Genomic DNA, 144,179 nt, shown 5'->3' on the forward strand with positions numbered 1-144,179 from the left:
ACACACACTAAAATCCGAAATAAATTATTGCTCTGTTTTGTTGTTTGGTCTAAAAAAAAATATTGGAGCAATGGCTACATTTTAAATGTATGAAAAGCAAAGCACAGCTACAGCTCTGTATTGTCAAACAAAGGCGGAACAAGTGCACTGTCTTTCAACGTGACAAGCGCAATAAAGAACGTCCAAATCCGATGTCATCACATACCTTCTTCACAAAGAGGTCTTCCAATCCAAGTAGCTAACTCCAGACCGGTTTAGCATGTTCGTTTATGTAGCCGATTTTACAGAAACCGAAAGATTATGTTATTCCGAAGACTGTGCAAATCAAATAAATAGCCACTGTAGAAGAGCTGTCATATTAGTCCCAAAAAAGTACATTTAACCTAACCGACATGTGAAAATCAACCGTCTAAATTTCTCAGCACAGTATATCCCGCTATTCTTGAGCCCACGTTTCACCCCTGAACGGGTTTAATTCCCACCATATGCACATGATCTCAAACCCTCATTTAAATGTTTTAATTGCCTCGCCCACGGTGCCATTTCTAGTATTGAGAGAGGGACAAGAGATGTACGTCAGATTATTCATAATTCACAATGCTTAATTAATGTAGAATTCATATTATAGCCCCCTGCTCAATCTCTGTCATGATACATTTTAAAGTCATAACACTGACGAACATACATAATTATGTGAACCCTGCATGGTTCAAACACACCGAGTGACACGTCAATGCAAAAGCTTTGTGCAGATAGTTTATGCAAGGCATTTCTTTGGTATATGATGTTATTAACCTTTTCCCAGATTTTGGCAAATGTTGATATCTTAGAAAACCCTTGCATTATTGATGTATATAAACTGTTTATGTTAGATGTCCTCTAATATATTGTAAAAACAAATACATAATATGAAAAATGTGGCACTATGTAGGCCTATAATAAAGTATAAACTACACCCACGAACATTAAATCTACCCCAAGCATACCCCAATGTTTGCATATTTTGCATTACTCATCTCATGTGTATATACTGTATTCTATCCTATTCGATTGTATCTTAGTATGTGCCTCTCTGACATTGCTCATCCAAATACTCATATATTCTTAATTCCATTCCTTTTCTTTAGATTGTGTGTATATTGTTAGATATTACTTGTTAGATATTACTGCACTGTTGGAGCTAGAAACACACGCATTTCGTGCAATAACATCTGCTAAACACGTGTATGTGACAAATACAATTTGATTTGATTTGAAAAATATGATGGTAGAAATTCATAATTAAATGTTATGCTCTGTTGATGTTTTTCTTGTAGAGGCTACATGTTCATCTTGCAGTTACATGTTTGGCTCCCTAATCCGAATGCCAGAACTGAAGTCCCTTCTGGGAGAGAAAAAAAAGTTGTTCTATTATTATCTATATGCATTTACTGAGTTGGGAAAAGCGTATTTCTTAAATCTAATGTCTTTTACCCAGATCAGTTGTTTTTTCGAAAGGTGCACGTTTGCGTAGTGCCGCTAGATGACAGCAGATGTCTGCAAAATAATAAGGTTAGGCGGGACAGTTCATTTTGGCTTTGTTTCTGCGACGCTGGGATATTCATATAACATAACATGAATGGAATAGAAATAGACATAAATTCTACATTTCACTGGTATTCGTAAAACATGTGTTTATGTGAGTTTTTTTTAATGTTTCGTGTGCCTATTGATAGGTTGTGTAAACGGTTGTTACTTAATTAATAATTCGATGTAGGCTACCTGTATCAATAGTCATATAGAATCAAATAAAATTAATTGTAAAACAAGAATAATTTATTTTATTATTATTTTTATTTTTTTCACCTTTATATAACCAGGTAGGCTAGTTGAGAACAAGTTCTCATTTGCAACTGTGACCTGGCCAAGATAAAGCATAGCAATTCAACACATACAAAAACACAGAGTTACACATCGAGTAAAACAAACATACAATCAATAATACAGTAGAACAAAAGAAAGCAAAAAGTCTATGAGTGTTGTGAGTGCAAATGAGGTGAGATAAGGCAATAAATAGGCCATGGTGGCGAGGGTAATTACAATATAGCAATTAAACACTGGAATAGTAGATGTGCAGAAGATGACTGTGCAAATAGAGATACTGGGGTGCAAATTAGCAAAATAAATACATACATACTGTATGGGGATGAGGTAGGTAGATTGATGGGCTGTTTACAGATGGGCTATGTACAGGTCCAGTGATCTGTGAGCTGCTCTGACAGCTGGTGCTTAGAGTTAGTGAGGGAGATATGAGTCTCCAGCTTCAGAGAATTTTGCAGTTCCTTCCAGTCATTGGCAGCAGAGAACTGGAAGGAAAGACCACCAAAGGAGGAATTGGCTTTGGGGGTAACCAGTGAGATAGTGAGATATACCTGCTGGAGCGCGTGCTATGAGTAGGTGCTGCTATGGTGACCAGTGAGCTGAGATAAGGCGGTGTTTTATCTAGCATATAAGTATGCATAATGTAATACAATAATAGAAACCCATATTTTTGATATATAAATGTATTTATTTGTCTTTAATAAACAATTACAATAGATTTACAGTGCACCGTGGGAAACGTAGTTCTTATGGCCACATTCCCGAATGAATTAAACGCATACTGAACTTGCTTTGGCCCCTTGGAGATTCCCTTCCTGGGGGTGTTTGATGTAACGTAGGCTACATGGTGACTGTATTCAGCACCTAACCTAACTCAATGAATGATAAATGAGAGCTAGTAAAACAAATAGCTCAAGGATGCACTGGAGTGAGAAGGTAATATTGAACAGTGTACTGTCTTCGGCAGCTGACGCTCGTCAAAGTGCCATTTCTGAGATAACTTCTCATTTGGCGCATACAGAAAAGTAAACACGTTCGAAAATCAAGAAAGGACCAGCTTGTCGTCAACCTCACATCACCAGCTACGTGTCTTGAGGTAAGAATCCTTTCGACGTAGAATCAGAAACAGAAAGCCTGTGACAATATCGATTATGTCCATATATATTCGCGGTATACGGTTGTCTTTGTTTACAATTGTCCCCCGGCTTCCTTGTCTCCCGCTGTCTCTCCCTCGTCATCCCAGTATGGGATTTCTTGCTGCTACATTGTAGGGAAACTGACAAACTCGTGCTGCTTTCTTGTGGAACTTTGTTGCGAGTTGTTTTATTTGGCCGCGGTAGGAACATGATGACAGGTCAACTAGCCATTGCTCTCTAGCTAACCCCTCATGGCTGTGAGCAACATAGGATATGGTTCGACTGTCTGTCTGCCTGCCCTGTATGGCTAGTCAAGCATGCCATAGAGAGGAGTAGAGTAGACTAGCCTGTACTTCATTCCTAAACGCTAAATGGAAATAAAATGTGACATGACCTATGGAAGAAACGTTGTCAAATAAATGACTGTAATGCTTTCCCAATATGTACGCGTCTTGCACTTTAAAACTTCTGTTTAAAGACTGCACTGTCGTAGCCATAATACGTTGTCTACTGAATGCAGCTTTCTGGTTGTGTGCTTGGGAGATGAGTATTAAAACCACTCTTATGTCAAAGCTTGTGTTATACTTCACAGTCAGGACAACTTTCCATGCTGGCAACCTAAATGTAAATCATATTTATGCCATTTGCCTCACTGGGTGGAGACAGATTGTGCTTTCGTTTGTGACTACTGAATGAACTAAATCTCTTGCTGGCACTGACTCTCTCAAATGCACACTCCCTCTGTCACTCTCTCTCTGTCTGTCTCTTGCTCTGTCTCTGTCTGAGACCCAGCTGGTCTGCCTCACAGACAGGTGTCTACAGGAACAGGTGCATTGTAACAAAGGGTTACAGTATTGTGTGTGTGTGTGTGGGGGGATGGGGAAAGATCATGCTGGGTGAGGTGGGGGGGGGTGGAGAAAGATCATGTTGGGTGCGGTGGGGGGTGGAGAAAGATCATGTTGGGTGCGGTGGGTGGGGGGGTGGAGAAGGATCATGCTGGGTGCGGTGGGGGGAGATGGAGAAAGATCATGCTGGGTGCGGTGGGGGGGGGTGGAGGGGAGATGCATGATCTTTCTCCACCCCCCCACCGCACCCAGCATGATCTTTCTCCAGTCAGGAAAACTTTCCATGCTGGCAACCTAATTGTAAATCATATTTATGCCATTTGCCTCACTGGGTGGAGACAGATTGTGCTTTCGTTTGTGACTACTGAATGAACTAAATCTCTTGCTGGCACTGTCTCAAATGCACACTCCCTCTGTCACTCTCTCTCTGTCTGTCTCTTGCTCTGTCTCTGTCTGAGACCCAGCTGGTCTGCCTCACAGACAGGTGTCTACAGGAACAGGTGCATTGTAACAAAGGGTTACAGTAGACATCCCAGTCACGGACCTTGCTCCCAGGCAGACTAAATAACTTTTTTGCCCGCTTTGAGGACAATACAGTGCCACTGACACGGCCTGCAACGGAAACATGCGGTCTCTCCTTCACTGCAGCCGAGGTGAGTAAGACATTTAAACGTGTTAACCCTCGCAAGGCTGCAGGCCCAGACGGCATCCCCAGCCGCGCCCTCAGAGCATGCGCAGACCAGCTGGCCGGTGTGTTTACGGACATATTCAATCAATCCCTATACCAGTCTGCTGTTCCCACATGCTTCAAGAGGGCCACCATTGTTCCTGTTCCCAAGAAAGCTAAGGTAACTGAGCTAAACGACTACCGCCCCGTAGCACTCACTTCCGTCATCATGAAGTGCTTTGAGAGACTAGTCAAGGACCATATCACCTCCACCCTACCTGACACCCTAGACCCACTCCAATTTGCTTACCGCCCAAATAGGTCCACAGACGATGCAATCTCAACCACACTGCACACTGCCCTAACCCACCTGGACAAGAGGAATACCTATGTGAGAATGCTGTTCATCGACTACAGCTCGGCATTCAACACCATAGTACCCTCCAAGCTCGTCATCAAGCTCGAGACCCTGGGTCTCGACCCCGCCCTGTGCAACTGGGTACTGGACTTCCTGACGGGCCGCCCCCAGGTGGTGAGGGTAGGCAACAACATCTCCTCCCCGCTGATCCTCAACACGGGGCCCCACAAGGGTGCGTTCTGAGCCCTCTCCTGTACTCCCTGTTCACCCACGACTGCGTGGCCACGCACGCCTCCAACTCAATCATCAAGTTTGCGGACGACACAACAGTGGTAGGCTTGATTACCAACAACGACGAGACGGCCTACAGGGAGGAGGTGAGGGCCCTCGGAGTGTGGTGTCAGGAAAATAACCTCACACTCAACGTCAACAAAACTAAGGAGATGATTGTGGACTTCAGGAAACAGCAGAGGGAACACCCCCTATCCACATCGATGGAACAGTAGTGGAGAGGGTAGCTAGTTTTAAGTTCCTCGGCATACACATCACAGACAAACTGAATTGGTCCACTCACACTGACAGCGTCGTGAAGAAGGCGCAGCAGCGCCTATTCAACCTCAGGAGGCTGAAGAAATTCGGCTTGTCACCAAAAGCACTCACAAACTTCTACAGATGCACAATCGAGAGCATCCTGGCGGGCTGTATCACCGCCTGGTACGGCAACTGCTCCGCCCTCAACCGTAAGGCTCTTCAGAGGGTAGTGAGGACTGCACAACGCATCACCGGGGGCAAACTACCTGCCCTCCAGGACACCTACACCACCCGTTGTTACAGGAAGGCCATAAAGATCATCAAGGACATCAACCACCCGAACCACTGCCTGTTCACCCCGCTATCATCCAGAAGGCGAGGTCAGTACAGGTGCATCAAAGCTGGGACCGAGAGACTGAAAAACAGCTTCTATCTCAAGGCCATCAGACTGTTAAACAGCCACCACTAACACTGAGTGGCTGCTGCCAACACACTGTCATTGACACTGACCCAACTCCAGCCATTTTAATAATGGGAATTGATGGGAAATGATGTAAATATATCACTAGCCACTTTAAACAATGCTACCTTATATAATGTTACTTACCCTACATTATTCATCTCATATGCATATGTATATACTGTACTCTACATCATCGACTGCATCCTTATGTAACACATGTATCACTAGCCACTTTAACTATGCCACTTTGTTTACTTTGTCTACACACTCATCTCATATGTATATACTGTACTCGATACCATCTACTGTATGCTGCTCTGTACCATCACTCATTCATATATCCTTATGTACATGTTCCTTATCCCCTTACACTGTGTATAAGACAGTAGTTTTGGAATTGTTAGTTAGATTACTTGTTGGTTATCACTGCATTGTCGGAACTAGAAGCACAAGCATTTCGCTACACTCGCATTAACATCTGCTAACCATGTGTATGTGACAAATAAAAATTTGATTTGATGATTTGATTGATTTGAAAGATCATGCTGGGTGCGGTGGGGGGGTGGAGAAAGATCATGCTGGGTGCGGTGGGGGTGAAGAAAGATCATGCTGGGTGCGGTGGGGGGGTGGAGAAAGATCATGCTGGGTGCGGTGGGGGGAGGGGGTGGAGAACGATCATGCTGGGTGCGGTGGGGGGAGGGGGTGGAGAAAGATCATGTTGGGTGCGGTGGGGGAGATGGAGAAAGATCATGCTGGGTGCGGTGGGGGGGGATGGAGAAAGATCATGCTGGGTGCGGTGGGGGGGTGGAGAAAGATCATGCTGGGTGCGGTGGGGGGAGATGGAGAAAGATCATGCTGGGTGCGGTGGGGGAGATGGAGAAAGATCATGCTGGGTGCGGTGGGGGGATTTTTTATTTTTTCTAATCAGTATGCCTGCTCAGCTATGCTGTAGATAAACCGAAGGGTATTCGATTGTTGGCTACATGTCATCTGTTAAGTGTCCAAATGTAATGTTGCAACAGACTTGTAGGCTTACTAATACCAATGCGATGTGTTCTCGGAGTTTATCTTTCTGCCATTGGGGAAGTGTGTTGTGTAAGCTATAGCTTTTGATCGACACAAATGTCAGTATCATGTTTTACATTTTCATACAGTAGGGCTTTTTATTTCACAAGTCGGACCAGTTTGGGTTCTTCTTTCAATACGTGGCAACAGGAAGAGGTCTTCCACAGAGGCCCACACAGACAGAGAGAGATAATTACTGTAAGCATCAGACAATTATGGGCAAGCCGAGTCATCACTCCCTGTTCTATTAAACCAAAAATATAATATTAGGATGAGCAATGTCGGAGTCCAGAGTGTGTATATATATATATATATGTATATATAATATATTTATTTACTTATTTATACCCCAGACTCCAACATTGCTCGTCCAAATATTATATATTGCTTAATTCCATTATTTTACTTTTAGATTACTGAGTATTGCTGTGAATTGATAGATATTGATAGATAAGCATTTCACTACACCCGCAATAACATCTGCTAAATATGTGTATGCGACGAATAAGATTTGATTTGAAACTATGAAGAAGAAAATTATATGTATATATACAATACCAGTCAAAAGTTTGGACACACCTACTCGTTCAAGGGTTTTTATTTATTTTTACTATTTTCTACATTGTAGAATAATAGTGAAGACATCAACACAAATTAAATAACACATATGGAATCATGTAGTAGCCAACAAAAAGTGTTGAACAAATCAAAATATTTTAGATTCTTCAAAGTAGCCACCCTTTGCCTTGACAGCTTTGCACACTCTTTGCATTCTCCCAACCAGCTTCATGAGGTAGTCACCTGGAATGCATTTAAATTAACAGGTGTGCCTTGTTAAAAGTTCATTAGTGGAATTTCTTTCCTTCTTAATGCGTTTGAGCCAATAAGTTGTTTTATTCTTATACACGATTCCATATGTGTTAATACATAGTTTGTCTTCACTATTATTGTACAATGTAGAAAATAGTCTAAATGTAGCAAAACCCTTGAATGAGTAGGTGTGTCCAATCTTTGGACTGGTATGTGATGCATAGACTTTATGGAAAGTATGTGGATCTAATATTTAGTATATCTGTAGAATACATAGAATATACAGCAATATTTGAATAACACATAGTATATACATATGACATGAGTAAAACTGTGTGTAAACATTATTAAAGTGACCAGTGATTCCATGTACATAGGGCGGCAGCCTCTTAAGTTGCAGGGTTGAGTAACCGGGTGGAAGCCGGCTAGTGACAGTGACTAAGTTTAGGGCAGAAGCCAGTTAGTGATGCCTATTTAACAGTCTGACGGCCTTGTGATAGAAGCTGTTTTTCAGTCTTCCTGTCCCAGCTTTGATGCACCTGTACTGACCTCGTCTTCTGGATGATAGCGGAGTGAACATGCCATGGCGGTTGATGTCCTTGATGATCATTTGGCCCTCCTGTGACATCAGGTGCTTTATTTTTTTATTTTTCCTTTATTTAACTAGGCCAGTCAGTTATGAACAAATAATTATTTACAATGACAGCCTATGAACAGTGGGTGAACTGCCTTGTTCAGGGGCAGAACTACAGATTTTCACCTTTTCAGCTCGGGATTCGATGTCCTTCAGGGCAGGCAGTGTGCCTGCGGTGATGCGTTGGGCAGACTGCCAGTCAAGAGTAGCCTAGCCTACTGCAATTTATTTAGAACAATACAAATAGGCTACAGTATTTGTATAGTTTTTATCCGTTTTGATCTCTTGAATGCAGCCCTTCGCGTTCTCTGCCCAACATGCCAATGCGCATGCGCGCTGCTGACTCGCTGTAATCCTCCTTTAGGCAGAGATTGCATCTGCCTCCACTGCATTTATCAGAGAGGGAGAATTAAACCCCATGGGGAAAATATATGCATATAATGTAAAACAGCCCCCGGTGCAAAGACATACTGTGGGCCCAGGATAGAGCATTGCAGTATGGGTAGTCATTTATTTCTGAAGCGACAACGGGGCCGAAGCGAGGATGTCTCATAGAAGTCAACGAGGATCAGCGTCATAAAACACCGGAATTATGAGATGAGCTCACGAGAATGGACCGGGAGGAAGAGAGTGGAATTGGCGTTTAATATCCATTCTGGATGAGACTGTTTAGTTCAAATTTCACGTTTTTAATAGCTTGTTATTTCGGCTCAGTCCCTTCCATCAATACCATTTAGTCAGCTCCTGAGTTAGTCACTGGAAACTGGCAGATTTCTACAGTTGTAGCCTACATGGTTTACTCTGAACTCGCCCGTTTTGCAGCTCTGGCACCGACGGTAATTCGATACATTGTTAAATGTTTCTGCACGCATTTGTAGGCAAAGCTTTTCCACATTGTAGTTCGCGACATTTTAATGAGCAAGAGGCTGTATTGGCATAAACAAAATGTGTCATTATCAATATTGGCGCGGCTCGTCTGATAGTTAGAGGCTACCCGTCCCTATGAGCTATTGTAGAGACTTTAGCTTGAAATAATATAAGTAGTAATCATTTCGCGTGTTGTTGTATTCTTTGGAATAAAACATGCATGTGTATATAATTAGACTTCACGCCTCCGTTGGACTCCTCACCCGGAATGCACCATCGTAGTTCCAACCTGGCATACCGACTCGCTATGACAGGTTGGCACACGTACAGCCCACTGTACCCAGAGATGAACCACCAGACCGGCCGTATCATCAACGGGATCATCAGACTGAAGTGAAGCTCCGAATAGGCTACCCGACATCTCCCGTGTTGTAACAGGGCCGAACCGGCAAAGGACTGCATACCATTAGGGGAAAGTCTGCTAAGAAGGTTGCACTTGTCGAATATGTATTCGAACTTCTCTGTCCGTTGGGATTGGGAGCCGTAGCCTATTCCAATTTCCATTGTGGCCCGTTCGTGTTCTACACTGCGCTCTATGCGCACACACGTTGTCTTTGGGTTGTGTTCAATTTCGAAGTTCATGTTTGTTTTAATGTTCAAGTAGCTTGCTATTCGGGACATTGCCTCAATCAGAGTTGTCAGTTGTGAATAGTGCGACTTTTCAGCCACAAAGAAATGGTGGTTCGAGTGTTCCGCTGTAGCAGCTGTAGGCAAGTGTCAACATTTGAAGGATGAGCCTTGGATATTCATTCAGAGCTTCAGTCAGTGTGGAAGCAGTGCGTGCACACAGAATCACTCACATTCTGAGACTGCTTCTCAGATAAACATTACAGTAAAAAACTACACAAAACGAAATTCGTTTTTTACTTTATTGTATTCAGATATGTGTTGAGTTAAACGCTTATTTAAAGCCATATTAAAAGTAGGAAAGTATTTGAAAATAGCAACAAAAAAATGTAGGTTGTTATCCATGTCATGGTTTGGTTTGAGTTTGACAAACTCATTCTGGCTCAAGTGCTAAGAAAGAAATGCCCCAGACATCACTTCTCAGTTCCTATTCGGTTATGTTTTTTTATTCCTGTTTTGTCAACCACAACAAAAAACAGTCGAGTGCCTGAACTGTGCCATATTATCTCAGAGATGTTGATTGACGGAGGACTACGTCATCTCTGTGTGTGCCTCTTCCACTGCCTGTGTCCATGCGTGACACAGGGTTCAAGCATGCTGGACCAGGTATGAGACTGCACATGCCACGAAGGAACACTGCAGACAACATGGCCCACGTAGTTAGTTAAGAAGGCTACGACAGAGAAAATTAGTACCCACTTCAGAGAAGAGAGGAGTATGTGAGTTATTTTCCCGCAGACTCAGTGCCACATTGGAATCAGTGCTCGGGGCAACCAATTACAGCTTTGATTGAACACTATCCACCTCGATCTGGACTTTGAGACTTTGTCGTTTTCCACTTGTTTTTTTTTTATTACTCCTGATATCCTCGTTATTGCCTTTTCCATTCAATATTCTTGGATATTGCCATCTTCAAGCACATTTGGAGTCACTTAACAGGATGAAATCTGTCCCTTTTTTTAAAAAATAAGGGTTGTTTCAAATCGTGCCAGTTGGAGGTTTGGCAGGACTAAGAACACATGAGCAGGGTTTTCATCGGGCCTAGACCACCTTTTTCTCCTATCCCCACCCTTAAACTGTAATCCTGAGACTGAGACATAAGGCACTGTTACTTCTCTACTCCCTGTCCCACACACTTTGTGGGTTCAAAGGGCGAGAACCCCAGTAGACTGAAAAAGTTGTGTTGCTGTGGTGATGGGGAGTTCTGCCTCCTCTCTCACCGCAGAGACCGAGTCGGACCACGGGTTCCGGAGCACCCCGTACCCGTCGTCGCCTCCTATGGGCTGGCTTAGGAACAGCCACAGTAGCCCGGTGTGGGGCACCACCTTCATTACGCGCCAGCAGCAGCCACCACCACACCCATACAGAGAGCGCAGGTAAGAGCCAACTCTTCAGTCCACTGCACCAGACTGGTCAGGCCTGTTGATGGCCAGCAAGCAGAGAAATGGGCCATGCTCTGCAACACTAGGGGTTGTATTACACAGGGATGGATGCCACTGGGGGCAGTTAGAGCGAGCATAAAGGACAGATGGCTTTGTTGTGCAGATCGCAATATTGTGATGTGTGTTTTATTTGAGTCATATCCTAAGGGTGTTTTGACATTTTTAGTGTGGCAATTCTCAGAGCTCTCAGATCCACTTTAAATCGGACACCTGCCTGCCGCTGCCTTAGACAAGATTTATTGTGGAATATTATTTCATGTTCAAGCCTTTTCAATGAAATCGCTTTATATGCACTGACAATGTTATAGTATCATTAAATCTTACACAATATTATTACATCAAAAGTATCGTTCCAAATTTGATCTTAACATAGTTCCACTTTGATATTTTGATATCCAATATCATATCCAAAATCCATTTGTGCTGGATTTGTCATCTGACAATCCCACCTCTTAGTACCACCTACAGCTCCTATGCGCCGGATTGGATTGGTGTACCAAGTTGATTGCACCCATGGCATGACCTAAGCACGAGCGACCCAGGTACAAACTCTCTCGCTGGGTGGATTGGGGAGCTTGTATCATGGCAAATCCTTTGGAGGGCGACCAGACCAGAAGACTTTTGATTAAATGACATCGTCTTCGCTTGAGAACACGCGATACACTGGGCTCTGTTGTTTGATGTCCGTCAATGTGCTGTCCGCTAACAGAAGGCCGAGTCTAGGTGTGAAATGGGTTCGTATGTCAGTTCTCCGGGAAGGAGAACAGTGGAGCTGCTATCGGCTTCCTCCTCCGGTGTATTGAGGTTATTGCTGAGTCACTACAGGCATCAAGTCCAGTTGTTAGGTATTGAGTTTCAGAAAGTCTATCAAATATCCTTACAATGGATGCCATTGTTTATTCAGCGTGGGCCCCCTCGATCTCTCATCTCTTGCTACTATTGTCTGTGCTTGTCAATACTTTGCAATTGCCCTTCAGTTAATTAACAGTCAAACTTTATAATCCCTTGGAGAGGCCTTGTAGGGTTCCGATTGAACTGTGCATAAGGTAGTTTGTGCCTGCTTGGGCTGAAGGAAGTGCCTGTCTTTATTATTAGTAGGCCTATTTTATACGAGTAATGATAGAAAGTGCTGTCAGTATCGGTTTGCATCTTCATACACTGAACTCCTTTATTGTTTTTGGGAGACCCTCTTCTGCTGTGTTCATGTGCATCCCCATAGCAACAAGCCTCTGTCTCCATCACCAATCAGACTCCAGCCTCAGTCAGCTGAGCTCATAATACACAAATGCATGAATGCACATCTCACCACAAGTACAACCACTGCTTTTGGTAGCGGCGAGGGTCTGCTTACACACACACACACACACACACACACACACACACACACACACACACACACACAACGCACTCACACACAGATCCTCAAATGACACGTCTTTTAGGAGTGATGTGCAATGATGCTTTGAGTGTACTCTCACACACTCTCACCCCACACACATACACACTTCTGCATGAGTCTAACGAGGTTAGGCAAGCCTAGCTGAGCTGTGACAGAGCATGAAATATAGAAACAACAGACTGCTGTGAGCTCAGCTTACGTTTGGTGATTCATGGTGAGGGTTTACTCCCTTAATATAGCCCTAGTGTCTTGTTGCACCACACGGAACTCTTTCTCCGGCTGTTTATCCCAGCCCCTGAAAACTGGCAATATGTCTTGTCCTTGTGTATTTTTTTTTTTTAATTCAGCTTCTTCCAGCAGTGACTCATTGGTCTTGGGAAGGGTCTGTGTAGTGAATCAGTATTTCTTCACATCACAGTTTTAGGCTTGCTCAAGAAAGCAACCAAACATGTAAACTAGCTAGGCCTGTCCTTCATGTCTTAAAGTAATGATGGACTGTTGTTACTCTTAGCCTTATTTGGTATAAATAAGCAATCTTCTGTATACCACCCCTACCTTGTCACAGCACAACTGATTGTCTCAAACACATTAAGAAGGAAATATATTCCACTAATAAACTTTGAACAAGGCACACCTGGTAATTGAAATGCATTCTAGGTGACTATCTCATGAAGCTGTTTCAGAGAATGCTAAGAGTGTGCTAAGCTGTCATCAAAGCAAAAGATGGCTATTTTGAAGAATCTCAAATATATAAAATATATTTTAATTTGTTTAACACTTTTTTGGTTACTACATGATTCCATATGTGTTATTCCATAGTTGTGATGTCTTCACTATTATTCTACATTGCAGAACATAATACAAATAAAGAAAAACCCTTGAATAAGTAGGTGTGTCCAAACCTTTGACTGGTACTGTACATCCCGTAGATATTCCTGTTTGTATCTCTAACACATACAGGTGAGTGTTTTTTTGAAACCAGTCTCTAACAAAACGTAAACATTTACCATTGCCTGTAGCCTATATCAGGTGTGAAGAATGTTTTCCCTCTTTTTGTGATGGTTCCAGGAAATGCTACAGTGTGTTATCTAGGAATAAAGCCTGATGCCAAGCTGATCTTTCAAGGTAGTTTCACATAATCTCAGGGCTAGCCTTTTTTCCCATTATTTTCCCATAAATTCAACTAGGTGGTTATATGCTGTACTGACTTTCTGGCCAATTCCCCCGGCCCCCCCTGAAGTTCCTGTCTGCTGGTCCGTGGTTGTTTCCTATTGCAGGCGTCTGTGTTTGTCCAAGCATGATGGATGTGAGTGTTTACCATGGCTCCCTTCCATTGGCTGTTCTCCCTCTAATTGGATTAAAACTGATCCACATGGATTTGGCTAACATGCGTTGTCTGTGTTTGTGTCTTGACTTATTTCAGTGTATCTTCCCAATTAGGTCTATTGCCTGTGTGATGGGCAGGCCAAATCGGGACACTGGTCTTGAAGTGATCACAATGGATTCAGCACACACGCACAGTTTTGTGATGCATTGTTGTAAGTGGATTGACACACCTGAAGTGTTGGTATGTTTTCATTAACGCCATCTGTATTATGATTTTGGAGTTTCCTCCCTCTTTCCATGGAGATCATAACACACAGTACCAGTCAAAAGTTTGGACACACCTACTCATTCAAGGGTTTTTCTTTATTTTTTAAACTATTTTCTACATTGTAGAATAATAGTGAAGAGATCAAAACTATGAAATAACACATATGGAATCATGTAGTAACCAAAAAAAAGTGTTAAACAATTCAAAATGTATTTTTTTATTTTAGATTCTTCAAAGTAGCCACCCTTGCCTTGATAACATCTTTGCACACTCTTGGCATTGTCTTATCCAGCTTTACCTTGAATGCTTTTCCAACAGTCTTGAAGGAGTTCCCACATGCTGAGCACTTATTAGCTGCTTTTCCTTCACTCTGCGCTCCAACTCATCCCAAACCATCTCAATTGGGTTGAGGTCGGGTGATTTGTGGAGGACAGGTCATCTGATGCAGCTCAATCACTTTCCTTTTTGGTCAAATAGCCCTTACACAGCCTGGAGGTGTGTTGGGTCATTGTCCTGTTAAAAAAACAAATGATAGTCCCACTAAGTGTGCCTTGAATTCTAAATAAATCATATACCGTGTCACCAGCGAAGCGCCACACAGCCTCCACATGCAGAGATCATCCATTCACCTACTCTGCGTCTCACAAAGACACGGCAGTTGGAACAAAAATGTCAAATTTGGACTCCAGACCACGGGACAGATTTCCACAGGTCTAATTTCCGTTGCTCGTGTTTCTTGGCCCAAGCAAGTCTTTTTCTTATTGGTGTCCTTTTAGTAGTGTTTTTTTTGCAGCAATTCAACCATGAAGGCCTGATTCACACAGTCTCCTCTGAACAGTTGATGTTAAGATGTGTCTGCATTTATTTGGGCTGCATTGTCTGCGGCTGCTATCTCCAATGAACTTGTTCTCTGCAGCAGAGGTAACTCTGGGTCTTCCTTTCCTGTGGCGGTCCTCATGAGAGCCAGTTTCATCATAGTGCTTGGATTTTACGTCTGCACTTTAAGAAACTTTCAAAGTTCTTGAAATGTTAAGTATTGACTGACCTAAATGTCTTAAAGTAATGATGGACTGTTGTTTCTCTTTGCTTATTTGACCTAAAAAGATTTGGCATGGGTCTTCAGATCCTCAAAAGGTTCTACAGCTGCAACATCGAGAGCCCTGGTTGCATCACTGCCTGGTACAGCAACTGCTCAGCCTCCGACCGCAAGGCACTACAGAGGGTAGTGTGTACGGCCCAATAATTCAATGGGGCTAAGCTGCCTGCAATCCAGGACCTCTATACTAGGCGGTGTCAGAGGAAGGCCCTAAAAATGGTCAAATACCCCAGCCACCCAAGTCATAGACTGTTCTCTCTGCTAACGCATGGCAAGTGGGACCGGAGTGCAAAGTTTTGGACAAAAAGGCTTCTCAACAGTTTTTACCCCCAAGTCATGACTCCTGACCGGTAATTCAATTTATGCTACTGCTAGTCTCTGTTTATCATATATGCATAGTCACTTTAACCATATCTACATGTACATCATGTAGATATGGTTAAATTACCTCAATCAATCAGCCCGACTAACCGGTGCCTGTATATAGCCTCACTACTGTTATAGCCTTGCTACTGTATATAGCCTCTACTATATATACACTCTCTACTGTATGTAACATCTCTACTATATATACCCTCTCTACTGTATGTAGCCTCTCTACTGTATGTAGCCTCACTACTGTTATTTTTCACTCTCTTTTTAATGTTGTTTTTATTTCTTTACTCACCTATTGTTCACCTAATACCTTTTTTTAACTTAGAAATTACACTGTTGGTTAGAGCCTGTAAGTAAGCATTTCACTGTCAGGTCTACACCTTTTTGTATTCGGCGCACGTGACAAATAAACTTTGATTCGATCTGTTCTTGCCATAATATGGACGTTTACTGTATGTCCCGTAGATAAATGACTGTTTGCTTATCCCTGTTTGTGTTAGAGATACAAACTGCCACCACTCTCAGAATATCCTTCTCCAACTACTCAATTCAACTCAGTCTCCGGTAATGCTAGATAGAAGGTAATGCAGAGTGGAAACTTTTTATGGGGAAATTATTCTAACGGATCATTTCGATAATTGTTTTAATTCAGGCGGGTAATAACTGTGAATAAATCTCTATTTTGCTACTCCCCATTCTGAAGCACCTTCCTGGTTGAAGGACATGCTGTGTCAGCCCTGCCACTGCCTGTGAGGGACGAGTACCCGTCAGATTAGCAGCGCAGCATCACGCGATGCCTGCGCCTCTGCCACCTCTTCTTTCTCCCGAAAGCCAGGGCTTATTGCCACATCCGTCCCTGCATGGCTCTCTGTCTCTGCAACACTTTATCTGCTGAAACCCAGTCGGACAGTTTCCTCTGTTTAAAGATTCAAACGTCTGCAGCTGTCTTCCCCACTGACAGATTCACCCATCAAATATGAGCGCCGGTCATGAAATATTCAGAGGCTACAGCCAGAGGTCAGGCGCTTTTTTTTTTCACACACAATGTTGTGTTTCGAAAAGTCACAGATTCCCGTCCAGCTCGTAAAGCTAGACTCTCATCCGGCAAGAAGCTCAGGCCTTGCTACTCTGCAAGTTGCTGTTCTATCTAGTGTTTGCACTATACCAAGTACCCTAGTTTTAGACTCCTAATTATCCTTGCACCTCTGAAGACCAGCCAGTCAGAAGAACCTAGGTGTTTTATCTCTGAACACTCGAGAGTTGGTTTCTACACCGACTGTTGGATAAGGGGAACCATGGGGTGTTAACAACACTCGTGGAGACTAGAGGTCCGGGCTGCCGATGTGTCCAGCCTGAGACGTGCCATGTACAGTGTACTGTATGTGAAGCCTTTGGAATTACCTGGATTTCTGCATAAATTGGTCATACAATTTGATCTGATTTTCATCTAGGTCACGACAATAGACAAACACAGTCTGTTTAAACTAATAACACACAAACAATTATGTTTTCATGTCTTTGTTGAACACTCCGTGTAAACATTCACAGTGTAGGGTGGAAAAAGTTTGTGAACCCTTTGATTTAATAACAGGTTGACCCTCCTTTGGCAGCAATAAACTCAACCAAACGTTTTCTGTAGTTGCAGATCAGACCTGCACAATGGTCAGGAGGAATTTTGGACAATTCCTCTTTACAAAACTGTTTCAGTTCCACAATATTCTAGGATGTCTGGTGTGACCCGCTCTCGAGGTCATGCCACATCATCTCAAACCGGGTTGAGGTCAGAACTGACTGGTTCACTCCAGAAGGCGTATTTTCTTCTGTTCAAGCCATTCTGTTGTTGATTTACTTCTGTTTTGGGTCGTTTGCAACCCTTTCCAGCTTTATGCAAGTCAACCATTCTTAATCTTAGGTCTTCTGAGATCTCTTTTGTTCGAGGCATGGTTCACATCAGGCAATGCTTCTTGTGAAAAGCAAACTCACATTTTGTGAGTGTTTTTTTTTATGGGGCAGGGCAGCTCTAACCAACATCTCCAATCTCGTCTCATTGATTGGACTCCAGGTTAGCTGACTCCTGACTCGAATGAGCTTTTGGAGAAGTCATTAGCCTAGGGGTTCACATACGTTTTCCAACCTACACTGTGAATGTTTAAAATACATATTCAATACAGACAAATCCAATAACTTGTGTTATTAGTATAATCAGACTGTTTGTCTATTGTTGTGACCGATGTAGATCAGATCAAATGACTAACTTATGCAGAAATCAGGTAAGTCCAAAGGGTTCACATACTTTCTTGCCACTGTAACAATAAAGAGGCTAAATGCAGAGGGTACCGCTACCAAGTCAATGTGCGGGGGGGGGGTACAGGTTGTCGAGGTAATTTGTAAAGTGACTGTGCATAGATACTAAACAGCAAGTAGCAGCAGTGTAAAAAGGGGATGGCATCTATGTAAATAGACCAGGTGGCCATTTGAATAATTGTTCTGCAGTCTTATGGCTTGGGGGTAGAAGCTGTTAAGGAGCCTTTTGGGCCTAGACTTGGTGCTCCAGTATCGCTTGTCGTGCGGTAACAGTCCTCCTTACTCATACAACTAAAGTCCATGTACCATGATCATGTTCACTACAATGTTTGTGTTAAATTCACTCATCAATGGACAGTTGAACAGCAAGACACAGCCAGGTTTCCAGAGGAATTGCCATTGCAACAAGAGCAGACTCAGGCAGGAGATATTTTGGCAGGATGAACATTGTACTTGTGGGTTTATTATTACAGAGTTGTTTGTGTCTCCTCTGTATTACGCCGATAATATATCTTAACAATTTATTAAGTCGGCTACTTTTATTTTTGTTCTATAATTATTATTGTTTCTTACATTTTTTTTCTGAGCTATTTGAAGAGCCATACATGTTCTTTACGTTGGATAAAAGCAGACACAAAGAGCTACAAAGTTGTGTATTATACTTTGCAGTTGAGAAACAACGGGAAAGTCATTCTGCCTTAAAAGTTGATAATAAACTTGTAACCTCACTTTTGAGAAAATGGGCTTTGAACGTGTTGGTACCTACTGGAGAGCTGTTCTTTGTCTACAGCCATTCAGCATTGTTCACGCTCTCTTAAGCCAGCCCCGCCCATCTCTTTAAGGATTCACATGTGAGTCTATGTGCTATCCAGTGAGTAGTGTAGTAAAGATTAAGACTAAAAGTGGTAGCCTACAATAAGGAACAATTCCAGGTAAACAAAGTGTCCAGATATACAGTGGGGCAAAAAATTATTTAGTCAGCCACCAATTGTGCAAGATCTCCCACTTAAAAAGATAAGACGCCTGTAATTTTCATCATCGGTACACTTCAACTATGACAGACAAAATAAAGAAGGGAAAAAATCCAGAAAATCACATTGTAGGATTTTTTAATGAATTTATTTGCAAATTATGGTGGAAAATACGTATTTGGTCACCTACAAACAAGCAAGATTTCTGTCTCTCACTTCTTCTTTAAGAGGCTCCTCTGTCCTCCACTCGTTACCTGTATTAATGGCACCTGTTTGAATTTGTTATCAGTATAAAAGACGACTGTCCATAACATCAAACAGTCACACTCCAAACTTCACTATGGTCAAGACCAAAGAGCTGTCAAAGGACACCAGAAACAATATTGTAGACCTGCACCAGGCTGGGAAGACTGAATATGCAATAGGTAAGCAGCTTGGTTTGAAGAAATCAACTGTGGAAGCAATTATTAGGAAATGGAAGACATACAAGACCACTGATAATCTCCCTCGATCTGGGGCTCCACGCAAGATCTCACCCCGTGGGGTCAAAATGATCACATGAACGGTGAGCAAAAATCCCAGAACCACACGGGGGGACCTAGTGAATGACCTGCAGAGAGCTGGGACCAAAGTAACAAAGCCTACCATCAGTAACACATTACGCCGCCGGGGACTCAAATCCTGCAGTGCCAGGCTTGTCCCCCTGCTTAACCCAGTACATGTCCAGACCCGTCTGAAGTTTGCTAGAGAGCATTTGGATGATCCAGAAGAAGATTGGGAGAATGGCATATGGTCAGATGACACCAAAATATAACTTGTTGGTAAAAACTCAACTCGTCGTGTTTGGAGGACAAAGAATGCTGAGTTGCATCCAAAGAACACCATACCTACTGTGATGCATGGGAGTGGAAACATCATGCTTTGCGGCTGTTTTTCTGCAAAGGGACCAGGACGACTGATCTGTGTAAAGGATGAATGGGGCCATGTATCGTAAGATTTTGAGTGAAAACCTCCTTCCATCAGCAAGGGCATTGAAGATGAAACGTGGCTGGGTCTTTCAGCATGACAATGATCCCAAACACACCACCCGGGCAATGAAGGAGTGGCTTCGTAAGAAGCATTTCAAGGTCCTGGAGTGGCCTAGCCAGTCTCCAGATCTCAACCCCGTAGAAAATCTTTGGAGGGAGTTGAAAGTCTGTGTTGCCCAGCAACAGCCCCAAAACATCACTGCTCTCGAGGAGATCTGCATGGAGGAATGGGCCAAAATACCAGCAACAGTGTGTGAAAACCTTGTGAAGACTTACAGAAAACGTTTGACCTCTGTCATTGCCAACAAAGGGTATATAACAAAGTATCGAGATAAACTTTTGTTATTGACCACATACTTGCAAATTAATTAATTAAAAATCCTACAATGTGATTTTCATTTTGTCTGTCATAGTTGAAGTGTACCTATGCTGAAAATTACAGGCCTCATCTTTTTAAGTGGGAGAACTTGCACAATTGGTGGCTGACTAAATACTTTTTTTCCCCCACTGTAAATATGTTATAAATATTAGATGACACTTACCCAGACTCCCTTGTATAAATTGATGGGTAATGTGAAAGAAACGCTATAACCCCCAGCCACTTCTTGCCAAGTGGATGTGTCTCTACAGAAGGTGCTATAACCCCCAGCCACATCTTGCTAAGTGGATGTGTCTCTACAGAAGGTGTAAATGGTACAGCCAAATGGTTACTTGCATATCAGAAATATTAGAAATAGATACTGTATATTATTTTCTTTATATTGACACTATGTACAATAACAATATCAATAAAGATGTCAGTGATAGATGAGGTTGTTGTGCATACAATCAGGGGTAAAGTGGCTGAGTAGCAGGATAAAATATATATATATATATATATAATATAAAGTAGTAGCAGCAACGTATGGTGTGTGTTAGACCCATTCACCAACAATGATGAGACAGCCTACCGGGAGGAGGTGAGGGAGTCAGGAAAATAACCTCTCACTCAATGTCCGCAAAACAAAAGAGATGATCGTGGAGAAGGTGGAAAGTTTTAAGCTCCTTGATGTGCACATCACTGACAAACTGAAATGGTCCACGACACAGACAGTGTGGTGAAGAAGCCGCAACAGCGCCTCTTCAACCTCAGGAGGCTGAAAAAAATGTGGCTTGTCACCGAAAACACTTTTACAGGTGCACAATCGAGAGCATCCTGATGGGCTGTATCACCACCTGGTACGGCAACTGCACCGCCCACAACTGCAGGTCTCTCCAGAGGGTAGTGAGGTCTGCACAACGCATCACCGGTGGCAAACTACCTGCCCTCCAGGACACCTACAGCACCCGATGTCACAGGAAGGCAAAAAAGATAAGCAAGGACAACAACCACCTGAGCCACTGCCTGTTAATCCCGCTTCCACCCAGAAGGCAAGGTCAGTACAGGTGCATCAAAGCTGGGACAGAGAGATTGAAAAACAGCTTCTATCTCAAGTCCATCAGATTGTTAAACAGCCACCACTAGCACAGAGAGACGGCTGCCTACCTACAGACTTGATATCATTGGCTACTTTAATAAATGGAACACTAGTCACATTAATAATGCTACTTTAAGAATGTTTTACATATCTCGCATTACTCATCTCATATGTATATACTGTATTTTATATTATCTATTGCATCTTGCCTATGTCGCTCTGTCACTGCTCATCCATATATTTTATACTTATACATTCTCATCCCATTCCTTTACTAGATTGTGTGTATCAGGTAGTAGTTGTGGAATTGTCAGATATTGCCTGTTAGATACTGCTGCACTGTTGGATCTAGAAGCAAAGCATTTATGTACACTAGCAATAACATCTGCTAACCATGTGTATGACCAATAAATTGTGATTTGATTTGTTAGGGGAGAGACATTTGAATCAAAGCACTGCAGATAGTGCTGACGACTGGGAACTCTTCCCCCAGTGATGAACTGGTCCGTCCGAACCACGCATGAACAAGATAATCTATATTTGGAGAGCCTGTTTCTGTCCTGCCCTTGACTTTGGTGCAGGGCATGTGATTTCCATAACCTCTTCGTTGCAAAATTCCCTGATCTTCTCAAAAAGATAAGTTTGTCTAGCTCAAATCAAATTTATTTATATAGCCCTTCGTACATCAGCTGATATGTCAAAGTGCTGTCTGTACAGAAACCCAGCCTAAAACCCCAAACAGCAAGCAATGCAGGTGTAGAAGCACGGTGGCTAGGAAAAACTCCCTAGAAAGGCCAAAACCTAGGAAGAAACCTAGAGAGGAACCAGGCTATGTGGGGTGGCCAGTCCTCTTCTGGCTGTGCCGGGTGGACATTTATAACAGAACATGGCCAAAATGTTCAAATGTTCATAAATGACCAGCATGGTCCAATAATAATAAGCCAAAACAGTTGAAACTGGAGCAGCAGCATGGCCAGGTGGACTGGGGACAGCAAGGAGTCATCATGTCAGGTAGTCCTGAGGCATGGTCCTAGGGCTCAGGTCCTCCGATAGAGAGAAAGAAAGAGAGAATTAGAGAGAGCACACTTAAATTCACACAGGACACCGAATAGGACAGGAGAAGTACTCCAGATATAACAAACTGACCCTAGCCCCCCGACACAAACTACTGCAGCATAAATACTGGAGGCTGAGACAGGAGGGGTCAGGAGACACTGTGGCCCCATCCGAGGACACCCCCGGACAGTGCCAAACAGGAAGGATATAACCCCACCCACTTTGCCAAAGCACAGCCCCACACCACTAGAGGGATATCTTCAACCACCAACTTACCATCCTGAGACAAGGCTGAGTATACCCCACAAAGATCTCCGCCATGGCACAACCCAAGGGGGGGGGGGTGTGCCAACCCAGACAGGATGATCACATCAGTGATTCAACCCACTCAGGTGACGCACCCCTCCCAGGGACGGTATGAGCTGTCCAGTCCAGGTGGTGTTTGTCCAGGCAGACCATCTATGGGAGGAAGGATGTCAGCGTTGCGCAGCAGCTGAAACCTGGTCCGGACTGAGTCCCAACGCTCCTTAGCGACAACAACACCAGGCTCCAGAGCATCGAAGCTGTAAAACAGGAAATCATATATTTTTTTTAATTTGAGATCAATAAAATGAAGTGCCAATAATGTTGGAGTTAAATTAAATAATCAAAATGTGTTTGTGTTAGGCACATGAAAGTTCACATGTTTGAGAAGGCATTTCTGCCAAAAAAAACACATTTTGATTTTTTTTTTAAAAGTTTGTTGAAACGGCTCTCCTCTGAAGTAGTGACCCGGGACATATGCCTAATTTCCTGAGACGTGTCCCGTATTTCAGCCACAGACATGGCTGACAGCAAAACACACCTTCTGGAAGAATATTAGTGTGCTGGATGAATACTGGAACACTAAGAAATATTAAGCTTAGCATGCATACCTCACCGGTCAAATTTGTCAACGAGTCTTTTTAGCTTGTTCTTTAACCGGTTAAGACTCTAGGGGCAGTATTTCATTTTTGGATAAAAAGACGTGCCCGTTTTTAGCGCAATATTTTGTCACGAAAAGATGCTCGACTATGCTTGGAATTGATAGTTTTGGAAAGAAGACACTCTGACGTTTCCAGAACTGCAAAGATTTTTACTGTGAGTGCCTTAGAACAAAACCTACAGGCAAAACCAAGATGTTTGAGCGACCAGGAAATCAACAGGATTTCTGATGGCACGTTTTCCATGATCGCCTTATATGGCTGTGAATGCGACAGGAATGAACGGACACTTCCTATCGTTTCCCCAAGGTGTCTGCAGCATTGTGACGTATTTGTAGGCATATCATTGGAAGATTGACCATAAGAGACTACATTTACCAGGGCTCCCGCACGGTGTCTGTGTGGAAATTGGTGCGCAAAAGTCACCTACCAGTATTTTTCCATCCGAATCTGAGAACAATGCAGGCTTCCAGGAATGGCATTTCAATGAAGAGATCTATGACAAAACACCTTGAGGATGGATTCAAACAACGTTTTCCATGTTTCAGTCGATATTATGGAGTTAATTCGGAAAAAAGTTTGACGTGTAGGTGACTGAATTTTCGGTTAGTTTCGGTAGCCAAATGCATAGTAACAAAACGGAACGTTGTGTCCTACACAAGCATCTTTCAGGAAAAACTGGACATCTGCTATGTAACTGAGAGTCTCCTCATTGAAACATCTGAAGTTCTTCAAAGGTAAATTATTTTATTTGATCCCTTTGCTGGTTTTTGTGAATATGTTGCGTGCTAAATGCTAACGCTAAATGCTAAGCTAGCTATCACCACTCTTACACAAATTATTGATTTTCTCTTGTTCTAAAGCATACTTTGAAAATCTGAGACGACAGGATTGTTAAGAAAAGGATAAGCTTGAGGATAGGCATATTTATTTCATTTCATTTGCGATTTTTAGAAATCGCTAACGTTGCGTTATGGTAATGATTGAGGCTATGATTACGCTACCGAATACGGTGTGGGTAGGACTAACAGGTTAATCAATGACACCTTTTTGTGTTTAATGTTCTTTGATAACATTTGATCTATTTTATTGCCGTGCTTGTTTTTTCCTTTTATTGTTTTAAGTGTTTTGCTATTTTAAATGCACTTCAAACAAATTTTGAATTGAGGTTTGATTTGATATTGGATCTTTAAATGATGATTGAATGAATATAGACTCCATTAACTTTGTAGTTTATCATTCTTATTAAAACTTCTTAGGGATCAAATCCCGTTAACGGGATCGATTTGACAACATCCGGTGAAATGGCAGAGCGCCAAATTCAAAATCAATTATTACAAATATTTAACTTTCATACATTCACAAGAGCAATACACCAAATTAAAGCTGAACTTCTTGTTAATCTAGCCACCGTGTCAGATTTCAAAAAGGCTTTACGGCGAAAGCAAACCATGCTATTATCTGAGGATAGCACCCCATCAAACAACCACATACAATCATATTTCATCCTGCCAGGCGCGACACAAAAGTCAGAAATAACGATTTAATTCATGCCTTACCTTTGAAGAACTTGTTCTGTTGGCACTCCAATATGGCCCATAAACATCGCAAATGGTCCTTTTGTTCGATTAATTCCGTCGTTATATCTCCAAAATGTCCACTTATTTGGCTCGTTTGATTAAAGAAAACACCGGTTCCAACTCGCGCAACATGACAACAAAATATCTTATAAATTACCTGTAATCTTGATCCAAATATTTCTAACAACTTTCTTAATACAAATGTAGGTATTTTTACGTAAATAATCAATCAAATTTATGACTGGATAAACTGTGTTCAATACCGGAGGAAAACAAAGAATCAAAACATTAGAGAGCCCTAGGCTGGACCCTCATTCTGGACAGCCGTACTTCTTCATTTCTCTAAAGAAAAACATCAACCAATTTCTAAAGACTGTTGACATCTAGTGGAAGCTATAGGAACTGCAAGCATATTTCTATTAAAACGGCCTTACCATAACAGATTGACCTAAAAAAAAAGGAATCCCTGGATGGAATGTGCTTGGGGTTTCGCCTGCCAAATCAGTTCTGTTATACTCCGACATTATTCAAACAGTTTTAGAAACTTTAGAGTTTTTTCTATTCAAATCTACCATCCGGACGTGAAAATAGCACCCCCAAGCCTAGAGAAGCTTTAAGACATTTTTTGAATGTATGAACTAGATTATAGGCCTACTAAATAGATGTTTGGAGTAGGTTGCCTGCTGAGCCGAACTGAGTGTGATATGGGGATAATAGACACGGTCTTAGGGGCTATTATTATGTGTAAAGATTCATGGCCTTCCAGAGCTGACTGGTCAAGCTGTTTTTATTCAGACTTCTCAATAGTAAGCTTCTACTTCTTGTCATTAAAGATATTCTGATTTACAAGTACAGGCGCGGAAACAGGCCATTTTACGAAGGTGCTGGATTATTTATTCATCTGCATATGGGGCAAAAGCTGATCAGTTTTGCCTGTTTAATATCACCAGAGGTCATGGGTTACGTTCCACTGAAATAAATCCAGCTGTGTGCTCCTAGACAAAGAAAACAAACAGATCTAGGCCTTGATATGCTATTCATTCTCTCATATGACCTGGTGTTCACACACAGCCCTATTTGTTTTGACACTTACCACATTGCCCTCTTTAGAAGAAATGACATTATTATGAAGTGCAGGATACTTCTGTCTTCAGTTACCACACAGTCAGTCTTGTGGTTTTGAGTGTTTTCACGTCTAATGTAGAAAAAAAACTCTGTTGTGAATGTCTTTACTTCTTTTACTCTTAATTAAAGCTTTAGTCTTTATCACTTAGTCAAATTGTCACAAAATCTTAGGTGTCTTATCCCAAAAACTGTGGTTCTTTTCATTCCTCAAACATATCACCAAAGTGTCTCTTACTACTGACCAACGTCTCAATGTCACCAAGCCCTCTGTTATCATGTAACCAATGTTCAGTGTGCCACACCTGAGGTTGTCTACTATCACTGAAGTACTCATTGTCTGAAGCTTCATTCCTCTGATCATACTGTAGTAGAGCGATGTCTGCCATCACTGGTGTTGGCTGTAGAATCAGATGAGTAAAGTAGAGTAAATGTACTTTTATGTCCCCATCTTTCTTTTACTATGCTCTTAGTCACATTGCCTCACTCATCATCTCTTCTCTGATAGACAGGGAGTGGAAGGGAGGGAATGAGGAACGCTGTAAAAAAAAAAGTACAAATGTATACAGTACCAGTTTGGACACACCTACTTGGCATTCTCTCAACCAGCTTCATGAGGAATTAGTCTTGAAAGAGTTCCCACATACAGTGGGGAGAACAAGTATTTGATACACTGCCTATTTTGCAGGTTTTCCTACTTACAAAGCATGTAGAGGTCTGCAATTTTTATCACAGGTACACTTCAACTGTGAGAGACTGAATCTAAAACAAAAATCCAGAAAATCACATTGTATGATTTTTAAGTAATGAATTTGAATTGTATTGCATGACATAAGTATTTGATACATCAGAAAAGCAGAATTTTTATATTTGGTACAGAAACCTTTGTTTGCAATTACAGAGATCATACGTTTCCTGTAGTTCTTGACCAGGTTTGCACACACTGCAGCAGAGATTTTGGCCCACTCCTCCATACAGACCTTCTCCAGATCCTTCAGGTTTAGGGGCTGTCGCTGGGCAATACGGACTTTCAGCTCCCTCCAAAGATGTTCTATTGAGTTCAGGTCTGGAGACTGGCTAGGCCACTCCAGGACCTTGAGATGCTTCTTACGGAACCACTCCTTAGTTGCCCTGGCTGTGTGTTTTTGGGTCATTGTCATGCTGGAAGACCCAGCCACGACCCATCTTCAATGCTCTTACTGAGGGAAGGAGGTTGTTGGCCAAGATCTTGCGATACATGGCCTCATCTGTCCTCCCTCAATAAGGTGCAGTCCTTCTGTCCCCTTTGCAGAAAAGCATCCCCAAAGAATGATGTTTCCACCTCCATGCTTCAAGGTTGGGATGGTGTTCTTGTGGTTGTACTCATCCTCCTTCTTCGTCCAAACACGGCGAGTGGAGTTTAGACCAGAAAGCTCTATTTTTGTTTCATCAGACCACCTTCTCCCATTCCTCCTCTGGATCATCCAGATGATCATTGGCAAACTTCAGACGGGCCTGGACATGCGCTGGCTTGAGCAGGGGGACCTTGCGTGAGCTGCAGGATTTTAATCCATGACGGCGTAGTGTGTTACTAATGGTTTTCTTTGAGACCTGAAGAGAGTCCCAGCTCTCTTCAGGTCATTAACCAGGTCCTAACGTGTAGTTCTGGGTTGATCTCTCACCTTCCTCATGATCATTGATGCCCCACGAGGTGAGATATTGCATGGAGCCCCAGACAGAGGGTGATTGACCCTTCATCTTGAACTTCTTCCATTTTCTAATAATTGCGCCAACAGTTGTTGCCTTCTCACCAAGCTGCTTGCCTATTGTCCTGTAGCCCATCGGCAGTGTATCAAATACTTGTTCTCCCCACTGTATGCTGAGCAATTGTTGGCTGCTTTTTCTTCATTCTGCCGTCCAACTCATCCCAAACCATCTCAATTGGGTTGAGGTCAGGTGATTGTGGAGAACAGGTCATCTGATGCAACACCACAACCTCAAACAGTCACATTCCAAACTCCACTATGGCCAAGACCAAAGAGCTGTCAAAGGACACAAGAAACAAAATTGTGGTGCTGCACCTGGCTGGGAAGACTGAATATGCAATAGGTAAACAGCTTGGTTTGAAGAAATCAACTGTGGGAGCAATTATTAGGAAATGGAAGACATACAAGACCACTGATAATCTCCCTCGATCTGGGGCTCTACGCAAGATCTCACCCCGTGGGGTCAAAATGATCACATGAACGGTGAGCAAAAATCCCAGAACCACATGGGGGGACCTAGTGAATGACCTGCAGAGGGCTGGGACCAAAGTAACAAAGCCTACCATCAGTAATACACTACGCCGCCAGGGACTCAAATCCTGCAGTGCCAGACGTGTCCCCCTACTTAAGCCAGTACATGTCCAGGCCCGTCTGAAGTTTGCTAGAGATCATTTGGATGATCCAGAAGAAGATTGGGAGAATGTCATATGGTCAGATGATACCAAAATATAACTTTTTGGTAAAAACTCAACTCGTCGTGTTTGGAGGACAAAGAATGCTGAGTTGCATCCAAAGAACACCATACCTACTGTGAAGCATGGGGGTGGAAACATCATGTTTTGGGGCTATTTTTCTGCAAAGGGACCAGGACGACTGATCCGTGTAAAGGAAAGAATGAATAGGCCATGTATTGTGAGATTTTGAGTGAAACCTCCTTGCATTACACGGACCTGCCATTAATTAGGGGCGATTTCAAGTTTTCATACCGATTTAAAAAATATATATATATATTTATTGTATTTGTTATATTTTTACACCTTTTATTTTACCTTTATTTAACTAGGCAAGTCAGTTAAGAACACATTCTTACTTTCAATGACGGCTTAGGAACGGTGGGTTAACTGCCTTGTTCAGGGGCAGAAAGACAGATTTTCACCTTGTCAGCTCGGGGGATCCAATCTTGCAACCTTACAGTTAACTAGTCCAACGCAATAACGACCTGCCTCTCTCTCGTTGCCCTCCACAAGGAGACTGCCTGTTACTCAAATGCAGTAAGCCAAGGTAAGTTGCTAGCTAGCATTAAACTTATTTTAGAAAAAACAATCAATCATAAGTTAACTACACATGGTTGATGATATTACTAGATATGATCTAGCATGTCCTGTGTTGCATACAAGTATCTAAGTATCTGACTGAGCGGTGGTAGGCAGAAACAGGCACGTAAACATTCATTCAAACAGCACTTTCGTGCGTTTTGCCAGCAGCTCTTCGTCAAGCATTGCGCCGTTTATGACTTCAAGCCTATCAGCTCCCGAGATGAGGCTGGTGTGACCGAAGTGAAATGGCTAGCTAGTTAGCGCGCGCTAAAAGCGTTTCAGATGTCACTCGCTCTGAGCCTTGGGGTGGATGTTTCCCTTGCTCTGCATGGGTAACGCTTCGATGTGGTGGCTGTTGTCGTTGTGTTGCTGGTTCGAGCCCAGGGAGGTGCGAGGGGAGGGACGGAAGCTATACTGTTACACTGGCAATACTAAAGTGCCTATAAGAACATCTAATAGTCAAAGGTTAATGAAATACAAATGGTATAGAGGGAAATAGTCCTATAATAACTACAACCTAAAACTTCTTACCTGGGAATATTGAAGACTCATGTTAAAAGGAACCACCAGCTTTTATGTGTTCTCATGTTCTGAGCAAGGAACTGAAATGTTCGCTTTCTTACATAGAACATATTGCACATTTATGTTCTTCTCCAACACTTGTTTTTGCATTATTTAAACCAAATTGAACATGTTTCATTATCTACTTGAGGCTAAATTGATATTTTTGATGTATTATATTAAGTTAAAATAAGTGTTCATTAAAAATACATTATATTTTGGTGACTCTTTTTTTGCGATGTGAATATTGGGTTGCGACTGGGAGGACCTGGTTCAATTTGGGTAAAACCAGTTGAGAACCGCTGCATTAGATTTATGATCTACACACTCTCTGGATCTAAGGATATTCTAACTCCTTCCTTTATTCCTCTGTAAAGCAGAAATCGTGAAAAGCTTACTGGTCAGTGTGCTGTAATTGTAAGGGTTTCTTTTCCATGGCTGTGAGGTGTGAAAGAAACCACTGCCATGTCTTCAAGTTCATCTTCTCAGGGAAGCTACACTCTAACACCCAGATAACCTGCGCGTAACTGGCAGATTGTAGCCAATCAGTTCCCTGTGAGTGTGACCTTAGTGTCTCCTCCTGAGGAGGCTACGCTAAGCAAAGCTAACTCGGGCTAATTACCTACTGAAGCGCCAGTCTTATCTGGGCACAGCTCACCATTACTGAGCCTCCCCTGTCCAACTTAGCCCCAGTGGGCACCAGAAAAAGGCCCGTGTCATTTCAGAAATATATTGTGCCCACCAATGCTAAAGTGCCATACTAAGGTAGTATCTAGCATGCTGATAGACTGAAGGAATAGAAACCGAAGTCATGCCTGCTGTCTTCAGAGATGATGTAGCCTAGTATGCCTCTATTTGTTCTAGATGTCTACCTCCTAGGCATTGTAATACACCTCTTATTTTGCCTCTACGTCGTTGTCCCACCTCATCCCTGATTCTACATTTCACAAAAAAAATCCCCAACACCAGGATCCTTGATGTCAGCCCCCGGGGCTGTATGGATTACCTGCATTATTACTAACAGCTCGGCCCCCAGGGGAGTGAGGCTGGAAACAACACACCACCCCATCCACCCAATGATTGGGCCAGTTAGAATTGTAGCCAGCCACAGGGGAACCTAGGAGGAAACTATTTTAGCAGTGCAATGGTCACACAATCTTTTCTCTACTGAGTTAAAAAATAAATAAAAATGTAACCCCTCCCTACTCCTCTTTGGAGGACAAATATCTTTTGTTTTTTTTATACAGCTTTTTTGCTACATATACATTGTACATATACATTTTACATACATGGGACTTTTATACAATTGAAGTTGGAAGTTTACAAACTTAACTTGTTTTTCAACCACTCCACAAGTGTCTTGTTAACAAACTATAGTTTTGGCATGTGGGTTAGGACATCTACTTTGTGCATGACACAAGCAATTTTTCCATCAAATGATTACAGATGGATTATTTCACTTATAATTCACTGTATCACAATTCCAGTGGGTCAGAAGTGTACATACACTAAGTTGACTGTGCCTTTAAACAGCTTAGAAAATTCCATAAATTTGTCATGGCTTTAGAAGCTTCTGATAGGCTAATTGACATCATTTGAGTCAATTGGAGGAGTACCTGTGGATGTAATTCAAGGCCTACCTTCAAACTCAGTGCCTCTTTGCTTGACATCATGGGGAAATCAAAAGAAATCAGTCAAGACCTAAAAAAAAACTGTAGACCTCCACAAGTCTGGTTCATCCTTAGGAGCAAATTCCAAACACCTGAAGATACCACGTTCATCTGTACAAACAACAATACGCAAGTATAAACACCATGGGACCCCGCAGCCGGCATACCGCTCAGGAAGGAGATGTGCTCTGTCTCCTAGAGATTAACGTACTTTGGTGTGTGACGTGCAAATCAATACCAGAACAACAGCAAAGGACATTATGAGGATGCTGGAGGAAACAGGTACAAAAGTATCTATATACACAGTAAAATGAGTCCTATATTGACCTAACCTGAAAGGTAGCTCAGCAAGGAAGAAGCCACTGCTCCAAAACCACCATAAAAAAGCCAGACTACGGTTTGCAACTGCACATGGGGACAAAGATCGTACTTTTTGGAGAAATGTCCTCTGGTCTGATGAAACAAAAATAGAACTGTTTGGCCATAATGACCATCGTAATGTATGGAGGAAAAAGGATGAGGCTTGTAAGCCGAGGAGTACCATCCCAACCGTGAAGCATGGGGGTGGCAGCATCAGGTTGTGGGGGTGCATTGCTGCAGGAGGGACTGGTGCACTTCACAAAATAGATAGAACCATGAGGGAGGGGAAATTATGTGGATATATTAAAGCAACATCTCAAGACATCAGTCAGGAAGTTAAAGCTTGGTTGCAAATGGGTCTTCCAAATGGACAATGACCCCAAGCATACTTCCAAAGTTGTGGCAAAATGGCTTAAGGACAACAAAGTCAAGGTATTGAAGTGGCCATCACAAAGCCCTGACCTCAATCCTATAGAAACTTTGAAGGGCAGAACTGAAAAAGAGTGTGCGAGCAATGAGGCTTACAAACCTGCCTCAGTTACGTTACAGCAGCTCTGTCAGGAGGAATGGGCCAAAATTCACCCAACTCATTGTGGGAAGCTTGTGGAAGGCTACCCAAAATGTTTGAGTCAAGTTAAACAATGTAAAGGCAATGCTACCAAATACTAATTGAGTGTATGTAAACTTCTGACCCACTGGGAATGTGATGGAAGAAATAAAAGCTGAAATAAATCATTCTCTCTGCTATTATTCTGACATTTCACATTCTTAAAATAAAGTGGTGATACTACCTGACCTAAGGCAGTGCATTTTTACCAGGATGAAATGTCAGGAATTGTGAAAAACTGAGTTTAAATGTATTTGGCTAAGGTGTATGTAAACTTCCGACTTCAACTGTATATAACAACAATATATTACCAAACAAACTCTTTAATCCCAACCCTCTGCCACTCTCAGCCCTTCCCACCTATCACCATAGACCCCCCTTGTTTTAGTTTCTCTACTGAGCTTTCTCCACTGCTAATTTGGACTAGCACGTATCGGCTACATGGATTTGCATCCTGCAAGATTAGCAGCATGTTCACCATGCTATCCCGACTGCTGTTTCTCTAGGATTAGGCCTAGATGTTAGTTTTATTCTCAGGTGTTATTGTAGTAGAAGCCGATGTCGTTATTCTTTAAGACCGTGATGTCAAATTAACTGTCAAGTGGCGCTAGTTAAAGGAATCCTCCTTGACGATTATGTGAGAGATGATTCACAGCAGAGGAGATCCATGTCGTCTGAAGAGCGACTCTATTAGCTTTGTGTCCCAGGTGAGGACTCTCGGGAACAAGACGCTGATTTATGAAACATCAATCAAGTTTTTTCTCCCCAAGCTTTATTCTTTCATGATGAGCCTCGGAAGAATGTTTGCCTGGTCCTCCTCCTCTTTGTCTCTGATAATATCATATCGTACCTGTGAAAACTGGAGAGGAGGCTTATACTGCCGTGCATATTAACATTGAAATTGCGTCTGTGATTTCTCCATCTCTTTCTTTTTTTTGTTTCGTAGAATAATAGAGGCTTGGAGAATTGACGGCAGAAACTGACTATGCTCTCTCTCTCTCTCTTTCAGAATATAGTACATGGAGCTATTTAAAAAGCGTTATCCAATTTAATTTATGTTTCACCGAGTATAAAAGGGTGGGAATTTATATATTGATTGAGAACCTGAAAATTGCCATCTATCTGGAAGATGTGAGTATGAAGACGTTACAAAAACTTTAAGATCTAAGAAGTAAAGTAAATAAATACACTACATTACCAAAAGTATGTGGACACCGGCTCGTCCAACATCTTAATCCACAATCATTGGCATTAATACAATATTGCCACCTCAACTCTTCTGGGAAGGCTTTCCACTAGTTGTTGGAACATTACAGCGAGGACTTGCTTCCATTCAGCCACAAGAGCATTAGTAAGGTCGGGCACTGATTTTTACATTTACATTTAAGTCATTTAGCAGACGCTCTTATCCAGAGCGACTTACAGTCATGTGTGCATACATTCTACGTATGGGTGGTCCCGGGGATCGAACCCACTACCCTGGCGTTACAAGCGCCATGCTCTACCAACTGAGCTACAGAAGGACCACAGAAGGCCAGTGTGGGTGAAGGCCAGGATGAGAGCAGAGGAGAGAGAGTTAGCTTTAGCGGTGCGGAGCGCCTCCGTGATACAGAGAAGAGCAGTCTCAGTTGAATGACTAGTCTTGAAACCTGACTGATTTGGATCAAGAAGGTCATTCTGAGAGAGATAGCGGGAGAGCTGACCAAGGACGGCACGTTCAAGAGTTTTGGAGAGAAAAGAAAGAAGGGATACTGGTCTGTAGTTGTTGACATCGGAGGGATCGAGTGTAGGTTTTTTCAGAAGGGGTGCAACTCTCGCTCTCTTGAAGACGGAAGGTACGTAGCCAGCGGTCAGGGATAAGTTGATGAGCGAGGTGAGGTAAGGGAGAAGGTCTCCGGAAATGGTCTGGAGAAGAGAGATGTTGATGTTGGGCGATTAGGCACTGGCTCGCAGACAGCGTTCCAATTCATCCCGAAGGTGTTCAATTGGGTTGAGGTCAGGGCTGTGAGCAGGCCAGTCAAGTTCTTCCACACTGATCTCGACAAACCATTTCTGTATGGACCTTGCTTTGTGCACGGGGGCATTGTAATGCTGAAACAGGAAAGGGCCTTCCCCAAAACGTTTTGGTACCCTTTGCTAAATCTCTGCTTCGACACAATCCTGCCTCGGAGCTCTACGGACAATTACTTCGACCTCATGGCTTGGTTTTTGCTCTGACATGCACTCTCAACTATAGGACCTTATATAGACAGGTGTGTGCCTTTCCGAATCATCATATCCGATCAATTGAATTTACCACAGGTGGACTCCAATCAAGATGGATGATCAAGGAAACAGGATGCACCTGAGCTCAATTTCTAGTCTCATAGCAAAGTGTCTGAATACTTATGTAAATAAGGTATCTGTTTTTTATGTTTGATACATTTGCAAACATTTCTAAAAATCTGTTTTCACTTTGTCATTGTGGGGTGGTGTGTGTAGATTGCTGATGATTTTCTTGTATTTAATCCATTTTAAAATAAGGCTGTAACATAACAAAATGTGGAAAAAGTCAAGGGGTCTGAATACTTTCCGAAGGCACTGTATACAGTGTATAATAGCCTATTTGCCAAAGTGAATCCCTACTGTTGAAGAAGGGGACAATATATGCTGAAGTATGTGAGAAATACTTTGCAAACAGTTCTCTATCTAGGGCTAGGGTAAACATACATATTATATACATACCCACGTAACTCATTAAGCCCTCTTCCATTTTTGGATTTAAGTGTGTGTGTGTGTGTGTGTGTGTGTGTGTGTGTGTGTGTGTGTGTGTGTGTGTGTGTGTGTGTGTGTGTGTGTGTGTGTGTGTGTGTGTGTGTGTGTGTGTGTGTGTGTGTGTGTGTGTGTGTGTGTGTGTGTGTGTGTGTATACAGTGCCTTGCGAAAGCGCCACCTTTTGCTACGATTACAGCTGTTCAAATGTTTGGGGTCACTTAAAAAACTTTTTTTTTTCTCCATTTAACATCAAATGGATCATAAATACAGTGTAGACATTTAACGTTGTAAATGACTATTGTAACTGGAAACGGCAGATTGCTTTTATTTTTATGGACTATTTACATAGGCATACAGAGGCCCATTTTCAGCAACCATCACTCCTGTGTTCCAATTGGCACATTGTGTTGGCCTTTTAAAATGATAAACTTGGATTAGCTAATTGACCATTAAAAAAACATTTTGCAATTGTATTAGCACAGCTGAAAACTGGCCTTTAGACTAGTTGAGTATCTGGAGCATCAGCATTTGATGACAGGCTCATAATGGCCAGAAACAAAGACTTTCTTCTGATACTCGTCAGTCTATTCTTGTTCTGAGAAATGAAGGCTATTCCATGTGAGAAATTGCCAAGAAACTGAAGATCTCGTACAGCGCTGTGTACTACTCCCTTCACAGAATAGCACAACCTGGACCATTGTCCCATTGTTGTCTTTCATTCATCCAGGTGATTACGTTTTTTGACCCTCCGCCTGTACCTTTGTGATACAACGGTAGAGATGGAGATTTTTAACCGTCAGACAGGCTTTAGCAAAACTAGTTTAACTAATTAACAAGAATAGCCGTACAGCAAATGTGACTCCGCTATCAGATCACTCATTGAAACTTGTGTGTGTTATGGCCTTTGTGCATGGCCTCTTATCCACAGAATAATATATAATAATAATAATAATATATGCCATTTAGCAGACGCTTTTATCCAAAGCGACTTACAGTCATGTGTGCATACATTCTACGTATGGGTGGTCCCGGGGATCGAACCCACTACCCTGGCGTTACAAGCGCCATGCTCAACCAACTGAGCTACAGAAGGACCACAGAAGGCCAGTGTGGGTGTAGATTATTTTTTTATAACCATTTGAAGTCTATGATTAGTTGATTTGTTCAATCAGGTGTGGTGGCCTAGTGTTTAGAGCTTTGGGCCAGTAACCGAAAGGTTGCTGGCTCGAATCCCAGAGCTGACAAGATACAAATCTGTCGTTTTTCCCCTGAGCAAGGCAGTTAACCGACTGTTCCCCGGGCGCCGAAGACGTGGATGTCCATTTAAGGCAGCCCCCCGCACCTCTTTGATTCACATTGTTAACTTTGAATTAATGAGGAGGTGGAACACACCTGAATTCAAACTCTTGTTAGAAAATCATTTGAAATTGACAAGTGGAAACAGCCTATAGATAATTAGCAGGCAGCGCGTGTTAACTGTTCTGTTCCGTAACGATCACATTTTGGAACAGTGAGTTCATTCTGACGTCACGTGCATAAAAAAACTATCGCTGGGGGGACCGTTAGAGATATTTGGAACTGACATATGACAAGGTTGAAGGGTACATTCGGTACCAATTAAGCCCAGTCCGGACTTTTCACGTATTTTATCAAATGTTTTTATCTTAACACATTTTTGTAAGTACAGTCATAAAAGGTCACATGAGAGATTACTCTTTCATTTTATCTTACAGAAATTAGGATAGTATATGTTAGGAATGTCTAAACTTAGATTTTGGTAGGCTTAGTAGGTACACTTACCCTATGCCTTTTTTACTGACTTGGTAAAGATAGTATGATTAGCCCAGTCCTTCGGTGTGAGTAGTGGTGTTTGTCGCTTTATGTTGTGAATAATAAAAACAAATAGTGCCCCCGGTGGCTAAGGGGGGTAATATCGCTCCCAAGACTGAGGCACCGGGCTGTGGGCCAACCTTGGAAAGGCAGCACTAATGACTGTCACACAAAGGCAAATGTCTAACGGCGAGGCGGGGGAAGCCGGCGGCGGCTTGGCTCACGGCTTGGCTCTCACACCAGCGCTCAGAATGTGGAGCACAGCCAGCCGGCCATGGTGGCATACTCCATCATCACTGCCTGCAGCACTGACTAGACTGCCTCTAACTTGGCCCTCTGTGCCTTAACCGTTGCCCTCTTATCTGGTCCTTCCAATGCAGATTTTATGTTTGTTCCTCCCTTTATTCATTGTGTTCACTACCTTTTCTGGATATAATCTCCCCCCCACTATTCCTTATGCTCCCTTCCTCTGTTCACCTACTCCTCACCAGTAACCCTAAGCTCTCAATCTATTTACCTTTCCCTCTATTCATTACAGGAGGGAAGCCCTCTGCTCCTTGACTTTCCTAGTTCACTTTCATGCCCTGTGATTGGTTCAGAACCCAGTGGCTTTGTCAGTGATTGGTTAAGGTGATACAGTAGCGTCCTCTCCTCGGGGCTACAGTGAATGAAGATGAGGAGGAGTATACTGGGCAGCTTGGCTGCAGGGTGGCTAGTGGAAACGAATGTGAATGCAGCAGGGTTTTGTGCAGGAAAGTGGTTCTCTTGCATTTCTTTGCCACTGAGAGCTCTTGGCCCCAAGCCTAGGTCTGCCACACTAAGAAGCTGAAGTGGGCACTTTTTGAGCAGCTCCACAGAACACAAGGCCAAGGACAGAAGAAGGTGGGTGTATGTGGGTGGGGGTTCCCGCAAGCCTACAAGAAAGAAGTTGGTACCACAGGCTATGCCAGATCATGATCACTTCATTAGTTAGATAAATACTTTTATTATTATGCATACCGAAATGGATTACTGTTTAAAAAATGTAATAAAACGTTATGTCACATGCACCGAATTTATATATATATATATATATATATATATATATATATATATATATATATATATATATATATATATATATATATTTATATTTTTTTCTTTTAACCTTTTTAACTAGGCAAGTCAGTTAAGAACAAATTCGTATTTACAATGACGGCCTACCCCGGCCAAACCCGGAAGACGGTGGGCCAATTGTGCTCCGCCCTCTGGGACTCCCAATCACCGCCAGATGTGATGCAGCCTGGTACAACAGGTGTAGACGTTACCATGAAATGCTTACTTACAAGCCCTTAACCAACAATGCAGTTCAAGAAATAGAGTTAAGAAAATATTTATTAAATAAACTAAAGTCAATTTTAATACAGTAGCTGTTGAGGGATTTGTATTGATTGTTATTTTATTCTGTTAATTTGTGATTGGAACCAATAACATTGAATGAGTTCATCATGTTGCTCCAGCGAGCACCATAACAATAGATTTTACAGTGGCCTTCCTTTGTGAACAGTTTGGTTTTACTTTTGGTGATGAAGAAGGAGGTCTGAAAGTTATTAAAATAGCTGCCGGGGAAATTCTGTTTGAAAAACATGAAGTGTCCCTTTTTTGTGGTTGTCTTGTCATGCTCGATTCCTTCCGTCAGAGTGGAAGCGTGGCTGTGGAGAGGTGTCTGTCTGTAAGGTAAATCCATTCGATTTCAACCCTTTTTTGAGAGCTTCCCTTTTTGATTTAAAAAAAAACTTCCAATACATGTTTGCCCCTTTGAAGAAATGGTCAGAAAGGGGCTTTTTGGAGCTGACTGCCAAAACATTCAGGAGATAAAGGTGCTCAAAGTTGATCCATTTTGCATACCCCACCATACCATGAGACATCCATGTCTTCATCACTGGAAAAGATAAAACGCTTGAGTTTGATATCATTTCAGTTTACAAGCAGCATTGTCAATCGACAAACATTTTCACCTCCAAAATATGTTTTAATAAAAATGTATACATTTTTCTGCCCTTAATGTCAGTTATCAAAAAATGTGTAAACTACTATTTTTTTTCATATTCGCACATGTTGCAGATTAGACCCTACTTTACATAATCTGAGGTTCTATTGTGTTGTGCTCGCCATTGGTTGAGGCACAACATGCTCTTGAATACATGGTGGGTGTCATTTCTATCAGGAAATAGAATTCATAGAATGGAACTATCCCGTCAGACCACTGCAATGTAGCTGGTGCACCATTGACATTTTTAGTTTTTACTTCAAATGACTAACCCACCCTATGTCGATTTGTCAATTTTACAGTGCCTTCAGAAAGTTGAATGGCTGTGAACTGACGATAGATCAACATTGTAACCTAAATGACAGGGTGAAAAGAAGCCTGTACAGAATACAAATATTCCAAAACATGCATCCTGTTTGCCATAACGTGATTCTAACATGTGTAGATGGTGATAAAATTGGATTCAGACTAACACAACAGAATGTGGAGTAAGTCAAGGGGTCTGAATACTTTCTGACAGTATAATTTAATACAACAAATGTTCCCATTCAAGTCAATATTCTCTGTGTGAACCTCCAAATGTTAAACATGTGCCAGAGAAACGTACTGTTCGTAATGTTCTGATTACAAAGTCTTGTGTTGCGGCAAATCCAACACAACACGTCAATGAGTACCCGTCTTCATATTTTCAAGCATGGTGGTGGCTGCATCATGTTATGGGTATGCTTGTCATCGGCAAGGACGAGGGAGTTTTGTAGGATAAAAAGAAACAGAATAGCAAAAATCCTAGAGGATTGGTTCAGTCTGCTTTCCAACAGACACTGGGAGACATTCACCTTTCAGCAGGAAAATAACCAAAAACACAAGGCCAAATATACACTGGAGTTGCTTACCAAGACGGCACTGAATGTTCCTGAGTGGCCAAGTTAAAGTTTCGACTTAAATTGGCTGTCTAGTAATGATCAACAACCGACTTCACAGAGCAAAAAAAAGATTTGTACAATCCAGGTGTGCAAAGCTCTTAGACTTACCAAGAGCTGTAATTGCTGCAAAATGTGATTAGAACGTGTGTAGATGGGTGGATGGGTGATGAAATTGATTTAGTCCATTTTGAATTCATGCTGTAACACAACAGAATGTGGAGTAATTCAAGGGGTATGAAACCTTGCTGAAAGAGGACTGACAGTATAATTTAATACAACAGATATTCCCATTCAAGTCAACATTCTCTGATGTGTGGACTTCCAACCACTTTTGTGGTACCATTTGAAAGCAGAAAAATACATTTTATACCCATTTTAATAGGCTACATTTATCAGCCAACATGTATTCAAGAGCATGTTGTGTCTCAGCTGATGACGGGCACAACACAAAAACCTCATTATGTAAATTAGAGACTAAGATACAACTTATGCGAATATGATTTATTTAGTTGTTTAAAAATTTTTTTTTTAATCATTGACGTTAAGGGCAAAAATAATTCTTGATTTCCATTAAAACATTTTTGGGGGTGAAAATGTTTATATAGTTTGACAACCCTATATGGATACACTGAGTATACAAAACATTAAGAACACCAGCTCATTACATGACAGCTTTCACCTGGTCAGTCTATGATCCCTTATTGATGTCACTTGTTAAATCCACTTCAGTCAGTTTAGATGAAGGGGAGGAGACAGGTGGTTAAAGGATCTTTAAGCCTTGAGACAATTGAGACAAGGATTGTGTGTGTGTGTGTGTGTGCCAGGCAGAGTGTGAATGGGCAAGACAAACCATGGAAGTGCCTTGGAACGGTGTATGTTTGTAGTCACGTAGTAGCCTCTACTAGTCAGCTTCTCACAGGCACACATTGACTGGAGTGGCCCTGTTAAAACAGTAACTTTAAAGGGGCTGCTGAAAATTTGTCTCATCTGTCATATTTAGCTTAAGTTAGCAATATACCACATTGCATCTTAATAGTAATACATTCCTTGTTTTAGAATACATCATCCATTTTGTTTCGTTTTTTTGGTGTAATTAATGCAAAAATATATATTTTGATTGGTCGGAAATCTGAGTGGTTGGTAAAAAAATAATCATTTTTTTCTGCCTGCCACAGTAGCTGGTAGACAATTTTTGTTTTGTTTTAGGCTCTGCATTTTTCTCTTGAATGTTTTGGCATTCAGGTTAAAAAAAAGTCAATTTCTGAGCACTTCTACAATAAGCAAATATGTATGGATGGTTTTGTTCAAATCGAAATGGGTGCTGTCAAAATTGATTGAATTCAAATGGATTTACCCTTTTGCGTGTGTGTGTGTGTGTGTGTGTGTGTGTGTGTGTGTGTGTGTGTGTGTGTGTGTGTGTGTGTGTGTGTGTGTGTGTGTGTGTGTGTGTGTGTGTGTGTGTGTGTGTGTGTGTGTGTGTGTGTGTGTGTGTGTGTGTGTGTGTGTGTGTGTGAACATGGTCTCTCTCCCTAGCAGTGGGCTGCTCCACTAAGCCATAGAGAATTGAGTGAACAGCAGAGTACTGTGGAAAATTTCACTTCACTTCACATTGCAAGTGTAACAGTAGGGTCGTGTGAGGACAGTTTCTGCTGTCATTGTTTTAGGGCGAAGTGCCCTGATCACAGTTTCTGTTTTTGGTTGGAGTTGGACTATGAGTGAGCAAAGTGGTTTTAGAGATGGACCTAAACCCTCTTGTTTTTTAGTAATGGATACTTGTTTCTGATTCATTTTATGCGTTTGAAAGATGAATACTGTGAATGTTTGAGCAATGGCCTTCAAGTACTTCCTGCTTGATTGTTAGTGTTTTGAGGGTTAAGAGGACTTAACCAGACACTCTGTTACTTTGTTTCTCTTCTCTAAGGGTAGCTTCTTCTCTGTGCTAGTGTTAACTACCGGACAGTAGCTAAGTCCATTCCCAGTTGGAGAGGAGTGCTGGCCCGGGCCAGCGAGAGTTTATCACTAATGGCTTCTGAAAGCAATGTGACTTCCTTTCCCTCTCACTGCCCTGGGCTACTAGTGGGCACAATTCACATGGCCACGATCACACACAGAGACACACCAGGGTTCTGTACTAACTCCTTCCACCGGTGCCACCAACTTTTTCAGCTGTTTGTCAGCAGCACCTCTCTCTGACTGACAAATTATATATTATATAAACTGAAATAAAAGTTCCTAGAATATTTCATACTCACAAATGTCTCTCTCAAAAAAATGTCTTTACATCCCTGTTATTGAGCATTTCTCCTTTGCCAAGATAACCCATCCACCTGACATATGTGGCATATCACGAAGCTGATTAAACAGCATCATTACACAGGTGCACCTTGTGCTGGGGACAATAAAAGGTCACTCTAAAATGTGACTCACCACCTGGATTAGGTTTTACAGTCGTATGAAAAAAAATTGGGCACCCCTGACAATTTCCATGATTTCCATTTATAAATAATTGGGTGTTTGGATCAGCAATTTCATTTTGATCTATCAAATAACTGATGGATACAGTAATATTTCAGTAGTGAAATTAGGTTTATTGGATTAACAGAAAATGTGCAATATGCATCAAAACAAAATTAGACAGGTGCATAAATTTGGGCACCCCAATAGAGAAATCACATCGATATTTAGTAGAGCATCCTTTTGCTAAAATAACAGCCTCTAGCTGCTTCCCATAGCCTCTAATGAGTGTCTGGATTCTGGATGAAGGTACTTTGGACCATTCCTCCTTACAAACCATCTCCAGTTCAGTTAGGTTTAATGGTTGCCGAGCATGGACAGCCCGCTTCAAATCATCCTACAGATTCTCAATGATATTCAGGTCTGTGGACTGGGATGGCCATTCCAGAACATTGTACTTGTTCCTCTGCATAAATGCCAGGGTAGATTTTGAGCAGTGTTTTGGGTCATTGTCTTGTTGAAATATCCAGCCCCGGTGTAACTTGTACTTTGTGACTGATTCTTCAACATTATTCCCAAGAATCTGCTGATATTGAGTGGAATCCATGCGACCCTCAACTTTAACAAGATTCCCAGTATCGGCACTGGCCACACAGCCCCACTGCATGATGGAACCCCCACCGAATTTTACTGTGGGTAGCAAGTGTTTTTCTTGGAATGCTGTGTTCTTTTGCCGCCATTCATAACGTCCCTTGTTATGACCAAATAACTCCATCTTTGTTTCATCAGTCCACAGCACCTTATTCCAAAATGAAGCTGGCTTGTCCAAATGTGCGTTTGCGTACCTCAAGCGACTCTGTTTGTGGCGTGTGTGCAGAAAAGGCTTCTTCCACATCACTCTCCCATACAGCTTCTGCTTGTGCAAAGTGCGCTGAATTGTTGAACGATGCACAGTGACACCATCTGCAGCAAGATGATGTTGTAGGTCTTTGGAGGTGGTCTGTGGGCTGTTTTGACCGTTCTCACCATCCTTTGCCTTTGCCTCTCCGATATTTTACTTAGCCTGCAACTTCTGGCCTTAACAAGAACTGTGAACTGTGCATTTCCTCACTATGTTCCTCACAGTGGACACTGACAGCTTAAATCTCTGCAGTGGACACTGACAGCTTAAATCTCTGCGATAGCTTTTTATAGCCTTCCTCTAAATCATAAAGTTGAACAATCTCTGTTTTCATGTCATTTGAGAGTTGTTTTGAGGCCCCCATGTTACCACTCTTCAGAGAGTCAAAGAGAACAACAACTTGCAATTGGCCACCTTAAATACCGTTTCTCATGATTGGATGCACTTGTCTATGAAGTTCCTGGCTTAATGAGCTCACCAAACCTATTGTGTGTTCCAATTAATCAGTGCTAAGTAGTTACAGGTATTCAAATCAACAGAATGACAAGGGTGCCAACATTTTTGCATAGCCTATTTTTCACATCTGATTTAATTTCACACAACTTAATATTGCTAGACCAAAAATCTTTGTCTGGACAATACTCCAGTACTCAGCTTTTATTAGAAAATGAATGGCATGCCACTGTGATCATTTTCTGTGCCGACAGAGTAAATTATTATGCAGCCTCAGAGGGGTGCCCAAACATTTTCATAAGACTGTATGTAGCAAAATGTGAATTGTGTGTTTTTTACATTGGATAAAAGTAGAGACTCAGAGCTACAAAATGGCATATCATACACTGCATTTGAGGAACAAGGGGAAAGTAACTCTTCTTTTAAAGTTGATCAACTTGTAAACTCACTTTTGAGAAAATTGCATTTTAAATGTTTTGGTATCTAGTGAAGAGCTCTTCTTTATCTACACCCATTCAGCATCGTTCACACCCTCTTAAGCATTAACCCCCCCCCATCTCGTTTCGCATTCGGAACACACACCTGATGCTCTTGGCTGATTATTTGTTTACCTCTGGATAACATGAAAACAGGCTAACCAGCTCTGCTGGCAACAATTTCATTCCGCTTTTCTGCAGACGTTTACTGACATCGGCCATATTCAACTGGTGCTCTACACGTCACGTAATGTTAGCTAACGAGCCAGCCAGCTAACGTTAACTACGTTAACAATGAACAAAGTGCCAACAATGCCTAACATTAGGCTCTAACTAGTAAAGCAAACAGCTCTGGGAAACAAATAATAACTGCCGCTAGGGAGCCAGCCAGCTAACACTAGCTAGCTAGTTAACAGTACACTTTAGCTTAAGACATAAAAATAAATAAATAAATAAAATTGTCCGATTGTCTATTCAGATAGCAGCCGATAAGACAGCTAACGGTTAGCGGGCCACAGATGGGCGTTCAGGTAATGTCGCGACGGAGGAGCCAGCCGGATAACTCCTTCGGGTAGATTTGTAAGTCGCTCTGGATAAGAGCGTCTGCTAAATGACTTAAATGTAAATGTAAATGTAGATAACGTCGGCAGTCCAGTTGTGAAGGCCCGGTGGGGCTCCGCGTTGGCAGGAAAACAGGTCCGGATAGGTGATTGTAGCCCAGGAGTGATTGATGGAAAACTTCAGCTGGCTAGCTCCGGAATAATTGATGTTTGCTCCGGAATCGTCGAAAGCCGTTAGTCACACGGATAGCAGCTAGCTAGCTGTGAGATCCAGGTATGAATGTCCAGAGTTAGCGGTTGAAATCCAGGGACATGGAGAGAAAAATTGGTCCGGTATGTTCCGTTCCGAGCTGCGCTGCGCCGTACAAAACTGGCGATAGATTGCGAGCTAAAGGATGGCTGATGACCACAAATTCTTCCAGAAAACTGTTGAATTTTGGTATCCACATATGTATGTTTTCAATGTCTGAATAATTTTACTTAATCTTAGTTAATTCAACAAAGAAATCCTAAAATGTCACGGACAATATTATTGGCACCTTCTAGAAGTAGTTAGAAATCATTCAATTTCAAGCAGGTGATTCTCCTTTACTTTGGAATTGAACTCACCAGTGGTGAGTTGCAGGTGCCTGCGGTATAAACATCACATATTCATCCAGGTTAAATAGAGAAGAGGACTGGTACCTGTAGTAACCAGCTCCAGATCTCTCTTGACACTGTGTGTACCGCAACGAGCATGGACAAAAGAAAGAACCAGAGAATTATCTGAGGACGTCAGACAGAAGATTGTAGTCAAGCATGGACAATCTCTAGGCTACAAGTCCCTCTCCAGAGACCTTGATGTTCCTGTTTCCACCGTACGTGATGTTATTGAGATGTTTAAGGCCCATGCCGCTGTAGCTAACCTCACTGGACGTGGCCACAAGAGGAAACTTGATGGAAGATTGCAGCGAAGGATTGTTAGAATGGTGGATAAGCACCTCGGCCAACTGCCACACAGATTCAAGCTGACCATCAGACACAAGGTAGGACAGTTTCCTGTCACACCATTCGTCGCCAACTCAATGGAAGGGGGTTATATGGTAGGAGACCCAGGAGGACCCCACTGCTGAGAGAAAGACATAAGAAAGCCTGACTGCAATTTGACAAAACACACCTGAACATGCCAAAATCCTTCTGGGAAAATGTCCTGTGGACAGATGAGACCAAGTTAGAGCTTTTTGGTAAAGTACACCATTTCTATGTTTTGGGGTTGCTTTGCTGCCTCTGGCACTGGGTGCCTTGAACGTGTGCATGACATCATGAAATCAGGAGAATACCAAGGTATTTTGGTATTCTCTTCCAGCAGGACAATGACCCCAAACACACCCAGAAGTGGCCACCAGATCTAAATCCCATTGAAAACCTTCTAATCTGGGAAAACTGGAGCATTTTGCACAAGAGGAGTGGCCCAAACTGCCAGTACAGAGGTGCAGGAAGCTCGTCGTTGGCTACAGGAAGTGCCTGATTGCAGTTATTTTGACCAAAGGCCGTGCTACCAAATATTAAGTCAAGGGTGTCAATGCCATTTGTTTATTTTATGATTTAAATGGATATATTAACTTCTGAATCAAAAACAAAGTTCGGTAATATTAACAGTGAAATAAAAAATTGTGGCGACCAAATACTTTGTTAAATTTCAACTTATTTTTAGGGATAATTGTGAGTTACTTGAAAAAAGTGCAAGGTTGCCAGTATTTTTGGCCACGACTGTGTATGTATATATTGTGAAAGGCCGTACCTATTCACTGACGAAATCCTAGGCAGGACAGCACGAAATTAGTGTTGCATCAGATGACCTGTTCTCCACAATCACCTGACCTCAAACCAATTGAGTTGGTTTGTAAATGGTTGGACAACAGAGTGAAGGAAAAGCAGCCGAGTGCTCAGCATATGTGGGAACTCCTTCAAGACTGCTGGAAAAGCATTCCTTTTGAAGCTGGTTGAGAGAATGCCAAAAGTGTGCAAAGCTGTCATCAAGGCAAAGGGTGGCTATTTGAAGAATCTTAAATATGAAAAACATTTTTATTTGTTTAGCAATTTTTGGGTTATTCCATATGTGTAATTTCATAGTTTTGATGTCTTCGATATTATTCTACAATGTAAAAAATAAAGAAAAACCCTTGAATGAGTAGGTGTTCGGAAACTTTCGACAGGTAGTGTAGCTCAATGCTATTTTGTAAGATGCAGGTGTTGGTATCACGACATGTCAGTCAGACATTCAATGGTAGGCGATAGCGTAAGATGTAGACTTCATGCAGGCGTTTAGTCAGGCGGTGATGTCACGACATGTCAGTCAGACGTTCAATGGTAGGCCACACCAACATTTGCACTCCTCCCTCTTGTCACTCCTCCTCTCTCACCTCCTCCGCAGCTCAAAGTGACCCTTCTCTTCACCTCTGGGACCCATGGCTAGAACAGGAGTAGAGAGATATGTCTTGGTCTATTAAAGGACCTCTTCGGTTGTAGCTATGTTCTTGCCTGAAAGGGTTTAATGGAGTTGAACTAAGGGCAATTAGCTGGCCAGGACACCTGGTGCTCCAGTGGAGCTGTAGTGGAACAGTGGGACTTACCCGGGCCAGTCCAATCGCCGTCAATCTTAGAGAGAAGGCTTATCATATTCCCGTACTACATAAAAGCACACAGTACAAGGCATAAGGAATATAGACTCACACTGCTTTTCAAAAGAGTGCACAGAATCATATTAAAAGTGAGATACGCACCTCTTAGGATGTCGTCTACAGTCAGTTCTGCTTCATATGCCTTTACAATGAACTGAACAGACACACTCTGTTACTTATCTACCACCACTCTTAAAAATAGGCTACGTTTCATCAGAAATGCGAAAGAATGTCCAGTCAATTCTGCTACACTTTTACACGGACAAAGGCCGAGATGGATGTATTTCCTACTGTGTAAGCACCACTGTAACACACATTGTAATTGTATAACGCTGTATTATTAATAGTGACAGATGTACCCTGGCTAGCGAGTTGGTGCTAGTGGTGCTAGCTCTTAGCACCTGATCCATTTCCCTCCCCATGTCCGTGTTCACACACGAGTGCTTTGATTGGTGATGACATTTATGGGCTCCGCTCGAACAACACCCCGGGGCATCCCGGTCCCTCGCCTCCATCAGCCTGGCACACTCTAGAGATGGTCAACCGTGCCAGTCCCCTAGGACGGGCCGTATGAACACATCTAGATGGAACAAATCCTAGTTAAAAACACATCCTAGTTTGAACACATCCTAGTTTGATTGTTTTTAGTTGGAACACACACATCCTGTTCCTAGTTGGAACACACACTTCCTATTCCTAGTTGGAACACGCACATCCTGTTCCTAGTTGGAACACGCACATCCTGTTCCTAGTTGGAACATGCACTTCCTATTCCTAGTTGGAACACACACTTCCTGTTCCTAGTTGGAACACACACTTCCTATTCCTAGTTGGAACACGCACTTCCTGTTCCTAGTTGGAACACATCCTAGTTTTAACAAGAATGCTAGTTATTCTAGTTTTGAAAATCATCACTTTCTTTCAGAATAGGCCTAAACACACCAGCAAGGCCAAAGCCCCAATCCAAAATGGGAACACAACCGTCAGTGCCTATTTAAATAAATATAGTGCTTTCATTCTAACTCACTCTATTTCCCCTTCTGTCTACTCCATTAGAATTGGCCTTAGGGAGGATGATAGAAGGTGTTAGATTAGAAGGTCCCGGTGTTTCTCCATTCCAATAAGTGTCAGTCAGGTGGATGGTTGTGAGAGTGTTGTATATGGTTGTGAGGGGATTCACTCTGTATTCTCCTGCAATAGAAGCAGCAGCTTCTTCTGCTGTCTCTGTCTGTCTGGCTCCTTTCATCACAGGGGCATTGTGTATGGATTTACTGCCCTCAATGCCCCCAGGAGGGAGATTTGATTCCACTGCACTGGCTAATCTCTGTCTCCTCTCTCTTCCCCTCTTTATCTCTCTCTCGCACTCTCTCTCTCTCTCTCTCTACTCTCTCTTCTTTTTGCTACTACTTATCTCAACTCTTCTTTTTACCGACTGCTCCTAATACCCCCCCCCCCCTTCATTCAGCCACTCTCACTCCCCGGGCTCCATGGCGGCAGCGGTGCAGGGCAGCGAATGGTCTTGCGGCCGATGCACCTTCCTAAACGCAGGGGCGGCGCCGCGATGCTCCATCTGTGAGGCACCTCGCCAGAAGCCTGACCTAAACCAGATCCTGAGGCTGAGCAGCTCCGAAGAGCAGCAACGCTGGGCCTGCCCCCGCTGCACCCTCAACAACCCCCAGGGCTCCAGCGCCTGCACCATCTGTGGCTTTGGACCCTCGCCAAGCACCCCCACACCGACCACAACCATGGCGACCATCGCCAATGGCCTCGTGCCGCCGGAGACTCCCACGCCTGTCATGACTCCCATGGTTCTCCTGGAGCCCCGCGGGCAGCAGCCGTCCGAGGAGGCATTGAGGAGGTCAGAGAGCAATGGGGAGGTGGGGGACCTGAGTGGCCCGAGTGGATCCGAGGGGCAGCAACACCACCACTTGGGCTGGGCGTGCCCGCGATGCACACTTCATAATACTCCTGTTGCACTGTCTTGTTCGGCCTGCGGGGGACCAAGGAAACTGTCGCTGCCCAAGATCCCCCCCTGAGGCGTTGGTGGTGCCCGAAGTGCACACGCCCGTGCTAGGGTTTCCCGTCCACGTGGCCCCTGCCCCTCCGCTCCTCATTGACTTGACGGATGACTCACCCACTGCAGCCGCCCCCTGCGAACCCCAGGAGCCCCCCCACAGCCACTTGCCCCCACCGCCACGCTCCTCCCCTTTCACGCCCTTCTCCTCTCTCCAGAATAACCCGGTGCCCCGCAGCAGGAGAGAGGTGCCCCCACCGGGGCGTCCGCCCAACCCTAACCCCAATGCCCCAAGCCCAACATCTCCCTCCACGGCCTGCGTGCTGCCCCAGCACTGCCCTGCCCTCTGCCCTGCCAAGCCCAAGCACGCCCAGCCTCAGGAGCCCTCCTTCCCCAGCAAGCGCCACAGCATCCTGGAGGAAGGGGACGGCACCCACCCCCCTTCCTTATCACATCTCCAAGACCCCTGTCACATCACCACCCACGTGGCAGTGCCATGGATGCTCCCTGCCCAACCTGAGTGACTCGTCCAAGTGCGAGGCATGCCACTCGTCGCGGGCCGGCGCCGACCTTATCGACCTGGTGGGCTGCGAGTCGGTGCGCTTCACGCCAGCAAACCCCTCTAGTCCGGACTCCAGCACCTGGGCCTGCTCCAAGTGTACCCTACGCAACCCCCCCGGGATGACCAAGTGCCCGGCCTGCTGCTCCTCCAAGCTACACGGCTTCCAGGAGCCTAGTTCTCACTGCTGCCCGCACTGCAGGCTCCCCGGCCCCTGCTACTGCTCCTCAGCCTCCTCCACATTGTCTTCTGGACACAAAGCCAGAAAACAGGCCCGGGTCTACCCCTCGCCCTCGGCCACCAACACCTCTTCTTCCTCATCCTCGTCCTTCTCTTCCTCGTGCACACTGCTGCAGGAGAAGCAGTGGGGCTGTCCGGCGTGTACGCTGCTCAACGACGTCAAGTCCAAGAACTGCGCAGCATGCCACACACCTCAGCAGTACCTGACACTGCGCAAGGTGGCCAAGCCGCTTAAGAGGAGGGAGAGCATGCATGTGGAGGCGAGGCGGCGCAACGACGAGGGCGAAGCCAAGGAACTCTGGGAGGACATCACTACCTTCTGTCGAGAGGTAAGCCATCTGGAAACATGACGTTGGGAAATTGATTGTGTTTACGATTTTCAAAAGCTAATAGTTTTCTTAAATAAGAGCATGGGTCAAGACAACTGACATAATACGCTAGCAACTTAAATCCGTTTCCATGTACAGAACACCATTTTTTCATGCTGGGTGGTGCCTGGTAGCCATTTTGTTTCTTAAGAGCTCACCACTGACACGTTAGCATCTCTTTCAATGGAGATGAATAGTCAAGAAGCTTCCCAAACAGCATATTTCATTGTGCCATGAAGAGTGAATCCGTTAGGGTTGTTTTACATGCGTCACACTGCAACACTGAAATGCCATACAGCACAGTACAGGGTTTTCTCTGGATGGAAAAAGGGCTTAGGTGGGGGACTTGACAGTAATTAAGGAACGAGCCTTGGCTTGTGCGAGCCGGAACAGCTCACAGTGCAGGAGCCGATCTCCTTTTTCCGTGAGCATGAGGCAGGTTGATGTACAAGTACAGAGAATTTAGCAGTTTTAAAGATAGATAGTTTCCTGCCATTATTATTTATTTATTATTTAGTCAGACTGCATCTGTGTCCTGTTACTGATGTTGACCTAAGTTTGCGTAGACCGTCCTAACTTCCTACCCTGTGTCAGCATCTAGGGGCAACGTCAACGTATGACACCATGCTGCCCCTGGTACACTTTCTGATCCGCATAAGACTTCATGTCTCTCTGACTCCACTTTCTCTCACATAGACACTACCAGTCGGTTTCAGTCTTCAATTCACACAAGGAAACATTCATCGTAATTTGTTTTTAATTAAGAGGTGATAAATTGAAACCGTGAAATTAGGTTTTTGTAATGGTGAGATGGTGGCATGCAAGTCCACATTGGTCAGTTCAATTGCATTTCAAATCCAATTTTTCTAACTAAACTTTGATATAACATGTTTAATTAACACATTTACAGGAGGGTTGACCGTTTATCAAGGGTTCAACATAAATGTCAGTCTGGAAAAATGAATCAAGGTATTTTCTTAATTGAGAAAAACGAATTACAACCTAATCTCCAGATTAAAATACCTCATGTGGATTGGCCTCCCTTTTCCCCACCACTCGTTGTTCAATATACTGAGGGGTTCTGATTTCTTAACCTTTGAAATCATGAAATATACTGATTCATGTCACTGAGGGAGAGACGGTAATGTATAGCGTTTACATTATGTCAGGATATGTTACTGAGGGAGAGATGGTAATGTATAGCGTTTACATTATGTCAGGATATGTCACTGATACAGAGAGGGTAATGTATAACGTTTACATTGTCAGGATATGTCACTGATACAGAGAGGGTAATGTATGTGGTCCTGTGTAGCTCAGTTGGTAGAGCATGGCGCTTGTAACGCCAGGGTAGTGGGTTCGATCCCCGGGACCACCCATACGTAGAATGTATGCACACATGACTGTAAGTCGCTTTGGATAAAAGCGTCTGCTAAATGGCATATATTGTATAACGTTTACATTATGTCAGGATATGCCACTGATACAGAGAGGGTAATGTATAACGTTTACATTATGTCAGGATATGTCACTGATACAGGGAGGGTAATGTATAACGTTTACATTGTCAGGATATGTCACTGATACAGAGAGGGTAATGTATAACTTTTACATTATGTCAGGATATGTCACTGATACAGAGTGGTAATGTATAGCGTTTACATAATGTCAGGGTATGTTATTGTTAACCATCACAGGGATCTTATGGGAGGAGAAGAGACACAGTCTGATACAGAGAGGGTAATGTATAGCGTTTACATTATGTGAGGATATGTCACTGATACAGAGAAGGTCATGTATAGCGTTTACATTATGTCAGGATATGTCACTGATACAGAGAAGGTCATGTATAGCGTTTACATTGTCAGGATATGTCACTGATACAGAGAGGGTAATGTATGTGGTCCTGTGTAGCTCAGTTGGTAGAGCATGGCGCTTGTAACGCCAGGGTAGTGGGTTCGATCCCCGGGACCACCCATACGTAGAATGTATGCACACATGACTGTAAGTCGCTTTGGATAAAAGCGTCTGCTAAATGGCATATATTGTATAACGTTTACATTATGTCAGGATATGCCACTGATACAGAGAGGGTAATGTATAACGTTTACATTATGTCAGGATATGTCACTGATACAGGGAGGGTAATGTATAACGTTTACATTGTCAGGATATGTCACTGATACAGAGAGGGTAATGTATAACTTTTACATTATGTCAGGATATGTCACTGATACAGAGTGGTAATGTATAGCGTTTACATAATGTCAGGGTATGTTATTGTTAACCATCACAGGGATCTTATGGGAGGAGAAGAGACACAGTCTGATACAGAGAGGGTAATGTATAGCGTTTACATTATGTCAGGATATGTCACTGATACAGAGAAGGTCATGTATAGCGTTTACATTATGTCAGGATATGTCACTGATACAGAGAAGGTCATGTATAGCGTTTACATTATGTCAGGATATGTTATTGTTAACCATCAGGGATGTTATGGGAGGAGAAGAGACACAGTCTGATACAGAGAGGGTAATGTATAGCGTTTACATTGTCAGGATATGTCACTGATACAGAGAAGGTCATGTATAGCGTTTACATTATGTCAGGATATGTCACTGATACAGAGAAGGTCATGTATAGCTTTTACATTATGTCAGGATATGTTATTGTTAACCATCAGGGATGTTATGGGAGGAGAAGAGACACAGTCTGATACAGAGAGGGTAATGTATAGCGTTTACATTATGTCAGGATATGTCACTGATACAGAGAAGGTCATGTATAGCGTTTACATTATGTCAGGATATGTCACTGATACAGAGAAGGTCATGTATAGCGTTTACATTATGTCAGGATATGTCACTGATACAGAGAAGGTCATGTATAGCGTTTACATTATGTCAGGATATGTCACTGATACAGAGAAGGTCATGTATAGCGTTTACATTATGTCAGGATATGTCACTGATACAGAGAAGGTCATGTATAGCGTTTACATTATGTCAGGATATGTTATTGTTAACCATCAGGGATGTTATGGGAGGAGAAGAGACACAGTCTGAAACAAGTCACCATGACAGCCGTGAGTTGGGGAGGAGTGAGAAATTTGGGCTGAGGTCAGGTCAGATGAAAAGTGAGGAGGAACATATATCACTAGTGTTCTGTCTGGCAACAAAGGGGTATTGGCTGTTCAGATGTGTAAGGAGGGGCTCAGCATATGAGAAAGGGTTAAATATCAGTGAGTGTGTGAATATGTTCGTTGTCTGTTCAGATGTTTGATCCTTTAGGTGAATGAACTTGGTTGGAGCTTTTATGGTGTCCGTCAAATGTCTTACTCTGTTATTTAGGACCTAACAATACTGAACAAAAATATAAACACAACAGGGAAATGTTTCAATGATTTTACTGAATTACAGTTCATATGAGGAAATCAGTTAATTGAAATCAATTCATTAGGCCCAAAACTATGGATTTCACACGATCGGGAATATGACGGGGTTCGATCCCAGGCTGTGTCACAACCGGTCGTGACCGGGAGTCCCTTAGGGCGACGCACACTTGGCCTAGTGTCGTCCGGGTTAGGGGAGGGTTTGGCCGGGGGGGCTTTACTTGGCTCATCGTGCTCTAGCGACTCCATGTGTTGGGTCGGGTGCCCGCAGGCTGACTACGGTCGTCAGTTGAACGGTGTTTCATCCTACACATTGGTGCAGCTGGCTTCCGAGTTAAGTGTGCGGGTTTTAAGAAGCGTGGTTTGGCGGGTCATGTTTCGGACCATGCATTACGCGGCCTTCGCTTCTCCCGAACTCGTTGGGGAGTTGCAGCGATGAGACAATCGAAATTGGGAGAGAAAGGGGGTAAAACATGTAAAGTGTTGGTCTCATGTTTCATGAGCTAAAATATCCCAGTAAATCATACTCACAAAAAGCTAATTTCTCTCAAATGTTGTGCACAAATTTGTTTACATCCCTGTTAGTGAGCATTTCTCCTTTGCCAAGATAATCCATCCATCTGACAGGTGTGGCATATCAAGAAACTGATGAAACAGCATGGTCATTACACAGGTGCACCTTGTGCTTGGGACAATAAAAGGCAACTCTAAGATGTGCAGTTTTATAACACAACACAATGCCACAGGTGTCTCAAGTTTTGAGGGAGTGTGCAATTGGCATTCTGACTGCAGGAATGTCCACCAGAGCTATTGCCAGAGATTTTAATTTCTCTACCATAAGCCACCTCCAACGTCGTTTTAGAGAATGTGGCAGTGCCTCCAACTAGACTCACACCCGCAGACTAGAGGTCAACCGATTATGATTTTTCAACGTCGATACCGATTATTGGAGGAACAAAAAATCCAATACCGATTAATCGGCCGATTTGTATTTAATTATTTGTAATAATGACAATTACAACAATACTAAATGAACACTTATTTTAACTTAATATAATACATCAATAAAATCAATTTAGCCTCAAGTAAATAATGAAACATGTTCAATTTGGTTTAAATAATGCAAAAACAAAGTGTTGGGGAAGAAAGTAAAAGTGCAATATGTGCCATGTAAGAAAGCTAATGTTTAAGTTCCTTGCTCAGAACATGAGAACATATGAAACCTCGTGGTTCTTTTTAACATGAGTCTTCAATATTCCCAGGTAAGAAGTTTTAGGTTGTAGTTATTATAGGAATTATAGGGACTATTTCCCTCTATACCATGTGTATTTCATTAACCTTTGGCTATTGGATGACTATTGGATGTTCTTATAGGCACTTTAGTATTGCCAGTGTAACAGTATAGCTTCCGTCCCTCTCCTCACTCCTCCCTGGGCTCGAACCAGCACCACAACGACAACAGCCACCATCCAAGCAACATTACCCATGCAGAGCAAGGGGAACAACTACTAGAAGGCTCAGAGCAAGTGATGTTTGAAACGCTATTAGCGCACACTAATTAGCTAGCCATTTAACTTCGGTTACACCAGCCTCATCTCGGGAGTTGATAGGCTTGAAGTCATAAACAGCGCAATGCTTGTCGTACAATGTAGAGCTGCTGGCAAAACGCACAAAAGTGCTGTTTGAATGAATGTTTACGCGCCTGCTTCTGTCTACCACCGCTCAGTCAGATACTTAGATACTTGTATGCTTGTATGCTCAGTCAGATTATATGCAATGCAGGACACGCTAGATAATATCTAGTAATACCATCAACCAGGTCATCAACCATGTGTAGTTAATGCTAGCTAGCAACTTACCTTGGCTAGCTAGCAACTTACCTTGGCTTTCTGCATTCGCGTAACAGGAAGTCTCCTTATGGAGTGCAACGAGAGATAGGCAGGTCGTTATTGTGTTGGACTAACTGTAAGGTTGCAAGATTGGATCCCCCGAGCTGACAAGGTGAAAATCTGTCGTTCTGCCCCTGAACAAGGCAGTTAACCCACCGTTCCTAGGCCGTCATTGAAAATAAGAATGTGTTCTTAACTGACTTGCCTGGTTATATAAGGGTATAAAAAAAATTGTCAAATCGGTGGCCAAAAATGCCGATTTCCGATTGTTATGAAAACTTGAAATTCCGATTAATCGGTCGACCTCTACCGCAGACCACATGTAACCACGTCAGCCCAGGACCTCCACCTGTGGAATCGTCTGAGACCAGTCACCCGGACAACTAATGAAACTGGTTTGCACAACCAAAGAATTTCTTTACAAACTGTCAGAAGCCATCTCAAGGAAGCTCATCTGTGTGGTCGTTGTCCTCACCAGATTCTTGACCTGACTACAGTTCGGCTTTGTAACCAACTTCAATGGGCAAAAGCTTACCTTCGATGGCCACTGGCACACCGGAGGAGTTTGCTCTTCACGGATGAATCCCAGTTACAAATCTACCAGGAAGATGACAGACTTATGGCGTAGTGTGGGCGAGTGGTTTGCTGATGTCAACGTTGTGAACATTGTGGCAGTGGGGTTATGGTATGAGCAGGAATAAGCTACGGATGATGAACACAATTGCATTTTAGCAATGGCAATTTGAATGCACAGAGATCCTGTGACAAGATCCTGAGGCCCATTGTCGTGCCATTCATCCGCCGGCATCACATCATGTTTCAGCATGATAATGCACAGCCCCATGTCACAAGGATCTGTACACAATTCCTGGAAGCTGAAAATGTCCCAGTTCTTCCATGGCCTGCGTACTCATGTACAGTAGCGTGTACCAGTTCGACATGTACAGTAGCGTGTACCAGTTCCCGCCAATATCCAGCAACTTCCAAGCCCCTACTTAAAAATATAGTTTTTCCTAGCCACCGTGCTTCTAGACCTGCATTAGCTTGCTGTTTGGGGTTTTAGGCTGGGTTTCTGTACAGCACTCTGTGACATCAACTGATGTAAGAAGGGCTTTATAAATACATTTGATTGATTGATCTGTGACCATCTGTATTCCCAGTCATGTGAAATTCATAGATTAGGGCCTAATGATTTATTTAAATTGACTGATATATGAACTGTAACTCAAAAAGTCATATTTTTAATTAAAATAAAAAATGTTCAGTGTAATTGATTGCAGCCATTTTTTTTATGTATAGGATTCATAATTTTCCAAAATATAGTACCTAACATATGATTTGGCTCAATTTTTTTTTTACAATGAGGAATCCAAAGAAATGGTAAAAAGCAACCCACGGACCCCCACACCCCACACCAAACCCACCCCAACGAGTATATAGTATATATTCTCTGTCTGACCATTAGATGGTGCTGTTCCTGCAAATAGGTGATTTATTTTAAATAATCAAATACAAAATATCGTATTGGTTTAAGCAGTCTATGAACAAGGTATGACAGCAATCCATGCTTTGGTTTTGTTGTCCACTTTTTCAAATACAAACGTTTTAGCATTTGTGGCACAAATCCAATGCAAGTCAATGGAACCTATATTAGCATTTTGACACTTCATGTCCAAACTGTCCTAAAGGAGTGGTATTGGAAATGTTTCAGTGGGCACCCCATTTTTTTCCTTCTGAATTTCTGTGGACCCAATTGTTTTTTCTCCTAGAATTTCTCGCAACCCCACGCCAAATCTAATGACACAAACTTAATTTTCAAATCAATAAATAACCTTCAATTCATTGCAACCAATAAATGCATTTACTCAATAAAGTTGAATTTTTCAAATGATCTTTCTCAAACTTTTGTATATTGTCCCATGCAATGTATACTTGTTTTTTTGGGGGGGGGGACTTTGAATACACTGTCCTAAAGTAATCTAAAAAAAGTATTGTTACTTATCGATGATTTGGATGTGAAGCGTGAAAATACTAATATAGGTTCCATCTTTGGGTTGCTGTTATACCTGGTCCATAAAGGAAACCAATTTGGCATTTTGAAATTTGGGTGGACTATCCCTCAAAAATTGAGGGGAGGGGGAGATCATAAAAAAAACTAATAGCAGGAACAGCCCCATCTAGTGGTCAGAACCCGGTAATATCAGGCTGGACAAAAAAAAACTTCCCTTTTTCAGGAACCTGTCTTTTAAATATAATTCATAAAAATCCAAATAACTTCACAGATCTTCATTGAACAGTTAATGAACATGCACCTGTGGAACAGTCGTTAAGACACTAACCGCTTACAGACGGTAGGCAATTAAGGTCACAGTTTTGAAAACTTAGGACACTAAAGAGGCCTTTCTACTGACTCTGAAAAACACCAAAAGAAAGATGCCCAGGGACCCTGCTCATCCCCGTGAATGTGCCTTAGGCATGCTGCAAGGAGGCATGAGGACTGCATTTGCGGCCAGGGCAATAAATTGCAATGTCTGTACTGTGAGACGCCAAAGACAGCGCTACAGGGAGACAGGACGGACAGCTGATTGTCCTCGCAGTGGCAGACCACGTGTAACAACACCTGCACAGGATCGGTACATCCGAACATCACACCTGCAGGACAGGTGCAGGATGGCAACAACAACTGCCTGAGTTACACCAGGAACGCACAATCCCTCCATCAGTGCTCAGACTGTCCGCAATAGGCTAAGAGAGGTTGGACTGAGGGCTTGTAGGCCTGTTGTAAGGCAGGTCCTCACCAGACATCACCGGCAACAACGTTGCCTATGGGCACAAACCCAGTGTCGCTGGACCAGACAGGACTGGCAAAAAAGTGCTCTTCACTGACGAGTCGCAGTTTTGTCTCACCAGGGGTGATGATCAGATTCGCGTTTATCGTTGAAGGAATGAGCGTTACATCGAGGCCTGTACCCTGGAGCGGGATCGATTTGGAGGTGGAGGGTCCGCCATTGTCTGGGGCGGTGTGTCACAGCATCATCGGACTGACCTCGTTGTCATTGCAGGCAATCTCAATGCTGTGCATTACAGGGAAGACATCCATCTCCCTCATGTGGTACCCTTCCAGAAGGCTCATCCTGACATGACCCTTCAGCATGACAATGCCACCAGCCATACTTCTCGTTCTGTGCGTGATTTCTTGCAAGACAGGTATGTCAGTGTCTTCCATGGCCAACAAAGAGCCCGGATCTCAATCCCATTGAGCACGTCTGGGAGGGCTAGGGCCATTCCCCCCCAGAAATGCCCGGGAACTTGCAGGTGCCTTGGTGGAAGAGTGGGGTAACATCTCACAGCAATAACTGGCAAATCTGGTGCAGTCCATGAGGAGGAGATGCACCGCAGTACTTAATATAGCTGGTGGCCACACCAGATAGTGACTGTTACTTTTGATTTTGATCCACCCCCCCCCCCCCCCCCCCCTTTGTTCAGGGACACATTATTCAATTTCTGTTAGTCACATGTCTGTGGAACTTGTTCAGTTTATGTCTCAGCTGTTGAATCGTGTTATGTTTATACAAATATTTAGTTTGCTGAAAATAAACGCAGTTGACAGTGAGAGGACATTTCTTTTTTTGCTGAGTTTAGGATGGCACATAGACCTATCAACTTCGATTACTCATTTCTCTGAACAGGAGAACAAAAACAACACCAAATTTACTGAGAATACATTACATAGCATGACAAAACAAAACTCAGAGCCGCAGCTTCATACTCTTTGTCAGAGAACTGGTTTTGGGTCCATATGTGGCTTTTGACCATTTCTGTGGATTTCTCATGTCTTACTCACTAACCACGTTTCCATCCAGAAACACTGTGTAACATTTTTTTTATTTTTTTTTATCAAGACACCTATGGTGGAAACAGGACATTTGGTACAATTTTATAAATGCTGACAGATTATTTTTTTGTTTGACATGGTGGAATCTTTTTGTGTTGGTAAAATGTATTGCGCAATAAATGATTGTGGAAACACCTTTATGCACAAATATTGATTTTATAACCATCATACCAAAGTAAACATGGGAGTCGCGATGATATGGTGTGTGATCCTCCCACTACGACTCGGGAAACCATGCACTTTATTGCAGTGTTTATTCGGCTACAGATGAAATAACTTATGAACTTCACCGGGTGGTGAAAGTGCACAGTGATCTTGATGCTCCTTTCCAAGAAATATTGAGTGTCTGATCCTGGTGACATGATGATCGATACTTGCAGATTTTAGAATATTCACGTGATAATATGTCGCCATTTCGATAGAAACCTAGCTAGTGTTATAAAAAAGTTAGCTCCAAATCAAATGTCAGGTACTCTATTTTTTGAATATTAAATGAATCCTCTAAATTAAATTAAATGACTTCCCAATTTGTGTGCAGTCATTTAGCTTAATTACTCAGATCAAATTATATTTCAACAAAATAATGTTTCAGGAATGCTAATCTCATCTGTTTCTAACTACAGAAAGGATTTCAGAACAATCTGAGGATGGTAGGTGTCATGTAAAGGGAAGGAATAAGAATATGTACATGTAAATAAATATATGGCTGAGCGGAATAGGTGAGATGCAATAGATGGTATGAAATACAGTATATACATATGAGATGAGTAATGTAAGATATGTAAACATTATTAAAGTGGCATTATGTAAAGTGGCTAGTGATCCATTTCTATAAGTGGCCAATGATTTGAGTCTGTATGTAGGCAGCAGCCTCTCTGTGTTAGTGATGGCTGTTTAACAGTCAATGGCCTTGAGATATAAGCTGTTTTTTTTGTCTCTCGGTCCCTGCTTTGATGCACCTGTACTGACCTCGACTGGATGGTAGCGGGGTGAACAGGCAGTGGCTCGGTGGTTGTTGTCCTTGATGATCTTTTTGGCCTTCCTGTGACAACGGGTGCTGTAGGTGTCCTGGATGAAAGGTAGTTTGCCCCCGGTGATGCATTGTGCAGACCGCACCACCCTCTGGAGAGCGTTGCTCTTGAGAGCGGTGCAGTTGCCATACCAGGTGGTGGTATGGCCCGACAGGATGCTCTCAATTGTGCATCTGTAAAAGTTTGTGAGGGTTTTAGGTGACAAGCCACATTTCTTCAGCCTCCTGAGGTTGAAGAGGCGCTGCTGTGCCTTCTTCACCACACTGTCTGTGTAGTGGACCATTTCAGTTTGTCTGTGATGTGTACGCCGAGGAACTTAAAACTTTCCTCCTTCTACACAACTGTCCCGTCGATGTGGAAGGGGAGGTGCTCCCTCTGCTGTTCCCTGAAGTTCACAATCATCTCCATAGTTGACGTTAAGTGAGAGGTTGTTTTCCTGACACCACACTCCGAGTGCCCTCATCTCCTCCCTGTAGGCTGTCTCGTCGTTGTTGGTAATCAAGCCCACTACCCTTGTGTCGCCTGCAAACTTGATGATTGAGTTGGAGGCGTGCATGGCCACGCAGTAATGGGTGAACAGAGAGTACAGGAGGGGGCTGTCGACACCATTGAATCGGCATTTCGGTGTTTACCTAGGCCTAAATCGTCTCATGTATAAGCAAGAAAATGGGGGGGAAATTGAAACTGCAACATAGTCGCTCACACATTTCATTCCATGTGTAGGGTATCGTGTTCATCATGCAAAAACATTGGCTCTACCTTGCATTATTCATGTCAAATGCTACTCTGTGAGTTGCAGGTTCACCTTTGGAAGCGTGTATGGGAAGCAGGCTATAGAGGAAGGATGTTAGAGAGATCCTCTCTTCCTCTGGAACAATTAGGCTAAATGTACAGCTGAAGTCAGAAGTTTACATACACTTAGGTTGGAGTCATTGAAACTCATTTTTCAACCACTCCACAAATTTCTTGTGAACAAACTATAGTTTTGGCAAGTCAGTTAGGACATCTACAAGTCATTTTTCCAACAATTTTTTACAGACAGATTATTTCACGTATAACTCACTGTATCACAATTCCAGTGGGTCAGAAGTTTACATAGACTAAGTTGACTGTGCCTTTAAACACCTTGGAAAATTTCAGAAAATGATGTCATGGCTTAAGAAGCTTCGGATAGGCTATTGACATTATTTGAGTCAATTGGTAGTGTACCTGTGGATGTAAATCAAGGCCTACCTTCAAAATCAGTGCCTCTTTGCTTGACATCATGGGAAAATCAAAAGAAATCAGCCAAGACCTCAGAATAACAATTGTAGACCTCCACCAGTCTGGTTCACCCTTGGGAAGCATCATGTTGTGAGGGTGCTTTGCTGCCGGAGGGACTGGTGCACTTCACAAAATACATGGCATGAGGGAGGAAAAGTATGTGGATATATTGAAGCAACATCTCAAGACATCAGTCAGGAAGTTAAAGCTTGGTCGCAAATGGGTCTTCCAAATGGACAATGACCCCAAGCATTCTTCCAAAGTTGTGGCAAAATGGCTTAAGGACAACAAAGTCAAGGTATTGGAGTGGCCATCACAAAGCCCTGACTTAACATGCCCTAACATTTGTGGGCAGAACTGGAAAAGCGTGTGCGAGCAAGGAGGCCTACAAACCTGACTCAGTTACACCAGTTCTGTCAGGTGAGTTTTGACCCATTCATCCTAACTTATTGTGGGAAGCTTGTGGATGTCTACCGAAACGTTTGACCCAAGTTAAACAATTTAAAGGCAACACTACCAAATACTAATTGAGTGTATGTAAACTTCTGACCCACTGGGAATGTGATGAAAGAAATAAAAGCTGAAATAATTCATTCTCTCTGCTATTATTCTGACATTTCACATCCTTAAAATAAATTGGTGATCCTAACTGACCTAAAACAGGGAATTTTTGCTGGGATTAAATGTCTGGAATTGTGAAAAACTGAGTTTAAATGTATTTGGCTAAGGTGTATGTAAACTTCTGACTTAAACTGTATTCGTTCATATGTTCTTTCTCGTCTCTCACTCCCATTATCTTAAACCTCCTTTTCCTCCGCTCACTTCTATTCCCACTTGCACCATAACTCCCCACGTTTCCTCTGTTGCTGTGGCACTACCCATGTGCACACTGAGGTGAACACAGGCCATTCTATTTTTAGAAACGGGGGAGTAGGGTAACAGCAATTATCCACTTCCCTAAAGTGAATGTAATCAGCGGGAGCATGGAGCGGCACATCTCAGTTTATGGAGGGTGACTTCGGCTGAGCACACTCTGTCCATGCAGTGCATCTATCTCCCCTAGGGTGCCTCATGACTGCCTCAGCCTATCACAAGATGATAAAATACTTCCTCCGGTACATAAACGATAGGACTACCACTCAGAGTTGGCATGCACAGAGTGCCACTGACCACACACCACTCCAAAGCCACTCTACAGAATGTAACGGTTTGTCTTGGATTTCCTGATGTGGTCTTGTGTCCTTCTTGGTCAAAGATAAGAGAGCTTAGATGAGTACAATGTTGTGGAGGCATATCTCCCATCTATTTCAGTCACAGACAAGGAGATCAAGAAAGGAAGCTATATGAGAGTGCAGCAAAGATGGTATTTAGATAGATAGTTTAAGGACAATGGCAACAATCCACATAGACAATATCCCTCCATGGTCTACTACTTGAGGTTTTAAGCAATAAAGAAATAGCCGCAGGTGTGCCCATCCACTGTACGATTTAATACAGGGGAACGACACTGAGGCGTGTTGGCATTCTTTCTAACCTGTAAAGCCCCGTGTGGTGAAAACATTGTTTCTCGGCTACCACCAAATGCAGAGTAAACTGAACATATGAATTGTTTCCTGTTGACAACATCATATGTTCTTCTAGTCCCTTCTATTTCCCATTAAATAGCTGAGGCTATGTAACAGCACAATTCACACAGTCGGCCTACATGTGGATTGTAACTGAAAGCAACAGCGACAAGGCAAACCACCACTTTCCACTTGGACAAATTTAAACCGCCACACGATTTAACTGGTCATAGCGGCTCGTGTTTTACAATAAGCCACTGTAAATGACGCCGTTATCGGTGCTCTTTTTATGTGACGGCGGGTTGTGCCAATGTCACGTCGGCTCAATAGCCATCCATCACTACTGTTACCACGATCAATAGGTTGACTGCAGCGTCGAACTGGGTTGCAGGGAGGGCCAGTCACTCCCCCTCTGCATTCAAACATCCCCGTATTGATTCAGGTTTCTATAGAGACTCAGACAGCTGGAGTGCTGTTTGTTTTGTTAGCCGGAATAGTCTATCCATGAACTGTGAGTGCTCTCAGGCATCGGCCCAGCCTTGAGAATTACCCAACACAGTTCCACCGGAGACAGTCAGACAGTCAGTCAGACCAGCACTGTGTTATACTGTCGCCCTCACAACAAACAGCTGGACCTGGCGAGAATAGGTGAAGGGACACTAAAGCTGCACGTGACCGTTTGTGTCTTGTCTGTTTGGCTTGCTGTGGCAGTCTGTCCTATTTTTTACACGGGTCATGATGGTGCTTCGTCCTCGTCTGCCTTTGATTTCCACGTGTGCAGAAAGGGGACACGCTCCTCATGCATGTTTATCCAAGTTCTTCTACCCTACCGTCTCTGTGAGGTCCTGAGCTGTCGGCGAGTGGTTTTTGGAACTAAAGTTTTTTTTTAAAGGCCTCTATTTGCAGGTCTGTAGGGCCAGAGCTGAAAGCTCTCCCAACTGCTGTGAAGCAAAGAAAACTTTATCAGTGTCTGGCTAAGCCCAACAACAAACAGGGCGGTGTATACCTCTGAACTACAGAGCCAGTGAGTCACTGATAGCCCCCGGTGGGGCTAAATCTGCTGGAGCATGATGGGAAATGGGGACAGGGGCCAAGGTACTACTGCCGATGTCTGGCACAGTGTCGAGGGCGACAGAAGTGGCTTTTGTGTAGGATGACGAATGAATTTTCCTCCACCGGCTGTGCGACGCCGGGATGCTTACAGTACTTTCCACTGGTTCAGGATGCGTGATCCAACTGCTGCCACCAGTGAGCAGAGGAAATAGGATAGACTAGTCTTTGTATGTGTGCTCTCAGGTTTGTCGAGCATGGTTTTGGCAGTGACAAAGTGTGACACACAGGTTGTGTACTGTAGGTCAGTTAGCCTAAATGCAAACTGTTATGTTGAAGTAGACATTTTTTGTGTGTGTTTCAAAGAGGCCATGTTTAGCCCAAGTGAGCGTTTGATAGTTCTTCACGGGGAGCGCGGGTCAGTGTGTTCAGAAGCGTCACGGTGTAATTCAGTGTGCCGTCTTCTTGATCTCGGGAGATGCGTTTTGATATATGTTAGCACAGCACATTCCATGCTGCGTGTGCATCTTAATGTGTTAGCAGCAGGGGAAGGCTCCTTGAGCCGCGCGACCACTCAGTGCCGGTGGTTGTCCTTGTGCTTTTGTCTCAGCATCCCGTGACTCCTACAGTGGGCTGCAGGGCTCCAAATGTATCGTCATTCGTTTAACACAGACATCAGACAGAAATCTGGAGGCTAGCAATCTGTAATGGCTTATAGGCCTAACCTTAGATCCCTGATAATGTCATGTTGAGGCTATTTGACATGTTGTTAGTTGACACATACTGTATTTACAATATATTGTGGGATTTCCAGAGTGCAGCCAACATACACATTTTCTCTCAGTGTGGTGACTTAGTCTCGTTTCGACTAGTCTTGATGCCAGTATGATGTTACACTTGTTCAGCCTTCTCCTCTCCAAGCAAATGTTTGGTGCCAGGGCAGTAACTTACTTCATCAGACACTACTCATCTCTGACTGTTTCTCAGCTGGACTGTTATGAATCCTCTGTCTCAGAGTATTATTATACCTCTCGTTCTTTTAGAATGTGGTGAACTTCGTAGACGACAGCTTCCCCCCTGGTCCGTGTTCCGTGGGCTTCCCCGAGGGTGACAGCGTACAGCAGCGAATCAAAAAGTGGCTCCGCCCCCACGAGATCAACTGCAACAACTTCAAGGACCGGGGCGTCAAATGGTCCGTCTTCCGCACCCCGCGGCCTTCGGACATCCTGCAAGGCCTGCTGGGAAACTGTTGGTGAGTTGTCGTCACTGAACGTGTGCAGTGTCGTAGTATCTGTAGCTCAGCTATGTGTGCGTGTGTCCGCGTGCATGTGACCGCGTGGGTACCAAACTGTGTACAATCTACCTTAAGCAGCGCGTGTTCATGCTTGTGTGTCTGTGGCTTTTGTGTAGAAATGTATCCACGTTCAGTGTGCCTGCTGTGCTTCTTAGACACAGTGTTTGTCTCCGTCCTCTCTGGACTATTCCTAATGTGTTTCTGAAGAATAAACCAACTCCACTCTGCATATGAGAGGGGATCTCTTATCGCTTGTCTTAAAGGTCAGGGGGAATAACAGCACATTGGTGGCCAGTGTAGTTTATCATTGAGCAGTGACTATAGATGTACTCTCTGGGCCTAAAGAAGATAGAAGGTGGGAGGGGGGGACAGGTAGAGAGGGAAAGGGGGTGTTTAACCATCTAGAGTCTAAGCTGGGGGGGGGGGGTTGTTTTAAGATGGGCATACCAAGGATCATTTGAATAAACATTTCATTTTTTGGGGATGAGACATTGAATTTGGCTTTATGGCTATTAAAAAATCTAAGATAAGTTTGTTCTGAAGTGTCTGCCCTATATCTGAGATACAGTATAAGGAAGATAAGGAAACAGTTTTTTTGTTTGTTTTGCATGTATTTATCCCCTTATTTTAAGCCCAAACTATCTCCATAAATACTTCCATAATTTTTTATAAATTGGTACCGGGAACCTTCAGGTGAGTCTTGTGCCCTAGTGAAAAACGGAGAGCATCGTGTTCATGAGAGTCTCAGCGAGAGTGGTCACAATAGTTTGTAGGCTACACCGTTCGGATGCTACAGACATTTTTGTGAGAAGACCGAATTTGGGGATGTGTCATTGTCTGACAAACACCCGTCTAGCTCTGCCACCTATAAGCAGAAGGGTGCTATATCGGCGGATGCCGTGGACTGAGACGCAGCCAATGCAAAAAAAAACACATCTATATCAAATCAAAGTTTATTTGTCACGTGCACTGAATACAACAGGTGTAGACCTTACAGTGAAATGCTTACTTACCTTTTTTGCACTATTGGTTAGAGCCTGTATTAGATGAACAATAGGTAAGTATAGAAATAAAAGCAACAGTAAAGAGACAGTGGAGAAATAACAACAGCGAAGCTATATACAGTAGAGAGGCTCTATAGTCTATACAGTAGAGAGGCTCTATACAGTAGAGAGGCTATATACAGTAGAGAGGCTATATACAGTAGAGAGGTTATATACAGTAGAGAGGCTATATACAGTAGAGAGGCTATATACAGTAGAGAGGCTATATACAGTAGAGAGGCTATATACAGTAGAGGCTATATACAGTAGAGAGGTTATATACAGTAGAGAGGCTATATACAGGCACCTGTTAGTCTGATAGAGGTAGTATGTACATTCATGTATAGTGAAAGTGACTATGCATATATGATAAACTGAGACTAGCAGCAACGTAAAAGAGGGGTTGGGGGGAGCACACAATGCAGATAGTCCGGGTAGCCATTTGATTTCCTGTATGTGTAAACTAACAATTTGATTACCTGGGTAAAAACTGTTGAGAAGCCTTTTTGTCCTAGTCTTGGCACTCCGGTACCGCTTGCCATGTGGTAGTAGAGAGAACAGTCTATGACTGGGGTGGCTGCAGTCTTTGACAATTTTTAGGGCCTTCCTCTGACACAACTTGATGTAGAGGTCCTGAATGGCAGGCAGCTTAGCCCCAGTGATGTACTGGGCCGTACGCACTACCCTCAATAGTACCTTGTGGTCGGAGGCTGAGCAATTGCCGTACCAGGCAGTTACGCAACCAGTCAGGATGCTCTCGATGTTGCAGCTGTAGAACCTTTTGAGGATCTCAGGACCCATGCAAAATCTTTTTAGTTTCCTGAGGGGGAATAGGCTTTGTCGTGCCCTCTTCACGACTGTCTTGGTGTGTTTGGACAATTCTAGTTTGTTGGTGATGTGGACACCAAGGAACTTGAAGCTCTCACCTGCTCCACTACAGCCCCATCGATGAGAATGTGGACGTGCTCGGTCCTCCTTTTCCTGTAGTCCACAATCATCTCCTTAGTCTTGGTTACGTTGAGGGATAGGTTGTTATTGTGGCATCACATGGCCAGGTCTCTGACCTCCTCCCTATAGGCTGTCTCGTCGTTGTCTGTGATCAGGCCTACCACCGTTGTGTCGTCTGCAAACTTAATGATGCTGTTGGAGTCGTGCCTGGCCATGCAGTTGTGGGTGAACAGGAGGGGACTGAGCATGCAACCCTAGTGGGCTCCAATGTTGAGGGTCAGCATGGCAGATGTGTTGCAACCTACCCTCACCAACTGGGGGCGGCCCGTCAGGAAGTCCAGGATCCAGTTGCAGAGGGAGGTGTTTAGTCTCACAATCCTTAGTTTAGTGATGTTTGAGGGTACTATAGTATTGAACGCTGATCTGTAGTCAATGAATAGCATTCTCACATAGATGTTCCTTTTGTCCAGGTGGGAAAGGGCAGTGTGGAGTGCAATAGAGATGGCATCATCTGTGGATTTGTTTGGGCGGTATGCAAATTGGAGTGGGTCTAAGGTTTCTGGGATAATGGTGTTGATGTGAGCCATGACCAGCCTTTCAAAGCACTTCATGGCTACGGGCTGTAGTCATTTAGGCAGGTTGCCTTTGTGTTCTTGGGGACAGGGACTATGGTGGTCTGCTTGAAACATGTTGGTGTTACAGACTCAATTAGGGACATGTTGACAATGTCAGTGAAGACACCTGCCAGTTTGTCAGCACATACCCAGAGCATACGTCCTGGTAATCCGTCTGCCCCCACAGCCTTGCGAATGTTGACCTGTTTAAAGGTCTTACTCATGTCGGCTACGGAGAGCGTGATCACACAGTTGTCCGGAACAGCTGGTGTTCTCATGCATGCCTCAGTGTTGCTTGCCTCAAAGCGAACATAGAAATGATTGAGCTCGTCTGGTTTGTGTCACTGGGTAGCTCGCGGCTGTCCTTCCCTTTGTAGTCTGAAATAGTTTGTAAGATCTGCCACATAAGACCAGCGTCGGAGCCGGTGTAGTATGATTCAATCTTAGCCCTGTATTGACGCTTTGCCTGTTTGATGGTTTGTCGCAGCGCATAGCAGCATTTCTTATAAGCTTCCGGGCTAGAGTCCCGTACCTTGAGTGCGGCAGCTCTACCCTTTAGCTCAGTGCGAATGTTGCCTGTAATCCATGGCTTCTGGTTGGGGTATGTATGTGCAGTCACTGTGGGGACGACGTCCTCGATGCACTTATTGATAAAGCCAGTGACTGATGTGGTGTATTCCTCAATGCCATTGGAAGAATTCCGGAACATTTTCCAGTCTGTGACAGCAAAACAGTCCTTCAGCATCTGCTTCACCTGACTACTTTTTTATAGACCGAGTCACTGTTGCTACCTGCTTGCATTTTTGCTTGTAAGCAGGAATGAGGAGGATAGAGTTGTGGTCGGATTTACCAAATGGAGGGCGAGGTAGAGCTTTGTACGCGTCTCTGTGTGTGGAGTACAGGTGATCTAGAAATGTTTTCCCTCTGGTTGCACATTTAACATGTTGATATACATTTGGTAGGACTGATTTAAGTTTCCCTGCATTAAAGTCTCTGGCCACTAGGAGCACCGCCTCTGGGTGAGTGGTTTCCTGTTTGCTTATCTCCTTATACAGCTGACTGAGTGTGGCCTTAGTGCCAGCATCTGTCTGTGGTGGTAAATAAACAGCCACGAAAAGTATAGCTGAAAACTCTCTAGGCAAATAGTGTGGCCTGCAATTTATCACAATATACTCTACTTCAGGTGAGCAAAGTCTAGAGACTTCCTAACATTTCGTGCACCATCTGTTTACAAATATGCACAGACCGCCCCCCTGCTCTTACCGGAGTGTGCTGTTCTATCTTGCCGGTACAGCATATATCCCGCTAGCTGAATATACATGTCATCATTCAGCCACGATTCCGTGAAACATAAGATATTACAGTTTTTGATGTCCCGTTGGTAGGATATTCATGATCGTACCTCGTCTAGTTTATTGTCCAATGATTGCACGTTGGCGAGTAATATTGACGGTAACGGCAGCTTTCCCCGTATTATGTTAATTAGATTTCCGCGGGGCACGACCATTGTAGGCCAAGGTTTAAGAGAGAGAGAGAGAGAGATAGGGACAGAGAGAATAAACCAAGAAAGAACTGGGGAGAGAAAGAAAGAAAGTGAGAGGGGAGGAGTGAGGCGGCCAGATGTACTGATACATCACCTGACTGGGGGATTATTCAGAGGAATGTAGATCTGGACACAGACAGTTTTCTCCATGTACTTGTTTTGGGTGTCCTTGGGCCTTGTAGTCATCCCTATACACACACACACACACGCACGCTTATCAAAAATAACCCTCCCCAGAGCCCCCTCCACACACCCTTTCTCTCTCACGACAGGAGGTAAACCAATTCCCATCCTGAATCACACCCCAGTCACATTTGCAGTCCACGTTACACATCCCCAGCCACGCAACCATGTCCAATCACATTTCCCCTCTCTCGCTCGCCCTTGAGTGGCCGGAGAAGCTAGAAACATGAACCGTCATTGTCCGGCGTTCCATCGCTGCGACCAAAGTAATTGGATTTAGATTTTATTATTTTTTAAATCTGATTTGCATTGATTTGATTTACATGGGGATGGCCCTGCTTGCACTAGCGCCGGAGCAGACTGGGGGATTGAGTTATTATTGAAAACGTCTCGTTGAGAGGATACTAGAAAATCATCCAGAACCTCTCTCTCGAGACAGATTCTCTATCTCGAGAACACACAAACGATTGCATGCATGCTCACACACACACACACACATTCTCACACAAACATCTCAGGTCATGTGGCCAGGTGCTTGTTCAGTAAGGTGTTGAGTAAGGCCTCAAATAAAATGGAGCTTTGCACTAGGAAGGAGAGATTTGCAAAGAGATTGTCAGCTTCCCCAAACCTCCATCTAGAGCAGGCAATTATTTTCCATGGAGGGCCACATTAGAATATATTTTTGCCATCGCGTGCCAGAATGATATTACAGGGTTATACATCATGTGTACGACTGTGTTGACAGATATATTTACTGTAAATCACATCCAGATATGCCACTTATTTTACTTGTTTAACATGCACAGAAATAAACCACATCCATGTTCTCCTTTTGGTAGGTATTTTCATTATTAAACATGCAATGAACTACATGGAGGGAAAGGTACACTCTGCATTCAGCACCATGGACAGAACTCTTGTTAACGGGTATGCACAAAACCACAAGAGAGAGAGCTCAACATTACATTTAAACTACTCAATCAGTGTGAGGAGTGACATCTCTGATGGGCATTGACAAGAGTAGTGAAGTCAGGTATGGTTTCTGACGTCGCTATGCGCAGGATTACTGAGAGGTGAGAGTCAGTAAGAGAGGATCTGTGCCTTGACTTGTTATATTTCATCACTGAACATGTCAGTTCACATACATAGGTTGACCCAAACAGTACAAACATATTCTGAGCATGAAAATGTTGTCCATCGAGAGATGCATAGAACCTCGTCAGTGACATCGTTTTGAATAGTTCTCCAATCACTGCATCAGACTGAAGATGGATAAGCTCCAGTTGCAGGTCAGTGGGAGCGTTATCCACATTGAAGGTGAAAGGAGAGGAAACCAACAGCATGTCATTTTCTAACACTCTGAAATCCTCAAAACGATGAGAAAACTCACCGTTCAAAGCACGCAGCAGCGATGTATACTTCTCCCGCTGGTCATCTGATAGGGAACAGACTAGTAGTGTCATCTGATAGGGAACAGACTAGTAGTGTCATCTGATAGGGAACAGACTAGTAGTGTCATCTGATAGGGAACAGACTAGTAGTGTCATCTGATAGGGAACAGACTAGTAGTGTCATCTGATAGGGAACAGACTAGTAGTGTCATCTGATAGGGAACAGACTAGTAGTGTCATCTGATAGGGAACAGACTAGTAGTGTCATCTGATAGGGAACAGACTAGTAGTGTCATCTGATAGGGAACAGACTAGTAGTGTCATCTGATAGGGAACAGACTAGTAGTGTCATCTGATAGGGAACAGACTAGTAGTGTCATCTGATAGGGAACAGACTAGTAGTGTCATCTGATAGGGAACAGACTAGTAGTGTCATCTGATAGGGAACAGACTAGTAGTGTCATCTGATAGGAAACAGACTAGTAGTGTCTGAAGGTGGGTGAGATTGTCGTCATCTGATAGGGAACAGACTAGTAGTGTCTGAAGGTGGGTGAGATTGTCGTCATCTGATAGGGAACAGACTAGTAGTGTCAGAAGGTGGGTGAGATTGTCGTCATCTGATAGGGAACAGACTAGTAGTGTCATCTGATAGGGAACAGACTAGTAGTGTCATCTGATAGGGAACAGACTAGTAGTGTCATCTGATAGGGAACAGACTAGTAGTGTCATCTGATAGGGAACAGACTAGTAGTGTCATCTGATAGGGAACAGACTAGTAGTGTCATCTGATAGGGAACAGACTAGTAGTGTCATCTGATAGGGAACAGACTAGTAGTGTCATCTGATAGGGAACAGACTAGTAGTGTCATCTGATAGGGAACAGACTAGTAGTGTCATCTGATAGGGAACAGACTAGTAGTGTCTGAAGGTGGGTGAGATTGTCGTCATCTGATAGGGAACAGACTAGTAGTGTCTGAAGGTGGGTGAGATTGTCGTCATCTGATAGGGAACAGACTAGTAGTTTTGGGAAGGTAGGTGAGATCGTTGGCTTCTACTTGGCGGGTCAGGAGGAGTAATTTTCCCTTGAAGGCTTTGACAAGTCTGAACATCTGATGTGCAAAAAGGCCCTTCCCTTGTAGTTTGGAATTCAGTTCATTCATGAGGGCCATGATATCTATGGTGACGGCAAAATCAGCCAACCATTCTTTATCTTGCAGTTGAGGGAAATCCACATATTTTCCTTTCATTTGCAAAAATTCAGGAATGTCCGACTTCAGGTCCCACACCTTTTTAAGCACCTTCTCCAAACTCGGCCATCTCACGTGTGTGTGGTAGGGGAGATCTGCATGACCCGACTCTGTCTCTTCCAACAGTGAGACAAACTGTCTGTGGTTTAAAGATTTTGCTCTTATGAAGTTTACCACTTTAGTGACTGTATCCACAACATATTCAGAACATATTTACAGATCACCTCTTTTAGCTACTTGATCTTGTATCCTTTTCAAAAGGCCAATGTTTTTTCCCTGTCCAAGTTTGGGCACCGATCAGTGGTCACACTGGATAACTTTTCAAAACTCAGTCCCAGCTTTGCCACACAGTTATTAACCTCCTCCAATAAATTGTTCCCTGTGGTTGTGCTCTTCATTGACTGCACTGAAGCCAGCTCCGCTGTCATTTCAAAGTCTGGGGTTGTGCCTCGTAAGAATATCAACAACTGCACCGAGTCAGGTGCATCACTGCTCTCAACCAGGGCCAAGGAGAAATAGGTGAAATCCTTTACCTTGTCTTTCAACTGTTGTTCCATATTCTCTGCGATGTCCTCAACACGCAGTGTCACTGTTCATCTTGACAGGGAAACATTTTCAAACAGCTCTTTCTTGCTGGGGCAAAGTATTGCTGCAGAGTCTATTAAACATATCTTTAATGAATTCGCCCTCAGCGAATGGCTTGCTATGCTTAGCAATTTTGTGGGACAGCACATAGCTAGCTCTAGCAATTCTGTTGTTTGCTGAATGCAGTTTTGTTAAAAGTCCTTGCTGCTTTTGCAGCTGAGAAAGCAACTCTTTCGATGCACTTGCCCTCTGCTCAGAAGACATATTCCTATATTTCTGCATGCTTCGTCTGGAAGTGTCGGGACAAAACAGCGATGCTCACTACGCACACAAAGCACACAGCTTTCCCTGATACCTCAATAAATAAATGTTTGGATGTCCACTCTAGCTGGAACACCCTACATTCATTGTCTACTTTCCTTTTCTTTGAAATCTTTGAAAAACAAATGTTTGCACTATTTCTAGCTATCTACTATTTGTAACTGTGACGTGCGTGTTCAGCCTGTCAGTCACTGTCTGTCCTCGTGCTGTTGTCATTTACGTGCCTTCAAATAAATGTCCCACAAGCGGTAGGCGTTAAATCATTACACAAAGGCGAGTATTCATAACAAATACGTTTTTTTTTTACTTTACTCTCCCAAATTCTTTGTGACCTGAGCTCGATTCCGCGGGCCGCATTGAATCAGGTCGCTGGCGGGCCGGCCTTTGCCCAGGCCTTTGCTCTAGAGTCTGCTTCCTCAGAATGTTGTCCTCCGACATGTCGTTTTTTTCTGGCTGTTGTCGCCTCCACTTACAGTTGCTGTTACGTTCACCATCAGTACCACATGACTCGACCATAACAGGTCAGTGGTTCTGTCACAAGGTATGACCAGCTTACCTCCACTACAAGCTATAGAAGGAGAAATATTGGAGTTTTGGTGCAGCCGACTAGTGCTTTTGAACATAGATTCGATTTATAATAGCGGAAAAAATTATATTGCAATACTGTATAGATTTTTTCCTCCCATCACCTAAGTTAATTGACTGTCTATCTTATTGCCCGCCCTGTAGGTTCCTTAGTGCGTTGGCGGTGCTGGCAGAGCGTCCAGAGCTGGTGGAGAGGGTGATGATCACCAGGGGCATCTGCCAGGAGGGGGCTTACCAGGTCAGGCTGTGTAAGGATGGTACCTGGATAACCGTCCTAGTGGACGACATGCTGCCCTGCGACGAGTATGGATACCTGCTCTTCTCCCAGGTGAGGTGGGGGGGATACACCACACACACACACACACACACACACACACACACACACACACACACACACACACACACACACACACACACACACACACACACACACACACACACACACACACACACACACACACACACACACACACACACACATGGTCCTTCTGTAGCTCAGTTGGTAGAGCATGGCGCTTGTAACGCCAGGGTAGTGGGTTCGATCCCCGGGACCACCCATACGTAGAATGTATGCACACATGACTGTAAGTCGCTTTGGATAAAAGCGTCTGCTAAATGGCATATATTATTATATTATATATTACGTGTATGGATATAGTATGCACGCAGACACACTGTGTACACACACATAACGATATCTAGTCGAGCACTCACTCTCTGTCTCTATCAAACTCGCACACACACACACAAACAAATGATCATGCAGTGAATTGTCATGCAGTGACTATAGCAACCTAATAGTTTTATGGTTGAGTGAAAACACACACACACAGATTTTCAAACACTGTCATTAGTCATACACACGCACACTGTTATGCAGTGAATATAGCAACCTGATATTCCAACTGGTGAGTAAACACACACGCACACACTCATTCAATTCATTCCAAGGTTTTAAATATCAGCTGTGGTGGAGCCAGAGGTTCTCAGAAATGTCAGAGGAAATAAAGAGGGGAAACCCTACCTCTTCATAGAGTATCTTAAATAATCCCACGTCACCCCCCTCGTAAACTAACACTCGCACTTTACTTTTTTACCCCTTACTCGCTCTGACTTTGCTGATAGTACATAATTATTTCTACAATAAAGTAGCTACGCTACCGTTCAAAAGTTTGGGGTCACTAAGAAAGGTCCTTGTTTTTGAAAGAAAAGCACATTTTTCATCCATTAAAATAACATCAAGTTGATAAGAAATACAGTGTAGACATTGTTAATGTTGTAAATGACTATTGCAACTGGAAACGGCAATGGAATATCTACATAGGCATTTTATTGCTTCTTTAATCAGTTTTATTGCTTCTTTAATCAGAACAACAGTCTTCAGCTGTGCTAATATAATTGCAAAATGGTTTTGTAAAGATCAATTAGCCTTTTAAAATTATAAACTTGGATTAGCTAACCACAACGTGCCATGGGAACACAGGAGTGATGGTTGCTGATAATGGGCCTCTGTATGCCTATGTAGATATTTCATTATAAATCATCTGTTTACAGCTACAATAGTCATTTACATCATTAACAATGTCAACACTGTATTTGTGATCCATTTTATGTTATTTTAATGGACAGAAAATGGTGCTTTTCTTTCAAAAACAAGGATATTTCTTGGTGACCCCAAACTTTTGTATGACTGAGCTAGTTGGGACAACCACCTATCAATCTTAAAATGAATGCACTCTGGATAGGAGCGTCTGCTAAATGACTAAAATGTAAATGTAGGGGCACTTAATTAACCACTGAAGGTCTTATTATTGTTATTGGAGTAGATCATTTCTCTCTATTTAATTACATTTCAACAGTTTTTCATGACCTAAGGCTACAGAAATGGAATAGTCCTATGAACTCAATGTTTTCTTCCCTGTATGTTCATTCGTTAAACATACATTTGACCTCTCTCTCTCTCTCTCTCTCTCCCCCTCCCCCTCTCTCTCTCTCTCTCTCTCTCTCTCTCTCAATACTTCCTTCTATCTATCCTTCTCTATCTCCCTCTCTCTTGCTCTCTCTGTTTCTCTCTCCCTCTATCTTCTCTCTCCTTCCGTCTATCCCCTTTCCTTCTGTTCTGTCCCTCCCTTTCTCCATCATGCACTTCCCTCTATCCCCTTCACTACCTTTCTCCATCATGCACTTCCCTCTATCCCCTTTCCTACTGTTCTGTCCCTCCCTTTCTCCATCATGCACTTCCCTCTATCCCCTTTCCTTCTGTTCTGTCCCTCCCTTTCTCCATCATGCACTTCCCTCTATCCCCTTCACTACCTTTCTCCCTCCCTTTCCCCATCATGCACTTCCCTCTATCCCCTTTCCTACTGTTCTGTCCCTCCCTTTCTCCATCATGCACTTCCCTCTATCCCCTTCACTACCTTTCTCCCTCCCTTTCTCCATCATGCACTTCCCTCTATCCCCTTTCCTACTGTTCTGTCCCTCCCTTTCTCCATCATGCACTTCCCTCTATCCCCTTTCCTACTGTTCTGTCCCTCCCTTTCTCCATCATGCACTTCCCTCTGTCCCCTTCACTACCTTTCTCCACCCTCCCTCTATCACCTTCCTTTCTCTATCCTTCCTTCTTTGCCACCTATATCCCCCTCTGCCTTTTACTATCCCTATTTTCTTCTCTTTATCTTTCCTTCTTCCTTTCTCCATCCCCCTTCCCTCCCTCCTCTCTCTCTTCATAGGCCCAGCGTAAGCAACTCTGGGTGGCCCTGATAGAGAAGGCCCTTGCCAAGCTCCACGGCTCCTACTTTGCCCTGCAGGCAGGGCGCGCCATCGAGGGCCTGGCCACACTGACAGGGGCACCGTGCGACTCCCTCATGCTGCAGGTCAGCTCCACCAACCCCCGCGAGGAGCCCATCGACACGGACCTCATCTGGGCCAAGATGCTCAGTTCCAAGGAGGCCGGGTGAGTGGAATAGAGGAGATTTGTCTTTGGAGAAAGTCTCTGAAATGTATCATGATGTGCACAAATGGGACAAGGAAATAAGTAATTACTGCAGTGGCTCATGTGTCTGTGTACCCATATCCATACTCCCCCTCATGCAGAGAAAAATTATGCCGTTTTAAAGCAAATTTCCTGCAATTCTACACATTTTGCAATAGGATGGAGGCAAATTTTTGGATTATCAATGACACTACACATCCAAGTGTATCTGACCAAATTATGAAAGATAAGCATTGTACTGAGAGAAATTGATGATAAAAAGATTGTCAGGGCAGTTTTGTTAGATTTAGTCTGCTGGAACTTAGATCATAGACTTAGATCGTAGTCTGCTACTGGAAAAAACGTATGTATTATGGCTTTACACCCTCTGCTATTTTGTGAATAAAGAGTTACCTGTCTAACAGAACACATGGAGTGTTTTTTAATGGAAGCCTCTCCAACATAATCCAGGTAGAATCAGGAATACCCCAGGGCAGCTGTCTAGGCCCCTTACCTTTTTCAATCTTTACTAATGACATGCCACTGGCTTTGAGTAAAGCCAGTGTGTCTATGTGTGCAGATGACTCAACACTACACGTCAGCTTCTACAGCGACTGAAATGACTGCCATGGGTGGGAAAAAATAAGTTAGTCCTAAATATTTCCAAAACAAACTATGGCTCGGACACCCATGCACCACAGAAAATGTAGGTACAGACACGCATACGCACACGACTGCTAGAACACGCATTCTATACCCACGTACTTTGTAAAATTGTTGTGTGGTGGTATTATACATTTTGTATTGTAGATATATAGTGGTGTAATAATGTTATATAATGTACTGTTTTATATTTTGTTTTATATGTAATTTATATGTAATGTAAGTGCCTTAATGTGTTTGGACCCCAGGAAGAGTAACTGCTGCCTTGGCGACAGCTAATGGATCCCTAATAAATATGAATTAAAATACAATGGGCCCCATGCCGGTCGGTGTCTTATTGGTCCGCGTGCCTATAAAAGAGTTGCCCATCCCTGGTCTCGGTCAATATCAAATCATTCAATTGAAAAGACGTGAAGAGGCTTATTGAATGGGCCCTGATTAAGCTTACTCCTTGACTAACAAGCATGTTCAATGGAGAATACTTTTTTAGTCCAAGAGTAGGCTTACATCTGGGTCCACTTTGGCCCCAAGTTTAAGGTGATGGAAATGGACTCTAACTTATTCTGATGCGTCTCTATCTATGTCGTGTGTGTGGTGGGTAGGTTTCTGATGGGGGCATCGTGCGGAGGAGGGAACATGAAGGTGGATGATGTGGTGTATGAGTCGTTGGGCCTCCGCCCTCGCCATGCCTACTCTATCCTGGACGTACGGGACGTGCAGAGCTACAGGTGAGAGCTGATTGGGTTATTAGTGGGACAGGGTGTGGCTAATTGGTCACAAGTGATAAGGGGGTGGGGCTAATATGTTATTGTTGAAAAGGGCCATGTATCTTTCTTTTTCTGAAATCCCGTCATTGTTGTCCTTTTAGGTCTTTACCACGGTTAATTGTAAGAACCCTTTCAAACCCTGATATGAGTCCTTCCCAATTGCATTCATTTTATTTGCTTCAGCTAATGACATGCTCTCTCTCTCCCTCTCAGACTTCTGCGGTTGAGGAACCCGTGGGGTCGCTTCTCGTGGAACGGCAGCTGGTCAGACGAGTGGCCTGATTGGCCGCAGCTCCTCCGCCACGAGCTCATGGCCCACGGCAGCAGCGAGGGCGTCTTCTGGATGGAGTATGGAGACTTCATCAAGTAGGTCCCGTCTTAATGTGCCAATCACCCAAGGACCTAGGACAAGGTCAAGGTTGGGTGACTACGATGTTGGAGACCCATTGGGTGTGCTCTCACTAAAACCAACAAGTGCCATTAACCTCTTGCTCCTACCTGGCACGCAGGCGTCCCATCTAGAGCTCTGGAAATGCAAATGCGCTACGCTAAATGCTAATAGTATTAGTTAAAACTCAAACGTTCATTAAAATACACATGCAGGGTATTGAATTAAAGCTACACTCGTTGTGAATCCAGGCAACAAGTCAGATTTTTAAAATGCTTTTCGGCGAAAGCATGAGAAGCTATTATCTGGTAGCATGTAACACCCCAAAAGACCCGCAGGGGACGTAAACAAAATAATTAGCATAGTCGTCGCTACGCAAACCGCACAAATAAAATATAAAACATTCATTACCTTTGACCATCTTCTTTGTTGGCACTCCTAGATGTCCCATAATCACTATTGGGTCTTTTTTTCTATTAAATCGGTCCATATATAGCCTAGATATCGATCTATGAAGACTGTGTGATAAACGGAAGAAAATAGCATTTCATAACGTAACGTCATTTTTTTTTATTCAAAAAGTCGACGATAAACTTTCACAAAACACTTCGAAATACTTTTGTAATGCAACTTTAGGTATTAGTACACGTTAATAAGCGATAAAATTCATCAGGAGGCGATGTAACTTCTATAGCTTTCGGTCTCGAAAAGATGTCTGGAGAGAGCTCGACCAAAACATCCGGTCGGAGACCGGAGGGAATCGATTCCCTTGATTCAGTTTGACCAAGAATCAAAGCTGAATCAAATGACAAGACTCTAGACATCGTGTGGAAGCTGTAGGCACTGAAACCTCGGCCTCATGTAATTCGGTTCACTTTGAACAATTCCTGGAAGTGGAGCAAGGATATTTATTTCCATTTTCAGTGATCAGATTTTCTTGCACTTTTCGATGAAACGCACGTTCTGTTATAGTCACAGCCGTGATTTAACCAGTCTTATAAACGTCTGAGTGTTTTCTATCCACACATACTAATCATATGCATATACTATATTCCTGGCCTGAGTAGCAGGGCGCTGAAATGTTGCGCGATTTTTAACAGAATGTTCGAAAAAGTAGAGGGTCGACGGAAGAGGTTAACAAGAGTCAATTAGATGGTATTTCAGGTAATGGACTAATTGGTAGTTAATTAGCTGACTCAGCAGATAATCATTTGTGTGTAAGACTTAAACTAAGAGGCACTGACCTTTGCTAGCTTGTTGAGTAGCATGAGTTAAACTTAGTGCCTGGTAGTCCAATAAGTGAATGCTAGGCTGTGAATCAGACTCTGAGAGTGCATTGCAACAAGGATGCACCTCCCTTCCTGACTGTCAGCTTGTTTTCCTTTGTCAATTAAGTGAACGTTGCAAGGTAGGGTACAAGGCCCAATGCTCTGTGCAGTCTGTCTGTCTGCCTGTCTTTGTTAAATTCATCTTCTCCGTCAATTAAATGAGCAATGGAATCTAGAGTCTGTCTGCCGATATACTCTATCTGATAGAAGAGAGAGAGAACCCAGTAACTCTGCTCAGCATCCAGCAAGGTAAACAGTACTTGACAGACAAATAAATGGTAGACAAGCAAGGTGAAGTCCTCGCAGCATTTAACTCAATGAATCCCACCTGGCACAATTTGGACTTCTAACCCCTTTTAAAACACGTTGTACCATTGGATTCGTCTTTGTCTTCTGCATACGTTGGTACCAACCATTCGTCTGTGTGATTAACGGGAGCTGAGGTAGATAAGTGTTTGTGAGACGAGGGCGGATCCCAAAAGGCCCCAGGCTGGGTCTTTTTACAAAAATGTCTGTAGAGTCCGAATAATTTGAGCTAGAAACTATTACAAGCCTTATATGAAAAGCTGAGACTCTCACGAACACGCACATGTAACATGATGCTCACAAGCTACACAAAAGTCATTTGAAGGTAAAGGGTTCTTCAACATCGAAGATAATCGGAAATCCAGGGACATCAAATCAAATGTTATTGGTAACATGCACATATTTAGCGGATGTTATTGTGGGTGTAGCGAAATGCTTGTGTTCCTAGCTCCATAGACTATATAATACTGTAATAAACACACATTGTTTCTGTCACAAACACAACTCTGCACAGTTGTCACTGACTAGTTGGATATTCATTTCCCACTGAGCAAACAGTTTCTGTACTTACAAAATTCATATAAAATTCATTTTTTATCAGGGATTTGCTTTGTCAATAAAACTCATCATTGCAACGGTTCATGTCAAATTGTTTAGTGTTTTACTTGGCCCTGGTCATGAAAAGAAAATGATAAAACATTTAATTGTCTGGCTAAATATACAGTTGAAGTCAGAGGTTTACATACACCTTAGCCAAATACATTTAAACTCAGTTTTTCACAATTCCTGACATTTAATCCAAGTAAGAATTCCCTATATTTGGGATGGAGCGAGTGTTCGCATCGGCACTTCGCTCCCGCGGGTAGTATAACTTTTTCATTACATTTCATTACATTTCATTATATTTCATTATAGCACAACGGTTTGATTTGCCTAATCTTAGCAATTTCTTCTCAGCTAGCTACATAGCCGTCTTTGTATCAAAGATAATTGCGTAATTATCGTATTTCGCCGTCCTAACGTAGTCTTCACTAGCCAGCTAGCTAACGTCCACTGATTAGCTGCACTGGAGAAACTATTACACTCAACTGAACGACTTGATTAGTGTAGTGTTAGCTAGCTACATAGCTGTCTTTGCTGTCTTCGTATCTTCGTATCCAAGATAATTGTGTTGTTTAGGTTTAGAGTGTGTAGTCTTAGAGTGATTATCTTAATTTACCGAGGTTAGCTAGCCAGCTATTCGTCGTCCTTAACGTAGGAGACTCTGCTAGCTAGCCAACGCTAGCCAACGTCTTCTGAATAGAACTCAACAACCCGGTCGCATTCACAGGTAGTATCACATTTTCACTTCATTTCATTACAGTACAACGGTTTGATTTGTTTGATCGTAGCTAGCTACATAGCTAGCTACATAGCCGTCTTTGTATCAAAGATAATTGTGTAGTCTAGAGCGATTTTCTAGGTTAGCTAGCCAGCTATTGTCGTTCTTTTAACGCAACGTAACGTAAACAACACTGCTAGCTAGCCAGCTAGCCCCCGAATAGCAACACTGCAGAAACTATTACACTCAACGGAACGACTTGATTAGTGTAGTGTCAACAACGCACCCACTGCCAGCTAGCCTACTTCAGCAGTACTGTATCATTTTAATCATTTTAGTCAATAAGATTCTTGCTACGTAGCTTAACTTTCTGAACATTCGAGACGTGTAGTCCTCTTGTCATTCCAATCTCCTTTGCATTAGCATAGCCTCTTCTGTAGCCTGTCAACTATGTGTCTGCTTATCCCTGTTCTCTCCTCTCTGCACAGACCATACAAACGCTCCACACCGCGTGGCCGCGGCCACCCTAATCTGGTGGTCCCAGCGCGCACGACCCACGTGGAGTTCCAGGTCTCCGGTAGCCTCTGGAACTGCCAATCTGCAGTCAACAAGGCAGAGTTCATCTCAGCCTATGCCTCCCTAAAGTCCCTCGACTTCTTGGCACTGACGGAAACATGGATCACCACAGACAACACTGCTACTCCTACTGCTCTCTCTTCGTCCGCCCACGTGTTCTCGCACACCCCGAGAGCTTCTGGTCAGCGGGGTGGTGGCACCGGGATCCTCATCTCTCCCAAGTGGTCATTCTCTCTTTCTCCCCTTACCCATCTGTCTATCGCCTCCTTTGAATTCCATGCTGTCACAGTTACCAGCCCTTTCAAGCTTAACATCCTTATCATTTATCGCCCTCCAGGTTCCCTCGGAGAGTTCATCAATGAGCTTGATGCCTTGATAAGCTCCTTTCCTGAGGACGGCTCACCTCTCACAGTTCTGGGCGACTTTAACCTCCCCACGTCTACCTTTGACTCTTTCCTCTCTGCCTCCTTCTTTCCACTCCTCTCCTCTTTTGACCTCACCCTCTCACCTTCCCCCCCTACTCACAAGGCAGGCAATACGCTCGACCTCATCTTTACTAGATGCTGTTCTTCCACTAACCTCATTGCAACTCCCCTCCAAGTCTCCGACCACTACCTTGTATCCTTTTCCCTCTCGCTCTCATCTAACACCTCCCACACTGCCCCTACTCGGATGGTATCGCGCCGTCCCAACCTTCGCTCTCTCTCCCCCGCTACTCTCTCCTCTTCCATCCTATCATCTCTTCCCTCTGCTCAAACCTTCTCCAACCTATCTCCTGATTCTGCCTCCTCAACCCTCCTCTCCCTCTCTGCATCCTTTGACTCTCTATGTCCCCTATCCTCCAGGCCGGCTTGGTCCTCCCCTCCCGCTCCGTGGCTCAATGACTCATTGCGAGCTCACAGAACGGGGCTCCGGGCAGCCGAGCGGAAATGGAGGAAAACTCGCCTCCCTGCGGACCTGGCATCCTTTCACTCCCTCCTCTCTACATTTTCCTCCTCCGTCTCTGCTGCTAAAGCCACTTTCTACCACGCTAAATTCCAAGCATCTGCCTCTAACTCTAGGAAGCTCTTTGCCACCTTCTCCTCCCTCCTGAATCCTCCTCCCCCCCTCCTCCCTCTCTGCAGATGACTTCGTCAACCATTTTGAAAAGAAGGTTGACGACATCCGATCCTCGTTTGCTAAGTCAAACGACACCGCTGGTTCTGCTCACACTGCCCTACCCTGTGCTCTGACCTCTTTCTCCCTCTCTCTCCAGATGAAATCTCGCGTCTTGTGACGGCCGGCCGCCCAACAACCTGCCCGCTTGACCCTATCCCCTCCTCCCTTCTCCAGACCATTTCCGGAGACCTTCTCCCTTACCTCACCTCGCTCATCAACTCATCCCTGACCGCTGGCTACGTCCCTTCCGTCTTCAAGAGAGCGAGAGTTGCACCCCTTCTGAAAAAACCTACACTCGATCCCTCCGATGTCAACAATTACAGACCAGTATCCCTTCTTTCTTTTCTCTCCAAAACTCTTGAACGTGCCGTCCTTGGCCAGCTCTCCCGCTATCTCTCTCTGAATGACCTTCTTGATCCAAATCAGTCAGGTTTCAAGACTAGTCATTCAACTGAGACTGCTCTCCTCTGTATCACGGAGGCGCTCCGCACTGCTAAAGCTAACTCTCTCTCCTCTGCTCTCATCCTTCTAGATCTATCGGCTGCCTTCGATACTGTGAACCATCAGATCCTCCTCTCCACCCTCTCCGAGTTGGGCATCTCCGGCGCGGCCCACGCTTGGATTGCGTCCTACCTGACAGGTCGCTCCTACCAGGTGGCGTGGCGAGAATCTGTCTCCTCACCACGCGCTCTCACCACTGGTGTCCCCCAGGGCTCTGTTCTAGGCCCTCTCCTATTCTCGCTATACACCAAGTCACTTGGCTCTGTCATAACCTCACATGGTCTCTCCTATCATTGCTATGCAGACGACACACAACTAATCTCTCCTTTCCCCCTTCTGATGACCAGGTGGCGAATCGCATCTCTGCATGTCTGGCAGACATATCAGTGTGGATGACGGATCACCACCTCAAGCTGAACCTCGGCAAGACGGAGCTGCTCTTCCTCCCGGGGAAGGACTGCCCGTTCCATGATCTCGCCATCACGGTTGACAACTCCATTGTGTCCTCCTCCCAGAGCGCTAAGAACCTTGGCGTGATCCTGGACAACACCCTGTCGTTCTCAACCAACATCAAGGCGGTGGCCCGTTCCTGTAGGTTCATGCTCTACAACATCCGCAGAGTACGACCCTGCCTCACACAGGAAGCGGCGCAGGTCCTAATCCAGGCACTTGTCATCTCCCGTCTGGATTACTGCAACTCGCTGCTGGCTGGGCTCCCTGCCTGTGCCATTAAACCCCTTCAACTCATCCAGAACGCCGCAGCCCGTCTGGTGTTCAACCTTCCCAAGTTCATGGTGTTTGCCTACGGAGCTGTGAGGGAAACGGCACCTCAGTACCTCCAGGCTCTGATCAGGCCCTACACCCAAACAAGGGCACTGCGTTCATCCACCTCTGGCCTGCTCGCCTCCCTACCACTGAGGAAGTACAGCTCCCACTCAGCCCAGTCAAAACTGTTCGCTGCTCTGGCCCCCCCAATGGTGGAACAAACTCCCTCACGACGCCAGGACAGCGGAGTCAATCACCACCTTCCGGAGACACCTGAAACCCCACATCTTTAAGGAATACCTAGGATAGGATAAGTAATCCCTCTCACCCCCCCCCCCTTTAAGATTTAGATGCACTATTGTAAAGTGACTGTTCCACTGGAGTTCATAAGGTGAATGCACCAATTTGTAAGTCGCTCTGGATAAGAGCGTCTGCTAAATGACTTAAATGTAAATGTAAATGAATAATAGTAGAGAGAATGATTTATTTCAGCTTTTATTTCTTTCATCTCATTCCCATTCACGTTTGTTCATCCTGCTTGGCTGAGAAATCGACAGAAAAATACTAAAACTATAATGCATTAGCATAACGCAACTTTTTCTATTCATGAAAATCGCAAATGAAATGAAATAAATATATTGAAACACAAGCTTAGCCTTTTGTTAACAACACTGTCATCTCAGATATGCTTTTCAACCAAAGCTACACAAGCATTTGTGTAAGAGTATTGATAGCCTAGCATAGCATTAAGCCTAGCATTCAGCAGGCAACATTTTCACAAAAACAAGAAAAGCATTCAAATAAAATCATTTACCGTTGAGGAACTTCGGATGATTTCAATGACGAGACTCTCAGTTAGATAGCAAATGTTTTCCAAATAGATGATTTGTGTTGCCGAAATAGCTCCGTTTTGTTCATCACGTTTGGCTAAGAAAAAGATCGGAAAATGCAGTCACTACAACGCCAAACTTTTTTTCAAATTAGCTCCATAATATCGACAGAAACATGGCAAACGTTGTTTAGAATCAATCCTCAAGGTGTTTTTCACGTATCTATTCGATAATATATCAGTCGTGACAGTTGGTTTCTCATCAGAAGCAAACGGAAAAATACTGCAGCTGGAGATTACGCAATAATTGCAACGGAGGACACCAAGCGACCACCTGGTAGATGTAGTCTCTTATGGTCAATCTTCCAATGATATGCCTACAAATACGTCACAATGCTGTCGACACCTTCGGGAAGCGACAGAAAGCCTAAGCTCATTCGTGGCCCATTCACAGCCATATAAGGAGTCATTGGCATGAGGCGGTTTCAAAAAATTCGGCACTTCCTGATTGGATTTTTATCTGGGTTTCCCCTGTAACATCAGTTCTCTGGCACTCACAGGCAATATCTTTGCAGTTTTGGAAACGTCCAAGTGTTTTCTTTCCAAAGCTGTGAATTATATTGTCTGTGCACGTGCAGCATCTCCCCTCCACGACCCCACACATGACCCAAGTTCACAGACAAAATAAATATTTCTTGTTAACTAATGGAGAAGGCAATCAAAGGCTATATAGGTGCTGCAGATGACAGTCCCCCAGTTCTCTCTTTGCTGAAGACATGAGTGCACGTTTCAGTGTCCAACAGGTCATACATCAGACTTTTTCAGATGTCCAGGAGGAACAAGAGAACAATGATTTAGAAGAGGAGGAGGTATCTCTCCCTATTTTCCTCTTAGTCAGTCATCAGTCTGCTTTTCTTTTTTGTTTTCCCAGATGAAGTGAGGGATGAGAGGGAAGGAGGTGAAAGAGATTCAAATCTCTCCACGTGTGCCCTTGCGCTTCCTTTCAGCTTTGAAACCAGAGAGAGGGATAGACACACACCACCACCCCTCGTCTTACCAGACGTAGCTGTTTTGTCCTGCCGATGCACGAAAATCCAGCCAACTGTATATTATCCGTGTCGTCGTTCAGCCACAACTCAGTGAAACATAAGATACTACAGTTTTTAATGTCAGGTTGGTAGGATAGTCTCGAACAGAGATCGCCCAGTTTATTCTCCAGTGAATGCACGTTTGCCAATAGACGGATGGTAGACTCGGGTTACCCACGCGCCGATGAATTCTCACAAGGGACCCGGATCTACGCCCACTGTACCTCCGACTTTTCTTCATGCGAGTGACGGGGATTTGAGCCTGGTCCGGGAGAAACAGTATATCCTTTGCATCAGACTCATATTTGTCTCGGTTCTGAAATCTAGAAGCTATTTTGGGTCATAAGACACGGTAGCAGCAACATTATGTGCAAACTAAGTTACAAACAAAGCGGGGGGAAAACACAAAATAGCACAATTGGTTAGGAGTCAGCAAAACGTCAACCATCCCCTCTGGCGCCGTTAACAACAGCACAGTTGGTTAGGAGTCAGCAAAACGTCAGCCATCCCCTCTGGCGCCGTTAACAACAGCACAGTTGGTTAGGAGTCAGCAAAACGTCAGCCATCCCCTCTGGCGCCGTTAACAACAGCACAGTTGGTTAGGAGTCAGCAAAATGTCAACCATCCCCTCTGGCGCCGTTAACAACAGCACAGTTGGTTAGGAGTCAGCAAAACGTCAGCCATCCCTTCTGGCGCCGTTAACAACAGCGCAATTGGTTATGAGCCAGCAAAACGTCAGCCATCCCCTCTGGCGCCGTTAACAACAGCGCAATTGGTTATGAGCCAGCAAAACGTCAGCCATCCCCTCTGGCGCCGTTAACAACAGCGCAATTGGTTAGGAGTCAGCAAAACGTCAGCCATCCCCTCTGGCGCCGTTAACAACAGCGCAATTGGTTAGGAGTCAGCAAAACGTCAGCCATCCCCTCTGGCGCCGTTAACAACAGCTCAATTGGTTAGGAGCCAGCAAAACGGCAGCCATCCCCTCTGGCGCCGTTAACAACAGCACAATTGGCTGTTGACGAGTGTGTGCATAAGGTCGTAAGATCACATCCTGGTCAGGATTGAATTGACTCTGTTACACAGTTAGAGATTCTAATCCTGTCTAACAGTGTATTTTCTTGTTTCCCACAGGTACTTTGACTCAGTTGACATCTGTAAGATCCATTCGGATTGGCAGGAGGTGCGGTTGCAGGGCTGTTTCCCCAGCAGAGCCTTTGGTCCTGTTACGGTCACTGCCCTGACCGTGCTGGAGAGGACCGCGCTGGAGTTTGCCCTCTTCCAGGAGGGCAGCAGGTACTCTCGCTCTCTCTTTCTCTACTCTCTCTCTCTCTTTCACAACAGGCACCTGTTGGAATGAAAAATACATATTTTAAACTTCTGAATTTCTACTTCCCTCCATCCTCTAGGCGGTCGGACACAGCAGACAGCCACCTGTTGGACCTGTGTATCATGGTGTTCAGAGCATCGTTTGGCAGTGGCAACAAGTTGACCCTGGGCCGGCTGCTGGCCCACAGCAAGCGGGCCGTTAAGAAGTTTGTGGGCTGTGAAGTGATGCTGGAGCCGGGCGAGTACGCCATGGTGTGCTGCGCCTTTAACCACTGGCAGATGCATATCAGCGGAGTGGGGCTGCCCACACCAGGTACACACACACGAACACACATACATACAGTATAGTCCTCTACAGATTAGCATGAATGGATGGTGGAGGAGTACTGCCCACACAAGCTAACGCACACACACACGCAAGTTTGTGTTCTCGTATACATTTCCATTTTCACATACACAAACATTGACACACACATATTCAAAAACAACATAGACGTTCTGAACCGGTAAAGCATTCAATAGGGAGAATATGCCCATGGACTGATTCATCTATCATAGACTCCCAAGGACCATGTCATAAACTAGCTATGTTGTCCATTCCATAAGTACTAATGCTTACACCTGTAGTTAACCTGCTAGCTTGTGGATTAAACCTAGCCAATCACAATGGAAACAAAATGGAATCTTCCCTTTTTTCCTTTAGTGTCGAGCCCCACGAGTGCACGGCGTCCCACGCAAGACTTCCCAGGGTACATTCTGGCCATCTACAGCTCCCGTCAGGTGATGGTGGAGCAGGTGGAGGCTACCGCTACCACGCTGGCCGACGCCATCATCCTACTGACCGAGAACAAGGGAGAGAGACACGAGGTGAGGAGGGAGTAGCATACACCACGTACACTTACTCTGTAACAGACACACACTCTCACTCGCACAGCGACGGCAAAGAGCATTTCACTACTGGAGACGAAACACATCCAGTTATAGCAATCAGAAACTGGCATTACCTAAACATAATAGGAGGATTGAATAGAGAGAGACTGTGTCACAGACATATGTGTAACTCCAATGGAATCGTATGCATGTACTATTTACAATGTATTTGTGTCCGTCTGTTTGTTACTGTCTGTATCTTTGTTTCTGTCTGTGTGTTTTTTTGTGTGTCTGCCTCTGTGTTCCTGTGTCTGTCTCTCTGTCTCTGCAGGGTCGCGAGGGCATGACATGCTACTACCTGACCCACGGCTGGGCGGGGCTGATAGTGGTGGTGGAGAACCGCCACCCCAAGTACTACCTCCACGTGTCATGTGACTGTACAGACAGCTTCAATGTAGTGTCCACCCGCGGCAGCCTCAAGACCATCGACAGTGTACCGCCTCTACACAGGTACTACTGTACACCAAACAGTACATTGTTTATATAGGCATTTTTAGAATGTAAGCTTACACAGGTCCTAATATGCAGAGGTGGGACCAAGTCACAAGGTCCAAGTCTCAAGTCACAAGGTCCAAGTCTCAAGTCACAAGGTCCAAGTCTCAAGTCACACGGTCAAAGTCTCAAGTCACAAATCTCAAGTCGAGTCCCAAGCACAACCGGTCGAGTCTCAAGTCACAAGGTCCAAGTCTCAAGTCGAGTTCCAAGCACAACCGGTCGAGTCTCAAGTCAAGTCTCTACAACATCCGCAGAGTACGACCCTGCCTCACACAGGAAGCGGCGCAGGTCCTAATCCAGGCACTTGTCATCTCCCGTCTGGACTACTGCAACTCGCTGTTGGCTGGGCTCCCTGCCTGTGCCATTAAACCCCTTCAACTCATCCAGAACGCCGCAGCCCGTCTGGTGTTCAACCTTCCCAAGTTCTCTCACGTCACCCCGCTCCTCCGTTCTCTCCACTGGCTTCCAGTTGAAGCTCGCATCCGCTACAAGACCATGGTGCTTGCCTACGGAGCTGTGAGGGGAACGGCACCTCAGTACCTCCAGGCTCTGATCAGGCCCTACACCCAAACAAGGGCACTGCGTTCATCCACCTCTGGCCTGCTCGCCTCCCTACCACTGAGGAAGTACAGCTCCCGCTCAGCCCAGTCAAAACTGTTCGCTGCTCTGGCCCCCCAATGGTGGAACAAACTCCCTCACGACGCCAGGACAGCGGAGTCAATCACCACCTTCCGGAGACACCTGAAACCCCACCTCTTTAAGCAATACCTAGGATAGGATAAGTATTCCCTCTCCCCCCCCCTTTAAGATTTAGATGCACTATTGTAAAGTGACTGTTCCACTGGATGTCATAAGGTGAATGCACCAATTTGTAAGTCGCTCTGGATAAGAGCGTCTGCTAAATGACTTTTTTTTTCTTCAAATCAAATCAAATTTTATTTGTCACATACACATGGTTAGCAGATGTTAATGCGAGTGTAGCGAAATGCTTGTGCTTCTAGTTCCGACAATGCAGTGATAACCAACAAGTAATCTAACTAACAATTCCAAAACTACTGTCTTATACACAGTGTAAGGGGATAAGGAACATGTACATAAGGATATATGAATGAGTGATGGTACAGAGCAGCATACAGTAGATGGTATCGAGTACAGTATATACATATGAGATGAGTGTGTAGACAAAGTAAACAAAGTGGCATAGTTAAAGTGGCTAGTGATACATGTGTTACATAAGGATGCAGTCGATGATGTAGAGTACAGTATATACATATGCATATGAGATGAATAATGTAGGGTAAGTAACATTATATAAGGTAGCATTGTTTAAAGTGGCTAGTGATATATTTACATCATTTCCCATTATTAAAATGGCTGGAGTTGGGTCAGTGTCAATGACAGTGTGTTGGCAGCAGCCACTCAGTGTTAGTGGTGGCTGTTTAACAGTCTGATGGCCTTGAGATAGAAGCTGTTTTTCAGTCTCTCGGTCCCAGCTTTGATGCACCTGTACTGACCTCGCCTTCTGGATGATAGCGGGGTGAACAGGCAGTGGTTCGGGTGGTTGATGTCCTTGATGATCTTTATGGCCTTCCTGTAACAACGGGTGGTGTAGGTGTCCTGGAGGGCAGGTAGTTTGCCCCCGGTGATGCGTTGTGCAGTCCTCACTACCCTCTGGAGAGCCTTACGGTTGAGGGCGGAGCAGTTGCCGTACCAGGCGGTGATACAGCCCGCCAGGATGCTCTCGATTGTGCATCTGTAGAAGTTTGTGAGTGCTTTTGGTGACAAGCCGAATTTCTTCAGCCTCCTGAGGTTGAATAGGCGCTGCTGCGCCTTCTTCACGACGCTGTCAGTGTGAGTGGACCAATTCAGTTTGTCTGTGATGTGTATGCCGAGGAACTTAAAACTAGCTACCCTCTCCACTACTGTTCCGTCGATGTGGATAGGGGGGTGTTCCCTCTGCTGTTTCCTGAAGTCCACAATCATCTCCTTAGTTTTGTTGACGTTGAGTGTGAGGTTATTTTCCTGACACCACACTCCGAGGGCCCTCACCTCCTCCCTGTAGGCCGTCTCGTCATTGTTGGTAATCAAGCCTACCACTGTTGTGTCGTCCGCAAACTTGATGATTGAGTTGGAGGCGTGCGTGGCCACGCAGTCGTGGGTGAACAGGGAGTACAGGAGAGGGCTCAGAACGCACCCTTGTGGGGCCCCCGTGTTGAGGATCAGCGGGGAGGAGATGTTGTTGCCTACCCTCACCACCTGGGGGCGGCCCGTCAGGAAGTCCAGTACCCAGTTGCACAGGGCGGGGTCGAGACCCAGGGTCTCGAGCTTGATGACGAGCTTGGAGGGTACTATGGTGTTGAATGCTGAGCTGTAGTCGATGAACAGCATTCTCACATAGGTATTCCTCTTGTCCAGGTGGGTTAGGGCAGTGTGCAGTGTGGTTGAGATTGCATCGTCTGTGGACCTATTTGGGCGGTAAGCAAATTGGAGTGGGTCTAGGGTGTCAGGTAGGGTGGAGGTGATATGGTCCTTGACTAGTCTCTCAAAGCACTTCATGATGACGGAAGTGAGTGCTACGGGGCGGTAGTCGTTTAGCTCAGTTACCTTAGCTTTCTTGGGAACAGGAACAATGGTGGCCCTCTTGAAGCATGTGGGAACAGCAGACTGGTATAGGGATTGATTGAATATGTCCGTAAACACACCGGCCAGCTGGTCTGCGCATGCTCTGAGGGCGCGGCTGGGGATGCCGTCTGGGCCTGCAGCCTTGCGAGGGTTAACACGTTTAATGTAAATGTAATGTAAATGTAAGTCCAAGTCGTGCATTCTCAGGTCGAGTCACAAGTTTTTTCAAGTCAAGTTAAAAAACTATAGGCTAGAGGAAATGACCTATTCAACTACAACTCTTTGTCTATGTATTGAGGCTACCAGACAGCCCTTTTCATTATTTTGTCTACAACACATTTTGATTATATAATAATACATTTTAACAACAAATCCAAAATGCAAGCATCATAAGTAAATGATAGTTTTCAAGCAATTTTGACCTACCAAAAGATCAGTAGGCCTGGGTTAGGGTTTTGCCCCATTGCTGGTGAACCAGCAAAGTAAACGGTTCATATAGTTGACCACCAAACAGTTTTTGGAGCAGCATATTCACATGTACACAGGGTGAGCACGCGCATGCAATCGCTGCCCAAATCTAACAGCCATAAACGGTAAAGCATTTTCAAAACGCAAGATACAGAAAAAATAAACAGCGTTTTAGACCTGGATTTTGAGCTGAAAGTCATTCATGTTAGCAGTCAATATCAACTAGGGATATTATGTCACATTGTCACTTTGGAGTTCAGAGCTAGCAGGATCATATGGCCTACCTGTGGGCCTATGCAGCAGATGTTGCAGGATCATATGGCCTACCTGTGGGCCGATGCAGCGGAGGTAGCAGGATCATATGGCCTCACTGTGGGCCGATGCAGCGGAGGTTGCAGGATCATATGGCCTCCCTGTGGGCCGATGCAACGGAGGTAGCAGGATCATATGGCCTCCCTGTGGGCCTATGCAGCGGAGGTAGCAGGATCATATGGCCTACCTGTGGGCCGATGCAGCGGAGGTAGCAGGATCATATGGCCTACCTGTGGGCCGATGCAGCGGAGGTAGCAGGATCATATGGCCTACCTGTGGGCCGATGCAGCGGAGGTTGCAGGATCATATGGCCTACCTGTGGGCCAATGCAGCGGAGGTTGCAGGATCATATGGCCTACCTGTGGGCCTATGCAGCGGAGGTAGCAGGATCATATGGCCTCCCTGTGGGCCGATGCAGCGGAGGTTGCAGGATCATATGGCCTCCCTGTGGGCCGATGCAGCGGAGGTTGCAGGATCATATGGCCTCCCTGTGGGCCTATGCAGCGGAGGTTGCAGGATCATATGGCCTCCCTGTGGGCCTATGCAGCGGAGGTTGCAGGATCATATGGCCTCCCTGTGGGCCTATGCAGCGGAGGTAGCAGGATCATATGGCCTCCCTGTGGGCCTATGCAGCGGAGGTAGCAGGATCATATGGCCTCCATGTGGGCCTATGCAGCGGAGGTTGCAGGATCATATGGCCTCCCTGTGGGCCTATGCAGCGGAGGTAGCAGGATCATATGGCCTCACTGTGGGCCGATGCAGCGGAGGTAGCAGGATCATATGGCCTCCCTGTGGGCCGATGCAGCGGAGGTTGCAGGATCATATGGCCTCCCTGTGGGCCTATGCAGCGGAGGTAGCAGGATCATATGGCCTCCCTGTGGGCCGATGCAGCGGAGGTAGCAGGATCATATGGCCTACCTGTGGGCCGATGCAGCGGAGGTAGCAGGATCATATGGCCTACCTGTGGGCCGATGCAGCGGAGGTAGCAGGATCATATGGCCTACCTGTGGGCCGATGCAGCGGAGGTTGCAGGATCAGATGGAAAGCATGATCTGTAGCCTTTTTCCTCCTCACACAAATAATGTTTTAGCCAGATTGTTACATGTTCATCCCATAAGTATTGAAGGTTGTTACAGCCATCTTTAGACATATAGCCAGTACCACCACTGAAGTATATCATTTTAACTCACCTAAACTAGGCCTATCTGAAATATGAAAAGGATCAATGAAATTGGAAGCGGCCCCTGAACATGCGTGCACCAGTTTTCGTACAAAAGTTGGCATTTATAAAAAACGAACTTGACGTGAGAATGTGCTTATCCTCCCGCAAATTTTAGACCATGTGTACACAGTTTCTAGTGGTTGAAGTATTGCATTGCAAGAAGGCAAAAAAAGTGTAATTGTGTAAATGGGGAATATATGATGACACTCTTATTCATAACAAAAGAACAGGTAGGCCAAGCTGCATTACAAGATTCAATCACCTGTCATTATTGAGAAAAGCAAATCGATTTATCTTTGCATTCTAAAATCATTTGAAATATCCATATATTTCCTACTATTTATTTCATTTCCATGATCATTGCAGGTTAAAATCCTCACCTTTTCGGACTGTGATGGTTTCATACGCTACTCGCAAAATAGCCTATAGGCCTACAACAAGTTAGGATAGGTTACCATTCGTCCCACTACACAGTAGTAAATAGATAGCCTATAGGCCTACAACAGGTTAGGATAGGTTACCATTCGTCCCATCTCCCATTCGTCCCATTTCACAGTAGTAAATAGATAGCCTATAGGCCTACAACAGGTTAGGATATGTTACCATTCGTCCCATCTCCCATTCGTCCCATTTCACAGTAGTAAATAGATAGCATATAGGCCTACAACAAAGAACTGGACCTCCTAAATATGAGTAGGCTATAGTTTTCTACATTGCCTAGAAATACATATTTAGAATCCATACTTAGATACCACCTCACTGTTCACGGAATGATTAAAGTTTTCTGACAATGTTCTCTCCCGGTCATATTCTCCACTATTCATATACCTCGTCTTTCTGTTGAAGACGGTCATGTTTCCTGACAGTGTTTCCTGACTGTGTCTCCCCCTGCAGGCAGGTGCTGGTAGTGCTATCCCAGTTGGAGGGCAACGCAGGCTTCTCCATCACCCACCGGCTGGCCCACCGCAAGGCCGCTCAGGCCTCCCTAGGGGACTGGACCCCCACCAAGGCCACGCACAGCCCCCAGCTCACCGCCGACATTGACGGGCTGCACCGGCCACGGCCCCTATGACCACGGCCCCCCCCTCTCACACACACATACACAAGCTAATGACACACGTGTACGTGAACACACATGTGCGGAAAGAGGGGGCTGTATCAAGTTGGAATACACACAAAACATTTGGAGAGAGGGTGTAATTGTGGAGGCATGCGTGGGGAGGATGGCTGGACAGAGTACATGTGGTTTTCCTCCTCCACTTTTTCCTCTAATTCCTCGATCCCTGAAGGATGAGGACTCAACCCTGCCAAACACACCTGGATCCAGTTGGGAATTAGGAGAAGAGGGTGGATTGATGTGCCTTTTTGGATGTGGTGGGGGATGAGGGACACCTCCCAAGTTAAATCAGCATTTCTGGGTGACTAGAGTTGTCCTGAGCCTGAGATCCTCCAACCAACAATGAAGAATTATATATCTAGCCTTGTCAACTACAACGCTGTACTGTATGTCTGATTATGGACCAGTTACAACTGAAGTCGGAAGTTTACATACACCTTAGCCAAATACATTTCAACTCAGTTTTTCACAATTCCTGACATTTAATCCTAGTAAGAATTCCCTGTCTTAGGTCAGTTAGGATCACCACTTTATTTTAAGAATGTGAAATGTCAGAATGATAGTAGAGAGAATGATTTATTTCAGCTTTTATTTCAAATTCCCAGTGGGTCAGAAGTTTAAAAACATTCCATTAGTATTTGGTAGCATTGCCTTTAAATTGTTTAACTTGGGTCAAATGTTTTGTGTAGCATTCCACGAGCTTCTCATAATAAGTTGACAGAAATGGTGTAACTGAGTCAGGTTTGTAGGCCTCCTTGCTCGCACACGCTTTTTCAGTTCTGCCCTTAAATGTTCTAAAGGATTGAGGTCAGGGCTTTGTGATGGCCACTCCAATAGCTTGAATTTGTCATCCTTAAGCCATTTTGCCACAACTTTGGAAGTATGTTTGGGGTCATTGTCCATTTGGAAGACCCATTTGCGACCAAGCTTTAACTTCCTGACTGATGTCTTGAGATGTTGCTTCAATATATCCACACAATTTCCCTTCCTCATGTAGCCATCTATTTTGTGAAGTGCACCACTCCCTCCTGCAGCAAAGCACCCCCACAACATGATGCTGCAACCCCCTTGCTTCACACGTTTGGGATGGTGTTCTTCGGCTTGCAAGACTCCCCCTTTTTCCTCCAAACATAACGATGGTCATTATGGCCAAACAGTTCTATTTTTGTTTCATCAGACCAGAGGACATTTTTCCTAAAAGTTGCAAACCGTAGTGTGGCTTTTTTATGGTGGTTTTGGAGCAGTGGCTTCTTCCTTCCTGAGCGTTCTTCCATGCTATGTCGATATAGGACTCATTTTACTGTGGATATAGATACCTTTGTACCTGTTTCCTCCAGCATCTTCACAAGGTCCTTTGCTGTTGTTCAGGGATTGATTTGCCCTTTTCGCACCAAAGTACGTTCATCTCTAGGAGACAGAACGCGTCTCCTTCCTGACGGCTGCGTGGTCCCATAGTGTTTATACTTGCATACTATAGTTTGTACAGATGAATGTGGTACATTCAAGCATTTGGAAATTGCTCGCAAGGATGAACCAGACTTGTGGAGGTCTACACATTTTTTCCGGAGGTCTTGGCTGATTTCTTTTGATTTTCCCATGATGTCAAGCAAAGAGGCACTGAGTTTGAAAGTAGGCCTTGAAATACATCCATAGGTACACTTCCAATTGACTCAAATGATATCAATTAGCCTATCAGAAGCTTCTAAAGCCATGACAATTTTCTGGAATGTTCTAAGCTGTTTAAAGGCACAGTCAACTTAGTGTATGTAAACTTCTGACCCACTGGAATTGTGATATAGTGAATTATAAATGAAATAATCTGTCTGTTAACAATTGATGGAAAAATTGTTTGTGTCATGCACAATGTAGATGCCCTAACCGACTTGCCAAAACTATAGTTTGTTAACAAGAGTGTTTGTGGAGTGGTTGAAAAACGAGTTTTAATGACTCCAACCTAAGTGTATCTATACTTCTGACTTCAACTGTATATTACACAGACAGATGCCAGAACTGCGCCTGTTCCTTCCCTAACCCCCCAACAGATGTCAATGAATGCCCAGGAACCCCACATCTCAAGGGTTAAAGGTCATTCAGAGGTCAGGGTGGAGTGCTGTAACTACTGAGCCACCTTGGGGCTGTTCCCCACTGAGCCAATCCACTACGTGACCTGACCACCTGAAACCCACTGTTCTTGGTCTATGGACCCAACTCACCTTACTCAAGGTAGAAGTTGCCTTGAGCTGTTCTAGGATCAGCTTCCCCTCCTTATAGCCTAACCTTTACCATTGGCGGAAGAACTGCAAAAATGTACCTTAGATCAACGTCTCGGCCTAGTGGAAACGTTGTCCTACACCCAATAGGCTCTGCTGTGTGAGGTTTGGTTTGGGATTGATGGAGGGAAGGAGGGAGGGAGGGAGAGGGTTAGGTGCTCTCTCCCCCAGGCTCCTGTCCTGCCTCCTTCACCCTGCACCTGTGGAGCTGACAACTATCAACAGGATGGGGAGGGGGGTACAATTATGATCCTCTATTCTACACTCTGGAACTACGTGAGCCAAACCCGACTACCAATTTTACCACAATCGTTTACTATTTTTAGAAGCCATGTTGTCGTTGCCAGTCTTAATTTTGTATTTTTGCCAGCATTCTTTGGTCTGTGTGCTTGAATCGTTTAACAAGCCATCTAGTGTCCCATCTCTCTGTTTCCTGTCTGTCTGACGGTCATCTGTCCAAGCCCTCCCCAGTTTCTCTGCTGTTGAAATGCTGTGTTATTATTTCTCAAACGCAAGGCAACTCCTATCCACTTCATATGAACGCTGGACTTTGATTTGACATGTTACAGAATCATTGGGTGTCATATACAGTTTTCCACGTACAGTTAGTTGTACAGTACATATAGCATAGCTGGAATCTTCAAGTTGTTGGACCTCCCTATTTTAACTCGACATTCTGTCGTTGGTTATCCATGCTATCCGTCGCTCCGGATGAGGCGACAGGTTTGGGACGGTAGCTGCTTTTCATCCATAGCTGTTAGTTTTGGGTACGGAGGAAGAGAGGTAGAGAAAGAGCGTATGGTACAGATCAGCAAATTGAGTCTATCTGGGTGTTGTGAAAAATAGGAAATGTAACCTCTTAGCCTCTATTTTCTCTCTTTCTTCCTTGTCTTACTTTCTCCCTCAGTTAAGCAGTCAATGTCGAAGGAGGCAAGATCATTTTTTCCAATCTCCTGCTCTGTCTCCCTGAGGTTGATTGACTTTGCACATTCAGTCAGCCTGCTCACTATTTGGTACATGTATATCAAGGGTGGCTCCAGCATTAACATCAACCCTTCAGATACACAAAGTTAAAGTCCTGTTGGGAAAATACAACTGTGGAGGTCAATGGATCATTGTCATATTAAAGTCTCCATTGTAGGTCTTCCTGAATTGTTAGTAGTCTCCAGTTTAAGGAGAAGACATACAAACATACATATATAATTATTAGGCATCAGATGGAAGAAAATGTGACGGGGAGGGACTACCTGGACTTGTCCAATAAGGAATGATCATTTCTGTTTTTCATTGCCTGTTCTAATGAACCGGATCTTGAAGAGGAAGTGAGTTTGTTTTAGCGTTGGAGGAGTTGTTTGAGCATTCTGTTAGGTTGGTACATCAACCTCCGAAAACAGAGCATCTGCACTGCTGTCCCTAAGGGACGCCTCAACACATTAGAGAACAAATGTAGCTTTTTAATAAGAAATTAGATGTTTTATTGGACATGCACACACACACACACAGACGCAAGCACAGACGCACACACTCTCTCTCACACACACACATACACTGAAGAGGCCCCTGCAATATGGTGATGCAATGGCGGAATGTAGTGTTTTCTTCCCTCTCCGGCAATCTTGGTGCGCTGTGTGCCATAATGCACAGGGAGCCGTTAGACTATGTGAAGTCACAACTATTATTCATGTTTTACGCCGTAGTCGTCAGACTTCTAGCCTGTTTGACACTCTACAGTGTTCAGTCTGGTTTAACCAGGCTATCAGACTTCTAGCCTGTTTGACACTCTACAGTGTTCAGTCTGGTTTAACCAGGCTATCAGACTTCTAGCCTGTTTGACACTCTACAGTGTTCAGTCTGGTTTAACCAGGCTATCAGACTTCTAGCCTGTTTGACACTGTTCAGTGTTCAGTCTGGTTTAACCAGGCTATCAGACTTCTAGTCTGTTTGACACTGTACAGTGTTCAGTCTGGTTTAACCAGGCTATCTGACTTCTAGCCTGTTTGACACTGTACAGTGTTCAGCCTGGTTAAACCAGGCTATCAGACTTCACAACACAAATCCCAATTTTGAAGCTGAAACAATTCACTTGTTCCTTCTCCTGCCAGAGGTTGAAAGAGGAGACATTCTTAAACGGGGGGGTTCTAGAAATGTTGCATGTGTTCTAATGTAGTGTCCCAGGAAATAATGGAATTATGGGATAAGATCTTGAGCTGACCAAGTCTGCACGATGACTTAATAATATGGCTTTTTGACACCAGTCATGACAAGTAAATAGCCTGACAATGTCATCATGATACATGATGTCTCATGCAAACTACTACTTCTAACTTGTTGCATAGTCAACTAGTTGCCTAAATAGCATACCCATGACAGTGTCAGTACTTTAGGCATTATGACCATAATATAGTTCAAGTAGTCCACTGTTTTAGTCCAATTCTAACATGTACCAGAACACTTTCAGGATAATGTTGGTTCGCACTCTGTGATTTCAGCCGTGTCGATTTCCATTCTCTTTGTTAATTTATTCTAGTAAAAAAGATTTGATCAAAGCACAAGAGAACCTGCTGTATCGCAAATGTAAAACGTGTCCAAGTAAGATGGGATACATACTGGACATGTATGAGTGTGTCATCTGTGGATATGATGAGTACAGCGATTGTGAACATCCATTGATTGATAGGTGACAGAAAAATGAATGTTTTTATATATTTTAGCCGAGCGGGACTGGCTTTTGTCAGACACTGAAACCTGCACTGAAAAATACCTGAAATCAAAGCCACCTCAAATGTCAGCGTCATGAGGCTCTGTGACTTCACTTTGCATGTTGTGTGCTTACATGTTTTTGGTTGTTGATAAATGTCTTTCTTGTTCACGTTCTCTCGCTGTCTCTGTGTTGTTCCATTGGATCATTCACCTCGTGTTGAGTTGTGGTGGTAGTGACTCTTCCTTGCAGAAGGGGCCCTGGTGTTTTCTATAGACTATGGCCAGTGGTGTGGACTATGTGGAAATCTCGACCCTTTGACTATTCACAGTCTCTGTCTATCTATCTGGTTCTTTCTTTGTAAACTGTACAGACTCCAACGCTATAAACCACACCAACTGATACAGTGAACCAACCGTTTTAATCCAACATATTGCTGTAACAAAAATGGAACTCTTCTTATTTGGGCAGGAATGTTATATACTGTATAGAGTATTTTATTGATTTTGAGGAGAAAATCTATATCTTAAAAAAAAAAAAACGATGTATGTTTTTCATCTCAGGTTCCGATGGGCCAAATAAATAAAAACTATTTTAAAAAAATACAGCTGTTAGTTTCTTAATATGTCCTCTACTTGTGTATCAGCGTTCTCTTCTACCTACTCTACCGTTCAGTCAGAGAGTACAGGTAGTCAAAATGTCTGCATGCATTGTAAATGTGGCTGCTGTATGTTTATAGCATACAACCACATGTCAATATTATTCTCTGTTTTCACTGGCCACAGTTCGAAGATATGTGCACTTTGCTCTTCAGAATCGGTTACTCTTCTTCCTTTGTCCAGCAGAAAGCCCTTCAGCATGTGAGGCTGGGGCAGAGGAAATGTGCCTTGATAACCATGAGATCATATGTCACCCAGAACCCCTTCCCAAACCACTTAACCCCCTAACAACCCTCTTACCGTCTAAACCCTCCCAACCTCTGCCCCTGTTTATCACTGAACCTCAAAGCTCAGGCTTCAGCGCTTCGCCTTGCCCCCCAGCCCAGCTCGGAGGGGAATAGGTTTTCGCGACCGGCCCCACTGTTTGGTGGTAGCGTTGCACAACCACCACCTAACCCGAGGTGCTGCCATTCACCCTCACCATCCCTCACTGGGGAGTCTCGAGTGAGGAAGAGACTAGAAAGAGACCAAGTGAAGAATAAAAGTCTAGACCACATTCCTCTCAAACAGACCTGACAAGGTATTGTACATTTTGGGTTGGTTTACAAGTTTACAAGCATTGTTATAATTTGTCTGCATAGTGGTTCAGTACAGTAATGTGTTTAGTTATTTAGAATGGACAGCCTGTCTGTTGTGATTTTCGACTATGATATCAACTTCGTGGTCAGAAACTCTTTGAGTTTGCTTTGCTCTCCTTGTGCCCTGTAGATATGAAAAATACTAATATACTGTAGTTATTTCAATTTGGCTCAATTCAAGATAGGACCAGGGTTTTTTCAGGATGGGAAAAATCTATTTTTTCACCTGTTCCTGTGATTGTCTCCACCCCCTCCAGATGTTGCTGTCACACCCTGACCATAGTTTGCTTTGTATGTTTCTATATTTTGGTTGGTCAGGGTGTGAGCTGAGTGGGCATTCTATGTTACATGTCTAGTTTGTCTAGTTCTATGTTTGGCCTGATATGGTTCTCAATCAGAGGCAGGTGTTCATCATTGCCTCTGATTGGGAACCATATTTAGGTAGCCTGTTTGGTGTTGGGTTTTGTGGGTGATTGTCCTTGTTACTGTCTCTGTGTTACTTTGCAACAGTATTAGGCTGTTTCGGTTTTCGTGGTACGTTTATTGTGGATAATACTCACCAGCCAACCAGTATCGGACTTTCTCTCCACTACAACGCCGGATTCCTGCCATAATCCCTGGACAATTACTCCTGATCTTCACAGCTAGCTAGCACCCACCGAGTTACCCAGTACCGAAGCTATCCCTGAGGCCCACCTCCCGGCCTACTCAGTTCACCCGGACTCCACCCAAACACGGCTAGAACCCACTACTCCACCTGAACCTTGCCTTAAGCTCTGGACCTTGGCACCGGATCACCGCTGCTACCGATATAGTGGCTAACGCCTTTGCCCCGAAGCTAGCACCAGTTAGCCGTGAGCCAGGCGCATCTCCTGGCTAGCAAACTAAATTACTACAACTACAATACCTCTTTCGCCATCTGGCTTGGATCCTTTGTCGACACTGCGCCTCTTATCATCACTCAGTGCCTGGGCTTACCTCCGCTGTACCCATACCCCACCATACCCCTGTCTGCACATTATGCCCTGAATGTATTCTACCACGCCCATAAATCTGCTCCTTTTATTCTTTGTCCCCAACGCTCTAGGCGACCAGTTTTGATAGCCTTTGGTTTCATGCATGTCAACATCAGAAGCCTCCTCCTTAAGTTTGTTTTACTCACTGCTTTAGCACAGTCCGCCAAACCTGATGTCCTTGCCGTGTCTGAATCCTGGCTTAGGAAGGACTCCAAAAATTCTGAGATTTCTATACCCAACTACAACATTTTCCATCAAGATAGAAAGGTTGAGTTGCAATCTACTGTAGAGAGAGCCTGCAAAGTTCTGTCATACTTTCCAGGTCTATACCCTAACAGTTCGAACTTATCATTTTAAAAATTCATCTCTCCAGAAATAAGTCTCTCACTGTTGCCGCCTGCTATCGTCCCCCCTCTGCTCCCAGCTGTGCCCTGGACACCATTTGTAAATTGATCGCCCCCCATCTAGCTTCAGAGTTCGCTCTGTTCGGTGACCTAAACTGGGATATGCTGAACACCCCGCCAGTCCTACAATCTAAGTTAAATGCCCTCAATCTCACACAAATCATCAAGGAACCCACCAGGTAAACCCTACATCTGTAAACATGGGCACCCTCATAGACATTATCCTGACCAACTTGCCCTCCAAATACACCTCTGCTGTTTTCAATCAGGATCTCAGCGATCACTGCCTCATTGCCTGTATCCGCAATGGGTCTACGGTCTAACGACCACCCCTCATCACTGTCAAACGCTCCCTAAAACACTTCTGCTAACAGGGTTTTCTAATTGACCTGGCCCGGGTATCCTAGAAGGATATTGACCTCATCCTGTCAGTCGAGGATGCCTGGTCATTCTTTAAAAGTAATTTCCTCACCAACTTAGATAAGCATGCCCCGTTCAAAAAAATGCACAACTAAGAACAAATAAAGAGAGGGTCCAGATTGTCTAGCCCAGCTGATTTGTACGGGTCCAGGTTTTGTAGCTCTTTCAGAACATCTGCTATCTGGTTTGGGTCTCGGAGAAGCTGGGGAGGCTTGGCGAGTGGCGGCGGGGGGGATTCTAAACAATATCATAACCGCCATTGATAAAAGACTACTGTGCAGCCATCTTCATCGACCTGGCCAAGGCTTTTGAATCTGTCAATCACTGTATTCGTATCGGCAGACTCAATAGCCTTGGTTTTTTCTAATGATTGCCTCGCCTGGTTCACCAAATACTTTGCAGACAGAGTTCAGTGTGTCAAATTGGAGGGCATGTTGTCCGGACCTCTGGCAGTCTCTATGGGGGTACCACAGGGTTCAATTCACGGGCTGACTCTTTTCTCTGTATATATATCAATGATGTCGCTCTTGCTGCGGGTGATTCCCTGATCCACCTCTACGCAGACGACACCATTCTGTAGACTTCTGGCCCTTCCTTGGACACTGTGCTAACAAACCTCCCAACGAGCTTCAATGCCATACAACACTCCTTCCGTGGCCTCCAACTGCTCTTAAACGCTAGTAAAACCAAATGCCTGCTTTTCAACCGCTCGCTGCTCGCACTCGCCTGACTAGCATCACCACCCTGGACAGTTCCGACCTAGAATATGTGGACAACTATAAATACCTAGGTGTCTGGTTAGACTGTAAACTCTCCTTCCAGACTCATTTTGAACATCTCCAGTCCAAAATCAAATCTAGAATCGGCTTTCTATTTCACAACAAAGCCTCCTTCACTCACGCCACCAAACTTACCCTAGTAAAACTGACTATCCTACCGATCCTCGTCTTCGGCGATGTCATTTACAAAATAGCTTCCAATACTCTAATCAGCAAACTGGATGCAGTCTATCACAGTGCCATCCGTTTTGTTACCAAATCACCTTATACCAACCACCACTGCGACCTGTATGCTCTAGTCGGCTGACCCTCACTACATATTTGTCACCAGACCCACTAGCTCCAGGTCATCTATAAGTCTATGCTAGGTAAAGCTCCGCCTTATCTCAGTTCACTGGTCATGATAACAACACCCACCCGTAGCACACGTTCCAGCAGGTATATCTCACTGATCATCCCCAAAGCCAACACCTCATTTGGTCGCCTTTCCTTCCAGTTCTCTGCTGCCAGTGACTGGAACAAATTGCAAAAATCGCTGAAGTTGGAGACTTATTTCCCTCACCAACTTTAAACATCAGCTATCTGAGCAGCTAACCGATAGCTGCAGCTGTACATAGTCGATCTGTAAATGGCCCACCCAATCTACCTACCTCATCCCCATACTGTTTTCATTTATACTTTTCTGCTCTTTCACACACCAGTATCTCTACTTGCACATCATCATCTGCTCATTTATCACTCCAGTGTAAATCTGCTAAATTGTCATTTTTCGCTCCTATGGCCTATTTATTGCCTACCTCCTCATGCCTTTTGCACACACTGTATATAGACTTTATTTATTTCTACTGTGTCATTGACTTGTTTGTGTTATTGTCTTGTTTATTGTTTACTCCATGTGTTGTCTGTGTCACACTGCTTTGCTTTATCTTGGCCAGATCTCAGTTGTAAATGAGAACTTGTTCTCAACTAGCTTACCTGGTTAAATAAAGGTGAAATAAATAAATAAAATATATACAGTTCAAAGTTACACAGGCCTACACGGTATAGCCACTATGTGGGTAGACGTATACTCCAGAGCATGTCAAGTTAATTTAGCCTTTAATTCATTTCGGCAGTGCTTTTGGAGCTAGTCCTATCAGATATATACAGTTTAAAGACATCTATCTCAGGGTGTACCTTCTCATGTTCACCAAGCTTCGGTAAGCCTCATTCTATATCAAACTTTTCTAAGAGAGCAATAAATATCAAAATATACAGTATATTGCACGGCATAATGTAAATGGATTTTCTAATACTGTTTAGAAATATAGCATTCTTAATACAATGTGATTATTATAGGTTAAAGTGATTTGTCTTTTACAGAATAACTTACAGCATATGTTTTATGCATGTTATAAATACTATATAGAATGCACTCCACAAAAAACTAAATGCAAGTATAGGCTCTATATTTTTGGCATATCCCTGTAATTCTCTGTATAAATATCTGTATATATTTAGTGTATAGATTGTTATACAGCCATGTAAACCTTTGCAGGTGGGTCTAGAGACTTACAATACACACCCTGCAGTATGATACACACGCTAATGCAAGTGGCCACAGGGGGATGACTCATTGTTGCAGTTGGGATTTGGTGTCAAGGGCCACAGGCTGATCGTGTCATTTCTCCTGCTGTTCCCTAATGGAGCTCTCTTCTCCAGGGTTTCCATTACCAGGGTATTGCCACCCTGTTAGTGTAACTCTGTCATCAGTGCATCAGAATAGGAAATAATAGGATAGGGGAGACCCAGTTACCCCCCTTCAGAGAGTAGTCCCACCCCTTGACTTTATCCACATTTTGTTGTGCTACAGCCTGAATTTAAAATAGATTATTTGAGATTTTGGGTCACTGGCATACACAAAATACTGCACAAAAACTGACACAGTAAAAGGGATCAAATCTGTATTTCAATATGACTATCTCAAAGTATGCAGTTACCAGGTTACAATATTGGCTATTATTTGGTTCAGAGCCTGACCTCTCTTGTGATCAGGCCTGCCACTGTTGTCTTCAGCAAACTTAATGATGGTGTTGGAGTCGTGTTTGGACACACAGTCGTAGGTGAATAGGGAGTACAAGAAGCGACTAAGCACACACACGAGGGGCCACAGTGTTGAGGATCAGCGTGGCAGACGTGTTGTTGCCTATCCTTACCACCTGGAGGCGGCCTGTCAGGAAGTCCAGGATCCAGTTGCAGAGGGAGGTGTTTAGTCCCAGGGTCCTTAGCTTAGTGATGATCTTTGTGAGCCCTATGGTGTTGAACGCTGAGCTGTATAGCATTGTCACATAGGTAACCCATTTGTCGGGGTGGGAAAGGGCAGTGTGGAGTGTGATTGCGTCATCTGTGGATCTGTTGAGGCGGTATGTGAATTGCAGTGGGTCTAGGGTATCTGGGAGGATGCTGTTCATGTGAGCCATGACCAGCCTTTCAAAGCACTTCATAACTACTGATGCGAGTGCTACAGTCGGTAATCATTTAGGCAGGTTACTTTCGCTTCCTTGGGCACAGGGACTATGGTGTCTGCTTGACTCAGTCAGGGAGATGTTGAAAATGTCAGTGAAGACACTTGCCAGTTGGTAAGCGCATGCTTTGAGTACACGTCCTGGTACTCTGTCTGGCCCCAAAGCTTTGTGAATGTTGACCTGTTTAAAGGTCTTGCTCACGTCGGGTACAGAGAGCATTATCACACAGTCATCCAGAACAGCTGGTGCTCTCGTGCATGTTTCAGTGTTGCTTGCCTCGAAGGCATTTAGCTCATCTAGTTGGCTCACATCCCGTCATAGCGGGATTTCTTATAAGCGTCCGGATTAGTGTCCTGCTCCTTGAAAGCGGCAGCTCTAGCCTTTTTCTCAATGCGGATGTTGCCTGTAATCCATGGCTTCTAGTTGGGATATGTACATATGGTCACTATGGGGACAATGTCGTCTATGCACTTGTTGATGAAGCCGATGACTGAGGTGGTATACTCCTCAATGCCATTGGATGAATGCCGGAACATATTGCAGTCTGTGCTAGCAAAACAGTCCTGTAGCGTAGCATCCACATCATCTGACCACTTCTGTATTGAGCTAGTCACTGCTACTTCCTGCTTTAGTTTTTGCTTGTAATCAGGAATCAGGAGGATGGAATTATGGTCAGATTTGCCAAATGGAGGGTGGGGGAAAGCTTTTGTGTATGTGGAGTAAAGGTGGTCTAGAGGTTTTTTTCTCCATCTGGTTGCACATGTGACATGCTGGTAAAACATTGGGAAAACTGATTTAAGTTTGCCTGCATTAAAGTGCCTGACCACTAGGAGCGTCGCTTCTGGATGAGCATTTTCTTGTTTGCTTATTACCTTATAGAGTTGGTTGAGTGTGATCTTAGTGTCAGCATTGATCTGTGGTGGTAAATAGACGGCTACGAATAATATAGATGAGAACTCTCTTGGTAGATGTTGTGGTCTACAGCTTATCATAAGGTACTCTACTTCAGGCGATCTGTACCTCGAGACTTCTTGAATATTGGACATCGAGCACCAGCTGTTATTGTCAAATAGACTCATACTCCCACCCCTCATCTTATGACGTAACTTCTTCTCTGTTCTGCCGGTGCATGGAAAATCCCGCCGGCTCAATAATATCCGTGTAGTCGCCACGACTCGGTGAAACATAAGATATTACAGTTTTTAATGCCCCGAGGATAATCATAGGTCATCAATTGTATTTTCCAATGATTGCACATTAGCCAGTAGAACGGATGACAGTGGGAGTTTACTCACTCACCTAAGGATTCTCAGAAGGCATCCCGACCTGCGCCCCCATTTCCTCCATATTTTCTTCACGCAAATGACCAAGATTTGGGCTTGTTCCAAGGAAAGCAGCACATCCTTCTTCCAGTTCAAGGTGAGTAGTCGCTGTTCTGATGTCCAGAAGTGTTTTCCTGTCATAAATGGTTGCAACAACTTTATGTACAAAATCATTTAAAAAATAAGTTCCAAACAATTCTAAAAAATAAAATAAAAATTGTTGGTTAGGAGCATGTAAAATGTCACCTCTTTGGAGCCATCAGTCTCTGCCTACTCCTCAGCAGCTCTCTGAACGAGCCTGGTAGTGCAGCAAATACCCATTAAACCACCTGCTGCAGCAGCCTGGTGGACTTCATGTAGGAAGCCATGTCGCCGGCAGATTTTCCACCCAGCCATTTCTTAGAGGTCATAATGAGCCCTGCTCTCACAACCCTGGCCAGCAAGCTGGCAGAGGTCACCACTCTGGTCCTGATAGGTGGGTTGTGAAACAGTGGCTCCTCCATTATCCATGCTCCTGGCCGTGAAACGCCTCTGTAAACAGTCTTGTTCCACATCCAAAGCACAGTGAGGTAGAACGGAGTAATGGTTGACATATCGACCTGCTACAGATCCAACCGGAAGAAGTGCCTGTTGTTCCCAAGGTCCCTTGCTCTCCCCAGAGAAAAAGAGAGAGAGAGGTCAAGTTGACAGCTAATAAAGGAGTAAATAGTGACATCATCACGGCAAAGATAGAGCCTGATGCAGAGACCCCACATAAACATAAAATAATGGGGGGACGATGTCCCTGATCCCATCTCATGGTGTTCATCTCCATTGTATCTGTTGTGCATGTTTTTTTATACTATAAACCTCTTACACAAATAAGTGAAATTTCCAAAAGTGTTTAAATTGCCCATTGTTATCTGAAGTTGAATTCTGAATCATTCTGTGTCTAAACCGAGGAGTGCAGATGTGGTATCCATTCCATCACATTGACTCAATGTTGAATAGATCTACATCTCACTCTAGTGGATTAAAATTGTAAATGCACTCTTGTATACGTTCAAAAATCCTATCTGTCTGATAAAGTATCATTTTAAAATGGCTATTTTTAAAGGCTCACTAAGGTTATTTAGGCCTACAGAAAAATATCTAAACTGGAGATTATGTAGAGCATATAAAAATCTTTCCAGGTACCTCAACTCAACACGATGATTTCATCCGCGGATTTGAGTGCAGATTCCAGTTCTGGCTCCTTTGAGTCACTATGCAGTCGATACTTTTAAAAATGCACATTTTGATTAACCTTTACCGTGTACCTATGTCTGTCCACTGTTGTTACGTGACTTTCTTTGTTTGCCGAATCCAAACTGTTTAATAAATCCTTAATCAAATGCAACCACTTGTTTCCTAATCAGCGCTAATACACGTGTCAATTGAATCTCAACAAGGAAACAGTCTGTGTTTTGTATTTGATTACATTTTTATTATAAAGTACGGATTTCAGCAAACGAAAGGCACGCAACAACAGAGAGCTAACATAGGTACACGTCAGGGTTTAATAATTTACATTTTCAAGCATCAACAGTAGGGTGGCAGGTAGTCTAGTGGTTGGAGCGTTGGGCCAGTAACTTAAAGGTTGCTGTCTCGAATCCCCGAGCTGACAAAGTAAAAACCTGTCATTCTGCCCCTGAACAAGGCAGTTAACCCACTTCTCCCCGGCAGGCCGTCATTGTAAATAAGAATGTGTTCATAACTGACTCGCCTAGTAAAATAAAGGTTAAAAAATTATAATAATAAAAAAACTGCATAGCCACTCAAAGGAGTCGGCTGTTAATTTAAAAAAAACTCAGGTCTACGCCCAACTCTGTGGATGAAAAAAGTGGAATAGGTTCCAGGGAAAGTTTCCATGCAAGAACTGCAACTACCTGACGAAACGGGAAGGGTCTGTGACTCAAGCGTATTCAGCGGCGTGTGTTTATACTTCAAGAGTTAGAATGACCGATACCAAGAGGTAATTGACTTTATTGATGGATCATTTATTGATAGATTACCGGGTAGCCTATCATGTGTCCATATGGTCTCTCCCCTGCCTCGTGTTGCTGTTATCCCAAAATGAATACACTGAATGTCCCCATGGGTTTTAAAATGACTATTGCGGACCAGGACACTCTATGGCATTCAAATATGCACGGAGTGACTGATTCAGATGTGGTCAAGGCCATGATGATTTTATGTAGCTCATAACTCTATTGTCACAGTTAACATGATGTTTACTTATCGGCTGTAATAACATACTAAAGGAATATGGCGTTCCATTATGTGCATGCTTTTAAAAACATTCTCATCTGGATCTGTTTCCAATAACATATCGAACAGAAGTATATATTTTCTACTGGTATTTCAAGTTGAATAAGTAGTCCTTATTCAAGGCTTTATTATATGAAATACATTGTAACGTGCGTTTCATGTGCCAGGCTTCCTGAACCTCCCTGCCTCTGCCCCCTCCCTCAACTCTCTCCATACATGACAGGCCAAATGATCCACTCTGAAAATAAGGGGATCTGTGCCTCACAGTGGTCAGAATGAATTGACTTTGTTTGACGTGGAATTTGATCCCATCTGATATGAATAAGGGGTCTGATCCCTGGCTAATACCTTTGCCTTTGATGTATTAAACCCCCCTTAAAAAAATAATGTTATATTGGATCCCTTTTCAACCCCTCCATGTCCAAATCCACTGGCCAGCCATACACTTACCTTTTAATAGACACCCCTGCATTGAGTGAAGGGTGTCATGTTTATATTACATACATTTCCAGATAAATCTGTGGTTATCTCATTCTCATTGGAAAGACATAGTTTGTAAAATGTGTGTAAAAAAAATAAAGGTCTACATTTTATTTTCCCTGTCAAGTTCAAAATGTAAAAAAGCTTTCAGCATGGCAGGAAATGTTTCTATAGCAACAAGAGGATGATGCTTTAGAATAACTATTTCAGAAATTGAAAATATTGTCTCTCTATCTACCTCTTCATAGTGGCCCAGCCCTAGGGGGAAAGGGCTTGGCCTCCACGTCTCAGAAAGAGATGTTTCAGAAAATGGAGGAATGGTTCAAATTCTGAGCCAGTTGCAGAAAGTAGTCCGGTCTGGTTTCAGATGCACAAACACTCACACGCTGGGTGAGGTAATTATGAAGAGACAATGAAATAAATGTGGTTATTTGCTTGAACATGACACTTGTCATGAACTCCATTATGTATTGTACTGGTTCCATGAACCAAAAGGGTTATCTGTCCTCACACGTTCTTTCCTTTCCCTTCCATCCTCTCTCCTCCTCCTTCTGACTACCAAAGGTGTCTGAATGTCTACTACTGCATTACAGAGTGTCAGAAGGCTGATTAGCCTCGGCACACGGTCTGCTCAGAGTTGCGTCTAGTAGCCATTGACCGACTGGTGGAATGGCTCATGTTCAAAGGAGAGAGAAAGAGAAGAGGAACGAGTCATGACATTGGGCCAATGTTTGTCGTGATTTAGATGAACAATGTCACTGAGGGTCCTGTATTCGACACAAGGAAGATATGGGCACAAGGCGAAACCCAAATGCAGACACAGGGGGCAGATGTTTGAGCTCCGATATTTATTATAACAAAAGGGTTAGACAAAAGGCAGGTCAGGGACATGCGGAAGTTCATGAAACAGGTCAGAGTCCAAACAGTACCAGGCGATTGGTAGGCTCGAGGTCAGGACAGGCAGGGGTTCAGTGATCAGGTGCGAGACCAAACAGGACAAGGGGACAGGCAGGCTTGAGGTCAGAACAGGCAGAGTGGTCAGGCAGGTGGATTCGGCATCAGGACAGGCAAGGGTAAAAACCAGGAGGGCTACGAGAAAACAGAGACTGGGAAAAATGTGAGCTAGGAAAAACGCTGGTTGACTTGGCAAAACAAGACAAGTTGGCACAGAGAGACTGGATACACAGGGGACTAATGGGGAAAACAGGTGACACCTGGAGCTGGGTGGAGATAATCACCAAGATAGGTGAAACAGATAAAGGTGTGACAGAAGAGGAATCTTCCTCTGTTCTTTGTCATGATGAAGCACCACCTTATTGTACAGACAGAGGATTTGAGTTCATTTAAAAGATTGTTATTAAAAAGGTGTTCCCCACGGTTTCAATTTTCTATTATATTTTCTGAACCAAATGTACCCTGGACACTGGGGAATTTAGTTGGTGATGGTGTGGCCAAAGGTGGTGGATGGGCCCATCATGAGGTCCCCCCTGACAAACTTTAGTCCACCGTCCAAACTAAAGAAAATAGAATTGACTAACTCATTTTGTGTTAGCTAAAACTCTAATTACTGTATGTCAAACGAATGGACAAGAAACAAATTATGGATTTTCCTGGTTATCAACTTAGTGGTTTTGAGGTTGCAGCTTTGCATAGTACCTGTGAGCTGCACTGGTTGAGCTGTTCTTGTGTGAGCTAAGTTCTGTTTATATAATAATAATAATAATAATATATGCCATTTAGCAGACGCTTTTATCCAAAGCGACTTACAGTCATGTGTGCATACATTCTACGTATCGGTGGTCCCGGGGATCGAACCCACTACCCTGGCGTTACAAGCGCCATGCTCTACCAACTGAGCTACAGAAGGACCAGACTTCCTCTGTCTCCTAAAGGGTTTGATGCCAGTCAAGGCCTGGATCAGGGTTGGCTACCAATATTGCTACTCGTTAGGGACTACAAGATCCCTTCCCTGTTTACTGCGCTATAGCATATAGTATTCTCCATCTTTAACAGAATAGCACTTTAACAATGCTCACTTGTATGGCTTAATACCATGTTGCATACCTACTGTAAAATATGATGGTGGATCTTTGACTCTTCCTATAGGCATTTCGTCATCTCGTCATTTCCGGTCACAACTTGTAGACTAGTGTTGCTGTGCGTTTTGTTGCCAACCTTACTTTGCTACCTGACAACTTTACAGTTTTAACTTTTAAATTACCGTTTATATTTTTAGTTTTTCCCTCACTCAACTTTTTTTTAATTCAAATTTTTCACTCCGGATGCTTTATCTGGTTCGTCAGGACCTCCAACAGCCGAAGCTAAGTAGTAACATTAACGTGATGCCTTCTAATTGCAGTTGCTGTACACTTAATATACAGGAGAACGATCGCCTTACGGCGAGGATAGCTGTGCTGCAAGCCCAGCTTCAGACGCAATCGTTAGGCAAGGGTAATTTCAGTGTAGGAAAGGACGAAACAGCGTCTGTGCCACCAGTAAGTGCAGATAGTAACGTTAGTATAAATCCCCTCGCACAGTATCCACAGCCGGACAACTTTCTCATGGCTTCTGGAGGGAAATGCTGTAGAAATGCTCAACCGGTGTCGCTCATTCAGCTGACAGAAACTTTCAACCAGTTCTCCCCATTAAGCAGCGAGTAGGAGTCTGGGGCAGAGCCTTCTCTTATCTCTAATCCTCTCGTTATGGGGTCTGAGACGCCGAAGCTTCCCACCATTAGCTCGGACAAATTGAAAACTCTAGTCATTGGCGACTCTTTTACTAGCAGTATTAGACTTAAAACGAATCATCCAGCGATCATATAATTTTTACCAGGGGGCAGAGTTACCGACGTTAAGGCTAATCTGAAGATGGTGCTGGCTAAAGCTAAAACTGGCGAGTGTAGAGAGTATAGAGATATTCTTATCCACGTCGGCACCAACGATGTTAGGATGAAACAGTCAGAGGTCACATAGCTTCAGCTAGAAAGATGTCGGCATCGAGTAATAGTCTCTGGCCCCCTCCCAGTTAGGGGGAGTGATGAGCTTTACAGCAGAGCCTCACAACTCAATCGCTGGTTGAAAACTGTTTTCTGCCCCTCCCAAAAGATAGAATTTGTAGATAATTGGCCCTCTTTCTGGGACTCACCCACAAACAGGACCAAGCCTGGCCTGCTGAGGAGTGACGGACTCCATCCTGGCTGGAGGGGTGCTCTCATCTTATCTACCAACATAGACAGGGCTCTAACTCCTCTAGCTCCACAATAAAATAGGGTGCAGGCCAGGCAGCCTGCCAGCTTAGTGGTGTCTGCCACTACCACAGTCAGTGTAGTCAGCTCAGCTATCCCCATTAAGACCGTGTCTGTGCCTCGACCTAGGTTGGGCAAAACTAAACATGGCGGTGTTCGCCTTAGCAATCTCACTAGGATAAAGACCTCCTCCATTCCTGCCATTATTGAAAGAGATCATGATACTTCACATCTCAAAATAGGGCTACTTAACGTTAGATCCCTCACTTCAAAGGCAGTTATAGTCAATTATTTTATTTATTTTTTGTTTCACCTTTATTTAACCAGGTAGGCAAGTTGAGAACAAGTTCTCATTTACAATTCAAATCAAATCCAATTTTATTTTATAATTGCGACCTGGCCAAGATAAAGCAAAGCAGTTCGACAGATACAACGACACAGAGTTACACATGGAGTAAAACAAACATACAGTCAATAATACAGTATAAACAAGTCTATATACAATGTGAGCAAATTAGGTGAGAAGGGAGGTAAAGGCAAAAAGGCCATGGTGGCAAAGTAAATACAATATAGCAAGTAAAACACTGGAATGGTAGTTTTGCAATGGACGAATGTGCAAAGTAGAAATAAAAATAATGGGGTGCAAAGGAGCAAAATAAATACAGTTGGGAAAGAGGTAGTTGTTTGGGCTAAATTATAGGTGGGCTATGTACAGGTGCAGTAATCTGTAAAATGCTCTGACAGTTGGTGCTTAAAGCTAGTGAGGGAGATAAGTGTTTCCAGTTTCAGAGATTTTTGTAGTTTGTTCCAGTCATTGGCAGCAGAGAACTGGAAGGAGAGGCGGCCAAAGAAAGAATTGGTTTTGGGGGTGACTAGAGAGATATACCTGCTGGAGCGTGTGCTACAGGTGGGAGATGCTATGGTGACCAGCGAGCTGAGATAAGGGGGGACTTTACCTAGCAGGGTCTTGTAGATGACATGGAGCCAGTGGGTTTGGCGACGAGTATGAAGCGAGGGCCATCCAACGAGAGCGTACAGATCGCAATGGTGGGTAGTATATGGGGCTTTGGTGACAAAACGGATTGCACTGTGATAGACTGCATCCAATTTGTTGAGTAGGGTATTGGAGGCTATTTTGTAAATGACATCGCCAAAGTCGAGGATTGGTAGGATGGTCAGTTTTACAAGGGTATGTTTGGCAGCATGAGTGAAGGATGCTTTGTTGCGAAATAGGAAGCCAATTCTAGATTTAACTTTGGATTGGAGATGTTTGATATGGGTTTGATATTACAGTCTAACCAGACACCTAAGTATTTGTAGTTGTCCACGTATTCTAAGTCAGAGCCGTCCAGAGTAGTGATGTTGGACAGGCGGGTAGGTGCAGGTAGCGATCGGTTGAAGAGCATGCATTTAGTTTTACTTGCATTTAAGAGCAATTGGAGGCCAGGGAAGGAGTGTTGTATGGAATTGAAGCTCATCTGGAGGTTAGTTAACACAGTGTCCAAAGAAGGTCCAGAGGTATACAGAATGGTGTTGTCTGTGTAGAGGTGGATCAGAGAATCACCAGCAGCAAGAGTGACATCATTGATGTATACAGATAAAAGTCAGCCCGAGAATTGAACCCTGTGGCACCCCCATAGCGACTGCCAGAGGTCCAGACAACAGGCCCTCCGATTTGACACACTGAACTCGTATCAGAGAAGTAGTTGGTGAACCAGGCTAGGCAATCATTTGAGAAACCAAGGCTCTTGAGTTTGCCAATAAGAATGTGGGGATTGACAGAGCTGAAAGCCTTGGCCATTGTCGATGAATACGGCTGCACAGTAATGTCTCTTATCGGTGGCGGTTATGATATCGTTTAGGACCTTCAGAGTGGCTGAGGTGCACCCGTGACCAGCTCGGAAACCAGATTGCACAGCGGAGAAGGTATGGTGGGATTCCAAATGGTTGGTAATCTGTTTGTTAACTTGGCTTTCGAAGACCTTAGGCAGGGTAGTTTCCAAGATGGCGTAGCAGTAACTCGTCCTGTCGTATCGTCTCTCTGTAAATATCGTCTCTTTTTCGTTTTAGATATTTTAGATATTTTTTTCTTCGCACATCTTTAAAAACATTTTGGTAAACCTAAGCTTCCAAATACTCTTCTGCAACCCGCCAATGTAGCTACTTTTCCTAAAGTAGTTATATTTACTTCGAAACCGAAACCGGAACTCTTCAACTGAAGCTAGCCAGCTATGCTAGCGGTCTTCAGCTAACCTTTAGCTCGGAAAGCTCTCGCCAGTTCGAACAACGCGACGCTAACCAGAGCATAACGGACCTATTTATTTTTTATTTTTTACCCCCGGATTCCCACCACAAACGGAACATTCTTCAGCTGGATCTTCACAACTAGCTATCGAGCTAAACAGCAACCCTGGTTGATTACTCCTGGCTAGCGTTTCCACCCACGTAGCTTGAAGCTAGCCCGGCCAGAGCTCCTAGCGTACTCCTTGGCTACAATACCTTGACTACGACCGGTCTATCGATGTCACCGCATGAAGAGGAATAAACAGACTCACCCCATTGCAACGTCCTCCAAAGGCTAACTCTCTAGCCCTCGCTATCTCCTTGCTTGCTAACTCGGCATGCTAACTGCTAGCTTGTTTAGCCCAGAACACACCCAAGAACCTCCAGAAGCTAACCAGCTAGCTACAAGCTGTTTAGCTACCAGCTAGCTAGCTACAAGCTATTTAGCTACCAGCTAGCTAGCTACAAGCTACTTAGTCATTGTTAGTTTTCTTAACCTGGATAACACTCACCAGCCCCCCTGCCCCTAGACTCTGATCACTTGGCTACATAGCTGATGCACGCTGGACTGTCCATTAATCACGGTACTCGATTCTGCTTGTTTGTTTTATCTGTTGGCCCCGTTGCCTAGTCAATGCCATTTTACCTGCTGTTGTTATGCTAGCCGATTAGCTGTTGTCTCACCCACTGTTTTAGCTAGCTTTCCCAATTCAACACCTGTGATTACTGTATGCCTCGCTGTATGTCTCTCCCAAATATCAATATGCCTTGTATACTGTTGCTCAGGTTAGTTATCATTGTTTTAGTTCACTATGGAGCCCCTAGCCCCACTCCTCATACCCCTGATACCTCCTTTGTCCCTCCTCCAACATATGCGGTGACCTCACCCATTACCACCAGCATGTCCAGAGATAAAACCTCTCTCATCATCACCCAGTGCCTGGGCTTACCTCTGCCATACCCGCACCCCACCATACCCCTGTCTGCGCATTATGCCCTGAATATATTCTACCATGCCCAGAAACCTGCTCCTCTAATTCTCTGTCCCCCACGCTCTAGGCGACCAGTTTTGATAGCCCTTAGCCGCACCCTCATACTACTCCTTCTCTGTTCCGCGGGTGATGTGGAGGTAAACCCTGGCCCTGCATGTCCCCAGGCACCCTCATTTGTTGACTTCTGTGATCGAAAAAGCCTTGGTTTCATGCATGTCAACATCAGAAGCCTCCTCCCTAAGTTTGGTTTACTCTCTGCTTTAGCACACTCTGCTAACCCTGATGTCCTTGCCGTGTCTGAATCCTGGCTCAGGAAGGCCACCAAAAATTCAGAGATTTCCATACCCAACTATAACATCTTCCGTCAAGATAGAACTGCTAAAGGGGGAGGAGTTGCAGTCTACTGCAGAGATAGCCTGCAAAGTAATGTCATACTTTCCAGGTCCATACCCAAACAGTTCGAACTACTAATTCTGAAAATCACTCTCTCCAGAAATAAGTCTCTCACTGTTGCCGCCTGCTACCGACCCCCCTCAGCTCCCAGCTGTGCCCTGGACACCATTTGTGAATTGATTGCCCCCCATCTAGCTTCAGAGTTTGTTCTGCTAGGTGACCTAAACTGGGATATGCTTAACACCCCGGCAGTCCTACAATCTAAGCTAGATGCCCTCAATCTCACACAAATCATCAAAGAACCCACCAGGTACAACCCTAACTCTGTAAGCAAGGGCACCCTCATAGACGTCATCCTGACCAACTGGCCCTCCAAATACACCTCCGCTGTCTTCAATCAGGATCTCAGCGACCACTGCCTCATTGCCTGTATCCGCTATGGTGCCGCAGTCAAACGACCACCCCTCATCACTGTCAAACGCTCTCTAAAACACTTCTGTGAGCAGGCCTTTCTAATCGACCTGGCCCGGGTATCCTGGAAGGACATTGACCTCATCCCGTCAGTTGAGGATGCCTGGTCATTCTTTAAGAGTAACTTCCTCACCATTTTAGATAAGCATGCTCCGTTCAAAAAATGCAGAACTAAGAACAGATACAGCCCTTGGTTCACTCCAGACCTGACTGCCCTCGACCAGCACAAAAACATCCTGTGGCGGACTGCAATAGCATCGAACAGTCCCCGCGATATGCAACTGTTCAGGGAAGTCAGGAACCAATACACGCAGTCAGTCAGGAAAGCTAAGGCCAGCTTCTTCAGGCAGAAGTTTGCATCCTGTAGCTCCAACTCCAAAAAGTTCTGGGACACTGTGAAGTCCATGGAGAACAAGAGCACCTCCTCCCAGCTGCCCACTGCACTGAGGCTAGGGAACACGGTCACCACCGACAAATCCATGATTATCGAAAACTTCAACAAGCATTTCTCAACGGCTGGCCATGCCTTCTGCCTGGCTACTCCTACCTCGGCCAACAGCCCCGGCCCCCCCGCAGCTCCTCGCCCAAGCCTCTCCAGGTTCTCCTTTGCCCAAATCCAGATAACAGATGTTCTGAAAGAGCTGCAAAACCTGGACCCGTATAAATCAGCTGGGCTTGACAATCTGGACCCTCTATTTCTGAAACTATCCGCCGCCATTGTCGCAACCCCTATTACCAGCCTGTTCAACCTCTCTTTCATATCGTCTGAGATCCCCAAGGACTGGAAAGCTGCCGCAGTCATCCCCCTCTTCAAAGGGGTGACACCCTGGACCCAAACTGTTACAGACCTATATCCATCCTGCCCTGCCTATCTAAGGTCTTCGAAAGCCAAGTCAACAAACAGGTGACTGACCATCTCGAATCCCACCGTACCTTCTCCGCTATGCAATCCGGTTTCCGAGCCGGTCACGGGTGCACCTCAGCCACACTCAAGGTACTAAACGACATCATAACCGCCATCGATAAAAGACAGTACTGTGCAGCCGTCTTCATCGACCTTGCCAAGGCTTTCGACTCTGTCAATCACCATATTCTTATCGGCAGACTCAGTAGCCTCGGTTTTCGGATAACTGCCTTGCCTGGTTCACCAATTACTTTGCAGACAGAGTTCAGTGTGTCAAATCGGAGGGCATGTTGTCCGGTCCTCTGGCAGTCTCTATGGGGGTGCCACAGGGTTCAATTCTCGGGCCGACTCTTTTCTCTGTGTATATCAATGATGTTGCTCTTGCTGCGGGCGATTCCCTGATCCACCTCTACGCAGACGACACCATTGTATACACTTTCGGCCCGTCATTGGACACTGTGCTATCTAACCTCCAATCGAGCTTCAATGCCATACAACACTCCTTCCGTGGCCTCCAACTGCTCTTAAACGCTAGTAAAACCAAATGCATGCTTTTCAACCGATCGCTGCCTGCACCCGCATGCCCGACTAGCATCACCACACTGGATGGCTCCGACCTTGAATATGTGGACACCTATAAGTACCTAGGTGTCTGGCTAGACTGCGAACTCTCCTTCCAGACCCATATCAAACATCTCCAATCGAAAATCAAATCAAGAATCGGCTTTCTATTCCGCAACAAAGCCTCCTTCACTCACGCTGCCAAGCTTACCCTAGTAAAACTGACTATCCTACCGATCCTTGACTTCGGCGACGTCATCTACAAAATTGCTTCCAACACTCTACTCAGCAAACTGGATGCAGTTTATCACAGTGCCATCCGTTTTGTCACTAAAGCACCTTATACTACCCACCACTGCGACTTGTATGCTCTAGTCGGCTGGCCCTCGCTACATATTCGTCGCCAGACCCACTGGCTTCAGGTCATCTACAAGGCCATGCTAGGCAATGCTCCGCCTTATCTCAGCTCACTGGTCACTTTGGCAACACCCATCCGTAGCACGCGCTCCAGCAGGTGTATCTCATTGATCATCCCTAAAGCCAACACCTCATTCGGCCGCCTTTCGTTCCAGTACTCTGCTGCCTGTGACTGGAACGAATTGCAAAAATCGCTGAAGTTGGAGACTTTTATCTCCCTCACCAACTTCAAACATCAGCTAGCTGAGCAGCTAACCGATCGCTGCAGCTGTACATAATCTATTGGTAAATAGCACACCCATTTTCACCTACCTCATCCCCACAGTTTTTATTTATTTACTTTTCTGCTCTTTTGCACACCAATACCTGTACATGATCATTTATCACTCCAGTGTTAATCTGCAATATTGTAATTATTCGCCTACCTCCTCATGCCTTTTGCACACATTGTATATAGACTCCCCTTTTTTCTCTGTGTTATTGACTTGTTAATTGTTTACTCCATGTGTAACTCTGTGTTGTCTGTTCACACTGCTATGCTTTATCTTGGCCAGGTCGCAGTTGCAAATGAGAACCTGTTCTCAACTAGCCTACCTGATTAAATAAAGGTGAAATAAAATAAAAAATAAATAAAGGGTAGGTATGGATATAGGTCTGTAGCAGTTTGGGTCTGGAGTGTCTCCCCCTTTGAATAGGGGGATGACCGCGGCAGCTTTCCAATCTTTGGGAATCTCAGATGATACAAAAGAGAGATGGAACAGGCTAGTAATAGGGGTTGCAACAATTTCAGCCGATCATTTTAGAAATGGAGGGTCCGGCTGATTTGTAGGGGTCTAGATTATGCCGCTCTTTCAGAACATCAGCTATTTGGGTGAAGGCGAAATGGGGGATTCTTGGTCGAGTTGCTGTGGGGGGTGTAGGGCTGTTGACCAGGGTAGGGGTAGCCAGGTGGAAAGCACAGCCAGTCGTAAAAAAAACCTTAATGAAATTCTCAATTACAATGGATTTATCGGCGGTGACAGTGTTTCCTAGCCTCAGTGCAGTGGGCAGCTGGGAGGAGGTGCTCTTATTCTCCTTTACAGTGTCCCGGAACTTTTTCGAGTTTGTGCTACAGGATGCAAATTTCTGCTTGAAAAAGCTAGCCTTGGCTTTCCTAACTGCCTGTGTATATTGGTTCATAACTTCCCTGAAAAGTTGCATATCACGGGGGCTATTCGATGCTAAAGCAGAATGCCACAGGATGTTTTTGTGCTGGTCAACAGCAGTCAGGTCTGGAGAGAACCAAGGGCTATATCTGTTCCTGGTTCTACATTTTTTGAATGGAGCATGCTTATTTAAAATGGTGAGGAAGACACTTTTAAAGAAAAACCAAGCATCCTCTACTGGCGGGATGAGGTCAATATCCTTCCAGGATATCCGGGCCAGGTCGATTAGAAAGGCCTGCTCGCAGAAGTGTTTTAGGGAGTGTTTGACAGAGTTGAGGGTTGGTCGTTTCACCAATGCAGGCAATGAGGCAGTGATAGCTGAGATCTTGGTTGAAAACTGCAGAGGTGTATTTGGAAGGCAGGTTGCTTAGGATGATATCTATGAGGATGCCCGTGTTTACGGATTTGGGGTTGTACCTGGTGGGTTCATTGATCATTTATGTGAGATTGAGGACATCAAGCTTAGAATGTAGGGTGGCCTGGGTGTAAGCATGTCCCAGTTTAAGTCACCTAGCAGCACGAGCTCTGAAGATAGATGGGGGGCAATCAATTCACATATGGTGTCCAAGGCACAGCTGGGGGCAGAGGGTGGTATATAGCAAGCGGCAACGGTGAGAGACTTGTTTCTGTAAAGGTGGATTTTTAGTAGAAGTAGAAGCTCGAATTGTTTGGGTACAGACCTGGATTGTAAAACAGAACTCTGCAGGCTATCTCTGAAGTAGATTGCAACACCGCCCCCTTTGGCAGTTCTATCTTGTCGGAATGTTATAGTTAGGGATGGAAAATTCAGGGTAGGACATCCGGGTTGGCAGAGTGTGCTAAAGCAGTGAATAAAACAAACTTAGGGAGGAGGCTTCTAATGTTAACATGTATGAAACCAAGGCTTTTAACAGTTACAGAGGTCAACAAATGAGAGCACCTGGGGAGTAGGAGTGGAGCTAGGCACTGCAGGGCCTGGATTAACCTCTACATCACCAGAGGAACATGGGAGGAGTAGAATAAGGGTACGACTAAAGGCTATAAGAACTGGTCATCTAGTACGTTTGGAAGAGAGCGTAAAAGGAGCAGGTTTCTGGGTGCGATAGAATAGATTCAAGGCATAATGTACAGACAAAGGTATGGTAGGATGTGAGTAAATTGGAGGTAAACCTAGGCATTGAGTGATGATGAGAGAGATATTGTCTCTAGAGATGGTTAAACCAGGTGATGTCACCACATATGTGGGAGGTGGAACTAAATGATTGGTTAAGGCATATTGAGCAGGGTTTGAGGCTCTACAGTGAAATAAGACAATAATCACTAACCAGGACAGTAATGGACAAAGCATATTGATATTAGAGAGAGGCATACGTAGCCGAGTGATCATTGGGGTCCACTGAGTGGTTGGGCTGGCTGGAGACGCAGCGATTCAGATAGCTGACAGGCCGGTGCTAGCAAGCTAGCAGAAGAGCCTTACACGGAACCCAAACCGACAGCGCGCGTGCGCCATCGTGTGCTATCGTGCATAAATGTATTTTCTCCCCCCACACCAAACGCGATCACGACACGCAGGTTAAAATATCAAAACAAACTCTGAACCAATGACATTAATTTGGGGACAGGTCAAAAAGCATTAAACATGTATAGCAATGTAGCTAGCTAGCTTGCACTTGCTAGCTAACCTTAATTTGTCCTATTTAGCTAGCTTGCTGTTGCTAGCTAATTTGTTCTGGGATATAAACATTGAGTTGTTATTTTACCTGAAATGCACAAGGACCTCTACACCGACAATTAATCCACACATAAAACGGCCAACCGAATCGTTTCTAGTCTTCTCTCCTCCTTACAGGCTTTTTCATCTTTGAACTTATATGGGGATCGTATTTAAACTTTCATTGTATTACCACGACAACCGGCAACAAAGTTTGTCAGGACAGATGTTAGCCAGGAGTAGCCACTCGGAATAGCAGCTAGCTAGCTGAGATGATCCAGGTGAAAAGGTTCAGAGCTTGCGGTAGGAATCTTGAGATATGGAGAGAAAATTGGTCCGGTATGCTCTGGTTTGAGTCGCGTTGTACAAACTGGCTTGAGCTCTCTGAGCTAAAGGTGAGATGATGACCGCTAGCAGTGGTTAGATGACTACTAGCTAGTAGCTAGTTAGCTGGCTAGCTTCTAATGAGGGATTCTGGTTCCGAGGTAAATAAAAAGATCCACATCACAACAGAAGGTGAGGCGGGTTGCAGGAGAGTATTTTGAAGTTGAGGTTTAGAAAAATATTTTTAAAAGACATGCGAAGAAAAGGCTATAAAAAGATATATACACATGGGACACAACAAGACGAAGGACAAAGACATCTGACTGCTACGCCATCTTGGAGAGACTTACAACGAGACTGAAAGGAAATGTCTTTTGGAGAATTTCAACCTTGGAGATCTTTTTCAATATTTGAGGACATCAATTTGACGAGTTTTAACAGCAAAACATAATTTCCAAAAGTTTTCAACCACTTGTTAACATATGACTTGAGGCAATTTCAACCATAAAACTACTAAAGGACAGAATGGTGGTATAATTAGGAGAATTTCAACCATGAGGGATCTTTTTCAATGATAGCAGACACAATTTTGTGTATTTTTCTCACGAAATATCCTTTGTCAGTTTTCCACCATTGGTGATTAACATAAAATATGACTTGAGGCAATTTCTACCATATCACCACTAAAGAAAGGGAAGTGATTGCATGTTAAATGGTAAAGATAATTTAGAACTTTTGTTAAAAAACCTTATTACAGACGAACATTTTCAGTCATTGTTGCAGTGTTGCCTGCCCCTGCCTTCTGCTTAATTGCGTCTCAAAACATTTTCTGTGGGCTGCCTTTGCGAACATACAGTATAAGCATTGGCCTGTATGCCATACTTTTTCCATATGTAACACCATAGAAAATGTGCCTCTAGATTTGTATTTATATCTATATATATATATAGTAAACATGATATTATTGTAATTGTATTACCCATGTTTTCATTATTATGATCCTCTTCATTCAATTTGAATGCAGCAAGATGAACACTGACTGGCATTTACGCAGTGGTGTAAAGAACTTAAGTCAATTACTTTAATGTACTACTTAAGTTGTTTTTTGGGGGGTATCTACACTTTACTATTTATATTTTACTCCACTACATTCCTAAATAAAATAATGCCAATTTTACTCCATATATTTTGAGACCAAAAAGTACTTAGCAGGACAGGAAAATGATCCAATTCACTCACTTATCAATATAACCTTCCTGGTCATCCCCACTGCCTCTGATCTGGTAGACTCACTAAACAAACGCTTTGTAAATTATGTCTGAGTTTTGAAGTGTGCCCCTGGCTATTCGTTAAAAAATTAACAAGTAAACCGTGCGGTCTGGTTTGCTTAATGTAAGGAATGTGAAATCATTTATACTTTTACTTTTGATACTTAAGTAAAAGTAAAGATACTTACGTCCTTTTTTCCTACTGTGTAGTTTAAGTTGATGATAAAAGACAGAAAAGGTACTGCTTGCATAATGCATTATTGATTTCTCCATTAGGTACTAATTGTTGTTGCACTTGCCTGCTAAGCACTTAAGTCCACTAGATGCCGCCATATACACAAAGACATGAAACAATGTAGTAGGCCTGATGTGCATGACAATGTGGCTAGCTAACATAAATCATGTTGTAATATCCCTAGAACCTCAGGGGCATTACCAAAGTACTTTAGAAGGCAAGCAGCACCCTGCTCAGCTCAACAGGGGTGATCTACCTCCACTGCTGGTGGAGGAAAGGACATTGTTACTGTTGGTGAGTATGTATCATCTATGGTGACATATTGATAATAGATCTCATCGCAGTAATATCAAATGCATCTATTCAAATGTTCTGATTTGAAAATGCAAGTGTTTTCCAAGAGTATATGCTGGAATATGACACTTCTGTTCAACAATGTACTATTATACAATGAGATAAAGAATGAGGTAATTTAATGACAAATGTATTGCTCATTAAAGGTAGGTAAACAAGAGAAACTTGAAAGACAATTGTTACGGGACACGTGTTGATTTCTAATATTGATGAGACAACACTCTTTAATATCTCCCTCTCGCTTACAGGTCAGCACCATCATCATGACAGAGAAAAGATGTCCCCCCTGTCGGAGAAAGGAGGACATTGATGCCACCAGTCCAAAGAATGACCACATTCAACATGAAATTGTCAAAGGAGCAGAAAAGGAATAAGTCATCTTAAGGCCAGGATGTCATCATATCTTCAGTCAACAGAACAGATGACATTGTTGTTAGTGGTTGTCGCTTTTGGAAAATGTTAAGAGGGTAATTCTTAAGGTAGTGATTCTTCAGAGACCTAGGTTGTCAGCATCCTCTAAGACAAACACCAGTCTAAAGCAGAGATTGTAATAAATATTATATATGGTACTTAAAATAGCATTTTTCACGGACCCAAAGCTGCTTTACAATTGTAAACAAATACAAACCAACCACATAAAGAAACCAAAACTTGAACAAGGTGAAGGTGGTCAAGCTTAAAGGGAAAAGAGTGACGTGTCAGTGTATGAGTGAGTGAACAGGGGTGTTTGCAGTCCTTAGATCCAACACACTGGATCAAATTCATTACGCTCACAAAAAAAGTACAACAATATATAGAGCAACGCTGGAGAATGCCCAGTCACCAAAGGTCTCTAGTGTGGACCTAGGAGCGACAAGGTGGCCTGCTGTGGCAGAACGGAGTGAGTGTGGGAGTTGGTAGCCAAGAAAAAAGGTCAGAGAGCTAAGGAGGGGGATGGTGGTGAAGAGATTTGTAGGTCAGGAGGATGATCTTGTAATCAATATGTTGAGAGACCGGGAGCCAAAGGGTTTGATCTAAAGACTGCACTCTCCTTGGCCAGGATGGTAGTTGCTGCTGTGTCACTGCTAGTAAAAGTTCAGTGGGAACTACAACGCTTACTCTGTGGAAACACACAAAATAGGTTTTATGGACAAATAGCATGACTTTGGTTTATATATATATACAGTTGAAGGCGGAAGTTTACATACACATGAGCCAAATACATTAAAACTCTATTCAACATTTAATCCTAGTAAAAATGTGCTGTTTTAGGTCAGTTAGGATCACCACTTTATTTTCAGAATGTGAAAATGTCAGAACAATAGTAGAGATTATGGCCAAACAGTTCTATTTTTGTTTCATCAGACCAGAGGACATTTCCCCAAAAAATCCGATCTTTGTTCCCACGTGCAGTTGCAAACCGTGGTCTGGCTTTTTTATGGCAGTTTTGGAGCAGTGGCTTCATCCTTGCGGAGCAGCCTTTCAGGTTATGTCGATATAGGACTCGTTTTACTGTGGATATAGATACCTTTGTACCTGTTTCCTCCAGCATCTTCACAAAGTCCTTTGCTGTTGTTCTGGGATTGATATGCACTTTTCGCACCAAAGTACGTTCATCTCTAGGAGTGAGAACACATCTCCTTCCTGAGCGGTATGACGGCTGCGTGGTCCCATGGTGTTAATACTTGCGTACTCTTTGTTTGTACAGATGAACCTGGTACCTTCAGGCATTTGGAAATTGCTCCCAAGGATGAACCAGACCCGGAGGTCAACAATTGTTTTTCTGAGGTCTTGGCTGATTTCTTTTGATGTTCACATGATGTCAAGCAAAGAGGCAATGAGTTTGAAGGTAGGCCTTGATATACATCCACAGGTACACCTCCAATGGACTCAAATAATGTCAATTAGCCTATCAGAAGCTTCTAAAGCCATGAACTCATTTTCTGAAATGTTCCAAGCTTTTTAAAGGCACAGTCAACTTGATGCATGTAAACTTCAGACCCACTGGAATTCTGATACAGTGAATAAGTGAAATAATGTGTCTGTAAACAATTGTTGAAAAATGAATAGTATCATGCACAAAGTAGAGGTCCTAACCGACTTGCCAAAACTATAGTTTGTTAACAAGAATTTTGTGGAGTGGTTGAAAAACTAGTTTTAATGACTCCAATCTCTGTGTATATAATCTTCCGACTTCTTCAGTGGGAAGAACAAGTATTTGATACACTGCCGATTTTACAGGTTTTCCTACTTACTAAGCATGTAGAAGTCTGTCATTTTTATCATAGGTACACTTCAACTGTGAGAGATGGAATCTAAAACAAAAATCCGGAAAATCACACTGTATGATTTTTAAGTAATTAATTTGCCTTTTATTGCATGACATAAGTACTTGATGCATCAGAAAAGCAGAACTTAATATTTGGTACAGAAACCTTTGTTTGCAATTACAGAGATCATACGTTTCCTGTAGTTCAAAGAGCCTGGATCTCAATCTCATTGAGCACATCTGGGACCTGTTGGATCGGGGGGTGAGGACTAGGGCCATTCCCCCCAGAAATGTCCGGGAACTTGCAGGTGCCTTGGTGGAAGATTGGGGTAACATCTCACAGCAAGAACTGGCAAATCTGGTGCAGTCCATGAGGAGAAGATGCACTGCAGTACTCTTGTGTAGGGGGCAGTATTTTCACATCTGGATGAAAAGGCCCAGAAGCTAAGATATGCATATAATTGATAGATTTAGATAGAAAACGCTAAAGTTTCTAAAACTGTTAACATTTTCTGGGAGTAAAATAGAACTGATATGGTAGGCAAAATCCAGAGGACAAACCACCCCCCCCCCAAAAAAAAATATTTCAGTCTACCACTTTTCAATGGCTGTTACTTTTATTATAAGGCGAATTACTCCCAGATTGTAGTTCCTAGGGCTTCCACTGGATGTCAACAGTCTTTAGAAAGAGTTATGCTGATTTTTGGAAAAATGAGCCAGAAATGTTCATTTCTAGGTGGCTCCCATTTTGGCTGTAGTGTTTCCAAGCGCGTGGACAATAGCGCGTTATTTGGTATTTCACTTCCCGATTTGCTCTATAATAGCCTTGAACCCTTGGTCGTAGCGTTCCGTCCGGTCCAGCAGTAGCTCCTCATGCCTCCCAATGTTGGCTCACTGCAGGGAGACAGCGTGGCGGAGCTGGTCCAAGTCTGTTCTGTCTTCCATGGCCAGTTCGTACTATAAGGGCACAGGGCGAGACTCAAATGTAGACACGGGAGGCAGATGGTTTGAGTCTCTGACATTTATTATAATCCAAGGGGCAGGCAAGAGAATGGTCGTGAACAGGCAAAAGATCATAAACAAGGTCAGAGTCCAGGAGGTACAGAGTGGCAGGTAGGCTCGAGGTCAGGGCAGGCATGTTCAGAGTCAAGGCAGGCAAGGGTCAAAACTGGGAGGACTCGTAAAAGAGAGATCAGAAAAAACACTCTGGTTGACTTGACAAAACGAACTGGCAACAGACAAATAGGTAACCCCGGAATAAATACCCAGGGACTAATGGGGGAAATGTGACACCTGGAGGTAGGTGGAGACAGTCACAAAGACAGGTGAAACAGATCAGGGTTTGACAGTTTGAGGAGCTGCCGTTCCGTTACCCTGCACAAAAGGGGAGAAGTCGTGGTTGAGGGCCTGCCGGGTGCCCCAAGAGAAGAGTAAGACTTCAACAGCAAATATTACTTTGACTTGGTTGTTAATGGACCAATCTTTGCAACTATTTATTTTGTTTAGGTCTCTGAATATTGTGAATATACTTTGAATAATTGCTTACCTTTCTCCTCTTCTTTTTCCTCTTCCAGATGATGGAGATGGGATAGGATCAGGGGTGTAGTGCAGCCTTCTTGAAAGATCACTTAATGATTCATTAGTATTCTGCATACCAGCCTGGATAAAATATCCTACTTTATGTTACTCTTACACTACACCATTGGATAGGATGGAGTTTAAAGTTAGTTTGGATTATTTTTGTCATTTCCATTACATCATTGATGTTGACTGCCAAGATTGTTATACTGTTCGATTTGTTTGTAAACAAATAATTTCCCAGAAAGTGTATTGCATTTATCCAATCGTTTTCTCATTCATTTTAACCTAATGCCGCTCATTCATTATATTATTTCAATAAACTTGTGTAGTCGTGATATACAGTAGACTGCTGAGGAAGAATTGATTCTCCCAGATCATCCTATACTTCTGACAACCATACTCTCTTCCTAATAGGGGGTTTCCATAATAGATTGTGCTACATGGTTCCCATTCTACACACACACAGTTGGGTGGTTGCGGTCAGAAGTTATGTGGTTGAATTGTGTGGTTGTGTTCGGAAGTTGTGCGGTTGAGGTCAGAAGTTGTGTATTGCTGTCAGAAGTTGAGCGGTTGCGGTATGTGTGGTTGTGGGAACTAGATATGGTGAGAAGTTGTGCGTTTGGCATCAAAAGTTATGTGGTTGTAGTGACTCTCTTCTCTCCTCATTATTTTGGCCATCAGTGTCAGCGAGTCACCTAGCAATGGTTACATTTTGAAATCTCAGTATTCACACAAACAGCTGTTGTTAGAAGAGAGCACCGATTTGAGTAGCAGAGAAGTAGACTAAGCTGGTAAGCCTTTAATGTTTTGTCTAAGTGGTTGCATAGTGGAATTATTAGCTGATTTGCGTCAAAAATTGCATTCACTTACAGAGAATGTCAGTTGCAAGTGATGATAATAACTCTATCCATAATTATATCCTCCTGATTCCTGTTTACAAGCCAAAACTAAAGCAGGAAGTACCAGTGGCTCGCTCAATATGGAAGTGGTCAGAAGACGCAGATGCTACGCTAGAGGACTGTTTTGCTAGCACAGACTGGAATATGTTCCAGGATTCATACAATGGCATTGAGGAGTACACCACCTCAGTCATCAGTCTTCATCAATAAGTGCACTATACGTACTGTCGTGTCTTTGGCATCATTAAAAGTGAAGACTTATTTTATCAAATAAATTCTCTGTAATTATTATTACGTGATTAAACTAATCATGTAAATGTAATTAACTGAGAAGTCGGGGCACCACAGAAAATCTTCAGATTAAAGTTATGATTTTCTGAATATAATTTCAGATATTTTAATATCTACTCAATTAGTCTTCTTTTAATGAATTATTCTTTAACTCATGTCAGTCTCATTCCAAACGTCATAAATTGTTGGTTATCTGCATGAACCCACCCTTGACTATAAATCATCAATACGCCAATTGGCTTAATCATTTATTTACTAACTAACTAAATAATCACAGAAATGCATAAACAAACAAACAGTAGATATGTTACTGACAAGGATAGGGAAGATTCCCTAGTGGGCTAAGCCGATATGACGGCTTGGTGGACAAAGGGAAGTGGGTGTCGACTGAGAGAGAGCGGGAAAGACAAAAGGGATCACTAATATAATATAATATAATAATAATCACTACACAGTTGGTAATTCTATTAATTGAAATGCTAATCCTCTGCACATGAAGGCGCACTCCTTTGGGAATAATTGAAATCATTATATATTTATGCCCATGTGTCATTGTGATCTCTGTTGGAATCGTCAGTCTGTCGGCTGGAGAGTTCATCCAAGTCTCTCTCTCTCTCTTTCTGTTTCCCTGAAGTCTTTCGTGATTAGAATTAATACTTCAGAGTACCATTCAGAAATGTTCTCAAAGAATAGATGTTTTGGCGGTTGTCAGTATTCGCATCCCAGGTTTACACAATTTCTAGCTGCAGACTAGTAATTCATATCTAAGATTTGCTCTTATTCTGTAGGGATCAATAGTCTCAGAGTTTAAACATTTCCAGTTGTGTTTCCAATGCTCCACGTGGTAGGGTTAGGAATTTAATACATTTTTGCAATCACAGCTCACGCTGTGGGTTTGCTTAGTCTGAACAGGATTTTCTTAGGAGGGGTTTTTATTAGTAACCCTAAAAAAAGGTGGTTCCATGACACCAGATCATGTCTGCTCATGGGGATGGGCCAATGACTTAGTTAAACTTTAAAGGGAATACAATTCTTACGTTAAAGTTTTAACATCACATTACATCATTTCACAAATAGTTTCATCTTTACTCATTCATTTTATACAACAATTAGATGCAAACCTCACATCTGAGGCACCTGTATAAACAGAGTTAGGGTAATGTGGCTGTATTGTCTTTCATGAGGTCACAAACATGAAACAAAATGGACAGGGTCGTAGCTGGCTTCTCCACAGACCGTTTACACATTCTCCAAAATATGGATATTGTTCAGTTCTCAAATTCTGTGATGTAGTAGAATTTGGCGGGAATTCCTTTGTTCTACTGTCAAAATCTCTGCATGAAAAGGGGGAGAGAGTCTCCGCCAGGAATTTACGACCTGCGATGACAGAACCTGGCTGTAGGAGTGCATGAGAGAGGGGGAATCCATTTATTTGGAAAGTAATAAATATATATTTTTTTAAAGCATTCATGATTTGCGGAAAACTATTACTCTTGTTAAAAATATAAAATGGTATTACATTTGGTGAAGAGCACATTATGACTTGTATTGGACTCGAAACTCAAAGTTTAGGACTTGAGACTTGACTTGAGTCTTGTCGGTCTTGACTTGGGACTTGACTCGGACTTGCCTGTCTTGACTTGGGACTTGTAAAACAATGACTTGATCCCACCTCTGCAGATCAGTAATCACGATTTTAAATTTGCTCGCATATTTGAGAAGCAGAGAATTGTTTTTTTTTTACATTGGTAAAAAGTAGACTCAGAGCTACAAAATGGTATAACATACACTGTATTTTCGGGGAACAATTGGAAAGTAATTCTGCTTCGAAAGTTGATACATTTGTAAACGTACTTTTGAGAAAAGGGCCTTTGAATATTTCGGTACCTACTGGAGAGCTCTCCTTTGTCTACATCCATTCAGCATTGTTCACACCCTATTAAACCAGCTCCACCAGCCCCTCATCTCTTTAAGGATTCACATGTGAGGTCATGTGCTAAACAGTGAGTAGTGTCGTAAAGATTAAGACTAAAAGTGGTAGTAGCCTACAATAAGGAGAAATTATAGGAAAACAGTGTGTCCTGATAAAAATACTTTAGAAATATTAGATGACACTTACCCAGACTCACTTGTCTAAACTGATGGGTCATGTGAAAGAAATGCTATAACCCCCAGCCACAACCAGTGGTGGAAAAAGTACTACATTGCCATACTTCAGTAAATGTTAAGATAGCTTAATAGAAAATGACTGAAGTAAAGTTGTCACAGTAAAATACTACTTGAGTGAAAGTCTAAAAGTATTTGGTTTTAAAAATACTTAAGTATCAAAATGGAATTGCTAAAATGTACTTTAAGGGTCAAAAGTAAAAGTGTAAATAATTTCAAATTCCTTATATTAAACCAGTTTTTAAATGTTTTTTTTTTTACGGTTAGCCATGGGCACACTCCAACACTCAGACATTATTTACAAATAAAGCATCTGTGTTTAGTGAGTCTGCCAGATCAAATGCAGTTGGGATTACGCCCAGGGATGTTCTCTTGATAAGTGTGTGAATTGGACAATATTCCTGTCAAAATGGGAGGATGTTAGCATTGCGCAGCAGCTGAAACCTGGTCCCGACAGTCCAAACGCTCCTTGGTGACAACAACACCAGGCTTCAGAGCATCATAGCTATAAAACAGGAAATAACAAAAACAATTAGAAGACATTACAACTTTTCACAACATCAATTCACCTCCCAAGTTTAGATAAGAAGAATAACCTCATACAATGCAATGAAATTGATATTCACCTGAAGTGCTGCTACTGTTTGGTCTGTGGCAGCGGCCTGAAGTATGGAGTCAGGTGTTGTTGCCAGTCATAGCCTTCCACCAGCACTGTACCATCCTCCAGTCCAACCAGCTGTGGGATGTTGACCCCTGTCACAGTGCTGTCCTTCACAACACCAGCAATCTCAGGCCGAAGCACAAGTCGGGGGTAAATTCGATGTGGCCTGTGATCAGGAAGTGAAGGTCCAGTCAACTTAGTGTATGTAAACTTCTGACCCACTGGAATTGTGATACAGTGAATTATAAGTGAAATAATCTGTCTGTAAACAATTTTTGGAATAATTACTTGTGTCATGCACAAAGCAGAAGTCCTACCCAACTGACCAAAACTATAGTTTGTTAACAAGACATCTGTGGAGTGGTTGAAAAACAATGACTCCAACCTAAGTGTTCGGGACTTCAACTGTACATGGAGGAGACGTAATCAAAGCTAGTCGTCTTGACTACTTTCTTGTCTCTTTCTCTATTGTATCAAAGGTTAAAAAAGTTTTAATAGGAGACAGAATGCGATCGGATCATCATCTAATTGGCCTTCACATAACTCTAATAGATTATACTCTTATAGAAAGAGGTAAGAACAGCTGCAGACAGCATATGAATTACAGCACTAACCTAATATTTTCTCTGTTCATTACATTTACAGTGTCTCTAGCGGTGTCTGCTAACCAGCCTTGGGCCCCCAGTTGGCCCGAAGGTTATCTTAATTAAGAGCAGATGAGGTGGTGATGACGGGACTGGCTTCCTCTCTCACATCAAAACATACCTGCAGACGAGAGACAGATGGATAGAGAGAAAGCATGATTAAACCTTGTTATTTTTATTCCAACACTGTTAGTCATCTTAAATCAGGAGGTGAAATGCAAAACTGACCTTTGATCATTAACTCTGGGACTACTACATCTCTGTCTGTATTTCAATGTAAAGCATCTCTTTAATAATACTTCCTGTATAATATAAACTGACCTGGGATCATTAACTCTGGGACTATTACATCTCTATCTTTATTTCAATGTAAAGAATCTCTTTAATACTACTTCCTGTATAATATAAACTGACCTGGGATCATTAACTCTGGGACTACTGCATATCTTTAATAATACTTCCTGTATAATATAAACTGACCTGGGATCATTAACTCTGGGACTACTACATCTCTGTCTGTATTTCAATATAAAGCATCTCTTTAATAATACTTCCTGTTGACCCGACCATGTGACATCTCACCTATGATCATGCTGTGCCCACTGTCAGCCAGTTCAGATGCGGGAGGGGTTCACCAAAACAGCTGACATAAACTTGAGGATTTAGGGAGAAGGGGGAGAGGGATGAAGTGAAGAATGTTAGAGACTGTTATTGTGTGTGGTCTCACCTGGTATCCACACTAAGTGGCTACAGAGTACTTTATGCTGAAAAACAGACACATGAGGACAAACAATAGAAGATAATATCAATAGAAGATACTGTATGTGAAGCAGGCACCTATCGGAGTGTACCTGAAACATTTAAATATAGAGGGCTATGTGTCTCACCAGTTGGTTATTGCAAGGCTAGGGAAATCCCCAGGGAAATCAAGACTTGGCAGCAACAGATAGTCCAGTGAAAATGGCTGTGTTCATGTGATGTAAATCTGAAAATTAGCAGCTGACATCTTAATCTCTGGGATATGTGGGACGCTAGCGTCCCTCCTGGCCAAAAGCCAGTGAAAATGCAGAGCGCCGAATTCAAATAAATTACTATAAAAATCAAACTTTCATGAAATCACACATGCAAGATGCCAAATTAAAGCTACACTTGTTGTGAATCCAGCCAACATGTCAGATTTCAAAAAGGCTTTTTGGCGAAAGCAAACAATGCTATTATCTGAGGATAGCACCATAGTAAACAAACACAGACAAGCATATTTCAACCCTCCAGGCGCGACACAAAACACAGAAATAAAGATATAATTAATGCCTTACCTTTGACGAGCGTCTTTTGTTGGCAATCCAATATGTTCCATAAACATCAAAAATTGTCCTTTTGTTCGATTAGTTCCGTCAATATATATCCAAAATGTCCATTTATTTGGTGCGTTTGATCCAGAAAAACACTGATTCCAACTTGCGCAACGTGACTACAAAATATCTCAAAAGTTACCTGTAAACTTTGCCAAAACATTTCAAACTACTTTTGTAATACAACTTTAGGTATTTTTTTACGTAAATAATTGATAAAAATTTAAGACGGGATGATCTGTGTTCAATACAGGAGGAAAACAAACTGTAGCTAGCTTTCAGGTCACACGCCTCTAACAAAGAGTACTCTTCACTCTAGCCTGAACAGTGTTACTTCTTCATTACACAAAGGAAAAACCCCAACCAATTTCTAAAGACTGGTGACATCCAGTGGAAGCGATAGGAACTGCAAGAATGTCCCTTAGAAATCTGGATTCCCAATGAAACCCATTGAAAAGAGAGTGACCTGCTACATAAGTTCTGTTATACTCACAGACATGATTCAAACAGTTTTTGAACCTTCAGAGTGTTTTCTATCCAAATCTACTAATTATATGCATATATATAATAATATTCATATCTTATCTTTTAGGGATGAGTAGCAGGCAGTTTCATTTGGGCACGCTTTTCTTCCAAAATTCCGAATGCTGGTTCCTATCCTAGAGAAGTTTAAGGGTTTTTTAATGAATGCATGTGAGAGAGGTTCCATGTACAACAGGACATGCAGAGATGGAGATAAAGAACACAGAACAGTTTAATTACCTCTGGTCAGCTCGCTCTCTGGAAGTAAAGAAAACAGCTTATTTTTTATTGTAGGAAAACAATAACTGAGATATGACTGTTCAATCTAAAGCAGCAAATGTCATTTTCAGGATACGTCAATACAGCCCAGTGCTGATTTCCTGAGATGTCATCATGTCCCCTGTTCTGAAAGTTGCTCTCAATTATTTTGAATTGAAAATAAAAAAGGTTTTGCTCTAGACAAAAAGACACAAATGTACCTCCATAGCATATCAAATCAAATCAAATCAAATTTTATTTGTCACATACACATGGTTAGCAGATGTTAATGCGAGTGTAGCGAAATGCTTGTGCTTCTAGTTCCGACAATGCAGTGATAACCAACAAGTAATCTAACTAACAATTCCAAAACTACTGTCTTATACACAGTGTAAGGGGATAAGGAACATGTACATAAGGATATATGAATGAGTGATGGTACAGAGCAGCATACAGTAGATGGTATCGAGTACAGTATATACATATGAGATGAGTGTGTAGACAAAGTAAACAAAGTGGCATAGTTAAAGTGGCTAGTGATACATGTGTTACATAAGGATGCAGTCGATGATGTAGAGTACAGTATATACATATGCATATGAGATGAATAATGTAGGGTAAGTAACATTATATAAGGTAGCATTGTTTAAAGTGGCTAGTGATATATTTACATCATTTCCCATCAATTCCCATTATTAAAATGGCTGGAGTTGGGTCAGTGTCAATGACAGTGTGTTGGCAGCAGCCACTCAATGTTAGTGGTGGCTGTTTAACAGTCTGATGGCCTTGAGATAGAAGCTGTTTTTCAGTCTCTCGGTCCCAGCTTTGATGCACCTGTACTGACCTCGCCTTCTGGATGATAGCGGGGTGAACAGGCAGTGGTTCGGGTGGTTGATGTCCTTGATGATCTTTATGGCCTTCCTGTAACAACGGGTGGTGTAGGTGTCCTGGAGGGCAGGTAGTTTGCCCCCGGTGATGCGTTGTGCAGTCCTCACTACCCTCTGGAGAGCCTTACGGTTGAGGGCGGAGCAGTTGCCGTACCAGGCGGTGATACAGCCCGCCAGGATGCTCTCGATTGTGCATCTGTAGAAGTTTGTGAGTGCTTTTGGTGACAAGCCGAATTTCTTCAGCCTCCTGAGGTTGAATAGGCGCTGCTGCGCCTTCTTCACGACGCTGTCAGTGTGAGTGGACCAATTCAGTTTGTCTGTGATGTGTATGCCGAGGAACTTAAAACTAGCTACCCTCTACACTACTGTTCCATCGATGTGGATAGGGGGGTGTTCCCTCTGCTGTTTCCTGAAGTCCACAATCATCTCCTTAGTTTTGTTGACGTTGAGTGTGAGGTTATTTTCCTGACACCACACTCCGAGGGCCCTCACCTCCTCCCTGTAGGCCGTCTCGTCGTTGTTGGTAATCAAGCCTACCACTGTTGTGTCGTCCGCAAACTTGATGATTGAGTTGGAGGCGTGCGTTGCCTGTGAGTAACCACTGTCACGAGTCCGACCGAGGGTGGTTCCCCTTCCCGGGCGGGTGGCGCTCGGCGGTCGTCATCACCGGCCTATTAGCTGCCACTGATTGTTTTTTCCTCCCCCTCCTTGTATGTTTAGTGGTAGCACCTGTTTATGTTTAATTAGTTTGTCTTTATTAGACAGCCGGCCCGCCTGGTTGTTGTGCGGGATTATTTTATTGTAAACCTTCGGCTCTGTTGTAGAGGTACGTGCTTAGTCGTGATTTTTTCTATTTGTACCTTTTCCCCTGTGTTTGGGAACGTTACTTTTGTGTGCACCCTGTGGTGCGTTTGGTGCTAGTAAAGACGCACAGCATTGAACTCTGTCTCCTGCATTTGACTCCACACCCACGACACCCGGAGCATTACAACCACACCTTCATAAAAACGTGCTACTGCATGTAGAATTCTTGACACACAACCGAAGATGCTGTCATATCCTGCCAGCACGCCCACAAGCGAGCCACTCAGGAGCAGAATGATGATGCGTGGAAGAGGGAAAGGAAAGCGATGGGAACAGCAATTTGTTGCAAGTTGTGGAGGAGGGCTAATAGCTGAACAATCTTTACTTAGTTAACGTTAGGTAGCTAGCTATCTAACTACCCAACGTTTATTGACTTGAACATTCTCGTCATTTTTAGCTTAGCTAAATGGTATAGTCGTTGTGCTTTCTCAATGGACATTCGGGTGCTTTTGTAAATTCGCTCTGGCTATCTATAGGCTGGACAATAGAACGAGTCAAAATTCACCCAAGGCTGAAAAACGGCTTAAGAACTTTGCCTAAACTGGAACACTAGCGCGAGCCCATAGAAAATGAATGTAATCGAACGTTCGCAGACCCTGTTTTGACTGGAGAGATGCTTAGAATTCCATGAAAAATGTATCCCTTTTTATTTTACCACTACAAACTGTTCGTCGGACAAAACTGGAAAAAAACAACTAGTGTAGAAAGTAAACATTTGCACCTCGATGGTGTCAACTGTGCTTATGTCTGCGTCATGAAAAAGTAGGGAGAAAATAAAAACTTTGGACTATTTCTGGTCTAGCGATCGATGACAAATGAACTCGCTGCCCAGACTTACATAATTACGAAGAGGAGATTCTCCTGATTAAAATTGTGCCCTTGTAATAGTTTTGTTTCTTTCCCTCTCCTCACCCCTACCTGGGCTCGAACCAGGGAACCTCTGCACATGCAGACAACAGCCACCCTTGAAGCATTGTTACCCATCACTTCACAAAAGCTGCGGCCCTTGCACATGCTTATGCACACTCTCATTCAAATACATTTGCGTTTTTTTGCCAATGTTTACTGACACTGGCCATATTCAACGGGTGTTGAGCATTCAGCAATTCGTAATTTATTCTGCGCTCTGCCACAATCAGACGAGAGTGGTCTGAAATCGGAGTAGATAGCCAGAGTGAATTTACCAGCTACGGCAATCAACGTTTTCGCAGTGACATCATTAGCATTCTATTGAAATGGTTACTTGCATAGTGGAGTCTTTTGTTTCGACATGTAACTAGCTAGCTAGCTAGCTAAACAATGGACCATAATCCCAACTCATGACGTTACTACCCTGCATGAATATGCAGGTAGCTAACCAACCAGGTTCAATGTTAGCTAGCTAACAGTAGGCTATAACTAGCAAAGCAAATGGCTCTGAGATACGAATAATATTACTACACAGATAATACATGTAATGTTAGCTAGTGAGCCAGCCAGCTAATGTTAGCTAGCTAGATAACAGTACACTTTAACTTTAAATTAAAACAACTTTCTGACTAAATTAGAAATGTGAAACACATGAAAATGTAGCTAGCTAGACAATCTTACCTGTATAAATGGATGGACGCTTCTCACTCTCTGTCACTGATTCCATGGTTGACCTTAGTTTGAAGTGTTTCTTCTCAATCTCCTTAGCTATCATGACTTGCCTAGTTAAATAAAGGGTTAAATAAAAATCATACTCTAATTCCACTGATTTCAAAACTCGGTCCTCCAGAAAGGGGAGAGTAACACTTATGCAGTTCTTCTACATAATATATTTTTAAAACGCTGCATTATACATTATTGCCTACACATACTAACCAGCTCAATTAGCCAGAATCTTGCTACATTGCAGACCAATCCGAACTCATCTCTCAGCATGTCCAGCCCACTCATTATTTCAGCCAATCATGACTAGCGGGAAGGTTGTTGGCTTTTTCTGTGGTTAAACCAACTAGGCTTGCATTGTAACATGCTTACTGGTGTTTACAGATGGCATACAAGTTTGTTATTAAGCCACATGAAATTTCATATGTTCCAGAAGGTATTTCAGCCCAAAAAAGCATTTTGATTCAATTAAAAAAGTTTACATTCAAATGGTTCTCCTCTGAAGTAGTGACGTGCGACATACGCCTAGTTTCCTGATACGAGTCACATATGTGTTATCATTTTAGAGTGGTCCCTGCAGTGTACCATCGCAAATATGTGATTGGAATAGTAGCAACAGAACGTGTGATTCAACAAACGCTTCTAAACAGTATTGTTGTCTGAAAAGCATCTAAACAATCTTATTCCTCAATTTCACCTTTTATTGTAAAAGATACATGCCGACATCATGAATCAAGCATCACACGGAACACATCCACAGCCAAACTCATTACATAAACCAGTCCAAATAACAGGTTGCGCTGACAAGAAACAAAACATAAGGTAGCGACCTAACAGCTAGACTTGTAATATTGTTTAAAAAATAAATGGGTGTCAGCATAGCTTACAGCAGCTAAATTCTTTATGATGGCAGCCATGTTTGTTTATGTTTGACAAGCAAAATCTCCCTAATTCCAGAATGCCATTCACTAGACGCAAATAAACTAAATCAAAGATGGCTGCGCCCATTGCCCGAAAAATATTCACTTAGTTTGGCCACTTTTCAGCATATTACTGTCATGTTTTGTCTTATATTGTCTTGTCATTTTGCTTTTCCTTCTGTTCGTTTTCCCCCTGCTGGTCTTTTTAGGTTCGTTCCCTTTTTTCTCTCTCCCTCCCTCTCTCTCTTCTCTCTATCGTTCCTGCTCCCAGCTGTTCCTATTCCCCTAATCAATCATTTAGTCTTTCCACTCCTGTTCCCTATCTTTTCCCCTGATTAGAGTCCCTATTTCTCCCCTTGTTTTCCGTTTCTGTCCTGTCGGATCCTTGTATATTGTTCACCGTGCTGTGTCTTTGTATCGCCCTGTCGTGTCGTGTTTCCCTCAGATGCTGCGTGGTGAGCAGGTGTCTGAGTCTGCTACGGTCAAGTGCCTTCCCGAGGCAACCTACAGTTTATGATCGAGTCTCCAGTCTGTTCTCGTCATTACGAGTGGAATTGTTTTTTATGCTTTATTTACCGCTCCGATTTGTCTAGGAGTGTTGCATATTTCCTTTACTGGATTAAAGACTCTGTTTTCGCCAAGTCGCTTTTGGGTCCTCATTCACCTGCATAACAGAAGGATCCGACCAAAGAATGGACCCAGCGACTACAGACGCTCGTAACACTGCCGTCGAGATCCAAGGAGCCATGCTCGGCAGACACGAGCAGGAATTGTCTGCTGCTCGTCATGCCGTGGAGAACCTGGCCGCTCAGGTTTCCGACCTCTCTGGACAGTTCCAGAGTCTTCGTCTCGTGCCACCTGTTACTTCCTGGTCTGCCGAGCCTCCGGAACCTAGGGTTAATAACCCACCTTGTTACTCCGGGCAGCCCACGGAGTGCCGCTCCTTTCTCACCCAGTGTGATATTGTGTTCTCTCTCCAACCCAACACATACTCTAGAGAGAGAGCTCGGGTTGCTTACGTCATATCACTCCTTACTGGCCGGGCTCGAGAGTGGGGCACAGCTATCTGGGAGGCAAGGGCTGATTGTTCTAACAATTACCAGAACTTTAAAGAGGAGATGATTCGGGTTTTTGACCGTTCAGTTTTTGGTAGGGAGGCTTCTAGGGCCCTGGCTTCCCTATGCCAAGGTGATCGATCCATAACGGATTACTCTATAGAGTTTCGCACTCTTGCTGCCTCTAGTGACTGGAACGAGCCGGCGCTGCTCGCTCGTTTTCTGGAGGGACTCCACGCAGTGGTTAAAGATGAGATTCTCTCCCGGGAGGTTCCTTCCAGTGTGGACTCTTTGATTGCTCTCGCCATCCGCATAGAACGACGGGTAGATCTTCGTCACCAAGCTCGTGGAAGAGAGCTCGCGTCAACGGTGTTTCCCTGCTCCGCATCGCAACCATCTCCCTCCTCTGGCTCAGAGACTGAGCCCATGCAGCTGGGAGGTATTCGCATCTCGACTAAGGAGAGGGAACAGAGGATCACCAACCGCCTGTGCCTCTATTGCGGACTTGCTGGACATTTTGTCAATTCATGTCCAGTAAAAGCCAGAGCTCATCAGTAAGCGGAGGGCTACTGGTGAGCGCTACTACTCAGGTCTCTCCATCTAGATCCTGTACTACTATGTCGGTCCATCTACGCTGGACCGGTTCGGGTGCTACATGCAGTGCCTTGATAGACTCTGGGGCTGAGGGTTGTTTCATGGACGAAGCATGGGCTCGGAAACATGACATTCCTTTCAGACCGTTAGACAAGCCTACGCCCATGTTCGCCTTAGATGGTAGTCATCTTCCCAGTATCAGATTTGAGACACTACCTTTAACCCTCACAGTATCTGGTAACCACAGTGAGACTATTTCTTTTTTGATTTTTCGTTCACCTTTTACACCTGTTGTTTTGGGTCATCCCTGGCTAGTATGTCATAATCCTTCTATTAATTGGTCTAGTAATTCTATCCTATCCTGGAACGTTTCTTGTCATGTGAAGTGTTTAATGTCTGCCATCCCTCCCGTTTCTTCTGTCCCCACTTCTCAGGAGGAACCTGGCGATTTGACAGGAGTGCCGGAGGAATATCATGATCTGCGCACGGTCTTCAGTCGGTCCCGAGCCAACTCCCTTCCTCCTCACCGATCGTATGATTGTAGTATTGATCTCCTTCCGGGGACCACTCCTCCTCGGGGTAGACTATACTCTCTGTCGGCTCCCGAACGTAAGGCTCTCGAGGATTATTTGTCTGTGTCTCTTGACGCCGGTACCATAGTGCCTTCTTCCTCTCCGGCCGGGGCGGGGTTTTTTTTTGTTAAGAAAAAGGACGGTACTCTGCGCCCCTGCGTGGATTATCGAGGGCTGAATGACATAACGGTTAAGAATCGTTATCCGCTTCCCCTTATGTCATCAGCCTTCGAGATTCTGCAGGGAGCCAGGTGCTTTACTAAGTTGGACCTTCGTAACGCTTACCATCTCGTGCGCATCAGAGAGGGGGATGAGTGGAAAACGGCGTTTAACACTCCGTTAGGGCATTTTAGGTACCGGGTTCTGCCGTTTGGTCTCGCCAATGCGCCAGCTGTTTTTCAGGCATTAGTTAATGATGTTCTGAGAGACATGCTGAACATCTTTGTTTTTGTCTACCTTGACGATATCCTGATTTTTTTCACCGTCACTCGAGATTCATGTTCAGCACGTTCGACGTGTTCTCCAGCGCCTTTTAGAGAATTGTCTCTACGTGAAGGCTGAGAAGTGCTCTTTTCATGTCTCCTCCGTTACTTTTCTCGGTTCCGTTATTTCCGCTGAAGGCATTCAGATGGATTCCGCTAAGGTCCAAACTGTCAGTGAGTGGCCCGTTCCAAGGTCACGTGTCGAGTTGCAGCGCTTTCTAGGTTTCGCTAATTTCTATCGGCGTTTCATTTGTAATTTCGGTCAAGTTGCTGCCCCTCTCACAGCTCTTACTTCTGTCAAGACGTGTTTTAAGTGGTCCGGTTCCGCCCAGGGAGCTTTTGATCTTCTAAAAGAACGTTTTACGTCCGCTCCTATCCTCGTTACTCCTGACGTCACTAGACAATTCATTGTCGAGGTTGACGCTTCAGAGGTAGGCGTGGGAGCCATTCTATCCCAGCGCTTCCAGTCTGACGATAAGGTTCATCCTTGCGCTTATTTTTCTCATCGCCTGTCGCCATCTGAACGCAACTATGATGTGGGTAACCGCGAACTGCTCGCCATCCGCTTAGCCCTAGGCGAATGGCGACAGTGGTTGGAGGGGGCGACCGTTCCTTTTGTCGTTTGGACAGACCATAAGAACCTTGAGTACATCCGTTCTGCCAAACGACTTAATGCTCGTCAAGCTCGTTGGGCGTTGTTTTTCGCTCGTTTCGAGTTTGTGATTTCTTACCGTCCGGGTAGCAAGAACACCAAGCCTGATGCCTTATCCCGTCTTTTTAGTTCTTCTGTGGCTTCTACTGATCCCGAGGGGATTCTTCCTTATGGGCGTGTTGTCGGGTTGACAGTCTGGGGAATTGAAAGACAGGTTAAGCAAGCACTCACGCACACTGCGTCGCCGCGCGCTTGTCCTAGTAACCTTCTTTTCGTTCCTGTTTCTACTCGTCTGGC

At 43.7% G+C, this 144,179-nt stretch overlaps 1 protein-coding gene and 1 long non-coding RNA gene across 2 annotated transcripts; both read left to right on the forward strand.

The window, feature by feature from the left end:
- Positions 1 to 2,693: 2,693 nt before the first annotated feature.
- Positions 2,694 to 96,279, forward strand: LOC124039228 (calpain-15-like). The gene is given in 14 exon segments (XM_046355131.1): positions 2,694 to 2,956; positions 49,073 to 49,634; positions 49,636 to 50,100; positions 50,102 to 50,749; positions 65,919 to 66,127; positions 74,774 to 74,957; positions 77,359 to 77,582; positions 78,866 to 78,991; positions 79,244 to 79,396; positions 88,422 to 88,583; positions 88,697 to 88,929; positions 89,320 to 89,483; positions 89,818 to 89,996; positions 95,560 to 96,279. Coding segments are annotated over 13 exon segments (3,465 nt in total). The 5' UTR covers positions 2,694 to 2,956; positions 49,073 to 49,094; the 3' UTR covers positions 95,738 to 96,279.
- A 14,076-nt stretch (positions 96,280 to 110,355) lies between these two features.
- On the forward strand, positions 110,356 to 111,954 carry LOC124039953. The gene is made up of 3 exons (XR_006839662.1): positions 110,356 to 110,485; positions 111,510 to 111,656; positions 111,826 to 111,954. It is a non-coding gene; the product is annotated as an uncharacterized LOC124039953 (long non-coding RNA).
- Positions 111,955 to 144,179: the final 32,225 nt, after the last annotated feature.

This window comes from Oncorhynchus gorbuscha, linkage group LG07 (assembly GCF_021184085.1).
Source record: "Oncorhynchus gorbuscha isolate QuinsamMale2020 ecotype Even-year linkage group LG07, OgorEven_v1.0, whole genome shotgun sequence".
Lineage (NCBI taxonomy): Eukaryota > Metazoa > Chordata > Actinopteri > Salmoniformes > Salmonidae > Oncorhynchus > Oncorhynchus gorbuscha.